Source organism: Silene latifolia, chromosome 5, assembly GCF_048544455.1.
Source record: "Silene latifolia isolate original U9 population chromosome 5, ASM4854445v1, whole genome shotgun sequence".
NCBI lineage: Eukaryota > Viridiplantae > Streptophyta > Magnoliopsida > Caryophyllales > Caryophyllaceae > Silene > Silene latifolia.
In genome coordinates this window covers 14,071,215-14,215,393 of record NC_133530.1, presented here as the reverse complement: position 1 = coordinate 14,215,393, position 144,179 = coordinate 14,071,215, and the positions used below count along the sequence as shown (strand labels likewise).

Genomic DNA, 144,179 nt, shown 5'->3' with positions numbered 1-144,179 from the left:
TCAAAGGTAGCAAATGATCGGGATGAAGGGATTACCACGTTTAGTGATTGCACAACTCTCTGTATTGTAGTTACAAAAGTATGTAGAAAATACGGAGTAAGTGTTAGCTATTTAACTTGAGTCCCCATTTTTTTACGATTATCATAAGGTAGTCTCTTTAGTCAAAGAAAAGAAATGAAGAATATGATTCTTGTTTAAAGGAGGTGATGGAAAATTCTTACGCTATGGTGTAAATTAGAATAATGAATCTACTTTTTTTTTATATCCGTTATTGCGCATAAATGTTTCCGAATACTATATAAATAGCTTAGGTGGTAGTATGGTTGGGGCAAGCAAGACGCAACGTTGAAATTATTAACATCTTCACAAATTTCAAGGTATGAAGACTTTTGGTGCATGAAACTAATTATTGTTGTTGTTATTTTTTAAATAAATTACATGCTATTTGGTTTTGTTTTATTACTTTCATTGTTTTGAATGAAACTAAGTGATTAAGATTCTTGTGTAATATGTACCATTAAAGCTCGATATGGCTACGATGCAAGAACAAAATGTCGCGGTTTGCGAGAAGACAAATCAAGCACCACAAAATGGTACCCAAGCCACCATGAATAACCAGACCCATTTTGCTATGACCTTAGCTAGGTCTCATAACTGGTCAGGCGCTCCGGTTGGCACTTTTCCGGAGAAGATTTTTCCCAATAGCAGTGCCATATTTACCCACTTGAAGGGAAACTTTTTTGGTTCCAAAGCGGCAGTGGTGTATAATGGGAAAAATGCATCAGGAGGGGACTGTTCGTGGGTTTTGGCATGGCATGCACCCGCAGATAACACATCACCTCGGACTCCTAACGGGTAAATATGAATTATTTTAAACGCACGCACGTAATTCTATTGGTGATGATAAGTTGATTAATCATTTTATTAGGTTGCATTTTATTTTCCTCGGATCATTTTAATTTTTTTTTCATGGTTTTAACGCAGGTGTATGTTGTATGTGGCGCAAAACAAGTCATTGCCAATCGACCTTTGATCAAATTCAAAGAAAAGTTGGACACTGCATTAACTTTTGACACTTCCACCGACGCGGCTACCAAGACACGTCTTTGACAAGAACATCAGTGACACGATCCCAGACATTGCTACTCTTATCGCGGACTTTAAACTTATACAGTAAGGTCATGGACCATAGGTGTCCATATATATAAAGTATTGTAATAATAAAGGGTCGAAAAATTACCCTATAATCTATGCCTTCATGTTTGCTTCCGGTGCATGTACACTGGTTGCTAATACTATTACCTATTAAGAAGGTTAAATAAATCAGTAAAGTGAGTAATAATTATGACCATAAACTTCATTTTAGTCTATTTACATTGTCAAATTTGCGAGCCTAGTTACTTGTACAAGAACGCATGAGGATGAGTTTGCGATATTGAAGCCAACACTCGTTTATAGCCTTAAACTAATTGACTGGCTTTAAATAATGGCCCCCTTTGAGACTACAAGTATAGAAATTTGTGGCCTACTAATAATTTTTTCGTAGAAGTTAAAAAAAAAAAACAATTTCCGCAATTTTTTATTTATTCATAATCTCAACATCTATAGTGTTTCAAACCACAATATATGAATAAGAGCATGTACTCATGGGACAAATAGTAGCTAGGGCCGAAATTTATCATCAATTTCGTTTAATGTTTTACCAATCTTCCTCCATAGAGACATAACTATTGATGTAGTGTTCTGATGGTCTCAAGTTAAACCTCGCAAGTGCACGATTTTATCGTTGTACACTCTAGAGGGTCGATCCACAAGGAGTAGGGGTGATTACTAATTGTCTATATTCTTGAGCTTAGCTAAGTCGATAGATAACAAAGAGGGTAGTAACAAACTAACGCTAAACTAACAAATTTAAAGACAAACAACAAGATAAGGTAAAAACAAGCTAAGGATAGGAGATAGATCAAATATAGAGAAAGACTAGAACTCGGTCCGACCATGAATATGAGTAATTCCACATACTAATCGTCTCGGCTAATCAAAAGGGGTAGAAAGGTAAGGGGGAGATGGCTCTAATTCGCCTAGAACCTCCCTTCCGGTCTCGCACTAGGACACTAGCTACTCCGACTAACCCCCCTCCCGGGTTCGAAAGCCGGTCTCCCTAACTCAAAACCCGACAACCCCAAGAACATGCATTTTCCCAAGGAGGTCAAGTAAATGGTCAAGGTCATTAAGCCCTCATCATATTCCGGGTCATCCCACTCCCCCTTCCGGAGGTCGATTTCAAACACTAGCCTAGAGGCACCCTCCCTCGGTTCTCCCTTCCGGTCTCAACCTTAGTTGGTGACAAGGGTCGGTCCCCAAATACTCGACTAACAACCTAACCAACTTCCGTTGGTGGACAAGGGTCAAAAGCCGACACTACCCGGAAACCAAACCTTAAGCATGAAAATTCCCCAAGACTACCCTAACCAATTTCCCCCACAAATTAGCCTAATAATGATTAATTAGTGAAATTACCCATATTGGGTCAAACCGAGTCCTAGAAGGAGACTACTCACTAATCATGTTTCTAAAGGCAAAGAAAACAACAAAGATAGAGTCTTTAAGCATAAACATGGTGATAAGATGAATTCTACCTTTAAATATGCAACAACCCAACAATAATTAGGAAGAAAGATGGTTTTAATCTAATAGCAAGGATGAACAAACAAAAAGACACAATCTTTAACACAATCAACTCAAAGATTAAGTCTTTGAGGACAACTATCCCAAGAAGAACAAAGGAGAGAGAAATAATGAAAAGATGAACAAGGAAAAGATGAACAAAGGTGAAAACAACAACAATCAAACAACAAAGATGCAAATTTAACTAAGCTATCAACAAACAACAAGTCTCAACAAATTCCAACAAAAAGAAATCTAACAACAACAAACAACAATGGAAAACAATTGAAGAACAAGGGAGAAAAGAGAAAAAGGAAAGAAGTAATACCAACTATTGAAAGGATGAACAATAAGGAAGAACAAGATAAGAACAATAATAATAATCTTTTGATTTATGAAGAATGTTTGCCAAGTTACAAAAGATTTGAGTCTCTCTTTCTTAACCTTACAAATTCTCTCTCAAACTAGGATTCGATCCCTAATTTTCTGGGAAATCAAGTATATATATGCCTCCAAAAAGTTAGGTGAGAGTACAAGAAGAAGAAGACGAAAACTGCAGCCGAGGGAGTAAATTGTACCCGGGAGGGTACAATTATGCCCGGGCGGGTACAATTATACCCGGGCGGGTACAATTGTACCCTCTCGGGTAAAAAGTCAAAATGGGCTGAAAAAAGCTGAAAACGCCAAAAACTTGAGAGGTACCCGGCCGGGTAAAGTTGTGCCCGGTCGGGTAAAGTTGTGCCCGGCCGGGTGAAGTTAACTCCCTCGATTGTAATTCCTCCTAGTTGCTTCCATTCTTCGAGTAAATTCCGCTCCAAGTTCCGTCCCTCTTACATTTTCGAGCATGGTACCTACAAAAGGGTTCATAAGTACGGGAAAAATGCTCAAAAGAGGTCTTACACTAAGCATGAGGGAAAAGAACTCGGACTAGGCTAATACTAACTAAATGAGTTCATAATGCTTGATTTATCATGACAAAATGGGTCCGGAACATCAAAATATAGGTGTTGAAATGGTGTTATCAAATCTCCCCACACTTGACCCTTACTCGTCCCCGAGTAAGTCCAAAACCAAAGCACAAGAGACTACAATAATATCTATCAAGGGCGTGTGCACAATATAAGCATCACTCAATTACTCTAAATTAATAGCCGATCGAGTATTAGCGCACTCAACGCCCCTTCAACTCACAATTTGACACTCATGAGGGAAAAGTGCCCTATTGCAAGGCAAGTTGGGTCTTGCTACAAAATTTTCGACACATTCATCATGAAAGCACGTGATCAATAAATAGGATGCATCTAACAAAATGATCCACTTTCCTCATCTAAGTGGTCGGATTTTTCAAACAACAAAACGTGGTCTCGGTCGAGTACCGTCTCGGAAGTGCCAATTGAGGTGCCAACCCCCTAAATGTGACAAAAGCAACCCTTGTGTGACCAATGCTCAAGAAACAAATTCAAGAGCGGGGAAAGGGAAGAAAGGGCAAGTCCGCCGAGAATTACAAAACCGACACAAGATTCAACCAAAGGACCCATGACTAAGGGGACCAAGGCAACGACATCCTCACGGTTTTCACTCGTCACTCAATGAAAGAACAGGGTGATTTTTGTGATAAAAAGTAACCAAAATCACTCAACTAACTCGACTAGCGAAAACGTGCCCGCAATCTAGTGTGTAAAATCGTCCTATGTCCAATGAAATGCAAACAATGGGAAAATGCACAAAACATGAAGCAAGGGTTACAACGGGGCTAAGGAGAAGGTCGAAACGGGATTGGTGCAAGCACCGTTTGGACATGTGGGGCTCAAATCAAGAATCGTCGACACATCACATCCCATCTCTTATTGCAACACATGAGACACGTCTATGCCCTAACATAGCAATGATGACCAAAACTATGCAAAAATTGCATAAACCCAACTCAAGTAGGAAAAATTTGATAAAACTCCTTTTATTTCAACAAATGGTTACGTCTACACCGTAACAACGATTCGGTTTCCCAAGCCATGCAAAAAATGTGTAAACCCGACTCATCTTTGGAAAAACATCAATTTGCCCCTTTTTATTTAGCAACGGCTTTTTCTACCCCTTTAAATGATGAGTAGGGGTGTTGCTTGCCTTTTTCTTTTTCTTGACAACAAAGAAATATATACAACACAACTCATTTTTTTCGATTTTTTCAGGACTTTTTCACTTTTCTATTTTGTTTTTCGTTTCTTTTTTTTTTTTTTTTTTTTTTTCAAAACCTCTTATTTATATATATAAAGCCAAATCATACCAAATCCCGACCCAAATGGATATGTATGCTATCCATCACTATGCCCCAAATCACCTCCTCCAACACAACTACAAAAACCGACCAATTCTTGATTAGGGAAGGGTGGTTATGGGAATGTAGCTATTTAGGTGGGTTTGCCAAATGAAAAGGCTAAGCTCAAAGGGGGGTGAATAAAAAATGGAGATAATAGAAGGGACAAAACAAGGCAATATGGCTATGTGAGGTTCATATAAACTGATTTTTGCTTCATATCGTGTGCACAAAAATGTAATGCAATTTCATGATCTAAGGACGATGCGACACACTTATGCGTAATGATGTGACACGCCTCGCGAGGAGACCTACTCTCGAACCTAGATGAGGGCGGGGTATGAATGTACCCGCCCTAGGAGGCTCTACCCTTACCTTTGAGTAGCTAAGTCGAGCCAAAGGTCTAGTCTACGGCCCTAGGTCTCACAAGATCGGTCCAAACTCATTGGTCAAGCCCTCCTTCCTCGGCTAACTAAGAGGCCACGGGCGCGAGTCACGAGGAGGGGAAAGGCACAATTGGGCACATTAGTTCATCATGGGGGTACTTGGTTCCCTTCCTCGACCATGTTCTTCCTTAAAAGTTTATATACAAACTCAACGCAAAAGGAAAGAAATGCAACATATATTTACATGTGAACAAATGCATGCGGAAATTTAAACAAACATGAAATGAAACGTGCAACAAATTGGCTAAACCTAGCAGCACATCAACACCAAAATTCCAAACGGTCTCCCAAGGAGACACCCAAAGCAACAAAATTCCCATTCTCCTTCAAAGTATGCAAGATACCAAAAAGAAAGAATAGTAAAAGGAGTAAGAGATAGGAAGGATTATACCAAGCGGTCTTCTAGCTCCTTTTTGCCTCAAGTGGTCAATGCGCCATGCCAAAGGTTAGATAAAACATATATATACAATGCAAATATTTTTGGATTTTTCAGAATTTTTTCAAATTTTTAGGCATTTTATCTAATTTATAAGCATTTACAAATATAAACAAATATTCACAAGAGTGGATATTTCCCTCCCCACACTTGAGATGTACATTATCCTCAATGGACAAAAGCATAGGGAGTGAATAACAAAAAGAAATGAACATATTTTGATGGATTTTTGATTTTTCAAAGGCAAAATAACATATTTTTGTGATTTTTGGTTTTGAAAAATTTAAAAGACGTATTTTTGGGTTTTTGAGATGAGAACTCCCTCCCCACACTTATTTATTTACATTACTTCCAAATGGAAATAAATGTGTGGAGGAAAATAAAAATAAAAATGCATGTTTTTGGTGTTTTTTTTTTTTTTTTAGGCCCTCCCCACACTTATTTATAGACATGGGAGGGCATTTAGAGAAATAAAAGAACATGTTTTTGTTGGTTTTTGTCATTTTTCAATTTTTTTGTGATTTTAAAAATAAGAATGCAATGCATGCTCTATACTATATGCAATAATTGAAAGGACAATGCAAACTATACTACATGAATGCATAGAGAGCTAATTTAGATTATCTCCTATTTGGGTCATGTCACTAAATGCAAAATGCGATAAAAACTTAATTAAAGAGAAGGAGAATATATACATTGTGGTGGTTGTTAAGTAACTCCACCAAACCTCTTCATCAAAGAGTCTTCAATCAACCGGGATCCCCCTCTTGGAATCCCGCTATCCCTTTAACAACTTCAAATTTTCCCATGGAGTAAGAGCTTCCAAGTTTTGACAACATTTCATGTACACCGCTTATGGCGTGGTGCACTTCCGACCATTTCCGGGCAATTTCTTCTTCACGCTTCTTCTTGTCATGGACAAGAACTTCTTCATTTTCGAGGCTTGGTTCACATTTCCCTTTTCTTTTCACTTTCTTTCTCCATTTTTTTGGTTTCTTCTTATCAATCATTGGCTTCATTTTTGAAGGGGTATTAGTGCTAGAATCAAATTTGGGAGGGATCACATTGGGGTGATCCCCTCCTCCCTCAAGCTTTAACTCTTCTTTTCCTTTTTCATTTGTTGGGCAAGCTTCTAATGGATCCAAAAATGAAGGCCCTAAATTAGGTTCATTCAAGTTATCTTCCACCATATCCACCCTACAACAAGAGTTGCCCATAGGAGGAGACTTCATGGAATTATTGAGTTCAAACTCAATCTTCTCATTACCCACTTGGAGTGAGAGTTTTCCACTCTTAACATCTATCATAGCACCTCCCGTGGCCAAGCAAGGCCTCCCTAAAATGATTGGCACATGGCTATCTTCGGGCATGTCCATGACAAAGAAGTCGCATGGGATCACAAGTTTTCCAACCTTCAAAGGAACATCTTCAATTACTCCCAAGGGATACTTAACCGAACGATCGGCTAGTTGTAGGGAGATCTTTGAAGGCTTCAAATCTTCCAAGTGTAGCTTCTTAAACAAGGAAAGAGGCATTAAGCTAACACTAGCTCCCAAATCACACAATGCTCTCTTTATCTTCACCCCTTGGATAGAACAAGGAATAGAAAAACTTCCCGGGTCTTCAAGTTTGCTAGGAAGTTTGCTAGTGAGGATTGCACTACATTCCCTAGAGAGGTTAACGGATCGTACCCCTTCACTCTTTCTCTTCATAGTGACAAGCTCCTTTAGAAACTTTCCATAGTTAGGGATTTCGGTGATCATGTCAAGAAATGGTATGGTAACATTCATGCTTTTCAAAATTTCAATGAATTTTTCGTATTTCTTCTCAAGTCTTGGCCTTGCAAGCCTTTGTGGGAAGGGAATTGGTTCAACATACTCCCTTAGAGGTGGAGTAGAATCTTTGGCTTTAGTTGGAATCGGTTCATCTTGCTTTGGAGGGTCAACCATCTTCACCTCCGTTGACTTCTCCACCTCAATTTCACCTTCTTCCACAACTTCAACCGGGTGCTCTTTCATTACTTCACTAGACACCCTTTTCCTCTTCCACTTAGGAGATTTCTCAACCTCCTCCAATTGTCTTCCACTTCTCAAAAATACCGCATTCATCTCCCTTGGGTTAACCGTATTACCCGGAAACTTCCCCGGATTTTGAGCCAATTGACTCAATTGTTGTGAAATTTGGGCTACATGAGTTTTCGTTGCTTTTTGGGATGCTCTTATTTCATTATTAACCCGGCTTTGTGAGGCAATGTGGTTGTCAAGCTTTGAGTCGACTTTTTGGTTGGCAATCACCAATTGCTCAAAGGCTTGCTCCCAAGAAGGTTTTTGAGGGGTTTGAAAGTTTTGGTTTTGAGGTTGGTTGAAATTTTGTCCCTTGAAACCCCCAAATGGTTGTTGGTTTTGAGTGACAAATTGTTTTCCTTGGAAACCGGGTGGTATTTGTCTTTGGAATTGAGAGTTTTGATTGAACCTTTGTTGTTGTGGTGAGGAAGTGGTTGGGTTTTGAATGTTTTGTGAAGCATAAGACAAGAAAGGATGAGTTATTTTTCCATTACCAAATTGGTTGTTGTTATTATTGAACCCTTGCCTTGCACTTGTGGATTCCCAAACTCCATTAGCTTGCTCATAGCACACCTCTTGGAAGGGTGCAATCAAGGGACACCCAATGGGAGTATGCCCTTGTTCCCCACACAACTCACAAGACAAGACTTGCCTTATATCGGAGCCCTTAGGTTTTGAATTTAGCAAAGCAACTTGTTGGGTGAGCTCATCTAGCATTCCCTTGACCTCCACATTGAAAACCGAATTAGAATCCTTGTTCTTGCCTTTTCTTGATTGTCTATCACTTCCCCATTCCATAGTCCTTGAAGCCATCTCCTCAATTAGCTCTTTTGCCGCTTTATGCCCCAAAATGTCTAAGGCACCTTTCCCCGATCCCGCATCCAATGAAAGCCTTAGCTCTTGAGTCAACCCTTTGTAAAAGTTGTTCACTAGCTCGGCCTCGGAAATGCCATGGTGAGGGCATAACCGTTGGAGCTTCTTATATCGTTCCCATGCCTCATATAAGGTCTCATCCTCTTCTTGAGTAAAGCTTTGTAGTTCACTCTTGACTTTGGCCGTTCTTGAGGGTGGGAAATACTTGTTCAAAAATGCCGATGCCAACTCATCCCATGTCTTGAAGGAATCCAGGTCACAATTCTTCAACCAATCCTTGGCCGAACCCCTAAGAGAACGGGGGAACAACCTAAGGCGAACCGCATCATCGGAGACCCCATTTGACTTGTACATATCACAATTTTCAAGGAACTCATTTAGATGATCGTTTGGGTTCTCCAAGGGACTTCCTCCAAATTGGTTGTCTTGAACAAGGTTGAGCAAGACATTTTTGATCTCAAAGTTATTAGCTTGAATTCTTGGCCTTTGGATGCTTGGATTGACTATGTGCTTAGGAGCCATAGTCTCTCTTATCGGAACCGGATCACCCATGGTGTTAGGTTCTTCTTCTAATACCCCAAAAGGATTTTCAAACACTTCGGTAGCTTCTTGGTGATTAGCTTCTTCAACCGGTGGTGTATCTAGAAAACCCCTTCTTCTTAGAGAATTAAGTCTTCTTGCCGTAGCTTCAATTTCAAGATCAATAGGATATGTTGGTTGACCTCTTCTTTGTCGCCTACTCATGCAAAAGACCTAAGCACTTGAAAGAAAGGATTAGTAACAAAGGGCTTAGTCTAAACTAGAACAAAAACGATTAATATCAAGCCGTACTCCCCGGCAACGGCGCCAAAAACTTGATGGTCTCAAGTTAAACCTCGCAAGTGCACGATTTTATCGTTGTACACTCTAGAGGGTCGATCCACAAGGAGTAGGGGTGATTACTAATTGTCTATATTCTTGAGCTTAGCTAAGTCGATAGATAACAAAGAGGGTAGTAACAAACTAACGCTAAACTAACAAATTTAAAGACAAACAACAAGATAAGGTAAAAACAAGCTAAGGATAGGAGATAGATCAAATATAGAGAAAGACTAGAACTCGGTCCGACCATGAATATGAGTAATTCCACATACTAATCGTCTCGGCTAATCAAAAGGGGTAGAAAGGTAAGGGGGAGATGGCTCTAATTCGCCTAGAACCTCCCTTCCGGTCTCGCACTAGGACACTAGCTACTCCGACTAACCCCCCTCCCGGGTTCGAAAGCCGGTCTCCCTAACTCAAAACCCGACAACCCCAAGAACATGCATTTTCCCAAGGAGGTCAAGTAAATGGTCAAGGTCATTAAGCCCTCATCATATTCCAGGTCATCCCACTCCCCCTTCCGGAGGTCGATTTCAAACACTAGCCTAGAGGCACCCTCCCTCGGTTCTCCCTTCCGGTCTCAACCTTAGTTGGTGACAAGGGTCGGTCCCCAAATACTCGACTAACAACCTAACCAACTTCCGTTGGTGGACAAGGGTCAAAAGCCGACACTACCCGGAAACCAAACCTTAAGCATGAAAATTCCCCAAGACTACCCTAACCAATTTCCCCCACAAATTAGCCTAATAATGATTAATTAGTGAAATTACCCATATTGGGTCAAACCGAGTCCTAGAAGGAGACTACTCACTAATCATGTTTCTAAAGGCAAAGAAAACAACAAAGATAGAGTCTTTAAGCATAAACATGGTGATAAGATGAATTCTACCTTTAAATATGCAACAACCCAACAATAATTAGGAAGAAAGATGGTTTTAATCTAATAGCAAGGATGAACAAACAAAAAGACACAATCTTTAACACAATCAACTCAAAGATTAAGTCTTTGAGGACAACTATCCCAAGAAGAACAAAGGAGAGAGAAATAATGAAAAGATGAACAAGGAAAAGATGAACAAAGGTGAAAACAACAACAATCAAACAACAAAGATGCAAATTTAACTAAGCTATCAACAAACAACAAGTCTCAACAAATTCCAACAAAAAGAAATCTAACAACAACAAACAACAATGGAAAACAATTGAAGAACAAGGGAGAAAAGAGAAAAAGGAAAGAAGTAATACCAACTATTGAAAGGATGAACAATAAGGAAGAACAAGATAAGAACAATAATAATAATCTTTTGATTTATGAAGAATGTTTGCCAAGTTACAAAAGATTTGAGTCTCTCTTTCTTAACCTTACAAATTCTCTCTCAAACTAGGATTCGATCCCTAATTTTCTGGGAAATCAAGTATATATATGCCTCCAAAAAGTTAGGTGAGAGTACAAGAAGAAGAAGACGAAAACTGCAGCCGAGGGAGTAAATTGTACCCGGGAGGGTACAATTATGCCCGGGCGGGTACAATTATACCCGGGCGGGTACAATTGTACCCTCTCGGGTAAAAAGTCAAAATGGGCTGAAAAAAGCTGAAAACGCCAAAAACTTGAGAGGTACCCGGCCGGGTAAAGTTGTGCCCGGTCGGGTAAAGTTGTGCCCGGCCGGGTGAAGTTAACTCCCTCGATTGTAATTCCTCCTAGTTGCTTCCATTCTTCGAGTAAATTCCGCTCCAAGTTCCGTCCCTCTTACATTTTCGAGCATGGTACCTACAAAAGGGTTCATAAGTACGGGAAAAATGCTCAAAAGAGGTCTTACACTAAGCATGAGGGAAAAGAACTCGGACTAGGCTAATACTAACTAAATGAGTTCATAATGCTTGATTTATCATGACAAAATGGGTCCGGAACATCAAAATATAGGTGTTGAAATGGTGTTATCATGTTCCATGTAACAAACTTCAATGAGCAATATTAATGTCAATATATTTCTACATATGTCACTAATAGCAAGTTAAAGTAGCTAATTCCAAGAAAATTAAATGCATATTGGGAACCAACCCTAAAATAAATGTTGACTAATTGTAAATATGATATTATATTTATTATGCATTGACATCTAATATGACATTAATTAACAAGCAAATATTACATAATGATTTTAAAAATAGAATCATTTCAAAAATAATGTTGACTAATTTTTCACTCTTGCCTAGGCCATGGCCAAGCGGACCTGGGAAGAGCTCCGTCTCCGAGGAGATATGGCCTCTGTTATAGCTATTTCATTTTGAATGGATGAGTTTACTCATTACTCAGCTCTTTTAGTTGATAGCTAAACTCATACTTATGTTGTAGGTGTTCATGCCATGATCAAGGCTAATTTCCTTTCTTGTACAAAGTTTGCTAAAGCAAAATTTATTTTTGGGCATACCATTAAATGTTACACGCTTGTCGTAAGATATGGACTACTCACTAGTGACTTAATTTAGTAGGAACAAGGTAAGTCATCTAATACACTTGAACACGTCTAACTCAACAAATTGACAAGCACGGCAGAAGTTTTGATTCTTGCACAAGGACGCCTAGTTATGAGTTTTCTCATTAATTGTATTTTAGTTGCACGAATTTAAGGTAAAACGTTTGAATTAAAAATTATAATGAGCGTTGAGGAAAATCATTAACCCCTAAACGATGACCCGGAAGTTGCTTGATCAACTACTGACCCGACCCAATCACCGATTGGAAATAGGACAACCGGATTAAGGTGTCTAATTAAAATGAATCATACCGAAATCGAATTGAAACGAAATTAGATTTGACCACATATTCTTACTTTAAACCTTTCGTTGTATAAACGAATATCATAGTTTCGGAAAAAGAAAACCCTTCACCTCCTAATTCTTTTCGCCTTCTTATTAAAATTATTGATTTCTAAAAAGATTAGTAACTACAAAATAATATATCAGATTTATGTAAATATAGGAGACAAAATTCTTAACTCTGTTATCAAATTAATATACAGATTTATATAAATGAGTAGAATAACTAAAACCACAGTTTTTATTGTGTACAACCGTCTCACACTATGAGACGGCCCTTTTATGTAAAAAGATAACTCATTTATTAATGATAATTGAATTAACTTTTTTTTTTTTTATAAAAGTGACCGTCTCACGGTGTGAGACTGTCTTATAGTACCCTCTCTCGCGAGCGTGTTATGTGACAACATCACAAGTGGATTTTGGGCAAAACACTCAATGAATGAAGTGTTTGTCATTTCGGAATCATATGCCATATGAGTGGATTTACTATTTGTTCTAAAAGGTATTGAATCTACCATGCATTACTACGTGTGTGGATATGTTTTAAGCGTAGATTGGTTGTCAATGGCCATATAGGGAATAAATTCTCCACCAAAATGATAAAAATTCTCGATTAATACGAACAAAAAAAGTAAGTATTCTTCTGAAAAGACGCGTCTTAAATGAGTAATAAAATCAAACAACATAAAGTAGAAATATATAACTCACTTAGAGAAACCACGGATTTCGACTATTTTGCTAGTATTCACACTAGCTATTATCTTTGTGTATGAAAATAAGGGTATACCACTTATACGAAATCGGTTGTTCTATTTGATAACCGTCATCAAACGTGGATGTCTTTATACCTTTAAGATATCTACGAAGGTCCTAAAAAGATCCACGTCAAATATATGAAGTCCCATATTGATGGTAGACTTAACTTCTTAGAGTAGTATATTATCTTTGCATGTGTTGTTTGGTTTTTATATATCGGTTCATCGCGCACACAACATGATTTATGTAACCGTACTTAGAGGAGTTACCAAATTACAAAGATCCCTTAAACACCTCTTAACTAACAATTATGATCAACTTTAGACCATTGTAAGTCCTATACATGCATTATCGGGGAATCCATTCGTGTGAATCAATTTTGTGTCGCTGGCTGATTTCGGTTTTGTTTTGATTGATACAAAGAAAATTAATTAAGGTATAAGTTTAACCTGGAGTCGCGTCCTTTCGGTTTACTCAACCAAATTTTGAGTTTTACTAGGTGGATTTAGAATGGTCCAGGTCGAATATCCTAATTAAAATCATACAAGCTTTAGCGTGTTATAGTCCAAGTCACCAACACACCACCACAATCCTTTTCCCGAGAGTTATGTTTTACTCTTTTTTCTTAAATTCTAGGGTAACTTATCTAACAAATTTTCAACTCTTTTTTTTATGAACGAAGTTCATTTTATCTTAAAATTGGATTAATATGCTATCCGTCGTAGTCATTTATTTACTTAATTATTTCGTTTATGTGTCTTTTATTTATTTGTTTATCTTTCTTCATTAAAAATATTTATGAAGGGTAATGTGATCATCCTCATTACTTATTGTCCACTTGTCGCTCAAAAATAATGTCCACAAATTATTCAAACTATATCTTCATTATCTTCTGAGTTATCTATTCATATCTTTTTGTATATTTTAATAATTCATGTCCATATAACTTTTCGTAATTCGCTTGTACACAATCTCCATTAATGATTGTTTGTTGCGGCTAGGTTTAGGTCTCTTAGGCTCTTAGCTTTGTTAGTCAAACTTGTATAAATAATGTTGTCATGTACAAATTTTTTTTTTTCAAAAATAATCTTTGCATTTCATTAGAAAAGAAAATACATATGCAAAAACTATCACACTATGAAACAAAACAAAATATATCCCGTTAGAAAGAGGATAAAATCGAGTCATGTATGCGATAACTAGGAACATAGATGATTTATAAGCCTATGATGATCTTTCTGTTTAGTTTTCATGATCATTCAAATTAATAGCCACCAGCTAGCTATATGAGTTTCCTTTAGACAACAATTTTGCTTTCATGCATGTTCAATGTATTATATATTCAGTTCTTATTGATTCCCTGTTCTATCACAAATAGTCTCCTACTCTTTCCGTGGTCTTTGCGCCAATTTCAAAGGTAGCAAATGATCGGGATGGAGGGATTACCACGTTTAATGATTGCACAACTCTCTGTATTGTACTTACAAAAGTATGTAGAAAATACGGAGTAAGTGTTAGCTATTTAACTTGAGTCCCCATTTTTTTACGATTATCATAAGGTAGTCTCTTTAGTCAAAGAAAAGAAATGAAGAATATGATTCTTGTTTAAAGGAGGTGATGGAAAATTCTTACGCTATGGTGTAAATTAGAATAATGAATCTACTTTTTTTTTTTTATATCCGTTATTGCGCATAAATGTTTCCGAATACTATATAAATAGCTTAGGTGGTAGTATGGTTGGGGCAAGCAAGACGCAACGTTGAAATTATTAACATCTTCACAAATTTCAAGGTATGAAGACTTTTGGTGCATGAAACTAATTATTGTTGTTGTTATTTTTTAAATAAATTACATGCTATTTGGTTTTGTTTTATTACTTTCATTGTTTTGAATGAAACTAAGTGATTAAGATTCTTGTGTAATATGTACCATTAAAGCTCGATATGGCTACGATGCAAGAACAAAATGTCGCGGTTTGCGAGAAGACAGTCAAGCGACCACAAAATGGTACCCAAGCCACCATGAATAACTGCACCCATTTTGCTATGACCTTAGCTAGATCTCATAACTGGTCAGGCGCTCCGGTTGGCACTTTTCCGGAGAAGATTTTTCCCAATAAGCAAGCCATATTTACCCACTTGAAGGGAAACTTTTTTGGTTCCAAAGCGGCAATGGTGTATAATGGGAAAAATGCATCGGGAGGGACTGTTCGTGGGTTTTGGCATGGCATGCACCCGCAGATAACACATCACCTCAGACTCCTAACAGGGTAAATATGAATTATTTTAAACGCACGCACGTAATTCTATTGGTGATGATAAGTTGATTAATCATTTTATTAGGTTGCATTTTATTTTCCTCGGATCATTTTAATTTTTTTTTCTTGGTTTTAACGCAGGTGTATGTTGTATGTGGCGCAAAACAAGTCATTGCCAATCTGACCTTTGATCAAATTCAGCAAAAGTTGGACACTGCATTAACTTTTGACACTTCCACCGACGCGGCTACCAAGACACGTCTTTGACGGCAACATCAGGTGACACGGTCCCCCCGGACATTGCTACTCTTATCGCGGACTTTAAACTTATACAAGAAGGTCATGGACCATAGGTGTCCATATATATAAAGTATTGTAATAATAAAGGGTCGAAAAATTACCCTATAATCTATGCCTTCATGTTTGCTTCCTGCATGTACACCGGTTGCTAATACTATTACCTATTAAGAAGGTTAAATAAATCAGTAAAGTGAGTAATAATTATGACCATAAACTTCATTTTAGTCTATTTACATTGTCAAATTTGCGAGCCTAGTTACTTGTACAAGAACGCATGAGGATGAGTTTGCGATATTGAAGCCAACACTCGTTTATAGCCTTAAACTAATTGACTGGCTTTAAATAATGGCCCCCTTTGAGACTACAAGTATAGAAATTTGTGGCCTACTAATAATTTTTTCGTAGAAGTTAAAAAAAAAAACAATTTCCGCAATTTTTTATTTATTCATAATCTCAACATCTATAGTGTTTCAAACCACAATATATGAATAAGAGCATGTACTCATGGGACAAATAGTAGCTAGGGCCGAAATTTATCATCAATTTCGTTTAATGTTTTACCAATCTTCCTCCATAGAGACATAACTATTGATGTAGTGTTCCATGTAACAAACTTCAATGAGCAATATTAATATCAATATATTTCTACATATGTCACTAATAGCAAGTTAAAGTAGCTAATTCCAACAAAATTAAATGCATATTGGGAACCAACCCTAAAATAAATGTTGACTAATTGTAAATATGATATTATATTTATTATGCATTGACATCTAATATGACATTAATTAACAAGCAAATATTACATAATGATTTTAAAAATAGAATCCTTTCAAAAATAATGTTGACTAATTTTTCACTCTTGCCTAGGCCATGGCCAAGCGGACCTGGGAAGAGCTCCGTCTCCGAGGAGATATGGCCTCTGATAGAATAAGTAATTATTATGTAAATTGTAATTATTTATTTACTGATTTAGTTACCTAGTTTAGTGGTATTTGTTACCTAGTTTAGTGTAACCTAGTCCTTAATTGTAGCTTAGCAATATTGTATTTATACCCAAAGTTTAATCAATAGAAGGCAACCATTAATCTCCTTTATGGTATCGGGTTTCTAGGTTAATCCTACCCAAAATCGCTTCCGCTAATCTTTCTTCTTCTTCTCCCATTCCCGACCTCACGTCACCCTCAATGGCCCCAAGCAAAGTCGACTTTTCACCCGGCTCTTGCAGTGAACAATATCACGAATCACATTCCTATCAAACTCGGAATGGATAACGATCAATACCCTCTTTGGGTGGCATTGTTCACAAATCATGCCAAATCCAATCGAGTGCTTCACCATATAGTCGAACCTAAGGTCGCCGTCACACCCCTCGTCACGAACGACGAAAAGGAGTTGTGGGAAACGCTCGATGCCACGGTGTTGCAATGGATCTACTCCACCATCACCACCGAACTCTTGGAGACTATCATCGAAGCCGAGTCTACGGCTATGGAGGCTTGGCAACGTATTGCTGATATTTTCCAAGACAACGCGAATTCCAGGGCGGTTACGCTCGAAAGCGTGAATTTTCGCACGTCGAAATGGCGGATTTTTCCTCTGTTTCGGCATACTGTCAAAGGCTCAAATCTTTGGCGGACCAACTGAAGAATGTCGGATCTCCCGTATCTGATAATCGTCTGGTTCTTCAATTGGTTTCCGGTCTATCTCCGGCATATCATAATGTAGGGACTATAATTCGACAAAAGTCCCCTCTACCTGCCTTCTATCGTGCTCGATCCATGTTGACGCTCGAAGAGGCAGGGCTTGCTAAACAGGCTTGCTACGACTTCATCGGAGGCTCTTTATGCTCGTGGTGGAGTTGATAGCGATAATGGAGGGCAATCGTCGAAGGGTTCTGGATCTGGGAACGGCAAGGGTGGCCGCGACAATGGTTCTGGTGGGAAGAAAAAGGGCAAAGGCGGGAAAGGCGGCAAGGGACAATCTACTCCAGCCGCTGCTCCAGCCACTTCGACTCCTGCCGCACCACAACAGTGGTCAGGAGGATACGGGCCGTGGCAGTGGCCGTCGGCTCCTTGGGGTTATCCACCTTGTCCGTATCCGTCTAGCCCGTGGGTTATGCGACCCACTTATACACCTCGGCCTCAGCAAGGGATCTTGGGTCCTCGTCCTCAGGCGTATGTAGCTGCTGATGGATCACAACCGTCTCAAACTGACATTGAGGCGGCCATGTATACTCTCGGACTCACCCCACCCGAACCATGGGTCATGGACACGGGTGCTACGTCTCATATGACGGCGAATCCAGGTATTCTATCGTCTTTTATTAATTCGAGCTTTAATAATGGCATTGTAGTCGGAAATGGTCAGTCAATCCCGATTCGTGGTCACGGTCACACTTCCTTAAACAAACCACACCCTCCTTTCATCTTAAAAAACGTCCTAGTTGCCCCCAAATTAGTCAAAAACTTAATTTCCGTTAGAAAATTCACCACCGATAATATGGTCAGTATTGAATTTGACCCTTTTGGTTTTTCTGTGAAGGATCTACGGACGGGGACTCGTCTAATGAGGTGTGAGAGTAGGGGTGGTCTTTATCCTGTGTCGTCCATCACGAAGTCAGCCGCGCATTTTTCGACTTTTGCAGCTTTAGCTCCGTCCGAATGGCACAATCGCTTAGGTCATCCGGGCAGTCCTATTATTTCTGTTCTTAGGCAAAATAAATTCATAGATTGTAATTCGAATTCCTCTAAATCGTTTTGTCAATCTTGTCCGCTTGGAAAACATGTTCGATTACCTTTTGTTAGCTCTATTTCTCGTACTTGTATGCCTTTCGATATTTTACATTGTGATTTATGGACATCACCGACATTGAGTTCTTTAGGTCACAAGTATTATCTTGTCATTTTGGATGATTTTACCAATTTTGTATGGACATTTCCTATTGCTACAAAAAATCAAGTAAATTCCATATTAACAAAATTTCATAACTTCGTCCAAACTCAATTTGAACGAAAAATTAAAACGATTCAATGTGATAATGGAACAGAATTTGTCAACAATCTGTTTCGAGATTTTTGTGCTGCTAATGGTTTGGTTTTTCGCCTTTCATGTCCTCACACATCGTCTCAAAACGGCAAGGCCGAACGCAAAATTCGTTCCATTAATAACATAGTTCGTACTCTTCTTTTTCATGCCTCACTACCGACTCGTTTTTGGCATCATTCCCTAGAAGTAGCTACATACATTTTGAACATTCTTCCAAGCAAACCCATTGCCTATAAAATTCCCCTTCAACTCTTATACAATCGCACACCTATTTATAGCCATCTCCGTGTCTTTGGATGCTTGTGTTTTCCTTTGGTACCATCGACAACTATAAATAAGTTGCAACCCCGGTCTTCCCCTTGCGTGTTCCTTGGCTATCCAAAAGATCATCGCGGTTATAAGTGTCTCGACATGTCCACTAATAAACTTATTATCAGTCGTCACGTTCTCTTCGATGAACACACCTTCCCTTTTGCGTCTGTCCATCACCCCGACACTCATACCTATGATTTTTTGGATGACGGAGTCTCCCCATATGTCCTTCGCCATATGACCTCTCCCTCCCCAGCCACGACACCCATCCCGCCTGACCAACCAACCCGTGACCAGCCTCCACCGGTCACACCTGCCCCGGTACAGCCAGCTACTGCCCCAGCCACTTCACACCCCGCACCCGCCTCTGCCACGGCCCAATCAGCAGCTGCCTCACGCCACCCTTTCTCCAAACCCACTACCCGAGCCGATCATGGTATTTACAAACCAAACCCTCGCTACGTCAAACCACCAGCCTCCGAACACAATTTGTCACACATTGTAGCCATTTCACCTATTCCTAGGAATCCCGTGACTGCTATTCGTGACCCAAATTGGAAACTGGCCATGGATGACGAGTATAAAGCTCTTATTGATAATAAGACATGGGTCTTGGTTCCTCGTCCTAAGAACGTAAATGTCATTCGCTCCATGTGGATTTTTCGTCATAAATTTAATTCTGACGGTTCTTTTGAAAGGTATAAAGCTCGTCTTGTAGGTGACGGTAAGACTCAACAGGTTGGAATCGATTGCGGCGAAACATTTAGTCCGGTTGTGAAGCCGGCTACAATTCGCACGGTTCTTACTCTTGCATTATCGAAGTCTTGGTCAATTAACCAACTTGACGTCAAAAATGCTTTTCTCCATGGCAACCTTAATGAAACGGTTTATATGTACCAACCGCTTGGGTACAAGGATAATTCTCGGCCTGATTTTGTATGTCTACTCCAAAAATCCTTGTACGGTCTCAAACAAGCTCCTCGCGCATGGTATAAACGGTTTGCGGACTTTCTTGCTACCATTGGTTTCACGCATAGCAGAGTGGATCACTCTTTATTTATCTTTCGACATGGTACTAATCTCGCCTATTTATTGCTCTATGTCGATGATATTATACTCACGTGTTCTTCAGCTGCTCTTCGTTCTCAAATTATGCGTAGTCTCCAAACGGAATTCGCTATGAAGGATCTTGGCCCACTAAATTATTTCTTGGGTATTTCCGTCAAACAAAGTTCCAAAGGTATGTTCTTGTCCCAAACCAAGTATGCAAATGAGATTGTTGAGAGAGCTGACATGGCCTCTTGCAAAGCCGCGGCCACTCCAGTTGACACTAAACCAAAATTAAGCGCTGTCACTTCCGTCCCGTTCGAGGACCCTACTCTGTATCGTAGTCTTGCCGGTGCTCTTCAATATTTGACATTTACTAGACCCGACATTACCTACGCCGTGCAACAAATTTGCCTCTTCATGCACAATCCGATGACCGAACACATGGCCGCTCGTAAACGAATTATTCGTTATGTACACGGCACTGCTGACCGTGGCCTATGGCTCAACAAATCTGCTCCGTCCCTCCTACGGGCCTACACGGATGCCGATTGGGGTGGGTGTCTGGATACGCGTCGTTCTACATCCGGTTATTGTGTTTTCTTAGGTGACAATTTGATTTCATGGGCATCTAAACGACAACCAACTTTGTCCAAATCAAGTGCAGAAGCCGAGTATCGTGGCGTAGCGAATGTTGTCGCTGAATCGTTTTGGCTTCGTAACCTGTTGGTCGAGCTTCACGTGCCTATGCCTAAAGCTACACTTGTTTATTGTGACAATGTAAGTGCTATCTATCTATCGAGCAACCCAGTTCAACACCAACGTACAAAACATATTGAGATGGACATTCATTTTGTTCGCGAGAAAGTTAAACGCGGCGAAGTTCGTGTTAGCCATGTCGCATCACGTTATCAAATAGCGGATATTTTCACCAAGGGCCTTCCTCTCGTCCTTTTTGACGATTTCCGTGCCAGTTTAAACGTTCGTTCACCTCCCGTTTCAACTGCGGGGGTATGATAGAATAAGTAATTATTATGTAAATTGTAATTATTTATTTACTGATTTAGTTACCTAGTTTAGTGGTATTTGTTACCTAGTTTAGTGTAACCTAGTCCTTAATTGTAGCTTAGCAATATTGTATTTATACCCAAAGTTTAATCAATAGAAGGCAACCATTAATCTCCTTTAGCCTCTGTTATAGCTATTTCATTTTGAATGGATGAGTTTACTCATTACTCAGCTCTTTTAGTTGATAGCTAAACTCATACTTATGTTGTAGGTGTTCATGCCATGATCAAGGCTAATTTCCTTTCTTGTACAAAGTTTGCTAAAGCAAAATTTATTTTTGGGCATACCATTAAATGTTACACGCTTGTCGTAAGATATGGAATACTCACTAGTGACTTAATTTAGTAGGAACAAGGTAAGTCATCTAATACACTTGAACACGTCTAACTCAACAAATTGACAAGCACGGCAGAAGTTTTGATTATTGCACAAGGACGCCTAGTTATGAGTTTTCTCATTAATTGTATTTTAGTTGCACGAATTTAAGGTAAAACGTTTGAATTAAAAATTATAATGAGCGTTGAGGAAAATCATTAACCCCTAAACGATGACCCGGAAGTTGCTTGATCAACTACTGACCCGACCCAATCACCGATTGGAAATAGGACAACCGGATTAAGGTGTCTAATTAAAATGAATCATACCGAAATCGAATTGAAACGAAATTAGATTTGACCACATATTCTTACTTTAAACCTTTCGTTGTATAAACGAATATCATAGTTTCGGAAAAAGAAAACCCTTCACCTCCTAATTCTTTTCGCCTTCTTATTAAAATTATTGATTTCTAAAAAGATTAGTAACTACAAAATAATATATCAGATTTATGTAAATATAGGAGACAAAATTCTTAACTCTGTTATCAAATTAATATACAGATTTATATAAATGAGTAGAATAACTAAAACCACAGTTTTTATTGTGTACAACCGTCTCACACTATGAGACGGCCCTTTTATGTAAAAAGATAACCCATTTATTAATGATAATTGAATTAACTTTTTTTTTTTTTATAAAAGTGACCGTCTCACGGTGTGAGACTGTCTTATAGTACCATCTCTCGCGAGCGTGTTATGTGACAACATCACAAGTGGATTTTGGGCAAAACACTCAATGAATGAAGTGTTTGTCATTTCGGAATCATATGCCATATGAGTGGATTTACTATTTGTTCTAAAAGGTATTGAATCTACCATGCATTACTACGTGTGTGGATATGTTTTAAGCGTAGATTGGTTGTCAATGGCCATATAGGGAATAAATTCTCCACCAAAATGATAAAAATTCTCGATTAATACGAACAAAAAAAGTAAGTATTCTTCTGAAAAGTCGCTGGCTGATTTCGGTTTTGTTTTGATTGATACAAAGAAAATTAATTAAGGTATAAGTTTAACCTGGAGTCGCGTCCTTTCGGTTTACTCAACCAAATTTTGAGTTTTACTAGGTGGATTTAGAATGGTCCAGGTCGAATATCCTAATTAAAATCATACAAGCTTTAGCGTGTTATAGTCCAAGTCACCAACACACCACCACAATCCTTTTCCCGAGAGTTATGTTTTACTCTTTTTTCTTAAATTCTAGGGTAACTTATCTAACAAATTTTCAACTCTTTTTTTTATGAACGAAGTTCATTTTATCTTAAAATTGGATTAATATGCTATCCGTCGTAGTCATTTATTTACTTAATTATTTCGTTTATGTGTCTTTTATTTATTTGTTTATCTTTCTTCATTAAAAATATTTATGAAGGGTAATGTGATCATCCTCATTACTTATTGTCCACTTGTCGCTCAAAAATAATGTCCACAAATTATTCAAACTATATCTTCATTATCTTCTGAGTTATCTATTCATATCTTTTTGTATATTTTAATAATTCATGTCCATATAACTTTTCGTAATTCGCTTGTACACAATCTCCATTAATGATTGTTTGTTGCGGCTAGGTTTAGGTCTCTTAGGCTCTTAGCTTTGTTAGTCAAACTTGTATAAATAATGTTGTCATGTACAAATTTTTTTTTTTTCAAAAATAATCTTTGCATTTCATTAGAAAAGAAAATACATATGCAAAAACTATCACACTATGAAACAAAACAAAATATATCCTGTTAGAAAGAGGATAAAATCGAGCTGTATGCGATAACTAGGAACATAGATGATTTATAAGCCTATGATGATCTTTCTGTTTAGTTTTCATGATCATTCAAATTAATAGCCACCAGCTAGCTATATGAGTTTCCTTTAGACAACAATTTTGCTTTCATGCATGTTCAATGTATTATATATTCAGTTCTTATTGATTCCCTGTTCTATCACAAATAGTCTCCTACTCTTTCCGTGGTCTTTGTGCCAATTTCAAAGGTAGCAAATGATCGGGATGGAGGGATTACCACGTTTAATGATTGCACAACTCTCTGTATTGTACTTACAAAAGTATGTAGAAAATACGGAGTAAGTGTTAGCTATTTAACTTGAGTCCCCATTTTTTTACGATTATCATAAGGTAGTCTCTTTAGTCAAAGAAAAGAAATGAAGAATATGATTCTTGTTTAAAGGAGGTGATGGAAAATTCTTACGCTATGGTGTAAATTAGAATAATGAATCTACTTTTTTTTTTATATCCGTTATTGCGCATAAATGTTTCCGAATACTATATAAATAGCTTAGGTGGTAGTATGGTTGGGGCAAGCAAGACGCAACGTTGAAATTATTAACATCTTCACAAATTTCAAGGTATGAAGACTTTTGGTGCATGAAACTAATTATTGTTGTTGTTATTTTTTAAATAAATTACATGCTATTTGGTTTTGTTTTATTACTTTCATTGTTTTGAATGAAACTAAGTGATTAAGATTCTTGTGTAATATGTACCATTAAAGCTCGATATGGCTACGATGCAAGAACAAAATGTCGCGGTTTGCGAGAAGACAATCAAGCACCACAAAATGGTACCCAAGCCACCATGAATAACCAGACCCATTTTGCTATGACCTTAGCTAGATCTCATAACTGGTCAGGCGCTCCGGTTGGCACTTTTCCGGAGAAGATTTTTCCCAATAGCAGTGCCATATTTACCCACTTGAAGGGAAACTTTTTTGGTTCCAAAGCGGCAGTGGTGTATAATGGGAAAAATGCATCAGGAGGGGACTGTTCGTGGGTTTTGGCATGGCATGCACCCGCAGATAACACATCACCTCAGACTCCTAACAGGGTAAATATGAATTATTTTAAACGCACGCACGTAATTCTATTGGTGATGATAAGTTGATTAATCATTTTATTAGGTTGCATTTTATTTTCCTCGGATCATTTTAATTTTTTTTCTTGGTTTTAACGCAGGTGTATGTTGTATGTGGCGCAAAACAAGTCATTGCCAATCTGACCTTTGATCAAATTCAGCAAAAGTTGGACACTGCATTAACTTTTGACACTTCCACCGACGCGGCTACCAAGACACGTGCTGACGGCAACATCAGTGACACAGTCCCCGACATTGCTACTCTTATCGCGGACTTTAAACTTATACAAGAAGGTCATGGACCATAGGTGTCCATATATATAAAGTATTGTAATAATAAAGGGTCGAAAAATTACCCTATAATCTATGCCTTCATGTTTGCTTCCTGCATGTACACCGGTTGCTAATACTATTACCTATTAAGAAGGTTAAATAAATCAGTAAAGTGAGTAATAATTATGACCATAAACTTCATTTTAGTCTATTTACATTGTCAAATTTGCGAGCCTAGTTACTTGTACAAGAACGCATGAGGATGAGTTTGCGATATTGAAGCCAACACTCGTTTATAGCCTTAAACTAATTGACTGGCTTTAAATAATGGCCCCCTTTGAGACTACAAGTATAGAAATTTGTGGCCTACTAATAATTTTTTCGTAGAAGTTAAAAAAAAAAACAATTTCCGCAATTTTTTATTTATTCATAATCTCAACATCTATAGTGTTTCAAACCACAATATATGAATAAGAGCATGTACTCATGGGACAAATAGTAGCTAGGGCCGAAATTTATCATCAATTTCGTTTAATGTTTTACCAATCTTCCTCCATAGAGACATAACTATTGATGTAGTGTTCCATGTAACAAACTTCAATGAGCAATATTAATATCAATATATTTCTACATATGTCACTAATAGCAAGTTAAAGTAGCTAATTCCAACAAAATTAAATGCATATTGGGAACCAACCCTAAAATAAATGTTGACTAATTGTAAATATGATATTATATTTATTATGCATTGACATCTAATATGACATTAATTAACAAGCAAATATTACATAATGATTTTAAAAATAGAATCCTTTCAAAAATAATGTTGACTAATTTTTCACTCTTGCCTAGGCCATGGCCAAGCGGACCTGGGAAGAGCTCCGTCTCCGAGGAGATATGGCCTCTGTTATAGCTATTTCATTTTGAATGGATGAGTTTACTCATTACTCAGCTCTTTTAGTTGATAGCTAAACTCATACTTATGTTGTAGGTGTTCATGCCATGATCAAGGCTAATTTCCTTTCTTGTACAAAGTTTGCTAAAGCAAAATTTATTTTTGGGCATACCATTAAATGTTACACGCTTGTCGTAAGATATGGACTACTCACTAGTGACTTAATTTAGTAGGAACAAGGTAAGTCATCTAATACACTTGAACACGTCTAACTCAACAAATTGACAAGCACGGCAGAAGTTTTGATTCTTGCACAAGGACGCCTAGTTATGAGTTTTCTCATTAATTGTATTTTAGTTGCACGAATTTAAGGTACAACGTTTAATAGGATTAATAGAAGTCTTAAAGCTAGTAGTCTTAATATTAGTATTTGGGGAAGAGGAATGGTCACCTCTTCACCTTCCTAAGCTTTACCCTTTCACCTTCCTACCTCTTCACCTTCCTATGCCTTTACCTTCCTATGCCTTTGTACTATAAATACATTCTCCATATGCAATGAAAGTAAGAGAACATGATTGTGCTAATTATGTTTAACATGGTATCGGAGCCTCGTTCTTGAGGTCTCTATAAACCGCTTCCGCATTCTTACCGGTGGGTGGCCGAAAATTTACACCCACCGGTAGGATTTTCAACCACAAATAATAATTTCTGTTTTCTAAAAAAAAAAAAAAAAAAAAAATCGTCCACAGATGGTGATGGCAATTTGATAGAATACCATTGAAGACTTGAAGTTATCCATTGAAGTTATCAATGATATGCTTTCTTTGACATTCAAATGGATGTTTTTCCTTTTGATCGAAATTTGTCCTTCCCAGATTTCATTTTGCTGAAAAAAAAAAAAAAAAACTTCTAATAATGTTTTTTTTTATCCTTTTATCGAGATTGCTCTAAAAGAAAATTTTCGATTTTTGATCAAGGTGGTACAAAAGAAAAGAAAAAAAAAAACTGGCGAGTTACGCACGAAAAAACTGGCGAGTTACGCACGAAAAAAACTGGCGAGTTACGCACGAAAAAAACCGGCGAGTTACGCAAGAAAATTGTCTGGCGAGACCAATACGCACTGAAAAAAAACTGGCGAGTTACGCAAGAAAATTGTCTGGCGAGACCAATACGCACTGAAAAAAAACCGGCGAGTTACGCACTGGAAAAAAACTGGCGAGTTACGCACAAAAAAACTGGCGAGTTACGCAAGAAAATTGTCTGGCGAGACCAATACGCACTGAAAAAAACTGGCGAGTTACGCACTGAAAAAAACTGGCGAGTTACGCACGAAAAAACTGGCGAGTTACGCAAGAAAATTGTCTGGCGAGACCAATACGCACTGAAAAAAACTGGCGAGTTACGCACGAAAAAACTGGCGAGTTACGCAATGAAAAATGTCTGGCGAGTCCTATACGCAATGAAAAGTGTCTGGCGAGTCCTATATGCAATGAAAATTGTCTGGCGAGTCCTATACGCACCCCTTACCACCCTGTGAAGATGAGAAGATTTTCCGAAGAGAGATCGAGATGAAGACGTTTTTTTTATTGATTATGCTTTTATTGTAATTCTCCAATCGTAAAGTTCGTACTATGTACTGCCTTTACGATTGCGGGAGGGTAATAGGATTAATAGAAGTCTTAAAGCTAGTAGTCTTAATATTAGTATTTGGGGAAGAGGAATGGTCACCTCTTCACCTTCCTAAGCTTTACCCTTTCACCTTCCTACCTCTTCACCTTCCTATGCCTTTACCTTCCTATGCCTTTGTACTATAAATACATTCTCCATATGCAATGAAAGTAAGAGAACATGATTGTGCTAATTATGTTTAACAACGTTTGAATTAAAAATTATAATGAGCATTGAGGAAAATCATTAACCCCTAAACGATGACCCGGAAGTTGCTTGATCGACTACTGACCCGACCCAATCACCGATTGGAAATAGGACAACCGGATTAAGGTGTCTAATTAAAATGAATCATACCGAAATCGAATTGAAACGAAATTAGATTTGACCACATATTCTTACTTTAAACCTTTCGTTGTATAAACGAATATCATAGTTTCGGAAAAAGAAAACCCTTCACCTCCTAATTCTTTTCGCCTTCTTATTAAAATTATTGATTTCTAAAAAGATTAGTAACTACAAAATAATATATCAGATTTATGTAAATATAGGAGACAAAATTCTTAACTCTGTTATCTAATTAATATACAGATTTATATAAATGAGTAGAATAACTAAAACCACAGTTTTTATTGTGTACAACCGTCTCACACTATGAGACGGCCCCTTTATGTAAAAAGATAACCCGTTTATTAATGATAATTGAATTAACTTTTTTTTTTTATAAAAGTGACCGTCTCACGGTGTGAGACTGTCTTATAGTACCATCTCTCGCGAGCGTGTTATGTGACAACATCACAAGTGGATTTTGGGCAAAACACTCAATGAATGAAGTGTTTGGCATTTCGGAATCATATGCCATATGAGTGGATTTACTATTTGTTCCAAAAGGTATATAATCTACCATGCATTACTACGTGTGTGGATATGTTTTAAGCGTAGATTGGTTGTCAATGGCCATATAGGGAATAAATTCTCCACCAAAATGATAAAAATTCTCGATTAATACGAACAAAAAAAGTAAGTATTCTTCTGAAAAGATGCGTCTTAAATGAGTAATAAAATCAAACAACATAAAGTAGAAATATATAACTCACTTAGAGAAACCACGGATTTCGACTATTTTGCTAGTATTCACACTAGCTATTATCTTTGTGTATGAAAATAAGGGTATACCTGATATAGGACCCTTTTGCACCCTTTTTCCCTCTATTTTCATGCATATTCGACCCCATTTGAGTCGGTTTTGTACTCCCTTTCTCTAATTTCTTGTCCCGATTCCCTTTACTATGACATTGTGGCCCCCTTGCAGAAATTGAGGCGGGAACGGGCGAAATAAAGCTAGGAAGACGGGATTACTAAGCTACGCATGGAAGATGAAGGAAAACATGCTGAGATGTACCCCAGCCGGTCAGCCGGCTGGGAGTACGTATATATGGAAATGAAGGAAGAAGCAAGGAAGGAGCATCCCCAGCCGGTGGCCCGGCGGCCGGCTAGCCGGCTGGGAAAACGCATGAGCTGAGGAAACACAAGAAATGAAGAAAGTTACAGGAATCTCCCAGCCGGTCAAATGACCGGCAGCCGGCCAGCCGGCTGGGAGTTCCCCCAAAGGATAAAGTCAAGTCCAAAGTCAAAGGCGTCCCAGCCGGTCAGGGACCGGCAGCCGGTCGACCGGCCAAGCCAACCTGATAACTTCCAAAGTTTGTTTAAATTTCCAGAGATCTCCCAGCCGGCCAGAGGACCGGCGGCCGGTTGACCGGCGGCCGGTTGACCGGCCGGGAGTGCAAATACGTGTTTCAAAGGCCCATTCCAAATTCTATCCTAATCCTTATGGAAACTATAAATACCCCCTCTTAAACCCTTTTGTACACACAACCCTAGATCCAGAATATTTCCCCTTTCAAATTTAAAACTTTGTTAATCTTTCCTTAATTAGAGAAGTTCTTCAATTAATTAGTAATTGAATTTGGGTTTGTAAGAAGATTGAAGGTTCTCCTTCTTTATTGTTTCTATCCAAATTCCTCTTTTGCTATTGAGTTGGTATTATTTCTCTCCCTATTTTCATTTGTTTACACTTTGTTCTTCCTTCAAGTTTGTTTGATTGTTTATGTTAAAATTGTTGTTGTTGTTGGTTTGTTGTTGTTGTTTTCATCATTGTTCATCTTTTCATTGTTCATCTTTTCTTTGATTCTCTTTCCTTTGTTCATCTTTTGCTAGTTGTCCTCAAAGACTTAATCTTTGAGTTGATTGGGTTAAAGATTGTCTCTTTTAGTTTAACCAACCTTGTTATTAGAGTAAATTATCTCTCTTTACAACTATTGTTTGATTGTTGCATGTTTAGTAGTAAAATTTATCTTCTCGCCATGTTTATGACCAAAGTTTCCATCTTTATTGTTTATTTTGCAATTAGGACCATGATTAGTGAGTAGTCTTCCACTAGGGCTCGGTTTGACCCAACATGAGTAATTTCACTAATTGAATCTCATAAAGGCTAATTTGTTGGGGGAAATTGGTGAGGGTAGTTTGGAGGATTGATTTGGTTTATGGGTTGATTTTGGGTAGTGTCGATTTATAACCCTTGTCCACCAAGGAGAGTTGGTTAGGTTGTGATTTGGATATCCGGGGTTTGACCCTATTGTTAACCTTGGTTGAGACCGAAAGGGAGAACCGGGGTAGGACACCTCTAAACTAGCGTTTGAAATCGACCCTCGAGAGAGGGAGTGGGATGACCCGGAAATTGATGGTGCTTAACGACCTTAGCAAATATTGGACTACCTTGGGAAAATGCATGTTTTTGGGGTAGTCGGGTATTGAGTTAGGGATTCTGACCTTCGAACCCGAGAGGGGGGTTGGTGGGTAGTACTAGTGTCCTATTTCGAACCCGAGAGGGGGGTCTTAGGCGAATTAGAGCCGTCACCTCCTCACCTAGCCACCCTTATGATTAGCCTAGAGATTTAATTGTATGGAGTTACGAATTGTTTGGGAAGAACCGAGTCTTAGGTTTTTAATCTATTTGATTTACAACTTTTCATTTTATCTTGCTCATTCTCCTATTTCTTATTTAGTTTATTTTCTCTTGTTTTTGGTAGTTCTAGTATAACCTTTTCATCCCTTATTGCCGACTTAGCTAAACGATAGGATTAGAACAATTAGTAATCTTTTCAACTCCTTGTGGGATCGACCCTTAATAGTGTACAACGATAAAATCGTGCATTTGCGAGGTATAGCTTGATACCATCAAGTTTTTGGCGCCGTTGCCGGGGAGTTCGGCTAGATATTAATTGTTTTCGTTCTTGTTTAGACTAAGTCTTTTGTTACTAATCCCTCTCTTAAGTGTGTAGGACTTTTTGCATGGTTAGGAGAGCTCGAAGAGGTCAACCAATTCGTCCGATTGACCATGAGATCGAAGCAACCGCAAGAAGACTAAATTCACTCCGTAGAAGAGGGCTTATAGAAACATCAATTCCTCAAGAAAATCTAGTAATTGTGGACCTTCGAGAAGAACCACGTGCTTTTGAAACTTTCGAGAATCCTTTTGCAACACCGGAAACGGAAGTAACAATGGCCGCGGTTCCTATGCGAGATAACTTGGCTCCGAAAAAGGTGGTGAATCCGAGTATTGTCAAGCCACCTACTCAAGCCAACAATTTTGATGTGAAAGCCAGCTTGCTTCAACTTGTCCAAGGGAACCAATTCGGAGGGGGAGCCACCGAAAACCCCAACGAGCATCTCAACGAGTTCTTGGATAGTTGTGACATGTTCAAGGCCAATGGAGTGACGGAGGATGCCGTACGCCTTAGGCTTTTCCCTTACTCCTTGAGGGGAAGTGCCAAGGAGTGGCTTAAAAGTTGTGAACCCGACTCTCTTCGGACTTGGGACGATGTCTCTAAGGCTTTCCTAAACAAGTATTTCCCACCCCAACGAACCGCAAGAATCAAGAGTGAGCTCCAAGGCTTCACCCAACAAGAAGATGAGACCCTTTATGAAGCATGGGAGAGGTACAAGGGCCTCCAAAGGCTATGTCCTCACCACGGTATTGGGGATGATGAGCTCATCAACAATTTCTATGAAGGGTTAAACAATGAAATGAAGATGAACCTTGATTCCGGCTCGGGGAAGGGAGCATTGGATATGATAGATCACAAGACGGCGAAAGAGCTTATTGAAGAAATGGCTTCTCGTACCTTTCATTGGAACAATGATAGGCACAAGAGGAAAGGGAAGTCAACGGTCGAATCGGCCAACAATGTTGAGGTAAAAGAGATGATAGAAGAGCTTAAACAACAAGCTGCCTTGATGAGCTCAAGCAAAACACCTAGCAATTCTTCTATGAGGAACCAAGTCTATAGTTGTGAGATTTGTGGAGACCAAGGACACCCACCCAATGAGTGTCCTTTGATGGTTGGAGATGGCAATTGTATGGAGCAAGTGAACGGGATATGGGAGTCTAGTCCGGCCAAGCAAGCATTTAACAACAACCAATATCACCCCGGGATGAGAGCCCACCCAAACTTCTCCTATGGCTCTCAAAATGTCCAAAACCCAACCTTCCAACAAAAGTCACAACAACCAAACTTTCAAGCTCAAAAACAAAACACAACATTCAATCAAGGTCCACCGGGTTTCCAAGGAAGAACCTTCCAACCAAGACAACAACAATTTCAACCACTCAACCCACCAAACAACCCGCCTTTCCAACAAAACACCCAACCTTTCCAACAAAACACCCAACCAAAGTCAAGCTTGGAACTCATGATGGAACAATTGATGACTTCCCAAAACCAACTTGTCAATACTCAAACACAATTCATCAACCATTCCACTCAAAAACATGACGAGACAACCTCATCCATCAACCAACTTAGGACCCAAATGCAAGCTTCTCAACGGATGACGGACAACCAAATCTCCCAATTGGCTACCCAAATGAGCCAACTACAAGCCTCCCAAGGGAAATTCCCGGGTAAAACCGAGGAAAATCCGAAAACCATGAATGCTATCCACTTGAGGAGTGGTAGAGATTTGGAAGACCGGGAATTTGTCAAGAAGAGGAAGAGTAGTAGACCGGGTGATGTCGTTGAACCTCAAATTGTGGTTGAACCTCCTAAGGTAATTGAAGAAAAGGAGGGAGAAGATGAACTTGTGGAAGTTGTTGTGGAAACTCCAAGAGTGATTGATGAACCAACTAGGGTGGTTGAAGAGCCTCAACAACAAGTTGTAAGAACTTTTGTGCCACCGATTCCTTTTCCACAAAGGTTGGCAAGAGCCAAACTTGAACAAAAGTATGTAAAGTTCATGGACATGATGAAGGGTATCAACATTACCACGCCTTTTATTGATGCCGTAAAGGAGATTCCAAGCTATGGAAAGTTCTTGAAGGAGCTCATCTCAAACAAAAAACTCTTTGAGCCCGACAACTACGGTGAACTTATCCAAGGAGTGTAGTGCAATTCTCATGAATGAGGCTCCTCAAAAGCTTGAAGACCCTGGGAGTTTTTCCATACCTTGTAAGATCGGGACCGTGCATATTGAGAGAGCGTTGTGTGATTTGGGGGCAAGCATTAGTCTTATGCCCCTCAAAATTTTCAAGAAATTGAAAGGTTATGAGCTTTCACCAACAAGGGTTTCTCTCCAACTTGCGGATAGGTCGGTAAGATACCCAATTGGTCTTGTGGAGGATGTCCCGCTCAAGGTGGGGAAACTTGCATTCCCATGTGATTTCTATGTTATGGACATCCCCGAGGACTCAAATATTCCCATCATATTGGGGCGCCCTTGCCTTGCTACGGGGGGTGCCATGATTGATGTGAAGAATGAGAAGCTTTCTTTACAAGTGGGTGAAGATAAGGTTGAATTCTCCTTGAACAAGGCTATGAAAGAGCCTTCGGAAGAAAAGTCTTGTTATATGATTGATGTGGTAGAAGAATGGGTTGATATGAAGAAATTTGATGAAGACAAGGGTTTCCAAGGGTTCCTTGAGGGCAAGGTAAAAGAGTGCAAGGAGCACCGGGAGTATGCTTTAGCTATGGAAGCAACGGTTGAAGAAGACCCGGACAAAGAATTTGAAAGCTTGAGAGGAGATGGTAAAAAGGAGGAGAGATCTACGCCTCCTCAAGTGGAGTTGAAACCTCTTCCCTCTACTCTTAAACATGCTTTCCTTGGCCCTAATGACACTTACCCTATTATTGTTAATAGTGCACTCAATGACACCGAACTTCAAAAGTTACTTGATGTTGTGAGAAAATACAAAGATGTCATTGGGTACTCAATTGATGATATCAAGGGGATTAGCCCTTCTTTTTGCACCCATCGCATTCATTTGGAGGATGAGAGTGCATCTTCCATTGAGCCTCAACGCCGCCTTAACCCCGCTATGAAAGAAGTGGTTAGGAAGGAGGTGTTGAAGCTCTATGATGCAAGCATAATTTACCCTATCTCCGATAGTGCATGGGTGAGCCTGGTGCATGTTGTGCCAAAGAAGGGCGGGGTCACGGTAGTCACCAATGACAAGAATGAGTTAATTCTAACAAGAGTCACAACCGGGTGGAGAATGTGTATAGACTATAGACGCCTCAACAAGGCAACTAGGAAAGACCATTTCCCCCTCCCTTTCCTTGACCAAATGTTGGAAAGACTTGCCCAACACTCTCATTTTTGCTACCTTGATGGGTTTTCGGGATTTTTCCAAATCCCGATTCACCCTAATGACCAAGAAAAGACCACCTTCACGTGCCCGTTTGGCACCTTTGCTTATAGGCGCATGCCCTTTGGGCTTTGCAATGCGCCGGCCACATTTCAAAGATGCATGCTAGCTATATTTTTCGAATATGTTGAGAATATCATGGAGGTGTTTATGGACGATTTCTTCGTCGTAGGCACCTCATTTGATGGATGTCTAGCTAATTTGGGTAAGGTCTTGAAAAGATGTCAAGAGAGCGGTCTAGTCTTGAATTGGGAGAAATGTCACTTCATGGTGACATCCGGGGTTGTTTTGGGTCATGTAGTGTCAAGTAAAGGTTTGGAAGTTGATCAAGCCAAGATAGAAGTGATTAAAACTTTACCCCCTCCCACTAATGTCAAAGGAGTTAGAAGTTTTCTTGGGCATGCCGGTTTTTACCGGAGATTTATCAAGGATTTTTCTTTGATTGCCCGACCTTTAACATTGTTGCTTGGAAAAGATGTGCCATTTGAATTTACTAATGAGTGTTTGGATTCTTTTAATAGGTTGAATGAAGCTCTCATCACCGCTCCAATTATGCAACCTCCCACTTGGGGAGAACCTTTTGAGTTGATGTGCGATGCTAGTGATGTAGCGGTGGGAGCGGTGCTTGGACAAAAGAAGAATGGTAAACTTCATGCCATATATTATGCAAGCAAAACCTTGGATGAAGCTCAATCACACTACACCACCACCGAAAAGGAGCTTTTGGCGGTCATATATGCCATGAGCAAGTTTCGTTCTTACTTGGTGGGCTCTAAGGTAATTGTGCACACCGACCACACGGCATTGAGGCACTTGCTAATCAAGAAAGAGTCAAAACCACGCTTGATTCGGTGGATACTTTTGCTACAAGAGTTTGATATTGAAATTAGAGACAAGAAGGGTGTGGAAAACGTGGTAGCCGATCATCTTTCTCGGCTATTCCATGTGAAGGGTAAGGATGGATTGCCAATTGATGACTCCTTGCCGGATGATCAATTATTCGCACTTGCTTTGATGGATGTCCCTTGGTACGCGGATTATGTCAATTACTTGGTATCCGGGTTCATCCCACATGGTTATGACTCCCATAAGAGGAAGAAATTCTTTCACGATCTTAAGCAATATTTTTGGGAAGAACCGTGCCTCTACAAGTCTTGTGCGGATGGGATAATTAGAAGATGCATCCCGAACGAAGAAGTACAACCCATAATCTCTCATTGCCATGACATTCCAAGTGGAGGGCATGGTAGTTCACGAAAAACCGCCGCAAGGGTACTCCAATGTGGATTCTTTTGGCCTTCCCTATTTCATGATGTGGCAACCTACGTCAAGGGGTGTGACAAATGCCAAAGAAGTGGTAACATTTCAAAGAGGCATGAAATGCCAATGAACTACATACTTGAAGTGGAGGTATTCGATGTATGAGGCATTGACTATCAAGGCCCTTTCCCCTCATCAAATGGGAATGAGTATATCCTTGTTGCGGTGGACTACGTGAGCAAATGGGTTGAAGCAATCCCAAAAAAGACTTGTGACGCAAAATCGGTGACCAAACTTATGGAGACGATCATATTCCCAAGGTTTGGGGTTCCACGAATTGTGATTAGTGATCGTGGAACTCATTTTCGGGAAAGGACTCTTGATGCTCTACTTAAGAAACATGGGGTGCAACATAGGCGTAGTCTAGCCTACCACCCACAAGCTAACGGCCACGCCGAAATCTCTAACCGCGAGATCAAGATGATCCTTGAGAAGACCGTGAGCCGGTCAAGGAAACATTGGTCAACCAAGCTCAATGATGCATTGTGGGCTTACCGGACCGCTTTCAAACCACCGATAGGAACTTCACCGTTCCGGTTGGTGTACGGGAAGCCTTGTCATTTGCCGGTTGAGTTGGAGCACAAGGCGCATTGGGCAATCCGACTCCTTAACTTTGACTTGAAAAGCGCCGGAGAGAAGCGACTACTTGACATCAATGAACTTGAAGAATTTAGGCTAGAGGCTTATGAGAGCTCTAGATTGTATTAGGAGAGGACCAAAAGATTCCATGACAAGGCCATAATTCGGAAAGAGTTCAAGGAGAGAGAGTTGGTTCTCCTCTTTAACTCAAGGTTCAAGTTGTTTGCGGGGAAGCTCAAGTCTAAGTGGTCGGGACCCTTCACCGTGGTCCGCGTCTTTCCACATGGCACGATTGAAATATCCGATGGAGATCAATCCTTCAAGGTAAACGGGCAAAGGCTCAAGCACTACGTTGCCGGAACCCCTATCATCAAGAATGTGAGCTCCATCGCCACCTATCTTCCAAATTATTGATTGTGATTCTAAACTCCGTCGAGCCTACGACATAAAACAAGGGCGCTACATGGGAGGCAACCCATGCAACTTTGTAAATATCTTGCATTTAGGTAGAAAATGAGGAATTTTGGACGTATGATACTTGTCGTTTTGATTGATGTCGGTTACGATTGTTGAAGAATTTGGTTTTTTTTTGTATGAAGAACAAGCGAATTACCATCTATTGGCCTTTATCCGACATCATGAGTCGGGTTTGAAAGTCGAAAACACGGAAGTCGAGGCCAATAGATGATGGGAAATGGAATAGGGGCATATTGGAGAAAATGTGATGAAACGTATTCCCAGCCGGGCGACCGGCGGCCGGTCTTCTGACCGGCTGGGAAGTTCCTGTAAAATCAAAGGAATTTTGACGAATTCACAAAGGAGAGTAGTCCCAGCCGGCAGGCCGGCTGGGAGTACGTATACATGGGATTTGTGTCAAATTGACCCTTGAGAGAAGACCCAGCCGGCAGGCCGGCAGCCGGCCCACCGGCTGGGAATGCATATATGATGGAATTGGTGATTGGGTGTCCTCCCAGCCGGGCGACCGGCGGCCGGTCTTCTGACCGGCTGGGAGTCTTCTGTAAAATTCCTAAAAATTTTCAAATCAATACGTTTTCCCAGCCGGGCGACCGGCGGCCGGTCTTATGACCGGCTGGGAGTATTCTGAAGCCTAATTTTACACGAAAAACACCCTAAACATTTCATTTTTCACGACTCTTATCTTCTCTCTTCTCTCACTCTAACCCTAACCCCCCCCCCCTCCTTCATTCCCACCAACAACCACCCCTACCACCACCCTACCACTCTCAAACCCACAACAACCTCCTTCTTACCCTTAACCCTCCATCAAATCACAAAAAATGGCCCCAAAGAAAAGAGTTAGAAAAGGGGATTTGGCACTTCAACAAGCGGAGGCGGTGGCGGCGGCGGTGACCGACATGAGCACCGATCCCGACTTCCCGGATGTCCAATTCACTTCCATCACAATGAAAGGTAAATTTGTTTTATTCAAGAGACGCCTCATTGCCCCCACCCGATTTATTGATAGACAATCCATGCGGGAGTTAGGGCTAGACCAAGTTACTCTTGAATTGTTTGAGGGGGTGGGAATGAAATTGATGTATGGGATACATGAGAAAACCTATGCCCGTCTCACTTGGGAGTTTTTGAGCTCCCTTCGTCTTGACAAGCATCGCCAATCCCAAAAGGTAGCCTTTTTGCATTTCCGATTGATGAAAAAGGACTACTCCTTGACCCTCCCGACCTTTGCTTCCCATTTTGGGCTTGACACAAGCCCTCCACATAAGGCACCCGACACCTTTGACCATGGGGCCTTATGGAAGGCCATTACGGGTTTAGATGATGTCCCGGGGGTCAAGAGAGCCGTTAACACTGTCCATAACGCGGTTATTCGGGTCTGGCATCGGTTTATGGGGTGGACTGTTTTTGGCCGTGAGGAAAATCACAATTTCCGAACGGAGGAGTTGGAAATTCTCGGCTCTTATCTTCGTTCCAACCCCACTACCTTCAAAATTGACATTGCCCACCACTTGGCCCTTACTTTGCAAAGACTTAGCAACTCTTCGGCTTCTTCGACGGCAGTTGTCGTGGGTGGACTCATCACCCATTTGATAAAGAGGCTCAATAGGAGAGCCAACTTGAGTGGTATGCGGTATATGATTGGTGATACGATGTTGTTCAAGAATTATATCCACCACAACCTCAATTGGTTGAAGACCAACCCGGATGATGGCCTTGACTATTGGCAAATTCGGGTGGATGGGGTTGACAGAAATTCTATCCCTCTTCCTAACCCCGACAAGATGAAAGTAGTGCCTAACTCAGAGTATTATTTGCTTGAAATTGAAAACCTTGAAGACCCCTCCATTCCCCAACAAATAAACCCAAATCTTCGGTATACTCGTGGCCGACCTATCATTCCCGCACGGTCTACTTTGCGGTATGCTACACCATCTACTCCCTTCGTTCCCGGGCCCTTCCCACAAGGGGAGGGGTCCTCTAGTTACCAACCACAACAACCGCCCCTTCTCCACGCCGACCTCATTTCCTTCATGGAGGATATGAAGCTTAACTTGGCCACCGCCGCAAGTGAGCGGCATGGGATCCAACAACGGCTTGACCGGATTTACTATGACCATTCCCTTGGTCAATTCCCGGTTTATGATGATATGATGAGGCGCCAATACAAGCACCCCTCCAAGCTTCACCCCTCTTAATATTTATTCCCGTATGGCGGACATCCGGAGGATGGGACCATTCGTTATGGAGATATTAATTTGCGGCCCGACTACTTTAGCACCCCGATCTTTCCCACCCCGCCTAACACGCAAGGGGAGGGACATGGCACGAGGTGGTTCGAGGGTGCCCCTTCTTTCTTCACTGAGGGCGGGTCTAGCGGTTCCGGAGGGCACCCGGAAATGTTTGTCGGCATGAGCTCGGGGATGGAGGATTTTAGCTCGGATGCCCACTTGAACACGGACGATTTCATCCGTGAGTCCGAGTTCGGGGCGATTCAAGGTGATGGTGATGGTAATGATGATGATGGAGATGGTGATGGTGATGACGAGTATGAGTAGAGCCTAGTAATGAGGGCTCCACTCCATCCCAATTCAATCCAAATGACAAGTACGATCTCTCCTTTTATCCAAATTCTGTCCTTCATGTTTAATTTTCCGCATGCATTTAGTTGCTAGCTCATTTATTTGCATTCATATAGGATTGCATTAGATTTCAATTTGTAATATATTGTTACATTTAGTAATTGCATTCACTTAGCATAAATTGCATATAGAATAGAGCATGCATTGCATTCTTATTCTAAAAATCAAAAAAAAAAAAATGAAAAAATGACAAAAACCACCAAAAACATGTTAATTTCTTTCCCTAATTTGCCCTCCCATGTCTATAAATAAGTGTGGGGAGGGCCTAAAAAAATGAGAAAATCCCAAAAACATGTCTTTTCATTTTAATTTCCTCCACACATTTATTTCCATTTGGAAGTAATGTAAATAAATAAGTGTGGGGAGGAGATTCACATTTTTTTTAAAAACCAAAAAAAATATGTCTTTTCAATTTTTCAAAAACAAAAATCTCAGAAATATGTTATTTTTCTTTTGAAAAATCAAAAAAAATCAAAAAATATGTTCATTTCTTTTTGTTATTCACTCCCTATGCTTTTGTCCATTGAGGACAATGTACATCTCAAGTGTGGGGAGGGAAATATCCACTCTTGTGAATATTTGTTTATATTTGTAAATGCTTATAAATTAGATAAAATGCCTAAAAATTGAAAAATTTCTGAAAAATTCAAAAATTTGCATTGTATATATATGTTTTGTCTAACCTTTGGCATGCCGCATTGACCACTTGAGGCAAAAGGGAGCTAGAAGACCGCTCGGTATAATCCTTCCTATCTCTTACTCCTTTTACTATTCTTTCTTTTTGGTATCTTGGATATTTTGAAGGAGAATGGGAATTTTGTTGCCTTGGGTGTCTCCTTGGGAGACCGTTTGGATTGTTGGTGTTGATGTGCTGCTAGGATTAGCCAACTTGTTGCACGTTTCATTTCATGTTTGTTTAAATTTCCGCATGCATTTGTTCAGATGTAAATATATGTTGTAGTTCCTTCATTTTGCATTGAGTTTGTATATAAATTTTTAAGGAAGAACATGGTCAAGGAAGGGAACCAAGTACCCCCATGATGAGCTAATGTGCCCAATTGTGCCTTTCCCCTCCTCGTGACTCGCACCCGTGGCCTCTTAGTTAGCCGAGGAAGGAGGGCTTGGCCAATGAGTTTAGACCGATCTTGTGAGACCGAGGGGCTGTAGACTAGACCTTTGGCTCGACTTAGCTACTAAAAGGTAAGGGTAGAGCCTCCTAGGGTGGGTACATTCATACCCCGCCCTCATCTAGGTTCGAGAGTAGGTCTCCTCGTGAGGCGTGTCACATCACTACGCATAAGTGTGTCGCATCGTACTTAGACCGTGAAATTGCATTACATTTTTGTGCACATGATATGAAGCAAAAATCAGTTTTCATGAACCTCACATAGCCAAATAGCCTTGTTTTCTCCCCTACATCGGTTCCCTTTTTGATTCACCCCCTTTGAGCTTAGCTTTTTCATTTGGCAACCCACCTAAAATAGCTGCATTCCCATAACCACCCTTCCTTAATCAAGAATTGGTCGGGTTTTGTAGTTGTGTTGTAGGAGGTGATTTGGGTCGTGACGGTGGATGGCTTGCACGTCCACTTGGGTCGGATTTCGATGTGAATTTGGTTTTGTGTATAAATAAGAGGTTGTAAAAATTGTAATGAAAAGCAAAATAGAAAAGTGAAAATGTCGTGAAAAATAAAAAAAAAATAGTGAGTCATGTTGTATATATGTTATAAAGAAAAGAAAAAGGCAAGCAACACCCCTCCTCATCATTAAATGGGGTAGAAAAAGCCGTTGCTAAATAAAAAGGGCAAATTGATGTTTTTGCAATGATGAGTCGGGTTTACACATTTTTTGCATGGCTTGGAAAATCGAGCCGTTGTTACGGTGTAGACGTTACCATTTGTTGAAATAAAAGGAGTTTTATCAAATTTTTTCTACTTGAGTTGGGTTTATGCAATTTTTGCATAGTTTTTATCACAAATGCTATGTTAGGGCATAGACGTGTCTCATGTGTTGCAATAAAAGATGGGATGGATGTGTCGACGATTCTTGATTTGAGCCCCACATGTCCAAATGGTGCTTGCACCAATCCCGTTTCGACCTTCTCCTTAGCCCCGTTTTAACCCTTTGTAATACTCCGTATTTATAGTCTTGGGGGTACTCTATCGTGTAGCCCTTACTCTGTCGAGTAAGGGCATGTTGCGCAGATAAATAGTTTCTGACCTGTTGGGCACTCGATCGAGTAGCTGGGGCACTCGATCGAGTAGGGGGGTACTCGATCGAGTACCTTGGGTACTCGATCGAGTGTCCGGTTTATCGGGGGAGTTTTCTCGGGTTTTGTTAATTACGCGATTAAGGTATTTAAACCAATTCGTCTTTGTTCTAAATCACTTTTTACAAAACCTAAAACCTGTTTAAGAGAGAAAGCAACTTGTCTTCTTCCTAATCGCGTTCTTGACAATTCCGGAGTTCGACGGTCGGTTGCATCGTAGTTCGTGTCGTTGGATTCCTTGCGTCGAGGGTAAGCTTTTAACATAAGTTTTATAATGTTTTGTTAAGTTTGGTGAAACCCTAATTTAGGATTTGGGGGTTTTTATGAATAGTAATTGAATAGTAGTATCTATGTGTTGTATGGTAGGAGGAGAGTTCATAGAAGAGGCGTATTGAGACAAATTGTAGATACCGTCTGCGTGTTGTGCTTTCCGGGTAGGATTTCCTACTCGTATTAGTCCCATAATGGGATATTGGTGATGTCTTTGTAATTAGTTGTTTGATATGATGATTGTGATTGTGATTGTAATTGTGATTGTGGTTGTGGTTGTTGATGGTTCTCGAGATGCGTTCTCGGCTGAGTGGGGTCACTTGCGGGAGTGATCTCACGCCCTAGTTTCGCCTTCTGTGGAACCCGCCACCGAAGGGATGTGCACATTAATGATACAGGGTTATCGCTCGTACGATGAGCGGGGCTTAGGTGGGAACGGCCGCGGTCCCCCACGGGCGTAGTCCGGTCCAAAGGACGATGATTGAGACGGTTGGTTGGATGTGTGTGTGTGTGGCGGTTCATTGGTCTGCTTTTGTCTTATTGTTGTTATCTATATTGATTGTGTGATTAGTACGACCCGGTGTTGTTTTGTAAACTGCGGTGATCCATTCGGGGATGGTGAGCGGATATTGAGCGGTATAGAGATGATCTTTGGGATAGTGGGATGGCCACGACATGACGATAGATCTTCCGCTGTAGTTTAGTTTTATTTATATTTCAGTTGAGAACAGTTAGTTTGGAATAATGTATTGTACTTTCAGTTTGGTTTCGAGGATTGTACTTATTCATTTAACTACTTATAATAAATGTTGTTTCTGTTTTGTCTATTTGATTATCATGCCTCGGGCAACCGAGATGGTGATGTCTTCATACCTGAGTGGTCCTGGTAAGGCACTCGGAGTATGGGGGTGTTACAAATGGTATCAGAGCGACGATCCTGAAACCTGTAACCAATGAACTTAATGAACATAGGGAGAGTCAATTAAAAAGAACCCGGGGTAAAGGTTGTAGGAGCTAGTGCAAAGGCTTGGGAGACGTCCTAAAGTCGCAAGGGGTCGCCCTACAACTTTGAACCGGTCACGGGGGAAAGCGTTTGTCGAATATATGTGTGCTTGTTTAACTTGTGCAACAAAGTGATGAAGTGTGTTGATTGTTTGGTGTTGAAGTAGGAGGTTGAGCATGTGAAAGAAAAGTAATGTATGGTTGGAATAACATGTTGAGTGTTTACAATGTGGCTTTCATAGCATGATGAATTGATTTTTGTTGATAAGTAGAATAGATGCGTAGCATATAATTTATGATATCATGCGGTTTTTATAAAGTTTAGCATGTTAGTATTTGACGTAACATGCGGGTAGCCTTTACGTATTAGTGATACTTGATCGAGTGAGACTAACTCGATCGGGTGGGTTTCTAGCGATTTTGAGTCCAGAATCGCGTTTTGGGGCACTCGATCGAGTAGCTATGGGTACTCGATCGAGTAGGGGGCCACTCGATCGAGTGGCCTAGATACTCGATCGAGTGGGTTAGAGATCGAAGGTCTTTTGGTTCGGAGTTTGGGTACTCGATCGAGTACATGGGGGCACTCGATCGAGTAGGCCGTTACTCGATCGAGTGGGTTTGGATACTCGAGCGAGTAGGTCCTATGCAGCGCGTTATCGTGTTTTGAGGTTTAGTACGCGTGTTTATGTTTATCCCTTTCTTCTATAGCTTCAAGATGCCGCCCAAGAGAAATGCTTTGTACGCGAGAGCTGAGGTTATGACTACGGATGACATCGTTAAGATGTTGGAACACCAGGACGCTCTTACGAGAGACCCCGAAGAGAGTGAATGAGGACAAGGATAAGAGTAAGGAGAAGGAGGTTGATCATGCTAAAGTCAGCCTCTATATTGCGAGGTTTAACCCGAAGGAGTACAAGGGAGTTGAGGAGCCTAACCATCTTGATAGTTGGCTGAGGGAGATGGAGAATATACTAGATTTAGTTCGTCTGTCCGATGAGATGAGAGTGGATCAGCCGCATTTTATCCGAGGGAGGCACCGGGCAAGTGGTGGGATTCGGTGAAGGTGAGTGCTAAGGAATTGTATACCAACCAAGGGTTACCTGCTATACCTTGGGAGGAGTTTCGTAGGGCCGTGAGGAAGGAGTTTGTCTTGGAACATGTGAGGAGTAAGTTGAGGGAGGAGTTTGATAAGTTTAAGATGACTGCTGAGATGTCTGTGGCTGAGTACTACAGGCAGTTCAATGAGAAATCTAGATATGCTGAGGACATGGGTTTGAGTGATGAGAATCTGGCTTTAAGGTTTGAGAGCGGGCTAACCACGAAAATTATGGATAAGTTACCCGTGGGAGTCCTTACTGATGTAAAGGAAGCGTATGAGAGGGCTGGGAGAGCTGAGAGACTAGTGGAGATGGCTCAGGAGAGGTCTGGTGGTGAGAAGAGGAAGTCGGAGAGCGAGGGTGGTGGCCAATCTAATTACAAGAAAGGCAACCACAATCAGTCTAAGGGGTTTTCTTCTGGATCAGGGTTTAGTGCTGGGGCTTCCTTTGGGCGAGGCCGAGGGAGTGTGAGTAACACCGGGGAGTGACTGCTTTGGATGTGGTGGCGTAGGCCACAAGAGACATGAGTGCACGAGTGCACCGGGATCTTTTCAGAGACCTGCACAGAGCTTCGCGAGCAACAGACCAGCTGGGTCATGGCCAAACCGGGGAGGTCAGAGCTACCAGAGTGGAGGCAACCGCAACGGCGGTAATTCTTATCAGAAGACACCGATGAACAACAACAACAACAATCAAGGGTCGGGTGCTAAGCCGACCGCATCGCCAAGATCTTGTCCAGGAGGTGGGCGAAAGACCGATGGCAAGTTATTCATGATGGACAAGAAGGCAAAATGAGGAAGATGCGCATGTTATCACCGGTACATTCCTTGTTAATGGTATTCCTACGTTTGTTTTGTTTGATTCGGGGCTTCTCGATCGTTTGTGTCTTCGAGTCATGTAAAACAGTTGGGTTTGAGAGTATATGAGTCCGTTAGGGAGCAAGTTTTCATACCTTCGGTGAGTCTCGTATCGTGTGGGAGGTTGTTTAGAGATGTATCTTTGATAGTTGGGCAAGTCGATTTCCCCCGTAGACTTGCTAGAATTTCCTTTTAATGGTTTTGAGATGATAGTTGGGATGGATTGGTTAGGAAAGTATAAAGCTAAGATAGACTGTCATCAAAAGAGAGTGTCCCTTAGAGGTCCTAAAGGTGTAAGTGTGTCTTATCGTGGGTTTCTAGTCAAACCCAAAGTTAAGTTGATTGCAGCTGTCACCTTGAAGTCTTATCTGAGGAAGGATGTCCTTTGATCTTGTGCCATGTGAGAGATGACCGGATAGAGAGTCCGACGATTGATGAGATACCAGTGGTGGGAGAGTTTGCGACGTTTTTCCCGATGAGATTCCGGGGTTACCACCGAGGAGAGAGATAGATTTCACCGTTGAGTTGAAGCCAGGGACGGGGCCAATCTCTAAGGCACCGTACCGTATGGGTCCTAAGGAGATGGAGGAGCTTAGGAAGCAGTTGGATGATCTGATAGAGAAGGGATACATTAGACCAAGTGTATCACCGTGGGGAGCACCGATTCTATTTGTGAAGAAGAAAGATGGAACTTTGAGGTTATGCATAGATTACAGAGAGTTGAACCGAGTGACGATAAAGAACAAGTATCCTTTGCCAAGGATAGATGACCTGTTTGATCGCCTTGAGTGGTGCAACAGTCTTTTCTAAGATTGATTTGAGGTCGGGGTACCATCAGGTGAAGATTAGAGATGTGGACATACCGAAGACAGCTTTCACGTCGAGGTATGGCCATTATGAGTATGTGGTGATGCCATTTGGGTTGTCTAATGCGCCGGCAGTGTTTATGGATTTGATGAATAGGATCTTTAGACAGTTCTTGGACCAGTTTGTAGTGGTGTTTATTGATGATATCTTAGTCTATTCTAAGACTAAGGAGGAGCATGAGGAGCATTTGAGGATCGTGTTGCAGACGTTGAGGGAGCATGAGTTGTATGCTAAGTTGTCCAAGTGTGAGTTCCGGTTAGAGAAAGTTGCTTTTCTGGGCATGTGATATCTAAAGATGGGGTAGTCAGAGATCCGGCGAAGATTGAGGCGGTGACAAAGTGGGAAGCACCAAGAATGTTCTTTGAGGTTAGGAGTTTCTTGGGTTTAGCTGGATACTACAGACGGTTCGTGAAAGATTTCTCCAAGATAGCTAGACCGATGACAGCGTTGATGAGGAAAGAGAACAGGTTTCGTTGGGATGAGAGTTGTGAGACGGCGTTCCAAACATTAAAGGAGCGTTTGACCACAGCTCCTGTCTTAGCATTGCCTGAAGGGAGTGAGAATTTTGAGGTTTATACCGATGCTTCGAAGAATGGGCTAGGTTGTGTGTTGATGCAGAATGGCAAGGTGATTGCCTATGCTTCTAGGCAGTTGAAGCCTTATGAGGAGAATTACCCTACTCATGATCTGGAGTTGGGTGCGGTGGTGTTTGCTCTCAAGATTTGGAGACATTACCTTTATGGGGCGACCTTTAAGGTATTTTTCGATCACAAGAGTCTCAAGTACATCTTCACTCAAAAGGAGTTGAACATGAGACAGAGGAGGTGGATGGAGTTGATTGGCGATTATGACATGGAAATCATCTACCATGAAGGGAAGGCCAATGTTGTTGCTGATGCTTTGAGTAGGAAGAGTGTACATTCCTTGTGTACAGCTCTATCTTTGATGAGGTTGAGGGATGAGGTAGCGAGCTTTGGGATTCATATGATGCAGAAAGGAGATACCATGGGTGATATGACAGTACATATGGAGTTTTATGATGACATTCGAGGTAAACAGGCTTTGGATCCTAAGATAGTTGAGTGGAGAGCGGGAGTAGAGAAAGGGATAGTGTCCCGGTTTTCTATTCATACAGATGGTAGTTTGAGGCTTGATGGTAGGTGGTGTGTTCCTAATGATGAGGAGTTGAAAAAGACAATCATGACAGAGGCGCATTGCACACCATATTCGGTTCATCCGGGTGGAGACAAGTTATACAAAGATTTGAAGAAAACGTTTTGGTGGCCTGGGATGAAGAAAGAGACAACCGAGTTTGTGTCCCGTTGTTTGACATGCCGAGAGTTAAAGGGGAACAGAGAGAAGACCACAAGGTAAGATTCAGTCTTTAGAGGTGCCTGAGTGGAAGTGGGAATCCATTTCCATGGATTTTATTGTGGGTTTGCCAAAGAGTCAGCAAGGTAACAACATGATTTGGGTGATAGTGGATCGCTTGACCAAGTCAGCTCACTTTGTTCCAATGAAAGATACATGGACTAAGGCACAATTGGCTATGGCCTATCGAAAGAACGTGCTTAAGTTACATGGAGTCCCTAAGGACATAGTGTCCGACGATGAGATGCGAGGTTTATATCGAGGTTTTGGAAGGAGTTGCAGGAATCGTTGGGAACAGCTTTGAAGATGAGTACAACATTTCATCCTGCGACAGATGGGCAGACTGAGAGAACAATCAAGACTCTTGAGGATATGTTGCGAGCTTGTGTGATGGATTTTGGTGGTAGCTGGGAGCAGAGGTTGGACTTGATAGAATTTTCTTACAATAACAGCTATCACACTAGTATTGGTATGGCACCGTTTGAGGCTTTGTATGGGAGGAGATGTAGGAGTCCAATCTGTTGGGACGATAGTGCTGAGGCAGTGGTTTTAGGACCAGAGATGGTACATGAGATGGTGGAACAGATTAAGATGATCAGGGAAAGGATGAGAGCAACTCAGGATCGACAAAAGAGTTATGCAGATTTACATCGTCGGGACATAGAGTTTCAAGTTGGGGACAAGGTTCTTCTGAAAGTGTCTCCAATGCGCGGAGTTATGAGATTTGGGAAGAAAGGCAAGCTAAGTCAGAAGTTTATAGGGCCGTATGAGATCTTAGAGCGAGTTGGAGAGGTTGCTTATCGTTTAGCTTTACCGGCTGCTTTGGAGAGAGTGCATAATGTGTTTCATGTATCGCAGCTGCGGAAGTATGTGAGTGACCCGTCACATGTGTTAGAGGCAGAGAGCTTGGAGCTAGATGAGTCTTTATCATATCTTGAGGTACCTAAGCAGATCCTAGACCGAAAAGTTAGAAAGACTAGGAGTGGTGAGACAGTTTTGCTTAAGATCCTGTGGTCTAACCACGAGACCGAGGAAGCTACATGGGAGGCCGAGGATATCATGAAAGAGCGTTACCCTTTCCTTTTTGATCAGGTATGTATGGTTACGGGGACGTAACCTTGTTTCTTTTAGGGGGGTAGGAGATGATCGCGAGAGTTTTTAAGAGTTTTATACACCTTTTTGGTATGTTGTGTCGGGATGTTTGTCTTGGGTTTGTATCATGTTTTGTTTGGCTTTTGAGTCGGGAAGGTTGAGGGAGTACCTTTGTTTTTGGTAGTGGTTTGAACTTCGGGGACGAAGTTCTTTTTAAGGAGGGAAGACTGTAATACTCCGTATTTATAGTCTTGGGGGTACTCTATCGTGTAGCCCTTACTCTGTCGAGTAAGGGCATGTTGCGCAGATAAATAGTTTCTGACCTGTTGGGCACTCGATCGAGTAGTTTGGGGCACTCGATCGAGTAGGGTACTCGATCGAGTACCTTGGGTACTCGATCGAGTGTCCTGGTTTATCGGGGGAGTTTTCTCGAGTTTTGTTAATTACGCGATTAAGGTATTTAAACCAATTCGTCTTTGTTCTAAATCACTTTTTACAAAACCTAAAACCTGTTTAAGAGAGAAAGCAACTTGTCTTCTTCCTAATCGCGTTCTTGACAATTTCCGGAGTTCAGACGGTCAGTTTGCATCGTAGTTCGTGTCGTTGGATTCCTTGCGTCGAGGGTAAGCTTTTAACATAAGTTTTATAATGTTTTGTTAAGTTTGGTGAAACCCTAATTTAGGATTTGGGGGTTTTTATGAATAGTAATTGAATAGTAGTATCTATGTGTTGTATGGTAGGAGGAGAGTTCATAGAAGAGGCGTTTTGAGACAGCTGTAGATACCGTCTGCGTGTTGTGCTTTCCAGGTAGGATTTCCTACTCAGTATTAGTCCCATAATGGGATATTGGTGATGTGCTGTAATTAGTTGTTTGATATGATGATTGTGATTGTGATTGTAATTGTGATTGTGGTTGTGGTTGTTGATGGTTCTCGAGATGCGTTCTCGGCTGAGTGGGGTCACTTGCGGGAGTGATCTCACGCCCTAGTTTCGCCTTCTGTGGAACCCGCCACAGAAGGGATGTGCACATTAATGAGCAGGGTTATCGCTCGTACGATGAGCGAGGCTTAGGTGGGAACAGTGCTGCGGTCCCCCATCGCGGGCGGTCCAAAGTGGACGATCGGTGATTGAGACGGTTGTTGGTTGGATGTGTGTGTGTGTGGCGGTTCAAATTGTCTGTTTGTCTTATTGTTGTTATCTATATTGATTGTGTGATTAGTACGACCCGGTGTTGTTTTGTAAACTGCGGTGATCCATTCGGGGATGGTGAGCGAGATATTGAGCGGTATAGAGATGATCTTTGGGATAGGCTGGGATGGCCACGACATGACGATAGATCTTCCGCTGTAGTTTAGTTTTATTTATATTTCAGTTGAGAACAGTTAGTTTGGAATAATGTATTGTACTTTCAGTTTGGTTTCGAGGATTGTACTTATTCATTTAACTACTTATAATAAATGTTGTTTCTGTTTTGTCTATTTGATTATCATGCCTCGGGCAACCGAGATGGTGATGTCTTCATACCTGAGTGGTCCTGGTAAGGCACTCGGAGTATGGGGGTGTTACACCCTTGCTTCATTTCGTGTGCATTCTACCATTGTTGCATTTCATAGGACATAGGACGATCTTACACATTAGATTGCGGGCACGTTTTCGCTAGTTGAGTTAGTTGAGTGATTTTGGTTACTATTTTTCACAAAAATCACCTTGTTCTTCATTGAGTGACGAGTGAAATCCGTGAGGATGTCGTTGCCTTGGTCCCCTTAGTCATGGGCCCTTTTGGTTGAATCTTGTGTCGGGTTCGTAATTCTCGGCGGTCTTGCCCTTTCTCCCCTTTCCCCGCTCTTGAATTTGTTTCTTGAGCATTGGTCACGCGAGGGTTGCTTTAGTCACGCTTAGGGGGTTGGCACCTCAATTGGCACTTCTGAGACGGTACTCCCGACCAAGACCGTGTCTTGTTGTTTGAAAAATTCGGCCACTTAGATGGGGAAAGTGGATCATTTTGTTAGATGCATTCTATTTATTGATTACGTGCTTTCATGATGGATGTGTCGAAAAGTTTTGTAGCAAGACCCATCTTGCCTTGCAATAGGGCACTCTTCCCTCATGAGTGTCAAATTGCGAGTTGAAGGGGCGTTGAGTGCGCTAATACTCGATCGGCTTAGGTAGTAGTTTAGTTGAGTGGTGCTTATATTGTGCATCCACTCTCCATTTCTATCATAATAATGCTTTGTACATTGGTTTTGGGACTTACTCGGAGACGAGTAAGGCTCAAGTGTGGGGAGGTTGATATAGGACCCTTTTGCACCCTTTTTCCCTCTATTTTCATGCTTATTCGACCCCATTTGAGTCGGTTTTGTACTCCCTTTCTCTAATTTCTTGTCCCGATTCCCTTTACTATGACATTGTGGCCCCCTTGCAGAAATTGAGGCGGGAACGGGCGAAATAAAGCTAGGAAGACGGGATTACTAAGCTACGCATGGAAGATGAAGGAAAACATGCTGAGATGTACCCCCAGCCGGTAGGCCGGCAGCCGGTCAGCCGGCTGGGAGTACGTATATATGGAAATGAAGGAAGGAGCATCCCCAGCCGGTGGCCCGGCGGCCGGCTAGCCGGCTGGGAAAACGCATGAGCTGAGGAAACACAAGAAATGAAGAAAGTTACAGGAATCTCCCAGCCGGTCAAATGACCGGCAGCCGGCCAGCCGGCTGGGAGTTCCCCCAAAGGATAAAGTCAAGTCCAAAGTCAAAGGCGTCCCAGCCGGTCAGGGACCGGCAGCCGGTCGACCGGCCAAGCCTACCTGATAACTTCCAAAGTTTGTTTAAATTTCCAGAGATCTCCCAGCCGGCCAGAGGACCGGCGGCCGGTTGACCGGCGGCCGGTTGACCGGCCGGGAGTGCAAATACGTGTTTCAAAGGCCCATTCCAAATTCTATCTTAATCCTTGTGGAAACTATAAATACCCCCTCTTAAACCCTTTTGTACACACAACCCTAGATCCAGAATATTTCCTCTTTCAAGTTTAAAACTTTGTTAATCTCTTTGTTAATCTTTCCTTAATTAGAGAAGTTCTTCAATTAATTAGTAATTGAATTTGGGTTTGTAAGAAGATTGAAGGTTCTCCTTCTTTATTGTTTCTATCCAAATTCCTCTTTTGCTATTGAGTTGGTATTATTTCTCTCCCTATTTTCATTTGTTTACACTTTGTTCTTCCTTCAAGTTTGTTTGATTGTTTATGTTAAAATTGTTGTCGTTGTTGGTTTGTTGTTGTTGTTTTCATCATTGTTCATCTTTTCATTGTTCATCTTTTCTTTGATTCTCTTTCCTTTGTTCATCTTTTGCTAGTTGTCCTCAAAGACTTAATCTTTGAGTTGATTGGGTTAAAGATTGTGTCTTTTATTTTAACCAACCTTGTTATTAGAGTAAATTATCTTTCTTTACAACTATTGTTGGATTGTTGCATGTTTAGTAGTAAAATTTATCTTCTCACCATGTTTATGACCAAAGTTTCCATCTTTATTGTTTATTTTGCAATTAGGACCATGATTAGTGTGTAGTCTTCCACTAGGGCTCGGTTTGACCCAACATGAGTAATTTCACTAATTGAATCTCATAAAGGCTAATTTGTTGGGGGAAATTGGTGAGGGTAGTTTGGAGGATTGATTTGGTTTATGGGTTGATTTTGGGTAGTGTCGATTTATAACCCTTGTCCACCAACGAGAGTTGGTTAGGTTGTGATTTGGATATCCGGGGTTTGACCCTATTGTTAACCTTGGTTGAGACCGAAAGGGAGAACCGGGGTAGGACACCTCTAAACTAGCGTTTGAAATCGACCCTCGAGAGAGGGCGTGGGATGACCCGGAAATTGATGGTGCTTAACGACCTTAGCAAATATTGGACTACCTTGGGAAAATGCATGTTTTTGGGGTAGTCGGGTATTGAGTTAGGGATTCCGACCTTCGAACCCGAGAGGGAGGTTGGTGGGTAGTACTAGTGTCCTATTTCGAACCCGAGAGGGGGGTCTTAGGCGAATTAGAGCCGTCACCTCCTCACCCAGCCACCCTTATGATTAGCCTAGAGATTTAATTGTGTGGAGTTACGAATTGTTTGGGAAGAACCGAGTCTTAGGTTTTTAATCTATTTGATTTACAACTTTTCATTTTATCTTGCTCATTCTCCTATTTCTTATTTAGTTTATTTTCTCTTGTTTTTGGTAGTTCTAGTATAACCTTTTCATCCCTTATTGCCGACTTAGCTAAACGATAGGATTAGAACAATTAGTAATCTTTTCAACTCCTTGTGGGATCGACCCTTAATAGTGTACAACGATAAAATCGTGCACTTGCGAGGTATAGCTTGATACCATCAATACCACTTATACGAAATCGGTTGTTCTATTTGATAACCGTCATCAAACGTGGATGTCTTTATACCTTTAAGATATCTACGAAGGTCCTAAAAGGATCCACGTCAAATATATGAAGTCCCATATTGATGGTAGACTTAACTTCTTAGAGTAGTATATTATCTTTGCATGTGTTGTTTGTTTTTTTATATATCAGTTCATCGCGTACACAACATGATTTATGTAACCGTACTTAGAGGAGTTACCAAATTACAAAGACCCCTTAAACACCCCTTAACTAACAATTATGATCAACTTTAGACCATTGTAAGTCCTATACATGCATTATCGGGGAATCCATTCGTGTGAATCAATTTTGTGTCATTGGTGATTTCGGTTTTGTTTTGATTGATACAAAGAAAATTAATTCAGGTATAAGTTTAACCTGGAGTCGCGTCCTTTCGGTTTACTCAACCAAATTTTGAGTTTTACTAGGTGGATTTAGAATGGTCCAGGTCGAATATCCTAATTAAAATCATACAAGCTTTAGCGTGTTATAGTCCAAGTCACCAACACACCACCACAATCCTTTTCCCGAGAGTTATGTTTTACTCTTTTTTCTTAAATTCTAGGGTAACTTATCTAACAAATTTTCAACTCTTTTTTTTATGAACGAAGTTCATTTTATCTTAAAATTGGATTAATATGCTATCCGTCGTAGTCATTTATTTACTTAATTATTTCGTTTATGTGTCTTTCATTTATTTGTTTATCTTTCTTCATTAAAAATATTTATGAAGGGTAATGTGATCATCCTCATTACTTATTGTCCACTTGTCGCTCAAAAATAATGTCCACAAATTATTCAAACTATATCTTCATTATCTTCTGAGTTATCTATTCATATCTTTTTGTATATTTTAATAATTCATGTCCATATAACTTTTCGTAATTCGCTTGTACACAATCTCCATTAATGATTGTTTGTTGCGGCTAGGTTTAGGTCTCTTAGGCTCTTAGCTTTGTTAGTCAAACTTGTATTAATAATGTTGTCATGTACAAATTTTTTTTTTTCAAAAATAATCTTTGCATTTCATTAGAAAAGAAAATACATATGCAAAAACTATCACACTATGAAACAAAACAAAATATATCCTGTTAGAAAGAGGATAAAATCGAGCTGTATGCGATAACTAGGAACATAGATGATTTATAAGCCTATGATGATCTTTCTGTTTAGTTTTCATGATCATTCAAATTAATAGCCACCAGCTAGCTATATGAGTTTCCTTTAGACAACAATTTTGCTTTCATGCATGTTCAATGTATTATATATTCAGTTCTTATTGATTCCCTGTTCTATCACAAATAGTCTCCTACTCTTTCCGTGGTCTTTGTGCCAATTTCAAAGGTAGCAAATGATCGGGATGGAGGGATTACCACGTTTAATGATTGCACAACTCTCTATATTGTACTTACAAAAGTATGTAGAAAATAAGTGTTAGCTATTTAACTTGAGTCCACATTTTTTTACGATTATCATAAGGTAGTCTCTTTAGTCAAAGAAAAGAAATGAAGAATATGATTCTTGTTTAAAGGAGGTGATGGAAAATTCTTACGCTATGGTGTAAATTAGAATAATAAATCTACTTTTTTTTTATATCCGTTATTGCGCATAGATGTTTTCGAATACTATATAAATAGCTTAGGTGTTAGTATGGTTGGGGCAAGCAAGACGCAACGTTGAAATTATTAACATCTTCACAAATTTCAAGGTATGAAGACTTTTGGTGCATGAAACTAATTATTGTTGGTGTTATTTTTTAAATAAATTACATGCTATTTGATTTTGTTTTATTACTTTCATTGTTTTGAATGAAACTAAGTGATTAAGATTCTTGTGTAATATGTACCATTAAAGCTCGATATGGCTACGATGCAAGAACAAAATGTCGCGGTTTGCGAGAAGACAGTCAAGCAGCCACAAAATGGTACCCAAGCCACCATGAATAACCAGACCCATTTTGCTATGACCTTAGCTAGATCTCATAACTGGTCAGGCGCTCCGGTTGGCACTTTTCCGGAGAAGATTTTTCCCAATAGCGATGCCATATTTACCCACTTGAAGGGAAACTTTTTGGTTCCAAAGCGGCGAAGAAGTGGTGTATAATGGGAAAAATGCATCGAGGGGGACTGTTCGTGGGTTTTGGCATGGCATGCACCCGCAGATAACACATCACCTCAGACTCCTAACAGGGTAAATATGAATTATTTTAAACGCACGCACGTAATTCTATTGGTGATGATAAGTTGATTAATCATTTTATTAGGTTGCATTTTATTTTCCTCGGATCATTTTAATTTTTTTTTTCTTGGTTTTAACGCAGGTGTATGTTGTATGTGGCGCAAAACAAGTCATTGCCAATCGACCTTTGATCAAATTCAAAAAAAGTTGGACACTGCATTAACTTTTGACACTTCCACCGACGCGGCTACCAAGACACGTCTTGCCGACGGCAACATCAGTGACACGAGTCCCGACATTGCTACTCTTATCGCGGACTTTAAACTTATACGAAGGTCATGGACCATAGGTGTCCATATATATAAAGTATTGTAATAATAAAGGGTCGAAAAATTACCCTATAATCTATACCTTCATGTTTGCTTCCTGCATGTACACACGGTTGCTAATACTATTACCTATTAAGAAGGTTAAATAAATCAGTAAAGTGAGTAATAATTATGACCATAAACGTCATTTTAGTCTATTTACATTGTCAAATTTGCGAGCCTAGTTACTTGTACAAGAACGCATGAGGATGAGTTTGCGATATTGAAGCCAACACTCGTTTATAGCCTTAAACTAATTGACTGGCTTTAAATAATGGCTCCCTTTGAGACTACAAGTATAGAAATTTGTGGCCTACTAATAATTTTTTCGTAGAAGTTAAAAAAAAAAACAATTTCCGCAATTTTTCATTTATTCATAATCTCAACATCTATAGTGTTTCAAACCACAATATATGAATAAGAGCATGTACTCATGGGACAAATAGTAGCTAGGGCCGAAATTTATCATCAATTTCGTTTAATGTTTTACCAATCTTCCTCCATAGAGACATAACTATTGATGTAGTGTTCCATGTAACAAACTTCAATGAGCAATATTAATATCAATATATTTCTACATATGTCACTAATAGCAAGTTAAAGTAGCTAATTCCAACAAAATTAAATGCATATTGGGAACCAACCCTAAAATAAATGTTGACTAATTGTAAATATGATATTATATTTATTATGCATTGACATCTAATATGACATTAATTAACAAGCAAATATCACATAATGATTTTAAAAATAGAATCCTTTCAAAAATAATGTTGACTAATTTTTCACTCTTGCCTAGGCCATGGCCAAGCGGACCTGGGAAGAGCTCCGTCTCCGAGGAGATATGGCCTCTGTTATAGCTATTTCATTTTGAATGGATGAGTTTACTCATTACTCAGCTCTTTTAGTTGATAGCTAAACTCATACTTGTTGGAGAATTGGGTTACAACAATGACGAATAAAATGCGACACAGTACAAGAAATTACAATGACAAATTACAAGAACGGAAATAGAAATTTTATACTTGGATATCTATGTAGAATCGTGACCGAGTCACTTTCCTCCAAGAATAATCGACCCTATATGTGTCCCGGGTTACACGATTTCCTTGTGGGATAAGACTACTAGTATACACTCTTGATTCCGACACACTAGAATTATAGAGCAAGAGACAATGGAGATTTTACCGTATGTTTTTCATATCTTTCAAAGGAGAACAGAGTGATTAAATTTTTTCATTAACCCTCTGACATGTGAAAATGTCAATATATATATCACAAAGACAATGCTTATCACGCACAAATCACATGATTATTGACCAAACCGACACATTTAGACATCATTTAGACATAACTGCCTTATCATTATCCAAATGAAACCTTATGACACTTCACAAAGGCAAAGTAATAATATTGTCTGCCACTTATGACAAATTTGACTAAGGTAAGAATTATACTTAGCCAAAATTCATACAAAGGTATTACTCGTGCCCTTACTTGTCTAAATCCGTCCCGCAAGCTCGGAATTACTTATGTGAGCGTGTACTCCACACTCTCCGGACTCACAATATATTATTCCGATCTTAGCCTCCTTTGAACCAAACCCCGACTACACTAAATGAATCGGCGATTTCACTTAAATCACCAACATTCCTCCCCCATTTAAGTGTATTCCTTGGTTTAGCAAAACCGATAAAACAAACCAACTCATGCATCAATGGCAATGTCACGAAGATTGAATTACCACCTAGTATTATTACACATTCCATATATTCGGTGTATCGGGGTGTGTCTAAGCATTGAACCCCTCTACCCATTTTGAATACATGAAGATAACATACACACAAGTTGAAACAACTCCAAAGTCAAATCCGACACTAATTATCCGGCCTTGTGTCCACATCCATTCATGAAACATATAGAAAGTCAACCCCAAACTTCCTAGAAGCGGCCAACTTCATGCTCCACATAGGTGAATCTTTTATCATGCACCTGCATTAGCACTTTGTCAAAGACTCATTAAGAAGAATACTCGTCATCCTAATCATGCAAGTAATAGCACATACTTCGGGACAATTACATGTGCTCAAATCTAAGATAGTAGGCCTTCCACATTGAATTCTACCTCCAACGTTATATTAGAGGGGAATTGGGTATCCTACCACCAAAGACTTATAGGGTTTTAAGACCCATCCCGATTACCGACTTGATTACCAAGTCCTTAGCCAACCCTTTGGTCAAATGATCGGCTAAATTATGTTGAGATCTCACAAACACAACCGAGATCACCCCATGAGTGATCAACTCACGTACAGCGCTATGTCTAACGCCCAGGTGTCGCGACTTACCATTATATACTTGGCTATAGGCCTTAGCCAAAGTACATGCACTATCACAATGGATACAAATGGGTGATATCGGTTTTGGCCATAAGGGAATTTCATATAACAAATTCTTAAGCCATTCCGCCTCTTTTCCGGCTGCTGCCAAGGCAATGAATTCCGACTCCATGGTCGAGCTAGAAATACATGTTTGCTTCTTGGAAGCCCATGAGATGGCACCTCCCCCAAGCAAGAACACCCAACCACTTGTAGAAGAATGATCTTCTACATTGGTTATCCAACTAGCATCAGAGTACCCTTCTAAAACCGAAGGATGCCCCACATAAGTCAAACCATAGTCCTTGGTTGACTTAAGATACCTTAAGACACGATTTACCGCACGCCAATGATGACTGCCCGGGTTACTCGTATACCGACTTAGTTTACCAACCGCAAAAGCAATATCCGGTCTAGTACTAGTCATAGCATACATCAAACATCCTATAACCCTAGAATACTCAAGTTGCGAAATCGGTTCACCCGAATTAGGCATGAGCTTCTCACTAGGATCCATGGGAGAATTTGCCGGAGTACAATTTTCACAATTGAATTTCTTTAACACTTTCTCAATGTAATGAGATTGAGTCAAGGAAATCCCATCATTACTCCTTTTGATCTTGATTCCAAGAATCACATCTGCCTCTCCCATGTCTTTCATAGCAAAGCTTGATGATAAAAATCCCTTACAAAGGTCAACTTGATTTTGGCTAGTACCAAAAATCAACATATCATCTACATACAAGCAAATGATCACACCATTACCGGCTTTATCAAACTTGCTATAAACACACTTATCACATTGGTTAAGCTTAAAACCACTAGACAAGACAACCTCATCAAACTTTTGATGCCATTGTTTAGGAGCTTGTTTAAGCCCATACAATGATTTCACAAGCTTGCAAACTTTATGCTCATTACCCGGCATAATGAATCCCTCTGGTTGCTTCATGTATATTTCTTCATCCAAATCTCCATTCAAGAACGCGGTCTTGACATCCATTTGATGGATCACTAGATTATTAATCGCAGCTAAGGCAATCAACAATCTAATAGTGGAGATTCTAGCAACCGGTGCATAAGTATCAAAATAATCGATACCTTCCTTTTGCCTAAACCCTTGGATTACCAACCGGGCTTTATACTTATCGATTGTACCATCGACTCTCATCTTCCTTTTGAAGATCCACTTTGAACCCAAAGGTTTGCAACCACGTGGAAGATCCGTTAAGACCCACGTGTTATTTCCCATAATGGAATCCATCTCATCATTAATGGCTTCTTTCCAAAATGATACATCTTGAGACTCCATAGCCTCCTTGAATGTCCTAGGATCCTCAACAAATTATATAACAATAGGAATATTGGAATCCCACCTCATCTCTTGTCCCTTCTACCAAATAGATTTGAAAGTCGGGTCCAAAAGACTTTTCTTTTCTAGCCCTTGTACTTCTTCTTAGCACAATAGGCTCATCTTGAGATGAAACATTTTTGTTCACCTCCACTCCCACATTAGTAGGTGTCACATCCTTTGGCCTTTGCATAGATGTAAATCGAGTTTCATCAAATATTGCATCTCTAGATTCAATCACGGTGTGAACCGCTACCGAATTATTAGGTTCAATGACATAGAACCTATAAGCCTTAGAATGCATAGCATACCCAATAAAAATACAGTCAATGCCTCTTTCACCTAAGGTTTTAATCTTAGGTGCGGGTAATCTCACCACCGCTCTACATCCCCAAACTCGTAGATAACTCAAGTTTGGTTTCTTTTTATGCCAAAGTTCATATGGAGTAATAGGATTCCTTTTGTTGGGAACTCTATTAAGCAAGTAACAAGCCGTTAACATTGCTTCCACCCAAAAACCCTCACTCAATCCCGAGTAAGAAAGCATGGAATTCACCATCTCTTTAAGAGTACGGTTTTTCCTCTCCGCAATGCCATTTTGTTGTGGTGAATACGGAGCCGTGACCTCATGAATTATACCACATGACCCGAAATAGGATGGACCATAATATTCACCACCCCTATCGGAACGCATCTTCTTAATCTTAGAAGACAATTGTAGTTCAACTTCATTTTTAAACAAGATAAATTTAGCCATAGTCTCGTCTTTAGAGTGAAGTAAATAAATATAGCAAAATCGAGTGCAATCATCAATAAAAGTCACCAAATATTTCTTATTACCCAAAGAAGGTGTGGAATTAAAGTCACAAAGATCACTATGAATAAGTTCTAAAAAAGTAGATGATCTTTCAATGCCATGAAATGGCTGCCTAACAATTTTAGTTAACATACATGTATTACATTTATTCACATTCATGTCAAAGGATGGGATCAAATCATTCTTTGACATTAACATCATTCTTTTATAATGAACATGGCCTAATCTAGCATGCCACAAAACCGATGTATCTAAATCCGAACAAGCCAAGACATTGCCAACAACATCATGTTGTATATTTAACATAAACATGCCATTACATAAATAACCAAATCCAATAAACAACCCATGTTTACTTAATACATACTTATCCGATTCATATACTTGCTTATAACCATCCCTAGATAGTAAGCTACCGGATACCAAGTTCTTTCTAATACAAGGAACATGTAAAACATTATTTAAACAAATACATTTTCCGGAACTAAAATATAACACCACTTTTCCTACACCAATTATGGCGGCCTTTGACTCGTTTCCCATATAAAGAATGGACCCGTCATTCACCGGTTTGTAGTCTTCAAACCAACGACGATCTCTACACACATGCTTGGTAGCACCCGAGTCAATCCACCAACAAACATCATCATCCCGCACATAAAATGCCCCTAAAATCAATGGTACATAATTCACATCCGAATTAAAACCAAAAGTAAGATTCTGACCTTGATGTTTTGGTGGCCCTTGGTCCTTAGACCCTTGGCCTTGGTCCTTAGACCGCTGTCCGAAACGCTTTTTGGGTGTTGCTTTCTTGTTCCTTTTCACGGTACAATCCGCCTTAAAATGACCATACTTTCCACAAATCCAACATGCACCCTTGGGTGTCAAGTTAGTATCATTGCTAACTTTAGAGAATGGCCTCTTTTTTCCCTTGTTCTTAGAAGAACCCTCACCACCCTCCACCATATTGATGGAAGATGGATCCACAACCTCTTTACCCTTTAACTTATTACCGCCCTCTTGCACCCTTAGAGATTCCTCTATGCGCAAGTGACTACCAAGTTGAACAAGGCTTAATTCCTCCTTTTTATGTTTCAACATATGCTTACAATCTTTCCAAGATGGAGGCAATTTATCAATAATACTAGACACCGATATTGATTCATTCATTTCCATGTTATGTTGAGCAAATTGACCCAAAATACGAAGTAACTCATTATATTGTTCCATGACCGGCCTAGAGTCTACCATTTTATAGTTCATAAAATTACCAACTAGAAATTTCTTACTAGAGGCATCTTCTTCCATGTATTTAGACTCTAGTTGGTTCCACAAATCCTTGGCCGACTCAACATTTTGGTAAATATCAAATAAGGAATCCGACATACCGTTTAAGATGTGTCCCCTACAAATGTAGTCATCGTTCTCCCATTTGTTTCTCCTACGGAGTTCCTCAATCGGACTATCATCTAACACTTCCGGTATAGGAGTGCTTAACACATACACCACTTCCAAAGTGGTCAAGAGAAAATGCATCTTCCTTTGCCATCTACGGAAATCAACCCCTTCAAACTTTTCCAATTTACCAAACTTGGAAGTCATCTCTTTCACATTCGACATTGTAAAGTACCGAAATTATTCTTGGAGATTTTTGGAGAATTGGGTTACAACAATGACGAATAAAATGCGACACAGTACAAGAAATTACAATGACAAATTACAAGAACGGAAATAGAAATTTTATACTTGGATATCTATGTAGAATCGTGACCGAGTCACTTTCCTCCAAGAATAATCGACCCTATATGTGTCCCGGGTTACACGATTTCCTTGTGGGATAAGACTACTAGTATACACTCTTGATTCCGACACACTAGAATTATAGAGCAAGAGACAATGGAGATTTTACCGTATGTTTTTCATATCTTTCAAAGGAGAACATAGTGATTAAATTTTTTCATTAACCCTCTGACATGTGAAAATGTCAATATATATATCACAAAGACAATGCTTATCACGCACAAATCACATGATTATTGACCAAACCGACACATTTAGACATCATTTAGACATAACTGCCTTATCATTATCCAAATGAAACCTTATGACACTTCACAAAGGCAAAGTAATAATATTGTCTGCCACTTATGACAAATTTGACTAAGGTAAGAATTATACTTAGCCAAAATTCATACAAAGGTATTACTCGTGCCCTTACTTGTCTAAATCCGTCCCGCAAGCTCGGAATTACTTATGTGAGCGTGTACTCCACACTCTCCGGACTCACAATATATTATTCCGATCTTAGCCTCCTTTGAACCAAACCCCGACTACACTAAATGAATCGGCGATTTCACTTAAATCACCAACAATACTTATGTTGTAGGTGTTCATGCCATGATCAAGGCTAATTTCCTTTCTTGTACAAAGTTTGCTAAAGCAAAATTTATTTTTGGGCATACCATTAAATGTTACACGCTTGTCGTAAGATATGGACTACTCACTAGTGACTTAATTTAGTAGGAACAAGGTAAGTCATCTAATACACTTGAACACGTCTAACTCAACAAATTGACAAGCACGGCAGAAGTTTTGATTCTTGCACAAGGACGCCTAGTTATGAGTTTTCTCATTAATTGTATTTTAGTTGCACGAATTTAAGGTAAAACGTTTGAATTAAAAATTATAATGAGCGTTGAGGAAAATCATTAACCCCTAAACGATGACCCGGAAGTTGCTTGATCGACTACTGACCCGACCCAATCACCGATTGGAAATAGGACAACCGGATTAAGGTGTCTAATTAAAATGAATCATACCGAAATCGAATTGAAACGAAATTAGATTTGACCACGTATTCTTACTTTAAACCTTTCGTTGTATAAACGAATATCATAGTTTCGGAAAAAGAAAACCCTTCACCTCCTAATTCTTTTCGCCTTCTTATTAAAATTATTGATTTCTAAAAAGATTAGTAACTACAAAATAATATATCAGATTTATGTAAATATAGGAGACAAAATTCTTAACTCTGTTATCAAATTAATATACAGATTTATATAAATGAGTAGAATAACTAAAACCACAGTTTTTATTGTGTACAACCGTCTCACACTATGAGACGGCCCCTTTATGTAAAAAGATAACCCGTTTATTAATGATAATTGAATTAACTTTTTTTTTTATAAAAGTGACCGTCTCACGGTGTGAGACTGTCTTATAGTACCATCTCTCGCGAGCGTGTTATGTGACAACATCACAAGTGGATTTTGGGCAAAACACTCAAATGAATGAAGTGTTTGGCATTTCGGAATCATATGCCATATGAGTGGATTTACTATTTGTTCCAAAAGGTATTGAATCTACCTTGCATTACTACATGTGTGGATATGTTTTAAGCGTAGATTGGTTGTCAATGGCCATATAGGGAATAAATTCTCCACCAAAATGATAAAAATTCTCGATTAATACGAACAATAAAAGTAAATATTCTTCTGAAAAGACGCGTCTTAAATGAGTAATAAAATCAAACAACATAAAGTAGAAATATATAACTCACTTAGAGAAACCACGGATTTCGACTATTTTGCTAGTATTCACACTAGCTATTATCTTTGTATATGAAAATAAGGGTATACCACTTATACGAAATCGGTTGTTCTATTTGATAACCGTCTGATGACGTGGATGTCTTTATACCTTTAAGATATCTACGAAGGTCCTAAAAAGATCCACGTCAAATATATGAAGTCCCATATTGATGGTAGACTTAACTTCTTAGAGTAGTATATTATCTTTGCATGTGTTGTTTGGTTTTTTATATATCAGTTCATCGCGCACACAACATGATTTATGTAACCGTACTTAGAGGAGTTACCAAATTACAAAGACCCCTTAAACACCTCTTAACTAACAATTATGATCAACTTTAGACCATTGTAAGTCCTATACATGCATTATCGGGGAATCCATTCGTGTGAATCAATTTTGTGTCGCTGGCTGATTTCGGTTTTGTTTTGATTGATACAAAGAAAATTAATTCAGGTATAAGTTTAACCTGGAGTCGCGTCCTTTCGGTTTACTCAACCAAATTTTGAGTTTTACTAGGTGGATTTAGAATGGTCCAGGTCGAATATCCTAATTAAAATCATACAAGCTTTAGCGTGTTATAGTCCAAGTCACCAACACACCACCACAATCCTTTTCCCGAGAGTTATGTTTTACTCTTTTTTCTTAAATTCTAGGGTAACTTATCTAACAAATTTTCAACTCTTTTTTTTATGAACGAAGTTCATTTTATCTTAAAATTGGATTAATATGCTATCCGTCGTAGTCATTTATTTACTTAATTATTTCGTTTATGTGTGTTTCATTTATTTGTTTATCTTTCTTCATTAAAAATATTTATGAAGGGTAATGTGATCATCCTCATTACTTATTGTCCACTTGTCGCTCAAAAATAATGTCCACAAATTATTCAAACTATATCTTCATTATCTTCTGAGTTATCTATTCATATCTTTTTGTATATTTTAATAATTCATGTCCATATAACTTTTCGTAATTCGCTTGTACACAATCTCCATTTATGATTGTTTGTTGCGGCTAGGTTTAGGTCTCTTAGGCTCTTAGCTTTGTTAGTCAAACTTGTATAAATAATGTTGTCATGTACAAATTTTTTTTATTTCAAAAATAATCTTTGCATTTCATTAGAAAAGAAAATACATATGCAAAAACTATCACACTATGAAACAAAACAAAATATATCCCTGTTAGAAAGAGGATAAAATCGAGTTTGTATGCGATAACTAGGAACATAGATGATTTATAAGCCTATGATGATCTTTCTGTTTAGTTTTCATGATCATTCAAATTAATAGCCACCAGCTAGCTATATGAGTTTCCTTTAGACAACAATTTTGCTTTCATGCATGTTCAATGTATTATATATTCAGTTCTTATTGATTCCCTGTTCTATCACAAATAGTCTCCTACTCTTTCCGTGGTCTTTGTGCCAATTTCAAAGGTAGCAAATGATCGGGATGAAGGGATTACCACGTTTAGTGATTGCACAACTCTACGTATTGTAGTTACAAAAGTATGTAGAAAATACGGAGTAAGTGTTAGCTATTTAACTTGAGTCCCCATTTTTTTACGATTATCATAAGGTAGTCTCTTTAGTCAAAGAAAAGAAATGAAGAATATGATTCTTGTTTAAAGGAGGTGATGGAAAATTCTTACGCTATGGTGTAAATTAGAATAATGAATCTACTTTTTTTTATATCCGTTATTGCGCATAAATGTTTCCGAATACTATATAAATAGCTTAGGTGGTAGTATGGTTGGGGCAAGCAAGACGCAACGTTGAAATTATTAACATCTTCACAAATTTCAAGGTATGAAGACTTTTGGTGCATGAAACTAATTATTGTTGTTGTTATTTTTTAAATAAATTACATGCTATTTGGTTTTGTTTTATTACTTTCATTGTTTTGAATGAAACTAAGTGATTAAGATTCTTGTGTAATATGTACCATTAAAGCTCGATATGGCTACGATGCAAGAACAAAATGTCGCGGTTTGCGAAAGACAATCAAGCGACCACAAAATGGTACCCAAGCCACCATGAATAACCAGACCCATTTTGCTATGACCTTAGCTAGGTCTCATAACGGTCGGGCGCTCCGGTTGGCACTTTTCCGGAGAAGATTTTTCCCAATAAAGATGCCATATTTACCCACTTGAAGGGAAACTTTTTTGGTTCCAAAGCGGCAGTGGTGTATAATGGGAAAAATGCATCAGGAGGGGACTGTTCGTGGGTTTTGGCATGGCATGCACCCGCAGATAACACATCACCTCAGACTCCTAACAGGGTAAATATGAATTATTTTAAACGCACGCACGTAATTCTATTGGTGATGATAAGTTGATTAATCATTTTATTAGGTTGCATTTTATTTTCCTCGGATCATTTTAATTTTTTTTTTCTTGGTTTTAACGCAGGTGTATGTTGTATGTGGCGCAAAACAAGTCATTGCCAATCTGACCTTTGATCAAATTCAGCAAAAGTTGGACACTGCATTAACTTTTGACACTTCCACCGACGCGGCTACCAAGACACGTGCTGACGGCAACATCAGTGACACAGTCCCAGACATTGCTACTCTTATCGCGGACTTTAAACTTATCCAGTAAGGTCATGGACCATAGGTGTCCATATATATAAAGTATTGTAATAATAAAGGGTCGAAAAATTACCCTATAATCTATACCTTCATGTTTGCTTCCGGTGCATGTACACTGGTTGCTAATACTATTACCTATTAAGAAGGTTAAATAAATCAGTAAAGTGAGTAATAATTATGACCATAAACTTCATTTTAGTCTATTTACATTGTCAAATTTGCGAGCCTAGTTACTTGTACAAGAACGCATGAGGATGAGTTTGCGATATTGAAGCCAACACTCGTTTATAGCCTTAAACTAATTGACTGGCTTTAAATAATGGCCCCCTTTGAGACTACAAGTATAGAAATTTGTGGCCTACTAATAATTTTTTCGTAGAAGTTAAAAAAAAAAACAATTTCCGCAATTTTTCATTTATTCATAATCTCAACATCTATAGTGTTTCAAACCACAATATATGAATAAGAGCATGTACTCATGGGACAAATAGTAGCTAGGGCCGAAATTTATCATCAATTTCGTTTAATGTCCTTTTTTTATAAAAGTAACCGTCTCACGGTGTGAGACCGTCTTATACTACCATCTCTCGCGAGCGTGTTATGTGACAACATCACAAGTGGATTTTGGGCAAAACACATTATATCAATGAATGAAGTGTTTGGCATTTCGGAATCATATGCCATATGAGTGGATTTACTATTTGTTCCAAAAGGTATTGAATCTACCATGCATTACTACGTGTGTGGATATGTTTTAAGCGTAGATTGGTTGCCAATGGCCATATAGGGAATAAATTCTCCACCAAAATGATAAAAATTCTCGATTAATACGAACAAAAAAAGTAAGTATTTTTCTGAAAAGACACGTCTTAAATGAGTAATAAAAGCAAACAACATAAAGTAGAAATATATAACTCACTTAGAGAAACCACGGATTTCGACTATTTTGCTAGTATTCACACTAGCTATTATCTTTGTGTATGAAAATAAGGGTATACCACTTATACGAAATCGGTTGTTCTATTTGATAACCGTCATGATGTCTTTATACCTTTAAGATATCTACGAAGGTCCTAAAAAGATCCACGTCAAATATATGAAGTCCCATATTGATGGTAGACTTAACTTCTTAGAGTAGTATATTATCTTTGCATGTGTTGTTTGGTTTTTTATATATCAGTTCATCGCGCACACAACATACACACAACATTATTTATGTAACCGCACTTAGAGGAGTTACTATAGAACAATATTGAACATTCAATATTGTGATCACATGCTTCTAGAACATTCTACTTCCTTGATCAGCAGCAACACGTCAGCCTTGTAGTCAACAGTTAGTTAGGAGGAGTCAAAGTTTGTTACAAATATTTTGAGTTTGTTAGAGCGCACTATTGTAAATAGCTACAGTTAGTTAGAAATCTAGACTGTGTATAAATATAGGATCAAAGCTGTAACATTATTAATTTTTCATTTTCTCAATAATATCTAACAATTCTATTTACATTTGCTCTCAATCAATTTACTCAGTTTCTTCAATCATAAGCTTGCTATACATCAATGGCGTCCAAAACCATGGCTTCTGATGGTATCAGAGCAGGATCTTAGATCCTGATTCTGCATACTTCAAAGCTTCCGCAAATTAAAGCATAATTTTCTTCAATCTTTCAATTGAACTTCTTAAAGATTCACAAAATAATAAAAAAAAAATCAGTTTTTTTAAAATTACTCATTTTTTCCACAATTCAATCACAAATCAATCAAAAGTTTCAAATCAAACAAAATGCCTACAGAATCAGCAAATTCTACTGTTTCGAATTCAGATTCAAGAATCTTTGATGATCCTTATCATCTTACTAATGGTGATCATCCAGGGATGCATCTACTCACAGTACCTTTCAATGGAAAGAATTTCTCAAGATGGAGCCGAGGAATTAAACGCGCTCTTGGAGCAAAAAAATAAGGCGTTTTTCATCACAGGAAGTCTAAAAAAACCTGCTGAAGGACATTCTGATCATCAAAAGTGGATTCAGGTGGATTATATGGTCACAAGTTGGATTATGAACACAATTACAGGAGAAATTTCTAGAGATTTCGATTATGTTGATAGTTCAAAGCACCTTTGGGATGATCTAAATGAGAGATACGGTCAAACTAATGGTCCTATGTACTATGAGATTGGGAAAGATTTGTATAATCTTCAACAAGGAAGCATGTCCATAGCTGAATACTACGGGAAAATGAAGCATCTATGGGATGAATTGCAGAACATTGAAGGAATTCCTGAATGTGTGTGTGGAGTTCTTGAAAAATGTTCCTGTAGCCTTCTGAAGAAGTTCATAGAAGCTGAGAATAACAGAAGGTTAATTTAGTTCTTGATGGTAGTTGATCCAGCATATGATCATCTCAGACAGATTCTCCTTGCACAAGATCCCTTGCCTAATGTTAATCAGGTCTTCTTAAGACTATTGCAAGCTGAATGCCAGAGGTCAATCACAGAGAAATTGCCTGTCAATGAGGAATCTAATGCTCTATTTGTTTCCAAAAATTATAATCACAAGAATCAGTATCAAGGCCAAGAGAACAAGGAGTACAAAGACTTCAAGAGATCAAAGTTCAACAACTATGGAGCAGAAACAGGAGACTCATCTGATGCGATTGCCAAACCTATGTTTTGCAAATATTGCAAAAAGGATAATCATAACATTGAGAACTGACGCATACTTGAATACAAGAGGAAGCAGCAGCAACAGCAGCAGGGAGACAAATCTAATGGAAATCCAGGCACAGCAAGATTTGCAGCTAATGTTGCTGAAGAAAGTATTTCAGATCCACTGGAATTCAACAAGAATACTGATATGCAGTTCAGTCCTTCATCCTCACAGTATTCTGATAATATCAATCAGTTTCATGCTTATTCAAGGCAAGGTGTTCAGGCTCCCTCAATGGCTATTGATGAAGGATATCGCACTCGTATTATTCAACAAGTTGTCAGAAATATGAGCATCAACTAGCAGGCTGGTGAATCTACCAGTACTGCAAATTTGGCTAATTTTGCAGGTATACACTCTGCGTTATCTGTTATTAATGTCTATTCACAAAGTGATGTTATGCATTGGATAGTAGATACAGGAGCGTCTGATCATATGAGTCCTTGGATTTCATTATTTCAAAATTTGAGTAAATTACATCATCATCTCTGCATTAGTTTACCTGATGGTAGGGTAAAATCTGTGCAACAAGTTGGAGATATAAGAATTAATGCACATCTTTTGCTGAGAAATGTGCTATTTGTCCCTGATTTTCGACATAATTTGCTTTCTGTTGGCAAGTTAGCTATGGGCACTGGTTATCAAGTTGTTTTTGATAACAAAGGGTGTAAATTTCAGGACCCTACAACTAAGATCACTCTGGCTTATAGGTTGAAGAATTCTGGATTATACAAGCTACTCAATGTCAATGAAGGCTTGGATTCCATGAGAAGCTTGAATAAAGACTCTGTCTATAGTTCAATGAACAATGTAATAAAAGATAGGTCAAGTAATGTTAGCTTTGTTTCCATTTTACATGCCAGACTAGGGCATAGTTCAGTCTCTAAGATGAAGCATATCCCTGGAAATTTTTGTAATGACATTACTAAATTGGATTGTGAAATTTGTCTCAAATCAAAGTTTCATCAGTTTCCTTTTGAAAGAAGTGATTCAAGGGCACCTAATATTTTTGATTTGGTACATGATTTATGGGGACCTTATCGCGTTCCTAACATCTCTGGTGATACCTATTTTCTTACAATTCTTGATGATTTCACACGCACAACTTGGACACATTTGCTTAAGGACAAACACCAAGTTTATTATACCTTATCTGCTTTTATTGCTTATGAGGAGAACCAATTCAATACTTCTATAAAACAAATTCGTAATGATAATGGGACGGAAATTATATATGGATCTTGCAAAAGATTATTAGCAGATAAGGGCATTATCTCTCAGCGTAGTATTCCAGGAGTGCCTCGACAAAATGGACGGGTTGAGCGAAAACACCGTCATTTACTTGACACAACAAGGGCAATCAGGTTTCATGCTAATCTCCCTAAGAGATTTTGGGGAGAATGTCTTCTTGCTGCTACACATATCATCAATATGCTTCCTTCTTCTGTCCTTAATTGGCAGATACCCATTGAGCTTCTCCTCAAAAAACCTGTGGATTATGATGCCTTGAAATTAAAGTTGTTGGTTGTTTATGTTATGCATATAACAAGACAGTTAATAGAGACAAATTTGATTCAAGAGCAAGACGTTGTATACTTCTTGGTTATCCCCATGGAAGCAAAGGATACAAGATTTTTGATTTGGATGTTCAGAAAACATTTCTTAACAGAGATGTTCGGTTTTATGAGAATATTTTTCCATACAAATCCAATCTTGAATATTCTAATTTTTATCCTTCTGAGATCTTACTTCCCTTGGTCACACCTTCTTCTGATTCTCCTCCTGCAGTTTCTCCATTTGATTCTGTTGTTTCTTCTAGGATTGTTACTGATATTGAGGCCACCAGTGGTTCTGAATCTCCTCACAATACTGCCAATATAGATACTACTATTTTGCCTCTCTCTCGCAATGCTTCTCCTGCTATTAATACTACCACTGATGTTCTTCTTCCTGCTGAACCAAGGAAATCCAGTAGAGAAAGGCAATTATCTTCTAGGTTGCAGAATTTTGTTTTGCCTAAATTGTCCTCTCTTCCTCCTTCATCTACTGTTTTCAACATTCCCACCATTTTTTCTTCTATGCCACATCACAGTCCTGAGTATAAAGCTCTTTGGCAAATGTTTTATGGCTAAGCCTGAACCCAATTCTTATGTTCAGGCAGTCAGTGATCCCGATTGGACAGCAGCTATGAAGCAAGAATTACATGCTCTTGAGAAAAATCATACCTGGGATGTCGTTGATCTTCCTTCTGGTCATCGTCCTATAGGTTGCAAATGGGTTTATAAACTCAAATTTAAACCAGATGGCAACATTGAACGTTATAAAGCAAGGCTTGTAGCAAAAGGTTACAAACAAATTGAAGGCAAGGACTACAAGCACACGTTTTCTCCTGTCGCTAAATTTGCCATGGTTCGTACTGTCATGGCTTTACCAGCAGCTCGTGGTTGGCCATTATTTCAATTGGACATCAACAACGCTTTTTTGCATGGCTATCTCGATGAAGAGGTGTATATGGATCTACCTCAAGGTTATACAAAGGCAAAGCCAGGGCAAGTTTGCCATTTGAAACGCTCTCTTTATGGTTTAAAGCAAGCAAGTCGACAATGGAACATTGAATTATCTCGATTTCTCATGAAAAGTTTGGGCTTTTCACAGTCTAAACATGATTACTCACTTTTTACAAAAGCACAAGGATCAGATTTCACAATAATTCTTGTCTATGTTGATGATCTTTTGATCACTGGTTCTCATTCTTCCTTTATACAACAAATTAAAATGGCTCTTGACAAGCAATTTACTATTAAAGATCTTTGTCTTCTGAGATTTTTCCTTGGGGTTGAAGTAGCTCGAAATCATCAAGGTCTCCTCTTGAATCAACGAAAGTATATTGTTGACCTGCTTCTTGAAACTGGTTTACAGGACTGTAAACCCACACCCATTCCTTTTCCCCGGGGTGTCAAATTATCTCGTGATGATGGTGAGTTGTTATCAGATGCTGAATCTTACAGAAGACTTGTTGGACGTTTGTTGTACCTTAATTTGACTCGCCCGGATATCTCCTATTCTGTACAGCAATTGTCTCAATTTCTTAGTGCTCCTCGCCAATCCCATTATCAGGTTGCTCTTCACGTTGTCAAATACTTCAAGGGTACACTAAATCATGGCCTTTTCTATCCTTCTAATTCTGACCTGCAGCTCCATGGATATTCGGATGCTAATTGGGGTAATTGTCCATTCTCTGCCAAGTCTCTTACCGGATATTGTGTCTTCCTTGGGAAGGCTCTCATTAGTTGGAAAACAAAAAAGCAGAAGACTGTTTCTAAGTCTTCTGGCGAATCTGAGTATCGTAGCATGAGTGCTACCACCAGCGAATTAGAATGGGTTGAAGATTTGCTTAATGATTTGCAGCTCAAGGTTTCCTTACCCATTCCTCTTCTTTGTGACAATCGTGCTGCTCAACATATCGCTGCCAATCCTGTCTTCCATGAGCGCACCAAACATCTCAATATCGACTGTCATGATGTCCGGGACAGAGTGCAGGAAGGCTTCATTGCTACAGTTCATGTTAAATCTTCTCTTCAATTAGCAGATATTCTGACCAAAGGTTTAGGCGAATCACAGCATAACTTTTTGACTTCCAAGTTAGGACTGTGTTCTCCAAACTCAGTGCCAACTTGAGGGGGGGGGAGGGGGGGGGGGATATGGAAAAATATTGAACATTCAATATTGTGATCACATGCTTCTAGAACATTCTACTTCTCTGATCAGCAGCAACACGTCAGCCTTGTAGTCAACAGTTAGTTAGGAGGAGTCAAAGTTTGTTATAGATATTTTGAGTTTGTTAGAGGGCACTATTGTAAATAGCTACAGTTAGTTACAAATCTAGACTGTGTATAAAATTAGGATCAAAGCTGTAACATTATTAATTTTTCATTTTCTAAATAATATCCAACAATTCTATTTACATTTGCTCTCAATCAATTTACTCAGTTTCTTCAATCATAAGCTTGCTATACATCAATGGTGTCCAAATCCATGGCTTCTGAGTTACCAAATTACAAAGACCCCTTAAACACCCCTTAACTTACAATTATGATCAAGTTTAGACCATTGTTAGTCCTATACATGCATTATCGGGGAATCCATTCGTGTGAATCAATTTTGTGTCGCTGGCTGATTTAGGTTTTGTTTTGATTGATACAAAGAAAATTAATTCAGATATAAGTTTAACCTGGAGTCGCGTCCTTTCGGTTTACTAAACCAAATTTTGAGTTTTACTAGGTGGATTTAGAATGGTCCAGGTCGAATATCCTAATTAAAATCATACAAGCTTTAGCGTGTTATAGTCCAAGTCACCAACACACCACCACAATCCTTTTCCCGAGAGTTATGTTTTACTCTTTTTTCTTAAATTCTAGGGTAACTTATCTAACAAATTTTCAACTCTTTTTTTTATGAACGAAGTTAATTTTATCTTAAAATTGGATTAATATGCTATCCGTCGTAGTCATTTATTTACTTAATTATTTCGTTTATGTATGTTTCATTTATTTGTTTATCTTTCTTCATTAAAAATATTTATGGAGGGTAATGTGATCATCCTCATTACTTATTTTCCACTTGTCACTCAATAATAATGCCCACAAATTATTCAAAATATATCTTCATTATCTTCTGAGTTATCTATTCATATCTTTTTGTATATTTTAATAATTCATGTCCATATAACTTTTCATAATTCGCTTGTACACAATCTCCATTAATGATTGTTTGTTGCGGCTAGGTTTAGCTCTCTTAGGCTCTTAGCTTTGTTAGTCAAGCTTGTATAAATAATGTTGTCATGTACAATTTTTTTTTTTTTTTTCAAAAATAATCTTTGCATTTCATTAGAAAAGAAAATACATATGCAAAAACTATCACACTATGAAACAAAACAAAATATATCCTGTTAAAAAGAGGATAAAACCGAGCTGTATGCGATAACTAGGAACATAGATGATTTATAAGCCTATGACGATCTTTCTGTTTAGTTTTCATGATCATTCAAATTAATAGCCACCAGCTAGCTATATGAGTTTCCTTTGGACTACAATTTTTCTTTCAATGTATTATATATTAAGTTCTTATTGATTCCCTGTTCTATCACAAATAAATAGTCTCCTACTCTTTCCGTGGTCTTTGTGCCAATTTCAAGATTAGCAAATGATCGAGATGGAGGGATTACCACGGTTAATGATTACACAACTTTCTGTATTGTACTTACAAAAGTATGTAGAAAATAAGTGTTAGCTATTTAACTTGAGTCCCCATTTTTTTACGATTATCACAAGGTAGTCTCTTTAGTCAAAGAAAAGAAATGAAGAATATGATTCTTGTTTAAAGGAGGTGATGGAAAATTCTTACGCTATGGTGTAAATTAGAATAATGAATCTACTTTTTTTATATGTGTTATTGCGCATAGATGTTTTCGAATACTATATAAATAGCTTACGTAGTAGTATGGTTGGGGCAAGCAAGACGCAACGTTGAAATTATTAACATCTTTACAAATTTCAAGGTATGAAGACTTTTGGTGCATGAAACTATTTATTGTTGGTGTTATTTTTTAAATAAATTACATGCTATTTGATTTTGTTTTATTACTTTCATTGTTTTGAATGAAACTAAGTGATTAAGATTCTTGTGTAATATGTACCATTAAAGCTCGATATGGCTACGATGCAAGAACAAAATGTCGCGGTTTGCGAGAAGACAGTCAAGCAGCCACAAAATGGTACCCAAGCCACCATGAATAACCAGACCCATTTTGCTATGACCTTAGCTAGATCTCATAACTGGTCAGGCGCTCCGGTTGGCACTTTTCCGGAGAAGATTTTTCCCAATAACAGTGCCATATTTACCCACTTGAAGGGAAACTTTTTTGGTTCCAAAGCGGCAGTGGTGTATAATGGGAAAAATGCATCAGGAGGGGACTGTTCGTGGGTTTTGGCATGGCATGCACCCGCAGATAACACATCACCTCAGACTCCTAACAGGGTAAATATGAATTATTTTAAACGCACGCACGTAATTATATTGGTGATGATAAGTTGATTAATCATTTTATTAGGTTGCATTTTATTTTCCTCGGATCATTTTAATTTTTTTTCATGGTTTAAACGCAGGTGTATGTTGTATGTGGTGCAAAACAAGTCATTGCCAATCTGACCTTTGATCAAATTCAGCAAAAGTTGGACACTGCATTAACTTTTGACACTTCCACCGACGCGGCTACCAAGACACGTGCTGACGGCAACATCAGTGACACAGTCCCAGACATTGCTACTCTTATCGCGGACTTTAAACTTATCCAGTAAAGTCATGGACCATAGTTGTCCATATATATAAAGTATTGTAATAATAAAGAGTCGAAAAATTACCCTGTAATCTATGCCTTCATGTTTGCTTCCGGTGCATATACACTGGTTGCTAATACTATTACCTATTAAGAAGGTTAAATAAATTAGTAAAGTGAGTAATAATTATGACCATAAACTTCATTTTAGTCTATTTACATTGTCAAATTTGCGAGCCTAGTTACTTGTACAAGAACGCATGAGGATGAGTTTGCGATATTGAAGCCAACACTCGTTTATAGCCTTAAACTAATTGGCTGGCTTTAAAAAATGGCCCCCTTTGAGACTACAAGTATAGAAATTTGTGGCCTACTAATAATTTTTTCGTAGAAGTTAAAAAAAAAACAATTTCCGCAATTTTTCATTTATTCATAATCTCAACATCTATAGTGTTTCAAACCACAATATATGAATAAGAGCATGTACTCATGGGACAAATAGTAGCTAGGGCCGAAATTTATCATCAATTTCGTTTAATGTTTTACCAATCTTCCTCCATAGAGACATAACTATTGATGTAGTGTTCCATGTAACAAACTTCAATGAGCAATATTAATATCAATATATTTCTACATATGTCACTAATAGCAAGTTAAAGTAGCTAATTCCAACAAAATTAAATGCATATTGGGAACCAACCCTAAAATAAATGTTGACTAATTATAAATATGATATTATATTTATTATGCATTGACATCTAATATGACATTAATTAACAAGCAAATATTACATAATGATTTTAAAAATAGAATCCTTTCAAAAATAATGTTGACTAATTTTTCACTCTTGCCTAGGCCATGGCCAAGCGGACCTGGGAAGAGCTCCGTCTCCGAGGAGATATGGCCTCTGTTATAGCTATTTTATTTTGAATGGATGAGTTTACTCATTACTCAGCTCTTTTAGTTGATAGCTAAACTCATACTTATGTTGTAGGTGTTCATGCCATGATCAAGGCTAATTTCCTTTCTTGTACAAAGTTTGCTAAAGCAAAATTTATTTTTGGGCATACCACTAAATGTTACACGCTTGTCGTAAGATATGGACTACTCACTAGTGACTTAATTTAGTAGGAACAAGGTAAGTCATCTAATACACTTGAACACGTCTAACTCAACAAATTGACAAGCACGGCAGAAGTTTTGATTCTTGCACAAGGACGCCTAGTTATGAGTTTTCTCATTAATTGTATTTTAGTTGCACAAATTTAAGCTAAAACGTTTGAATTGAAAATTATAATGAGCGTTGAGGAAAATCATTAACCCCTAAACGATGACCCGGAAGTTGCTTGATCGACTACTGACCCGACCCAATCACCGATTGGAAATAGGACAACCGGATTAAGGTGTCTAATTAAAATGAATCATACCGAAATCGAATTGAAACGAAATTAGATTTGACCACATATTCTTACTTTAAACCTTTCGTTGTATAAACGAATATCATAGTTTCGGAAAAAGAAAACCCTTCACCTCCGAATTCTTTTCGCCTTCTTATTAAAATTATTGATTTCTAAAAAGATTAGTAACTACAAAATAATATATCAGATTTATGTAAATATAGGAGACAAAATTCTTAACTCTGTTATCAAATTAATATACGGATTTATATAAATGAGTAGAATAACTAAAACCACAGTTTTTAAAGTGTACAACCGTCTCACACTATCAGACGGCCTCTTTATGTAAAAAGATAACCCGTTTATTAATGATAATTGAATTAACTTTTTTTTTTATAAAAGTAACCGTCTCACGGTGTGAGACCGTCTTATAGTACCATCTCTCGCGAGCGTGTTATGTGACAACATCACAAGTGGATTTTGGGCAATATAAGATTATAGAAAGTGTGGTTAATGTTATTGTTAATTAATCAGAGGAATGTACAGGTATATATAACAACAAGAAGTATAGAGCTAACCTAAGACCTAGTTTACAGCTAAACAAAATGCTAGATAATAGGTAACAAATAACAAAAAGATATGACTAAGTTGTTGCTAACAACCGAGAGATTCAAGGGAAGATTTTAGTTGACTAGGTGAGGAAGCTTTATCTTCAATACTCCCGCTCAAGATGGACGGTCGGGAGCGTAGGCCAATCTTGGAAGCCAAGTCGAGAAAACGAGGCTTGTGGAGAGGCTTAGTGAGCGTGTCAGCCAACTGATCGCTACCATTGATATGTTGCACGCGAATATGACCAAGGCGAACTTGTTCTTTGACAAAGTGAAATGACAATGCTAAGTGCTTCATCCTTGAGTGAAATACGGGATTCGCGGAGTAATGGGTAGCAGATAAATTATCGCAGTAAATGGCGGGTGGCTGAGGAGCACGAATGTCAAGCTCTTGTAAAAGCGAGATAAGCCACAATAGTTCAGAAGTCGTGGCAGCCACGACTCTGAATTCTGCTTCAGTGGACGAGAGCGAGAGCGCTCGTTGCTTGCGTGAGGACCAACTTATAGGATTGGAGCCAAGGTAAACAAGATAACCCGAGGTAGAAACATAGTCGGAGGTGTCTCCTCCCCAGTCGGCGTCGCAGTAGGCATGAAGACGTAAGGGGGAGGATTTATCCAGGTGGATGCCGAGATGAAGAGTACCCCGTAGATAGCGGAGTAATCGTTTTAGGGCAGTCCAATGGAGAGTGGTCGGGTGGGTTAAGAACTGGGCAAGTTTGTTGACAGAGAAGGCGATGTCGGGTCGTGTAAGTGAGAGGTATTGGAGGCTACCTATAATGGCACGATAGGTGGTTTCATCGTGAATGGGTTGGGCAGGTTCGGCTAGTAATGGGGGATGAGTGACCATGGGTGTGGAAGCTGGGTTACTATCTTGGTAATTGTATTTATGGAGCAAATCAGAGAGGTATTTGGTTTGGTTTAGATGAAGGCCGGTTTTGGTGGGTGTGACTTCGACACCAAGGAAGAAGGAGAGGGGTCCCAAATCTTTGAGGGAAAATTTTGTAGCTAGTTGGTGAATGAACTGTTGGATGTGGGTGTAGGACGGGCCGGTGACGATTATATCATCAACGTAAACAAGGACAAGAAGTTTTATATGGGCCGTGGTGTAGATGAAGAGTGACGGGTCAGATATGGAGGGTTTAAAACCGTAGCAAAGTAGCTAAGATTTTGGTTCGGTGTACCAAGCTCTCGGGGCTTGTTTAAGGCCGTAGAGAGCTTTGTGGAGCTTGCAGACATGGTCGGGTTTTTCGGGGTCAACGAAGCCGGAAGGTTGGGTCATAAATACGGTGTCAGTGAGATGACCTTGTAGAAAAGCATTGTTGACATCGAGCTGATGAAGATGCCAGTTTTGAGTGACGTCAATGGTGAGGATGAGGCGGATTGTAGTTGGTTTTATGACGGGACTGAATGTTTCCGAGTAGTCAACACCCGGTCGTTGGTGGAAGCCTTTGGCAACTAACCGAGCTTTATGTTGTTTGAGACTTCCATCCGGATTGTATTTAACACGATATACCCACTTGCAGCCGATAACATTGTGGGCTTGTGAGCGGGGAACGAGGGTCCAGGTTTGGTTCCGAATAAGAGCTTGGTGTTCATCGATCATGGCAGCTCGCCAACGGGGGTCAATGAGGGCTTGTTTGGTGGTGGTGGGTGTGGTGTGGGTAGTAGCAGCGACGGCGGTTTTTGCATACCGAGGATTGGGTTTAACAATATTGTAGGAAAGTCGGGTTGCAACACGGTGGGGAGGAGGAGGAGGGGGAGGTGGTGGCGGTGGGGATGGGGATGGCGAGGACGTGGGGGTATTGGGAATGGGATTAGCAGTAGCCGTGGGTGAGGGGGTGGAGGTGGGAGTGTCGTGGGTCGTGGTTGGAGAGGAAGGTGATTGCGGGGAATCAGGATGACGAGGAGAGGTGGGAGGGGAGGTGGGGTCAGTGGGTGTGGGTGTGGTTTGCGGAATAGGGAGGTCAAGAATGGGAAGGGAAAGAGTGCATCACTCATCAATGGTGGGAGTGGTTGTTCGGGTGGTTTTGGAGAGGGTAAGGTACGGGAACTCAGTCTCAACAAAGCGGACATGGCGAGACGTAAATAATTTGGCAGAGGACGGGTCATAGCAAAGATAGGCACTCTGAGTAGTCGAATAGCCCACGAAAATACATGGTTTGGAGCGGGATTCGAGTTTGTGAGCTGTGTATGGTCGAAGCCATGGAAAACAAAGACAGCCAAAGGGTCGTAGTTTTAGATAATTGGGGGGTTTATGATGAAGTATTTCATAGGGTGATTTATTTTTGAGAGTAGGGGTGGGTAGACGATTTATAAGGTAAGCAGCAGTAGAGAAAGCGTAGGGCCAAAACGCGGTTGGGAGGTGGGCGTGAGTTAGAAGAGCGAGGCCGGTCTCGACAATGTGTCGATGACGTCGCTCCGCAAACCCGTTGTGTTCGGGTGTATGGGGAGGTGAGGTTAAGTGAGTGATACCATCATTGAGGAGGGCTGGGTTTAACTTTTTGTACTCACCACCGTTATCGGAGTAGAATTGTCTAATTGGTTTATTAAAAAAAATTTCAACAATAGATTTAAATTGATGAAATGTAGTGAATGTGTCGGACTTGTTTTTAATGGGATATAACCAAAAATAGTGACTATAATGATCGACGAAAATAATGTAATACTTGAAGTTGTCGTGGGAGAGGACAGGGGCCGTCCAGACATCGGAGTATATGATGTCGAGAGGTGAGGTCGAAGTGAGGGTCGAAACGGAAAATGGTAGTTTTTGACTTTTATTCATTAAGCATGGGGTACAATGAGAAAAACTTGAAATGCGTAAATTAAATTGAGAGTTGAGGAGCTTGAGGGTTGCATTTGATGGGTGGCCAAGTCGGTGATGTCAAGAACTGGAGGTTGCGGTGTAGGCGTGGGTGATGGAGGACGGTTGCCACTCGTAGGTGCCTTCACGGAATTGTCCCTGAAGAAGTATTGCTCCCGTCGAGATGGCCTTAAAACAAAAGGAAGTGGGTGAGAATAAGGCAATAGCATTATTATCTTTACAGAATTGAGATACGGAAATTAATTTGCGAGAAATGGTTGGGACAACTAAAACATTATTAAAAATAAGGGAATGAAGAGAGAAAGAACGATGGTGAGTGATTGGGAGAGACGACCCATCACCGATTACGAGGTCATCGGGTCCATCATAAGGAGCATGGAGGGAGAGGGTGTTGAGGTCATTGACAACGTGGTGTGAGGCACCACTGTCAATGAGAAAGGAGGAGGTGGAAGGGTTCGAAGAGGCAGTTGCGGTGTTGGCGTATGGACGGGGTTGTCGCGGTGTTGGTGGAGGAAAAACAACAGTGGGATAGTCACGCTTAAAGTCCGAGCACTCACTGATAACGTGGCCCCTGCTGCGGCAGTATTGGCAGCGGCCTAGGAAGGGTTTTGGTCATTGTTGGAGGGTTGGTTTTGGGATGTATAGCGGGGTTGAGGAGGGTTTTGGTGTTGGTTACGGGACTGGTTGGGGTTGGGTTGATATCGGGCAGTGGTGGGTGTGTAATGACGGGCAGAGGCGGCGTGGGCAGAGGGTGTAAATGGGGTGGCAGTGGGTTGGGTACTGACGAGGAGCTCATGATTAATGAGTTTCTCATGTAAATCCTCAAAAGTAATGGGTACGTCACGAGCACGAACGGCATCGATGACGGGTTGGTATAATTTTTGGTCGAGGCCGTCAAGGATTTGACTCGTGATGTCCTCATTATCAACGGGTTTTCCTAATTGGGCAAGGTTAGCGGCACAAGTTTTAATGGCTAACATGTAATCCGTGATGGATTTGTCACCAAGGGTGATGTGTTTGAGACGGTTCTTTAGTTGGAGAATGTGACCGCGAGAAGGGTTAGCATATGTTGTGGCAAGAAGGTTCCAAGCGGCTTGTGAGGTGGTGCAGTCGAGGATGAGCGGGGCAACGGTGTCATGGAGGGTACCGGCAAGAGCGCCGAGGATAAGTTGGTCTTGTTTGAACCATGTGTTGTAGGCTGGGTTCGGGATTGGGTCAGGGTGGGGTTTGGCCTCGGTGGCTGCGGGTGTGATGGTTTGTGGTGGAGGGGTTGACGAGCCATCAAGAAAGCAGAACAGCCCGAATCCTTGAAGGAGACGGGTGATCTGAAATCGCGAAGATCGATACGATGTTGGGGTTAGTTTGGTGCATGTGGGAAAGGAGATCGAGAGCAAGGGTTTCGTTGGTTCGTCGACATTGGGAATGAGGTTGTTGGAGGTGTGTGCCATGGTTAGTCGATTGGTGAGAGGAAGGATAAGGAGTAGGGTTAGGATCGATATAGGGACTGATACCATATAAGATTATAGAAAGTGTGGTTAATGTTATTGATAATTAATCAGAGGAATGTACAGGTATATATAACAACAAGAAGTATAGAGCTAACCTAAGACCTAGTTTACAGCTAAACAAAATGCTAGATAATAGGTAACAAATAACAAAAAGATATGACTAAGTTGTTGCTAACAACCGAGAGATTCAAGGGAAGATTTTAGTTGACTAGGTGAGGAAGCTTTATCTTCAATAGGCAAAACACATTATATCAATGAATGAAGTGTTTGGCATTTCGGAATCATATGCCATATGAGTGGATTTACTATTTGTTCCAAAAGGTATTGAATTTACCATGCATTACTACGTGTGTGGATATGTTTTAAGCGTAGATTGGTTGTCAATGGCCATATAGGGAATAAATTCTCCACCAAAATGATAAAAATTCTCGATTAATACGAACAAAAAAAGTAAGTATTCTTCTGAAAAGACGCGTCTTAAATGAGTAATAAAATCAAACAACATAAAGTAGAAATATATAACTCACTTAGAGAAACCACGGATTTCGACTATTTTGCTAGTATTCACACTAGCTATTATCTATGTGTATGAAAATAAGGGTATACCACTTATACGAAATCGGTTGATCTATTTGATAACCGTCATCAAACGTGGATGTCTTTATACCTTTAAGATACTTACGAAGGTCCTAAAAAGATCCACGTCAAATATATGAAGTCCCATATTGATGGTAGACTTAACTTCTTAGAGTAGTATGTTATCTTTGGATGTGTTGTTTGGTTTTTTATATATCAATACATCGCGCACACAACATACACAACATGACTTATGTAATCGTACTTAGAGGAGTTACCAAATTACAAAGACCCCTTAAACACCCCTTAACAAACAATTATGATCAACTTTAGACCATTGTTAGTCCTATACATGCATTATCGGGGAATCCATTCGTGTGAATCAATTTTGTGTCGCTGGCTGATTTAGGTTTTGTTTTGATTGATACAAAGAAAATTAATTCAGGTATAAGTTTAACCTGGAGTCGCGTCCTTTCGGTTTACTCAACCAAATTTTGAGTTTTACTAGGTGGATTTAGAATGGTCCAAGGTCGAATATCCTAATTAAAATTATACAAGCTTTAGCGTGTTATAGCCCAAGTCACCAGCACACCACCACAATCCTTTTCCCGAGAGTTATGTTTTACTCTTTTTTCTTAAATTCTAGGGTAACTTATCTAACAAATTTTCAACTCTTTTTTTTATGAACGAAGTTCATTTTATCTTAAAATTGGATTAATATGCTATCCGCCGTAGTCATTTATTTACTTAATTATTTCGTTTATATGTGTTTCATTTATTTGTTTATCTTTCTTCATTAAAAATATTTATGAAGGGTAATGTGATCATCCTCATTACTTATTGTCCACTTGTCACTCAATAATAATGCCCACAAATTATTCAAAATATATCTTCATTATCTTCTGAGTTATCTATTCATATCTCTTTGTATATTTTAATAATTCATGTCCAGATAACTTTTCATAATTCGCTTGTACACAATCTCCATTAATGATTGTTTGTTGCGGCTAGGTTTAGGTCTCTTAGGCTCTTAGCTTTGTTAGTCAAGCTTGTATAAATAATGTTGTCATGTACAATTTTTTTTTTTTCAAAAATAATCTTTGCATTTCATTAGAAAAGAAAATACATATGCAAAAACTATCAGACTATGAAACAAAACAAAATATATCCTGTTAGAAAGAGGATAAAACCGAGCTGTATGCGATAACTAGGAACATAGATGATTTATAAGCCTATGATGATCTTTCTGTTTAGTTTTCATGATCATTCAAATTAATAGCCACCAGCTAGCTATTCTTATTCTAAAGCTTTGTTGACAAATGACAATGAAAACCAAAAACCCAAATATAGAATCACTAAAATAATTTCAAAGATGATGATTGATTTGAATCAACTACCTATTGATGAACATGAAGCTATTTTTATGAGGGAAACAAGTATTTATAACCCTTCTCAAAGTCAGCCCATAGAAGTCGACAAATTAGAGCCATTTGTGGGTCAGACATTTTTAAGTGAAGAAGAAGCATTTGTTTATTATCAGAATTACGCACGTCTTCACGGTTTCAGTATTCGTAAAGATCGCACACAAAATAAAGATGGGAAAGTTGTGAGGCGTGACTTTTATTGTCATCGTGGTGGGAGTCAACCATTAAAGGAGATTAATCCGAACAAAGAGCAAAGGAATCGATTGTCCTCGAAATGTAAGTGCAATGCTCATATGCGTATTAAATGGCGACGTTCAAATGAAATTTTTCCGGAAGAATGGCATGTTACAACTTTTGTAGCAAATCATAATCATAGCCTTTTATTAGCATCACAGACACGTTTCCTTCCCGCTAATCGAGTTATAAGTGCTGAAGATGAGAAACGTATTCTTCTTTTAAAAGATGCTGGCCTCGTAGTTCGTTAAATTATCCGTGTACTTGAACTTGAGAAAAATGTAAAACATGGGGATCTTCCTTTTCTTGAAAGAGACGTTCGTAATTTGTTTAGCCGAATTAAGAAAAGTGTTTGCGGAAATGATGTTATGAACTGTTGGATTTTTTTCAAGTCTTTGCAAAAAAAAACAAGATCCAAAGTTTCGGTATGTTTATACTGTTGATCAAGAAAAGAAATTTGAACATTTATTTTGGTCTCCAGCTCAGTGTTTTGATTGGTATGACAAATTCGGAGACGTCGTTGTTTTTGATACGACTTACAAGGTTAATATATATGGCATGCCTTGTGCAATATTTGTTGGCGTTAATAGCCATGGAAAGACGGTATTGTTTGGGTTTGCTCTTCTTCGAAATGAGACTACAGACACCTTTAAATGGTTAATGAAGGTATGATAACTATCGCACCTTCAAACTTTCTATTGATTACAACTCTACTAATAACTTGGTATCTTTTGCATTTAACGGATTCAAGTACATAATTTTTCTTTTATACATACTAGGAACTACTCAAAAACACAAAGTCTGCAATTCTTGGTGTCTAACAAGTCTAAAATCAGTACAAGTCTATTGTTTTTCTTTAGTATAAATGAGATTTATTGTAAGCATATATGTCAACTTGCTGTATGAGCAATTTTCTTAAGTTGTTAGCTCCATGCCTACTTGCTTCTAACATACGGAGTACTATGGTAGACAAAGTAAGTTAAAAAGTTTCAATGATTTTTTTTTTCCAGACATTTAAGACCGTAATGAAAAAGTCGCCCAAGACAATAATAATAGATCAAGATTCATGTATGACGGAAGCAATTGCTACAGAGTTGCCATTTACTAAACATTCTTTTTGCATATGGCATATCACTTATAAGTTTAGTGGATGGTTTGCACCCGTTCTCTGCACCGAGTACCAAAAATGGTGTAAGGATTTTTATGCCCTCTATAAATTAGAGGCGGTTGAGGACTTTGAAAGTCAATGGGCTCTTATAACTGCCAAATACAATTTGCAAGACAACAAGCACATTAAAGGGTTGTATGAGATCAAGCACTCTTGGGCTCCTGCTTATCTTCGAGGTTACTATTTTGGAGGAATGACAACAACGGGTAGATCTGAATATATCAACGGTTTTATCAAGAGATTTATTTCATCTAATTACACATTGTGTGATTTAGCGAAGCAGGTCAGTATCTAAAACTCTTTTAGTTATTTTAGACCGTCGTGTTTTATTTTTATTCTCTGAATTCAATTTATTGTGTTATATAGTGGATCATATTATTTCTTATGCTTAATATGTAACAGATTGAAGTTGTTGTTCAAGAAATTATGCAAAAGCAGTCTCACGATAACATGTTAGCTGTTAGTAAGATGGAAGTTTTCAGCGCTAAATCGCCACTAGAACAACAAATTTCTCAAATTCTGACGCCATTTGCTTTTCAAAAGTTCAAAGAAGAATATCAAAGAGCTAGTCAATATGTGATAGCTAATAAAGATGGCCATGATTTTATTTTGAAATATTATGAACCCTAAAATAGTCGAAGCGAAGAGTTTTTGGGATGGAAAGATTGCGATGTGTAGGCGTAAACAATTCGAGTTCCTTGGGATACTCTGTCGTCACATCTTACGGGTTTTTATTCAAACTGATTGCAATAATATTCCATCTTCGTACTTGCCTATTCGATGGCAACTTCAAGGCCAAAGCATCAGCCACATGGTTGATGTATCAGAAAGTCAAATTTTGGATAATGACTTCGTGAATGAAAATGAAGGGCTGAACACTTATGTCGAAATGTCTGAACAAGTTCTAAGGGATGATAATACTATTTTATGTCCTCCACAATCAATAACCAAAGGACGTCCCCGAAACAAGAGGCTGAAAGGCGGAAAAGAGTTAGCGAAGCAAGTAAGGCGTTGTTCTGTTTGTCGCAATTCTGGTCATTATGTAAATAATTGCCCTGCAAATAAAGAGAACGAGATCGTTTTTAATGGCACAGGGAGAAAGAGGAAGAAAGTTGCATCAAATGACACAAATGTGAACCCCGTATTTTCTATAAAGAATTAATTAGCTTGTTGTTCTTAGTTTTTGTGATGATTGTTCATTTGAGAACATTATTATTTATGTGTTTTTAACTTCATCTTATTTTAATTTACATGTTGATGCAAAAAAAACAAAAAAAAAAAGGTATGAATTACAGTAACATGGCAATAATACACTGCATATAGGTGTTTAAGCTTGCAATCAAAGTCAACGTAAAAAATATTTATTGTATAACGGCAAGGAAGGTATGAGATGTTAATTAATGAGTTTTCCTTTTTTATAGGAAATGTTCAAGTAAAAAAAAACTAACTAGCTGGCTTTGCTAATTTGTAGGAATAATAATTGTTAATGATGTCGATTATCCTCATTATCAAATGCCCCGGGGGCATTCGTTATCATTTACCTTTTAATAATTCATGTCCATATAACTTTTCATAACTCGCTTGTACACAATCTCCATTAATGATTGTTTGTTGCGGCTAGGTTTAGGTCTCTTAGGCTCTTAGCTTTGTTAGTCAAGCTTGTATAAATAATGTTGTCATGTACAATTTTTTTTTTCAAAAATAATCTTTGCATTTCATTAGAAAAGAAAATACATATGCAAAAACTATCACACTATGAAACAAAACAAAATATATCCTGTTAGAAAGAGGATAAAACCGAGCTGTATGCGATAACTAGGAACATAGATGATTTATAAGCCTATGATGATCTTTCTGTTTAGTTTTCATGATCATTCAAATTAATAGCCATCAGCTAGCTATATGAGTTTCCTTTAGACAACAATTTTGCTTTCATGCATGTTCAATGTATTATATATTCAGTTCTTATTGATTCCCTGTTCTATCACAAATAGTCTCCTACTCTTTCCGTGGTCTTTGTGCCATTTTCAAAGGTAGCAAATGATCGGGATGGAGGGATTACCACGTTTAATGATTGCACAACTCTCTGTATTGTACTTACAAAAGTATGTAGAAAATACGGAGTAAGTGTTAGCTATTTAACTTGAGTCCCCATTTTTTTACGATTATCATAAGGTAGTCTCTTTAGTCAAAGAAAAGAAATGAAGAATATGATTCTTGTTTAAAGGAGGTGATGGAAAATTCTTACGCTATGGTGTAAATTAGAATAATGAATCTACTTTTTTTTTTTTATATCCGTTATTGCGCATAAATGTTTCCGAATACTATATAAATAGCTTAGGTGGTAGTATGGTTGGGGCAAGCAAGACGCAACGTTGAAATTATTAACATCTTCACAAATTTCAAGGTATGAAGACTTTTGGTGCATAAAACTAATTATTGTTGTTATTTTTTAAATAAATTACATGCTATTTGGTTTTGTTTTATTACTTTCATTGTTTTGAATGAAACTAAGTGATTAAGATTCTTGTGTAATATGTACCATTAAAGCTCGATATGGCTACGATGCAAGAACAAAATATCGCGGTTTGCGAGAAGACAGTCAAGCAGCCACAAAATGGTACCCAAGCCACCATGAATAACCAGACCCATTTTGCTATGACCTTAGCTAGATCTCATAATTGGTCAGGCGCTCCGGTTGGCACTTTTCCAGAGAAGATTTTTCCCAATAACAGTGCCATATTTACCCACTTGAAGGGAAACTTTTTTGGTTCCAAAGCGGCAGTGGTGTATAATGGGAAAAATGCATCAGGAGGGGATTGTTCGTGGGTTTTGGCATGGCATGCACCCGCAGATAACACATCACCTCAGACTCCTAACAGGGTAAATATGAATTATTTTAAACGCACGCACGTAATTATATTGGTGATGATAAGTTGATTAATCATTTTATTAGGTTGCATTTTATTTTCCTCGGATCATTTTAATTTTTTTTTTCTTGGTTTAAACGCAGGTGTATGTTGCATGTGGCGCAAAACAAGTCATTGCCAATCTGACCTTTGATCAAATTCAGCAAAAGTTGGACACTGCATTAACTTTTGACACTTCCACTGACGCGGCTACCAAGACACGTGCTGACGGCAACATCAGTGACACAGTCCCAGACATTGCTACTCTTATCGCGGACTTTAAACTTATCCAGTAAAGTCATGGACCATAGTTGTCCATATATATAAAGTATTGTAATAATAATGGGTCGAAAAATTACCCTGTAATCTATGCCTTCATGTTTGCTTCCGGTGCATGTACACTGGTTGCTAATACTATTACCTATTAAGAAGGTTAAATAAATCAGTAAAGTGAGTAATAATTATGACCATAAACTTCATTTTAGTCTATTTACATTGTCAAATTTGCGAGCCTAGTTACTTGTACAAGAACGCATGAGGCTGAGTTTGCGATATTGAAGCCAACACTCGTTTATAGCCTTAAACTAATTGACTGGCTTTAAATAATGGCTGATAAGCGGGGTTTGTCGCACTCCCCCGATCAAACAAATAACTCAACTAATGTAGTAGGGTAGTCGAGGTCGAATCCACAGGGAGCATGGGAGATTACTAATCGTCTTAATTCTCGTGCTTAGCTAAGTCGGCAATATAAGATGAGATTGTTAAACTAAACAACTAACATAAATGAAATAATAAGCAAATTAACTAAAGATGATAAATGAGCAAGAGAGAAATAAATTGTAAATCAAATGAATAAAAGGCCTAGAACTCGGTTCTCCCACAACAATTCGTAATTCCACATACTAATTCCCTAGGCTAATCACTCGGGTAGACAAGCAAGAAGGAGATGGCTCTAATTCGCCTAAGACCCCCCTCTCGGGTTCGAAGTAGGACACTAGCACTACCCACCAACCCCCCTCTCGGGTTCGAAGGTAGGAATCCCTAACTCAACACTCAACTACCCCAAAATCATGCACAATTCCGAGGAGGTCAAGAACTTGGTCAAGGTCATTAAGCCCCCATCGTATTCCGGGTCATCCCACTCCTCCTCTCGGAGGTCGATTTCAAACGCTAATTTAGAGGTGCCCTACCCCGGTTCTCCCTTTCGGTCTCAACCTAGGTTAGCAATAAGGTCGAATTCCGGATATCCAAATCACAACCTAACCAACTCTCGTTGGTGGACAAGGGTCACAAATCAACACTACCCAAAATCGATCCTTAAACCATGTCAATCCTCTAAACTACCCTCACCAATTTCCCCAAATAATTAGCCTTTGTGAGATTCAATTAGTGAAACTACTCATGTCGGGTCAAACCGAGTCCTAGTAGAAGACTACTCACTAATCATGTTCCTAATTGCAAGAGAAACAACAAACATGGAAACTTTATGCATAATCATGATGGAAGTACAAATTCTATTACTAATCATGCAACAATCCAACTTAAATTATAAGGAAAGACAATTTAATTCAAGAAACAATGAAGATTAAACTAAAGGCACAAACTTTAACTCAATAAACACAAAGACTCAATCTTTAACATGAGAAATCAAAGATTCAATCTTGTAAACAACAATGGTGAGAAGAGAAAAGATGAACAAGAGAGAGAATAACAACAATCTAACATAAACAATTAAGATTAAACTTGAAAGAAAAACAAATGTAAACAAATGAAATTAGGAAGAGAAATTATACCAACTCAATAGCAAAGAAGGGAACTTGGATTGAAATATGGAAGGACTCTTCAATTCCCCAAATACAACCCAAAATTACTAATTGTAAACTAATGAAAAGGGAAGAACTTGAATGAACAAAAGAAGAATTAAACTAATAATTAAAGAAAGATAACAACTTTTTATTGAATGAAAATAAGAGAGGAAATATGAGAGTTTTACAATATTGAGAGAGAATAAGATGAACTAGTCTAATTTCTAAGGTAAAGTAATGGGTAATGTCTAATGTGGGTTAAGTAATGTGTAATGTCTAATGTGAAGGTTGTGGTCTTTATATACCACTCTAATACTACCACTAATACAACCTAATAATAATAGTATTAATCTAATAATAATAATAATAATAATAATAATAATAATAATAATAATAATAATAATAATAATAATAATAATAATAATAATAATAATAATAATAATAATAATAATAATAATACAATAATCCTAATACTAATTACTCGTCACATTCCCCCACAAACAAAACAAGAGCAAAAGAAAAAGGAAAAAGGGGAAGGGAAACACGCGTGTGAACCAAATGCAGCAAAAGGGGTGTCCTGCCGGCACGCCGGCGGCCGGGGCTTGTGCCGGCAGCGAGGTCAATGAAGCAAGGGGAAGAAATTAGCGTGAAGTGTGTTGTGCCGGCTAGCCGGCTGCCGGGGCACCGGCATGGAGCACAAAAATGATGCGAGGTAGTTGAATTGGTGCGTTGTGCCGGTATGACGGCTGCCGGTCCCTATACCGGCAGCGAGACCTTCACAAAATGGAGGAAAAAAAGGGTGTGTTCTGCCGGTTGAGGATGTCGACTGCCGGGGCACCGGCATGGAGCACATCCTGTCTTCAAATTGGCTTGGTTTTCGACCCCAAGTCCAAAGATGCACTAATGACTGCTGGAGCATGGTGGTTGCGTATGGCGAGCTCCGGTGTCGGGTTTGTTGATGCTGAAATGGCGAAGGTGGTGCATGATGATGGTGAAAGCGAGATGTGGCGAGGAAGTTGGTGAAAGTGAAGAGCGACAATGGTGTCGGTGGGGGTGGCTGTTAATGGAGATGAGATGTCCATTAATGGTGACAGTGGTTGTTTGAGGATGGTGATGAAGTGGACGAAAATGGCAGTGATTTATGTCGGGTTTCTGGGTTGCTTGGTGAAGGACGATGGTGGATTAAATGGTGTGAATGGTGGTAATGATTGTTGAATGGTGGTAATTAGACAATTAAGCATGCAAAATCGAGTCGTAATAAGATATAAATGCGGGGTAAAATACGACCAAAATGCTACTTATCAAATCTTCCCACACTTAAACCTTACTCGTCCTCGAGTAAGCTCATTAAATAAACTACGGCCCTTAATATAAAATGAGCAAATAGCAAATGCTTTATTATAAAATCCGAATCGGGTTTAGCTACACCCGTAGCCCTTTCAACTCACAATTTGACGCTTATGAGGTGAAGTGCCCTATTGCAAGGCAAGTAAGGTCTTGCTACAAAAATTTCGACACATCCATCATTTAAGCACAAATCAACATATAAGATGCATCACAAAAAGTTAAACCGCTTTCCTCATCTAAGCGGCCGTTTTTCTTTTAAAAATTGAACAAAGAGAGTCATTAGTGGAGGATGTCGTCTCCGGGTCTTACCAAGGTGGCAACTCCCTAATTCTAGCTCAAGTAACCAACATTGACAACACGGGGTGCCTAAGAAACAAATTCTAGGCGGGAAAGAGGAATTACTTGGCTATACTCCCAAGAATGACACGACACACACAAGATTCGACTCCATATCAAACCTTTGACCAAAAGGAGACCAAAGACCGACTCTCACGGGTTTCACTAGTCACTCAAATGAAAGGACGGGGTGATTTTTGTGACAAAAGTAGCCAAAATCACTCTCCTAACTCGACTTGCGAAGCATGCCCGCAATCTAATATGGTACTATATCCAATATCCGCAAGAGAAATGTTAAATGATGCACATACAAGAGAGACAACCGGGTTGTAATGGGGCTTGGGTTAGGTGAAAAGGGGTTGGTGCAAGCACCATTTTTAGGAAATGTGAGGCTAAAGATCGAGTAGTCGCCACATCTAACCAATTCACTAAACTCAACCAATGCAAATGAATTCCTTCACAAAATATGACAAGATTGTCATTTTCAAAAATTATTCAATACTCTTCAAAACAAACTCAATTTGCAAATTACCAACCCTTTATTTGAGACAAAAATATACATTCTTTTCTTTTTGCTTTTTCATTTCATTTTTCTCCCTTTCTATTTGATTTTCTTCTTCATTTTTTTTTCTTTTCTATTTGATTTTCTTTCTTGCATTTTTCACGACTTGTTCACCTCTTATTAGACAAAAGTAGCCAAAGTTGCACTTCACTCATGTGGCATTAAGATCATACACCTCAAGATGAGTCAAAAATTCAACCCAAATATACTCCACAAAAGAACCACAATGACGAACTACTCAACCAAGGTGAGTTGTTTATGGGATGTAGTTGTTTTGTTGGCAATAGAAACGATAAGGCTTAGGCTCAAAATGGGTTAACAAAAGGAAATGATTGACTCAAGGGCATAACAAAAGCTTATTTGGCTATTGTGAGGTTACTTTATTGAACAAAATTGTCTCAATATGCACATCTACACTTCTACGGTAAGGAATGAGCACCATACTTGTGCGTTTTGACATGACATACCACGTAAGGAGGACTACTCACATGACCTAAACGGGACCGGTTTGATGGACCGGCCATATGGAGGCTCTATCCTCACATTTTAGTAGCTATATCGGACCTAGGCCGAGTCTCGGGCCTAATACGGTCTCACAAGGTGGTCGCAACTTGGTCGTTAAGCTAGACTTCCGGGTTTTTGCAAGCGAAAACCCTAACATGTGTCATCAAAAGGCACGAGCTATCAAGAGGGAAATGGCACGGGCAAAACAAATTATCATCATTGGCAACATATGCCCTCCACATTAAGACCCTCTATGCAACTATTTACATACGAGATGCAACGTGTATGAAATGCAACTAAACATATGAACAAACTACGTGAATGCAAGAGTGAACACATATATTCATGTCTAATCTAAATGCATACAAGTTCTAGTCCTAACAACACATCAACAACACACGCATATCCAAAACGGTTCCCAAAAGGAACACCCACATCACATATCCCGTCCTCCTCCATGCTTATATACAAAAAGTAAAGGAAGGATAAAGGAGAAAGAATTGGAAGAATTTTACCAAGCGTCTTCTCCGATGATTCATTTGTTGCCTATCAGAATGGTTAGGACAAATGCAATATATATAATATAATATAAACAATGCAAATTTTTTGAAATTTTTCAATTTTTTCAAATTTTAGGCATTTTGTATTTTTCTCAAATTAACAAACAAATATATACAATTATAAACAATATGCACAAAGTGGATATTTCCCTCCCCACACTTGAAATTTACATTGTCCTCAATGGAACAAAGTATAGGGGGAGAATAGGAAGAATAAATAACATATTTTTGTTGATTTTTTTGAATTTTCCAAAATGTAAGAACATGTTTTTGATTTTTTTTTGTTTGAATATTTGAAAATAAATAACATATTTTTGGTATTTTTAAATGATGGAATTTCCTCCCCACACTTATTTATTTACATATTTCAAATGGAAATAAATGTGTGGAGGAAATTTCGAAATGAAATACATGTTTTTTTGAAGAATTTTTGATTTTTCGGATTTTTAGTGGTTTTTGGTTAATGAATGTAATGCATGAATTATTCTATATGCTAAATTAAAAGGACAATGCAAACTACACTACATGAGACTACAAGTACAGAAATTTGTGGCCTACTAATAATTTTTTCGTAGAAGTTAAAAAAAAAAAACAATTTCCGCAATTTTTCATTTATTCATAATCTCAACATCTATAGTGTTTCAAACCACAATATATGAATAAGAGCATGTATTCATGGGACAAATAGTAGCTAGGGCCGAAATTTATCATCAATTTCGTTTAATGTTCTACCAATCTTCCTCCATAGAGATCGACATAACTATTGATGTAGTGTTCCATGTAACAAACTTCAATGAGCAATATTAATATCAATATATTTCTACATATGTCACTAATAGCAAGTTAAAGTAGCTAATTCCAACAAAATTAAATGCATATTGGGAACCAACCCTAAAATAAATGTTGACTAATTGTAAATATGATATTATATTTATTATGCATTGACATCTAATATGACATTAATTAACAAGCAAATATTACATAATGATTTTAAAAATAGAATCCTTTCAAAAATAATGTTGACTAATTTTTCACTCTTGCCTAGGCCATGGCCAAGCGGACCTGGGAAGAGCTCCGTCTCCGAGGAGATATGGCCTCTGTTATAGCTATTTCATTTTGAATGGATGAGTTTACTCATTACTCAGCTCTTTTAGTTGATAGCTAAACTCATACTTATGTTGTAGGTGTTCATGCCATGATCAAGGCTAATTTCCTTTCTTGTACAAAGTTTGCTAAAGCAAAATTTATTTTTGGGCATACCATTAAATGTTACACGCTTGTCGTAAGATATGGACTACTCACTAGTGACTTAATTCAGTAGGAACAAGGTAAGTCATCTAATACACTTGAACACGTCTAACTCAACAAATTGACAAGCACGGCAGAAGTTTTGATTCTTGCACAAGGACGCCTAGTTATGAGTTTTCTCATTAATTGTATTTTAGTTGCACGAATTTAAGGTAAAACGTTTGAATTAAAAATTATAATGAGCGTTGAGGAAAATCATTAACCCCTAAACGATGACCCGGAAGTTGCTTGATCAACTACTGACCCGACCCAATCACCGATTGGAAATAGGACAACCGGATTAAGGTGTCTAATTAAAATGAATCATACCGAAATCGAATTGAAACGAAATTAGATTTGACCACATATTCTTACTTTAAACCTTTCGTTGTATAAACGAATATCATAGTTTCGGAAAAAGAAAACCCTTCACCTCCTAATTCTTTTCGCCTTCTTATTAAAATTATTGACTTCTAAAAAGATTAGTAACTACAAAATAATATATCAGATTTATGTAAATATAGGAGACAAAATTCTTAACTCTGTTATCAAATTAATATGCGGATTTATATAAATGAGTAGAATAACTAAAACCACAGTTTTTATTGTGTACAACCGTCTCACACTATGAGACGGCCCCTTTATGTAAAAAGATAACCCGTTTATTAATGATAATTGAATTAACTTTTTTTTATATAAAAGTGACCGTCTCACGGTGTGAGACCGTCTTATAGTACCATCTCTCGCGAGCGTGTTATGTGACAACATCACAAGTGGATTTTGGGCAAAACACATTATATCAATGAATGAAGTGTTTGGCATTTCGGAATCATATGCCATATGAGTGGATTTACTATTTGTTCCAAAAGGTATTGAATCTACCATGCATTACTACGTGTGTGGATATGTTTTAAGCGTAGATTGGTTGCCAATGGCCATATAGGGAATAAATTCTCCACCAAAATGATAAAAATTCTCGATTAATACGAACAAAAAAAGTAAGTATTTTTCTGAAAAGACGCGTCTTAAATGAGTAATAAAAGCAAACAACATAAAGTAGAAATATATAACTCACTTAGAGAAACCACGGATTTCGACTATTTTGCTAGTATTCACACTAGCTATTATCTTTGTGTATGAAAATAAGGGTATACCACTTATACGAAATCGGTTGTTCTATTTGATAACCGTCATCAAACGTGGATGTCTTTATACCTTTAAGATATCTACGAAGGTCCTAAAAAGATCCACGTCAAATATATGAAATCCCATATTGATGGTAGACTTAACTTCTTAGAGTAGTATATTATCTTTGCATGTGTTGTTTGGTTTTTTATATATCAGTTCATCGCGCACACAACATTATTTATGTAACCGCACTTAGAGGAGTTACTATGGAACAATATTGAACATTCAATATTGTGATCACATGCTTCTAGAACATTCTACTTCCTTGATCAGCAGCAACACGTCAGCCTTGTAGTCAACAGTTAGTTAGGAGGAGTCAAAGTTTGTTACAAATATTTTGAGTTTGTTAGAGCGCACTATTGTAAATAGCTACAGTTAGTTAGAAATCTAGACTGTGTATAAATATAGGATCAAAGCTGTAACATTATTAATTTTTCATTTTCTCAATAATATCTAACAATTCTATTTACATTTGCTCTCAATCAATTTACTCAGTTTCTTCAATCATAAGCTTGCTATACATCAATGGCGTCCAAAACCATGGCTTCTGATGGTATCAGAGCAGGATCTTAGATCCTGATTCTGCATACTTCAAAGCTTCCGCAAATTAAAGCATAATTTTCTTCAATCTTTCAATTGAACTTCTTAAAGATTCACAAAATAATAAAAAAAAAAATCATTTTTTTTTTACAATTACTCATTTTTTCCACAATTCAATCACAAATCAATCAAAAGTTTCAAATCAAACAAAATGCCTACAGAATCAGCAAATTCTACTGTTTCGAATTCAGATTCAAGAATCTTTGATGATCCTTATCATCTTACTAATGGTGATCATCCAGGGATGCATCTACTCACAGTACCTTTCAATGGAAAGAATTTCTCAAGATGGAGCCGAGGAATTAAACGCGCTCTTGGAGCAAAAAAATAAGGCGTTTTTCATCACAGAAAGTCTAAAAAAACCTGTTGAAGGACATTCTGATCATCAAAAGTGGATTCAGGTGGATTATATGGTCACAAGTTGGATTATGAACACAATTACAGGAGAAATTTCTAGAGATTTCGATTATGTTGATAGTTCAAAGCACCTTTGGGATGATCTAAATGAGAGATACGGTCAAAATAATGGTCCTATGTACTATGAGATTGGGAAAGATTTGTATAATCTTCAACAAGGAAGCATGTCCATAGCTGAATACTACGGGAAAATGAAGCATCTATGGGAAGAATTGCAGAACATTGAAGGAATTCCTGAATGTGTGTGTGAAGTTCTTGAAAAATGTTCCTGTAGCCTTCTGAAGAAGTTCATAGAAGCTGAGAATAACAGAAGGTTAATTTAGTTCTTGATGGTAGTTGATCCAGCATATGATCATCTCAGACAGATTCTCCTTGCACAAGATCCCTTGCCTACTGTTAATCAGGTCTTCTTAAGACTATTGCAAGCTGAATGCCAGAGGTCAATCACAGAGAAATTGCCTGTCAATGAGGAATCTAATGCTCTATTTGTTTCCAAAAATTATAATCACAAGAATCAGTATCAAGGCCAAGAGAACAAGGAGTACAAAGACTTCAAGAGATCAAAGTTCAACAACTATGGAGCAGAAACAGGAGACTCATCTGATGCGATTGCCAAACCTATGTTTTGCAAATATTGCAAAAAGGATAATCATAACATTGAGAACTGCCGCATACTTGAATACAAGAGGAAGAAGCAGCAACAACAGCAGCAGCAGCAGGGAGACAAATCTAATGGAAATCCAGGCACATCAAGATTTGCAGCTAATGTTGCTGAAGAAAGTATTTCAGATCCACTGGAATTCAACAAGAATACTGATATGTAGTTCAGTCCTTCATCCTCACAGTATTCTGATAATATCAATCAGTTTCATGCTTATTCAAGGCAAGGTGTTCAGGCCCCCTCAATGGCTATTGATGAAGGATATCGCACTCGTATTATTCAACAAGTTGTCAGAAATATGAGCATCAACTAGCAGGCTGGTGAATCTACCAGTACTGCAAATTTGGCCAATTTTGCAGGTATACACTCTGCGTTATCTGCTATTAATGTCTATTCACAAAGTGATGTTATGCATTGGATAGTAGATACAGGAGCGTCTGATCATATGAGTCCTTGGATTTCATTATTTCAAAATTTGAGTAAATTACATCATCATCTCTGCATTAGTTTACCTGATGGTAGGGTAAAATCTGTGCAACAAGTTGGAGATATAAGAATTAATGCACATCTTTTGCTGAGAAATGTGCTATTTGTCCCTGATTTTCGACATAATTTGCTTTCTGTTGGCAAGTTAGCTATGGACACTGGTTATCAAGTTGTTTTTGATAACAAAGGGTGTAAATTTCAGGACCCTACAACTAAGATCACTCTGGCTTATGGGTTGAAGAATTATGGATTATACAAGCTACTCAATGTCAATGAAGGCTTGGATTCCATGAGAAGCTTGAATAAAGACTCTGTCTATAGTTCAATGAACAATGTAATAAAAGATAGGTCAAGTAATGTTAGCTTTGTTTCCATTTTACATGCCAGACTAGGGCATAGTTCAGTCTCTAAGATGAAGCATATCCCTGGAAATTTTTGTAATGACATTACTAAATTGGATTGTGAAATTTGTCTCAAATAAAAGTTTCATCAGTTTCCTTTTGAAAGAAGTGATTCAAGGGCACCTAATATTTTTGATTTGGTACATGTTGATTTATGGGGACCTTATCGCGTTCCTAACATCTCTGGTGATACATATTTTCTTACAATTCTTGATGATTTCACACGCACAACTTGGACACATTTGCTTAAGGACAAACACCAAGTTTATTATACCTTATCTGTTTTTATTGCTTATGTGGAGAACCAATTCAATACTTCTATAAAACAAATTAGTAATGATAATGGGACGGAAATTATATATGGATCTTGCAAAAGATTGTTAGCAGATAAGGGCATTATCTCTCAGCGTAGTATTCCAGGAGTGCCTCGACAAAATGGACGGGTTGAGCGAAAACACCGTCATTTACTTGACACAGTAAGGGCAATCAGGTTTCATGCTAATCTCCCTAAGAGGTTTTGGGGAGAATGTCTTCTTGCTGCTACACATATCATCAATATGCTTCCTCCTTCTGTCCTTAATTGGCAGATACCCATTGAGCTTCTCCTCAAAAAACCTGTGGATTATGATGCCTTGAAATTAAAGTTGTTGGTTGTTTATGTTATGCATATAACAAGACAGTTAATAGAGACAAATTTGATTCAAGAGCAAGACGTTGTATACTTCTTGGTTATCCCCATGGAAGCAAAGGATACAAGATTTTTGATTTGGATGTTCAGAAAACATTTCTTAACAGAGATGTTCGGTTTTATGAGAATATTTTTCCATACAAATCCAATCTTGAAAATTCTAATTTTTATCCTTCTGAGATCTTACTTCCCTTGGTCACACCTTCTTCTGATTCTCCTCCTGCAGTTTCTCCATTTGATTCTGTTGTTTCTTCTAGGATTGTTACTGATATTGAGGCCACCAGTGGTTCTGAATCTCCTCACAATACTGCCAATATAGATACTACTATTTTGCCTCTCTCTCGCAATGCTTCTCCTGCTATTAATACTACCACTGATGTTCTTCTTCCTGCTGAACCAAGGAAATCCAGTAGAGAAAGGCAATTATCTTCTAGGTTGCAGAATTTTGTTTTGCCTAAATTGTCCTCTCTTCCTCCTTCATCTACTGTTTTCAACATTCCCACCATTTTTTCTTCTATGCCACATCACAGTCCTGAGTATAAAGCTCTTTGGCAAATGTTTTATGGCTAAGCCTGAACCCAATTCTTATGTTCAGGCATCGGTGATCCCAATTGGACAAAGCGACTATGAAGCAAGAATTACATGCTCTTGAGAAAAATCATACCTGGGATGTCGTTGATCTTCCTTCTGGTCATCGTCCTATAGGTTGCAAATGGGTTTATAAACTCAAATTTAAACCAGATGGCAACATTGAACGTTATAAAGCAAGGCTTGTAGCAAAAGGTTACAAACAAATTGAAGGCAAGGACTACAAGCACACGTTTTCTCCTGTCGCTAAATTTGCCACGGTTCAATCTTGTCATGGCTTTACCAGCAGCTCGTGGTTGGCCATTATTTCAATTGGACATCAACAACGCTTTTTTGCATGGCTATCTCGATGAAGAGGTGTATATGGATCTACCTCAAGGTTATACAAAGGCAAAGCCAGGGCAAGTTTGCCATTTGAAACGCTCTCTTTATGGTTTAAAGCAAGCAAGTCGACAATGGAACATTGAATTATCTCGATTTCTCATGAAAAGTTTGGGCTTTTCACAGTCTAAACATGATTACTCACTTTTTACAAAAGCACAAGGATCAGATTTCACAATAATTCTTGTCTATGTTGATGATCTTTTGATCACTGGTTCTCATTCTTCCTTTATACAACAAATTAAAATGGCTCTTGACAAGCAATTTACTATTAAAGATCTTGGTCTTCTGAGATTTTTCCTTGGGGTTGAAGTAGCTCGAAATCATCAAGGTCTCCTCTTGAATCAACGGAAGTATATTGTTGACCTGCTTCTTGAAACTGGTTTACAGGACTGTAAACCCACACCCATTCCTTTTCCCCGGGGTGTCAAATTATCTCGTGATGATGGTGAGTTGTTATCGATCTTTGAATCTTACGAGAAGACTTGTTGGACGTTTGTTGTACCTTAATTTGACTCGCCCGGATATCTCCTATTCTCAGTACAAAGAATTGTCTCAATTTCTTAGTGCTCCTCGCCAATCCCATTATCAGGTTGCTCTTCACGTTGTCAAATACTTCAAGGGTACACTAAATCATGGCCTTTTCTATCCTTCTAATTCTGACCTGCAGCTCCATGGATATTCGGATGCTAATTGGGGTAATTGTCCATTCTCTGCCAAGTCTCTTACCGGATATTGTGTCTTCCTTGGGAAGGCTCTCATTAGTTGGAAAACAAAAAAGCAGAAGACTGTTTCTAAGTCTTCTGGCGAATCTGAGTATCGTAGCATGAGTGCTACCACCAGCGAATTAGAATGGGTTGAAGATTTGCTTAATGATTTGCAGCTCAAGGTTTCCTTACCCATTCCTCTTCTTTGTGACAATCGTGCTGCTCAACATATCGCTGCCAATCCTGTCTTCCATGAGCGCACCATACATTTCAATATCGACTGTCATTATGTCCGGGACAGAGTGCAGGAAGGCTTCATTGCTACAGTTCATGTTAAATCTTCTCTTCAATTAGCAGATATTCTGACCAAAGGTTTAGGCGAATCACAGCATAACTTTTTGACTTCCAAGTTAGGACTGTGTTCTCCAAACTCAGTGCCAACTTGAGGGGGGGGGGGGATATGGAAAAATATTGAACATTCAATATTGTGATCACATGCTTCTAGAACATTCTACTTCTCTGATCAGCAGCAACACGTCAGCCTTGTAGTCAACAGTTAGTTAGGAGGAGTCAAAGTTTGTTATAGATATTTTGAGTTTGTTAGAGGGCACTAATGTAAATAGCTGTAGACACCTCGTTTCTGCACCCCTCGCAAACCACCCGATGATGATTGGGCCGCATGTTTGATTCGCGGAACGATTAGTGACAGTTCGTAAGATTATCGTCAAGTGATTGCTCAAATATTAAATGTCAACCTCTTAGTTGTCATCTACGTGCCGATACGGTCGTTTTGGCGATAATTAGAGTACATTCGAGTCCGGGTCAAAAACCGTCTCCATTTTCGATAGTTTGTTAAGTCCCGAGTCGAATGTTCTGGAATGTTCCGGATATTTCTATTCCATATTTATCAAATTTTATCTTTTGGCAAACAATATCCCGTAATATTCAAAAGATAATCGAATTAAATCCGTCCTACCATAACTTAAACACGGAAATCTTTCTTAAACAGAGGAAACCTCCGGGAATAGACGCAGCAGTCTTTGCGCCTCTTCCAAGAGACGCAGTGGGCGCTGCGCCTCTTCCCAAGCCCTTCTTTGCATGATTTACGTATCTTTTTCATATCTTTCCGAGATTCACTTCCAAAGAGTCTCCGAAACCCTATTCCTTCACGTGATTAGTATAAATAGGAGCTTTCGTTCCTCATATTTCTCACGCGAGTGTCCGCCCTTCTCTTCTCCCTTTGCATTCTAGACTTCGTTCTTACTAATTGGCGCCTACGTGCTTGGACTTCCGACCACGTAAGCTCGGATCTTTCCGGGTACCAGCCTCTCCGTTTGCATGACCGACCAATTTGACCACTACACTCAATCAATCTAATTAATCAATCTTGTTAAATCGTTTTCCTCTTACGAGGGCACTCTTTCCTTGCATTCGCGTCGAGCATCACTAATCGATCTTCTTAGTTCTTCTCGTTCCGTCAACATGTAAGTCTGAGGGTGTATATTCCTTTTATTTATTGTATTTTAATTATCGTATAACAATTGTAAGATTTATGTCGGAAACACCATTAAAATCGATTTCTAAAAACCGTCTTTAAAACCTGTTTTTGCGGATTTCCAGTAGACAAACGTCGAGAAAAGACGCAGCAACTGCTGCGCCTCTTCGAAGGAGCGCAGCACTTGCGCCTCTTCGTGAGGCCGCCGAGCTTCTCGCTTCTTTTCTTCTTCCTCCGTCCTCCGTAATTCGTATCAAAATTGTTCCTTTTGTTTTGTTCTTTAATTCTTCATCACGGTAATTTATAAATCATATGTATATTGTATATAATTTATCATTCATGTTTAATTAGTCATCAAGTCCGACTTAAATCCCTTATAATTCATATTTGCGGGTTTTTCGTCATTAAATTCAAGTTTCGGGTTTTAGAGGTTCAATTCGTTCATATTGAGTTTCTGGAATTCGTTGTTGATAAATTTGCATCTGTTTATTTATTGTTCATCACTAATTCGTCCTCAATTCATCATGTTTAGTTTAATCAGTTAATCGTTTGTTAGTTTGTTCAGTAATTAACATCGACCCTTCACATAATTAATCCGTTTAATTCCGTCTCATCCATGTTCTACTGTTTTATGACATATTCATATGTAAAACAATTCATAAATCACTTTCATCCGAGTCAAAAATCATAATCAATCCATTAATTTACCAATTAATATTAACGATTTGCGATTCGCTTCACGGCCGAACTCACCTTTGGAAATGACGCAAAGAATCGTTGCGCCTCTTCCAAAGGGCGCAGATCTCTACTGCGCTGTTCGAGTGATTTCTGTCCCTGAATTCCGTTTACGCCTTGACCTAGTTTGTTTAGATTATGTATAAACTAACTATTATTCGTATTATCACCTTCTGATCTGTCGTGTTTTATCCTTTTATCCTTTTATTCTTTTTTATCAAATCGTCCGTTTTAGCGGTATTCTCGACATAAATCACCTGTCTCAATGTAATTATTGTAATTTATCGTTATTGTATTTATCCTATTCATTTGTATGCTTTCACATGTAAATCAACATTAAATCCTACTTCGACCAAATTGTATGTCTAACTAATTGTTCACCGACTTAGTTAATTCTCACATGTTAGGATTAAAACAATGGATGTTGCATTGCATGCATATAATCGACGATATATCAAGTACGAATAACTTCCTAATCATTAGTAGAGGCCGCTATCGAGGCGGGCGGGATTAGGTGTTCGATCAAAAGAGCTTCCTAATACGTACCCTCACCCCTTACTCCAGATCTCCGTGAGCACCCGTGTTCATTGGCATCCACGAGAGTCATTCTAGACATAGAATGCTAAGGGTAACGATTGCTTAGTGTTCATGTCACTACTTTGTGTCTTGACATGACACGAGGTATTCGAACGGTTCCAATTTCCCATAAAAATTGGTGGCGACTCCATACAAAATGCAAACGCTTGTTTTCGAGCCCCTTCGCCAAAGCGCCCCGTGGCAGCCCGCCGTCATCCACGGTTTAAGCGACTCACTGGGATAATACACTTACGTGTAGCCAAGGGTGAAACTTGAACAAGGTTAGGGAATAAGTTTGTACAAGACAATTGTCGGTTTTCATAACTCGGTCTTCCTAGACCGTTTAATTCGGCCTTCCTAGGCCTAACCCAACCCACTCGACCAATCGTCCCGTCTAAACGGTCCTAATTCTTATTTGGGCCTAAGGATGGATAGCGATTGACGTCATCCATACCATGATGCTTACTCTTGTTTGTATCAAGGGCCTTCACTACTTGAGGAAATGGACTAGGAATCGGCCTTACTCTTGTTTGGCACGAGCCTCTCCACTGACTTCGGGTTTGATGGTTCGGTATGGCAACCTACCCTTTAAACCAAAACCCTTCTAAATGCACTCAGCATCCCGTTATAATGCCTGTATAAATGTGTAAACCCTACGTGATCACCACTTCTAAACAAAACCATGACGAATTTTCAAAAAATCAAAACCCAAATTTCAATCAAAAATTTCGAAAAAGTAGGCCTTTAATTAGCGCAAAATCCGGTCAAAACTCTGGCCGTTTGTCAAGTCAAAATTCGGGCCACAAGCCCATTTCAAAATCTCACTTCGAGTCCACTCCTACAACTACACTACAGTTGACTAGGACACACATTTTCAAAGACCTTGTCTTTCTTCAAAACTCACTCAACACAAGTGGCACACACCCACTTCATGAGTCAAATCTTTCTTCTTTTAGCAAGTGTGATAGAATGGTCGATCGTGTTTTGATTCGTCGCCGATCTCTTGTCCGGTTTCCAAGATGCCTGGTCAAGTGATGATACGAACCTCCAAAGAAATTCAAGAAAGTAATGATCGAATCCTAGCCGCGATAACCCAAATGCAAATTACCCAAGAACAAACCTATGACCGCCTTGAGCTTATCGAAGGCCGTATCTTTGATGTAGAGGGAAAGTTGCCTCCTATTAAAGGTGAAGTACTACAATTTTCCGATGACGAGTCTAAAGATGAGAATCCCGTCCTAGGAACAACCGCAGCTGAGAAAAGACTCCAATACCTGGAGGAGCAATTGATGTACCTTAAGGGAGATGACATTTACAGAGAGAACAATCGTAAGTATGAAGCCGTCAATTCCAAATTGCCCACTAACTTTAGCATGACGAATATCCCTAAGTTCAAGGGGCACGAGAACCCTTTGAACCACATCCGAGCTTTCAAGGACTACATGTCTATCAAAGGCATCAAACCCGAGATGTTCTTAAGGATCTTTCCTTCATCTCTTGACACCATCCCAAAGCAATGGTTCTACACTTTAGACCACAAAAAGGTCGCTACTTGGGAGGACGCCGCGATCGAATTCTCAAAACAATACGCGGATAATGCCGAGATCCAAGTTAATATGCGCACTCTAGAGGTTCTTACCCAGAATGACAAGGAAGGATTCACCGACTTCCTAAGTAGGTGGAGGAAGACTAGTACTCAATTAGTAGAACGCCCGGATGAGGCCACTCTTGTGGAAAAGTTTGTAGATAATCTCAAGCCCATATATGCCAACCATTTGAGATATCAAAACATCAAGACCTTCAAGGACTTAACTGTACTGGGAACACGAATTGAAGATGACATCCGCAAAGGACTCTTGTCCAAAACGGTAGGTCGAGGATATCAAGGGTCCACAAGTCGTTCATACGGCTCTACTAGCAAGACCGACGAAGTTAACCTTCTCGAGCCATCCAAGAAAACTAGCCCACCAAGGAAGTTCACAAACCTTGGGGACACATACTCCAACGCTCTAAAAAGGCTAATGAAGCAAGGCAAACTCCAACCCATTGGACCTACTCCCGAACCCGAAAGAAAGTCTAAGTTTTGGGATGAAAATTCCTACTGTGAATACCATAGGGGCAAGGGGCACGACACAGAAAAATGCTACAAGTTGAAACACGTGCTTCAGGATATGATTGAAGACGGTCGACTTCCAATTCCCCCAGGAGGTAAGCCCAACAACACTCAGAATCCTCTTGGAGTTCTAGTGATTACAAGTGATGAATCTACCTTAGATTGCTCACATCTCATTTCTCCCACCGAAAATGAAATTCATGCAATTGAGAAAGAAAGACTCTACTCTACCATCTCCCCTACCATTTCCGACTTCATCGCATGGGCAAGGAGTGTAGATAGGCAAGTGTGGGAACTAGAAAACATGGTAACAACCTTGCGCAATCCCAATGCAACGCCTAAAGAACGTGTACCATTGATCTTCTCTCAAAATGCTACTATGCAAGAAGTAGTCATCGTGGTCGACAAGCTAGTCGATCAAATCATACAACTAGAAAGTGACATCATAATAATGAGAGAACTAGCCGCAATCAACGGGGTTTGGGCCGATGATGATGAGGACGAGTATCTCATTGAAAACTCCGTAGTCAAAGAGATAGTCTAAGATGGCAAAGACCAAGATGTGGATCACCTAACTCGTTCGGGTCGTCCATACCAAAACACCACTCAAAACGGTCCAACCAATGTCATCACACCAAATGACAACGAAGATGACCCCACTGATCATTTGCTCAAGCAATTACAAAGAACCAAGGCTGATCTTTCAGTCTGGCAACTAGTGGCAAGCTCATTTCCGCACCGCCAAGCTTTACTGCAAGCTTTGGCCAAATTGAATGTAGCACATAACTCTACTCCCGAAGATGTAGTCAACTTGGTCTTCCAAGAATCACCGAAGCTAAGTAATCCTATTACTTTCTCAGATGAAGACCTGCCACCTTTTGGCGTTAGTCACAACCTTGCTCTATATATCACCGTCATCTGTCTAAAGAAGAATGTGCCAATGACCTTGGTAGATGATGGCTCCGCGGTCAACGTCATACCCCTCAAAACGGCATACAAACTAGGCATGAAAGAGTCGGACTGGACTCCTACAAATCAAGGTGTACGTGCATATGACGGTACACGACGAAAAGTGGTAGGACTTGCTATCCTAACCATAGCAACGGGACCAATCGAACGAAAGGTTAACTTCCAAATAGTGGACATCGAAACTTCATTCAACATACTTCTGGGAAGGCCTTGGATTCACGCTTCCAAAGCGGTAACGTCCACCCTTCACCAAAAGATCAAGATCCCACTAAATGGCAAGGTTGTGACGATCACTTCGTCACCCATCAAGGCCATAATCGAGAAGCAATCAAACAATCAAGTCCTTGCGGATCCCATATACGAACTTGGGGGCTTCCAAAGTGTGAACGTCATAGAAAGTGAGTTGGCACCCTTATACTATAATCCCTACTCTAACTTGGTGGTCAACCACATACTCAAGAACCAGGGATACTTTCCTGGAATGCCTTTAAACCCAATTCGGAAGAACACCTTTGCACCATACAAGAAAGGCAACTCATCAAGAATACCACTTGGGTTAGGATACAAACCCACAGCAGAAGAAGTTCTCGAAATGCTCGCCCAAGTCCAAAACCGCAAGTATGTAGGAGTCCAAATGAGGCCATATCTCCCTACCTTGAATGGATACTTCGTTCAAGAAGGAAGTTCGGAACTCTTTCATGGATTTCCCGAACCTTGGCATTACCTCGAGAAGAAGTTAGCCGGAATCGAGATCTTTCACGATTGCTACTTCATCCCTCCAGAAACGGTTCCTACCGTCAAAACCCGTCAAGCACCTTGCTTAGACGAACAAGCTGTTAGCCTCCTATTTGGAGAGGACCGATTTGTTAGGGCCGCGCAGGATGAGATCATTACTACGATACTTCAAGACGATCGCTTCAACCCCACCGCCTTGATCACGGAAATCGACACAAAGGCGAGAAAGGGTGGAGGAAATCAATCAAATGGACCAACAATCAAGGAAGACTCTTCAAGCTCACCACCGGAGAAGGAGAGATGTTCAAAGAAGAACCAGAAGACGACGAGTTCGAATCGGAGTCGGAGTCAGAGTCGGAGTCTAGAGAAGTCATTAGAGAGTCTACTCCCGTCGTCATCCCCACTCCCTTCGTTTCTCTAGCTTATTTTCAAGTAGTCACGTAGTTCGGGAAATGCCCCAATTCACCATCGTCCTTTGCCGCCACTATCCATCGATCAGTTGGCTCATTTGTTTCAACTTTACTCAAATCTTAATATGAATAAATCAGGTTAACGCTTACTCTTTGCGTTATCTTGAGTGCAATTCTGTTTATGATGATACTAAGAATGACCAAAACCCGACTCGACCGAAATACCTCCCTACGTAGCCAAAGAAATACTACAGGAAGGGGAAGGGGGACCTGTAATTGAGGACACCGAACCCATCAATGTAGGAACTGAACTAGAACCCAAAGAACTTAGGATAGGGACTACCTTGAGCTCTACCGAACGGGCCGACTTCATAGATCTCCTAAATGAATTCAAAGACGTTTTCGCTTGGTCCTACAAAGACATGCCAGGATCGACAGGGGATATCGCCGAACATAGGATTCCGATTAAGCCAGGTTTCAAACCTGTGAGACAAAAGCTTCGACGAATGAGAACAGAATGGGCTCTAAAGATTAAGGAAGAAGTTGACAAGCAATTCAAAGCCGGGTTCATCAAAGTTTCCGAGTATTCTGACTGGGTAGCTAACATAGTACCCGTACCCAAAAAGGATGGGAGAATCCGAGTTTGTGTTGACTTTAGGGATTTGAACAAAGCAAGCCCAAAAGACGACTTTCCTCTACCTCACATTGACATATTGGTAGACAATACTGCAGACCACGCATTACTATCCTTCATGGATGGATATGCGGGTTACAACCAAATCAAAATGGCCGTGGAAGACATGCATAAGACCGCGTTCATCACCCAATGGGGAACCTATTGCTATACAAGAATGCCGTCGGATTGATCAACGCCTGAGCTACATACCAACGCACCGCGACTACACTCCTACATGACATGATGCATAAAGAAGTCGAGGTATATGTGGATGACATGATCGTCGAATCCAAGGAAAGAGAGGGACATATCGCGAACCTTCGCAAGTTCTTCGCAAGGCTACGGAAGTACAACATGAGACTCAATCCTCAGAAATGCACATTTGGGGTAACATCTGGCAAACTCCTAGGATACGTCGTTAGCCAACGAGGCATAGAAATAGATCCTTCCAAAATCAAAGCTCTGATCGAAATGCCACAACCTCAAACAGAAAAAGAAGTCAGAGGATTCCTGGGAAAAGTGCAATACATAAGTCGATTCATATCGAAACTTACGATGATTTGCGAGCCTATCTTCAAGAAACTCAAGAAAACAGACCACACCATGTGGGACGACGATCACAAAAGGCGTTCGACGAGAATCAAGGAGATATTGGCTAAACCACCAGTGCTCATGCCACCACAACGAGATCAACCTCTTGGTTTATATCTCACAGTAACTGAAACTGCCATGGGTGCTATGCTAGCTCAAACCGTAGGAAGTGAAGAAAGAGCTATTTACTATCTAAGTAAGAAGTTCTTGGAATACGAGTGCAAATACTCACAACTCGAAAAGACATGCCTCGCTCTTGTGTGGGCAACAAAGAAGCTACGTCACTACATGCTTAGCTACTTTGTCAAGATATTCTCCAAAATGGATCCAGTCAAATACCTCTTCGAGAAACCCGTTCTCAACGGACGTCTGGCAAGATGGACCATGATGCTCTCGGAATTTGACCTCAAATATGTACCACTGAAAGTAATAAAGGGTCGCGCCGTCGCCGAATTCTTCGCAGAAAATCCCATCAACGACGCACAAACCATAGATACTTGGTCATTTCCCGACGAGGATATACTTCAAACTGATGTAGACTCTTGGGATCTATACTTTGATGGAGCATCAAACCTAAGAGGATTTGGGATAGGAGTGTTGCTCATTTCTCCTGAAGGTGAGCATACACCGATCGCTGTCAAACTCGACTTCGAGGTGACAAACAACGCTGCAGAGTATGAAGCTTGTCTCATTGGACTACAAGCGGCAGTAAGCTTAGGCATCAAAAACCTCCGAGTGCACGGGGATTCGTCACTGATCATTAACCAAGTTACAGGATCCTGGAAAATCCGAAGTGAAAGCCTAGCACCCTATCAGGCTAGGATAGACCAAGTGGCTCAATTCTTCGATCATGTAACCTACTTACACCTACCTCGAGAGGAAAATCAATTTGCAGACGCTCTTGCGAAACTTGCATCTTTGATAAACATGCCAGATCATATGATAGAAATGCCTTTGTGTATTGAACGACGGTCGGAGCCGGCATATGTCCATCAAATTACCGATGAAGAAGAAATCGCACAAGAACCCTGGTTCCAAGCAATCCTGAATTTCAAGCTTAATGGTACCTATCCACCAGATATGGACAAAAGGGGACAACGAGCTATACGCCTACTAGCTTCCCAATACATCTTAATGCAAGGAGAATTGTACAAAAGAACACCTCTTGGTGTAGTCCTACGTTGCCTTGATCATTCACAGGCACGAAAGGTGATGGAAGAAGTCCACGATGGAGAATGCGGTCCTCACATGAGCGGACCTATGATGGCAAAGAAAATCACACGTCTAGGGTACTATTGGACCACAATGGAATCCGATTGCATCAAATATGTGAGGCATTGCCACAATCACAAATCTTCGAACGTGAAAGATGTCCCTCCTTCGTTGCTCTATACGATGACATCTCCTTGGCCATTCTCCGCATGGGGAATTGACATAATTGGGAAAATAACCCCAGCCGGAACAGGAGGTCACTGTTTCATCCTAGTAGCAATTGACTACTTCACCAAGTGGGTAGAAGCGGCTTCCTACACCGCTCTTACGGCTAAAAATGTGGCAAAGTTCATACGAACAACATCATCTTTCGATATGGTTGCCCACATGAGATCATCAGCGATAATGGGTCACACTTCCAAGCCGAAACCGAACAATTGCTAGCCAAGTACAAGATCAAGCATCATCACTCATCGCCCTATAGACCACAGACTAACGGTGCGGTAGAGGCGGCTAACAAGAATGTCGTCACAATTCTCAAGAAAATGACTGACAATTATAGAGATTGGCCAAGCAAAATACCCTTCGCTTTGTGGGGGTATCGAACATCCGTCGGGACACCCACCGGGCTACTCCTTTCTATTTGACCTACGGCATGGAAGCCGTACAACCAGTTGAGCTAGAAATACCATCCCTGCGTATTCTACTAGAGAGTCAAATCCCGGAAGCCGATTGGAAGAAAGATAGATACGAAGAACTCATCCTCCTGGATGAGCGTAGGCTACGTGCCTTACATAATGTCCAAACATATCAAGCACGTATCAAACGAGCTTTCAACAAAAGAGTTAGGCCAAGAAACATCAAAGAAGGAGACTTAGTACTCAAATCGGTTAGAGCTCTTTTACAATGTCGGCCCGAGGGGAAAATTCAAGCCTAATTGGGCCGGACCATATCTAGTCAAATCCATACTCCCGGGGTGCGGTTAGGATCACGCATCTAGATGGGAATGAGTTTTCAAACCCCACAAATCTCGACCAACTGAAACGATACTATGCCTAGGATAGAACAAAAACGCGCCTCGCGTAAACCCACGTGTCGCTCTTGTGGCACTAAATAAACGGCCCCTGGCCTATTTGAATGTCACTATGCTCTTGCATCTTGGCAAACTTGTCATCCTCATATCATCAAACTAAATTCGCACCTCCAGAGTAAGCAAAAGCTCATGCTTATTTTCTATGTTCATTACAAGCTCTTGCTTCGAACAATTATTCTTTTACATTTACTCGAACTACGCGCAAGGGTTTGATTTCGCTTTTTTTAAGTGAATACGTAGGCAATCCTTCACGGGATTCAACCCACCGTTATATTTAAAATGTAAATAGAAGGACATTTGCATTGCATTTGAAATTCGACAAGGATAATAATAGAAAATACCAACGGTTTCATAACCATTTAACCTTTTTATTTCATTCATCCATTTTCTAATAAAAATAGTACGACAAATAATAAAAATAGATAGGCTAGGATTCTAAAAATCCCTCCTTTTTATTACAACAATAATAATAATAATCAAATAATAATAATAAGACTTGGGCTATTCCTCCATCTTTCCCTTGCCCTTGTCGTTCTTGTCATATTTCTTGTCACGACCTCGAGCCGGGCGCTCTTGCACCACTTCAGACCTAATCACCAACGGTCTTTCTCGAGGCCTGACTCTTCCGTTCTTGCCAACCACCATCTCTGCGACAGGAGTAGTCTTCGATTTCTTCGAAGGATGAATGACTTGAAAACCGGCTTCTTCTTCTCCTTCAGTCAGATGCTTCTCTTTCTCTTTCTCTCCCTCGCGCACTTTGTAGTCAACGGGCTCACGCTTCCTCGCCTTTCGCGCTCTTCCGAAGTCGCAGCCTTCCTCCACCTCAGATAGGAATCCGACACCCACAAAGCATTGGCGGAGAAACTCAGGAACCACATGTTTCTTTGGGCCCATTTCATAGCCCACTCTCTTCGGCTCTCGGTAGTCAACGCCATAGCGATCAAGGGGACGTGTCAAGCCTAGGGATCATCTGCTTCAACCCGACTTGCCTCATCAACCTCTCAGGAAAGATGCATACCATAAACTCCAATCCAGGAATGCGCACGGACCTAGTAGGATCCAAAGAAGACACTCCAATGACAGACTTGAGGTGCCACCACGGTACAACCCACCGATCAAAGGGCCATCATCGGTCTTGACTTGTTCTTCCAATAGTCACAGACTTAGTGAAATCCACCATGTACAACCGTGTCCTCATCGAAATCATACGGGCATGATAGGAAAGTGCATGAACTAGGGGCTCGAGCAATCGGAGCCGTTCCATAAGCCAAACCTACCAAAACAGGTATTAGACACCCGCAAAAAAAAAAAAAAAAAAAAAAAACGAAAAAAAAAAAAAAAAAAAAAAAAAAAAAAAAAAAAAAAAAAAAAAAAAAAAAAAAAAAAAAAGAAGGTGTCTTTTACCTGTAGGATGACGGGACTCCCCAAAAATGGAAGATCGTGGTTGGATTTCCTATTGTCCAAGCCCAAGATAATCTCCCCTAAGCATAGACAAGTGGGCTCTGCGCGACTCCATTTGCTCAATAAGACCCAATAGACGGGGATCACCTCGCAGTTCTTCGTCAACATGTCCCGAAAGACATATACATGAAGCAAACGAAGCCAAATGCTCTCCTTCTAGCAACATAAGAGACGAGGGTCGGCCTGTTGATGAATCGATCTATAAAATCCAACATCCGCACGCCTTTCGAAGTAACAAGACGATCCACCTCGAGTCCAGTCGGTCAAAGCAAATCTCTAAACTTGCTCTTATACCCTTGAACAGTAGAAGGGATGGCAGGTAAATGTTCAGGGTCCCACCCGCCAATAGCAGCAATTTCCTCCGGAAAAGGACAAATATCACCTCCTGGGAACGCAAAAACATGATAATTTGGATCCCAATAATCAAGGCAAGCATCCAAGAACGGTCTTACAACCTTAATAAGTTTCAGGCTCAACAAAGACCCAAGGTTATAAGCACCCATATCATGCTTCTCCGTGTTCGAAAATTCATTGGTCCATTCCTTCAAGCGGATCTCCAAAGTATTCATGATGATAATTTTTCTCTTGAGAATTTGTTTTGAGAATTTTATGTGAGGCGACGAAGAAGAGACGGAAGAATTATATGATTTAAAGCTTCGTCGACGCTTCTATTTATACCAATTCTTTGTTTCAAAAATCCGTCGAATCGACCGCTTGGGAACAGGCGCGGCACCTGCTGCGCCTCTTCAAAGGGACGCAGCTCATGCTGCGCCTCTTCCCCAGACTCACTTCTGTGATTTCCGTGTTTGGATCTTTCCTAATTCTAACGAATAATTTCCTATTCCTACGGGATTTTATTTTGGTAAATCCGAGAAATTTACCGTGCTTCAGGTTTCCTAAATTCGCGGACACGCATTTCGAGGCGACATCGACACTTCCGCCATTTCAGCACACTTTAAATCATTTCTTTTTGACATTTTTTTTCTTTTCTCTTTATTTTCATTTTAATAAAATTTCAATATTTATATTTCTCCATTTTCTAACTTATAGATTTCTCTTTTTTTTTTTTTTTAGGGGGTAGCCCTCCCTACCGTCCGGTCATTTCCGACAAAATTTTTGCATTTTGGTCCTTTTGAGTCTCATTTTGCACTAATTAAAGGCCTTACGTGTATATAAAATGTATGTGTTGCGTGATTTTTCTATGTAAATTCCGGCAAAAGCATGACGGCGTAAACCGTTGTCTACCAAACTGTTCAAGAACTAACTGCGGTACAAACAACACAACCCGGCAAAGAAAGGCACTCGGGCCGTCGTACATACAACAAAAAGCAAATGTACAAACAATCGGGGGCTTCGCCCCAAACAAGTCGAAAAGACCAAGTAAATCGGGGCTCGCGCCCAAACCAAGTCCAAAAATGTTTCAAAATCGGATGTACAAGACTACACAAGCTACTCATTGGGCGCCCTCCCACTCGGCAACCCTCGCCGTAAGAGCGGCGATCTCGGCATCCCGAAACTCGAGCTCCCTCGACAGGCGAGCCGTCTCCTCCCGAGCCTGGGCCAACTCTCGTCCCGACTCGCGGTCACCCCGCAAAACGACAAGAACGAATTGGCTCTGTCAAATCAATTCAATCAAAATCGAAATCAAAAAGGAGATCGAAAAATGGGTATAAAGGTTCATACCTGACGACCTCGACCGCCGACGAGTGCCTCAATGGCCGTAGCTCGTAGCCGGTTGGCCACCCTCCATAGTGCCACGAACCGAGATGGCGCGACTGCGCATTTCGAAGAAGTTCTCAGTAAATTAAACAAATTCAATCAAATGTGTTCTTACACGAAAACTATGCAAAATGAAGGCTCACCCTCCGAATCAAATGCTGCCAGTCGTCTAGGCCAGCATCCGCCACCGCTGCGTCAAAGTCACGCAGCTCGGAGATCGTCGTCCTCCCGGTCGCGTCAGTGTACTCAAGGGTCTCGGGATACACCGGGGCTCGATGCCCGCCGCCTCAACCTCCTGAAAAGACAAATAACTCTCATTAATCGACGATCTTTCGTCGTAATTCCCGAAGTCAAATCAAAGAAAAGTAAAGGATACTCACCACTCTCGCCGACGCCAACCTCCCGTAAAGGAACGCCGAGTAATCCTCGCCGAGGCGAGAAGAAGGTCGTCGCCACGGCACCGGCCAAGTCCGCCTCCCTCTCGGCCTCGGTAGGCTCCCCGAACATCGTCTAGGAGGATCGACGGGAACCGTCAACGCGCCCGAAAGCACCGACGAGCCAAACGCTCGCCCGGATACCACACAGGACCCATCGACGTCCACAACAAAGCCGACTCGAGCTCCTAGGTCGAAGGACCTCGGAACAAAAGGAGGCGCTCCGGCATATACTCCGCCCAAGGTTTGGGCACCCATGCACGACATGAAGGCAAAGGCCATTCCTATGATCAATTTAAAGCAAAGGACAAAAATATGAATGAATACAAATGGGATACTCACGCCTCGGTGAAGGGGCGTTCACATCCCGCCGATAGACATTGTGAGAAGAACGCTTGCTCTTCGTCCTGGACATCACCCAATCCCTCACCACGGGATAGGCCTTCTCCAACGGCTCCGTCCTCTTGGGCGCGAGGCCCGGAAAGTAGGAGTACACCCACGCCTACAAAACAGAATAGTCAATGACGATCTTTCGATCTTTGATAAAGGAAAGGAATTACGTTGATCTAAAGGAAAGTTCATACCTCCAACAAGAGCCCAGTCCGACGGCGCCGGAGAAGTCCCCTTCTCCATCAACTCCGGACGAACCATGGCCCTCATGAAGCGGATGAGGACCGCAAAACCAGCAGATGACCCGGTCCCCCCCGCGCCTAGGGAACTCAGTCGAGAAAGAAAGGGAAGAAGCTTCATCGACGACCTCTCACCCTTGTCTTCGAGGTAGATCAAGACAAGAACCACCAAAGCCACGAGACGAGCCCTCTGCCGCTTTCATTTGCATAAGGAGGAGGAGCCGTCTCCCTCCCATCAATCACCACCGTCTGGGGTCTTCCCCGCAAAGTAATCTCGAACATAGGTACTGGGTACCAAACCCGACATGACAGCCTTCGGCGACGAGGTTCCACCGATCAACCTCCTCGCCTCGGCCGAATCCGCCCTCATGCCGTCTCCGCCCACGTCATCTCCTCGATCCCACACGGCGGACCCTGAAATCATGCCGTAGTCCTCCAAGTGACCCCACCTCACCAAAAGGCAGGTGAAACGTGGAAGTCGTGTCCCAAAATCGATCCAAGAAAGCGCGGACCAGGCTAAGGTTGGCCCGCAACTTCCTCTTCACGATATCCCTCCAGGACACGAACAAGAGGACCAAACGCTCCGCGCTCAATCATGGCCCTCTCTTCCACCGACAAGCGGCTCGTAATGCTCCATCGTCGTATACCCAAAACGACCGGATGTTCCCGGCCTCCTATTATGATTTGAGACAAAGCTATCTTTAGTTTTGAAATAAATTTAAAAGAGATTTGAACAAAAATAGAAAAGGATAGGTAATGAGTTAGGAATTCCTATTTACTAAGCTCTTCACCATCTGTAGGACAAGTGACCTTCTGCAGCCCACACAAGGTGCCTACTCTCCCGGGTCTCGGCCACGCAGAGCACCTCTCACCGGTGGCGACCCCCTCGTCCGAGATGGGCCCGTCTCGGAATCTCCTCCTCATCGGCCTCCTCCTCGGGAACCTCCTCTGCAGCACCATCACCGCGGCGGTGAAGGCCCGCTCCAAGGCCTCCTCAACAACAGCGGCATCTACGTCCATGGGATCTCTCCCGGAAGTAGAAGCATCGTCACCTGCAACGATTAAAGCAAATCCAGGCCGCATCACATGATGACAAGCCTTTGTTAAGTAGTATTTCGAGCCTTCAAGGCCCGAAAATCGCCCCTTTCTGGCCATCCTTGGCCATATTCCCACCAAATCAATCACTCATGTGATGAATAGGGTCAAGTCAAGTCCAAGTCAAGACCTAGTTCCGAGTTCGAGTCGAAAATTCGGCAGCATTTCGCTATAACGGCGATTATGCCCTAAAAGGTGTCCTGCAAAAGTTGTCACAAACCAAACTTCCGAGATGGCAGAAAGTTTACCCATCATCCAAGGGTCCCAAATATCAAATCTCATCACCAATGGGCAATCCTAAGGCCATTTTCGAAGCAATTTATGATCTAGGCGTGAAACTTCTCAAAATTCGCTCAAGGGCTCAAAATTAAACAAAAATTCAAGCAAACACATGGTTATGTTCCTAACATTGCCTACTATCCGTTTCTAGCATCAATTTGGCATGGCAAATCCATTTGGGGGGAAAAGCCCCAAATTTTCGATCAAAAGGGTCGAAAACCCTAATGTTCGCGGCTCAAAATTCGACAAATGTGGAAGATTAACGCAAGATTAAAGCACATACCTCGATTAGTCATATTCCAAGCAAGCTTTTGAATCCAACCTCAACGAAAATGGTGAAGATTTGAGAGAGAATTGAGTGATTTATGTTTCAATGAAATGAACATAAACCTTCGACTTTCGCGTTTTTCACGCGAATTGCCAAATTGGGGAACAGACGCGGCGGTGTCGCGCTCTTCCAAGAGACGCAGCTCTTGCTGCGCCTCTTCCTTTGTTTCCCTCCATATGGATTTTCAAAAATCCGTTATGAGTTCGTTATTCGTGGGCCCATCTTTGGTGCGCCTCTTCCTCGATGACATTTTATCACTTTGGTCCGTTTCGACGATTTCCTTTCGTTCCGGCCCGCATTTCATCTAGTGCGACAGTATTTCGCAGTATTGTCCAAATTCATTTTATCCGGCGCAGTAGTATTTTGCAGTACTGCTCGCTCAAGGTTTCCCTACGACGATTAAGATGTTCCTAGTCGTCAAGCCATTTTATCCGGCGCAGTGTAGTATTTTGCAGTACTGCTCGCTCAAGGTTCCCCTACGACGATCAAGATGTTCCTAGTCGTCGATATGTTCCCCAACAAGAGTTTGCTTGAGACCGACGCAAGCAGATTCAACTTCCAAATTTCGCCAGAGTTCGCTTGAGACCGACGCAAGCGGATTCCCCCAGCAGTTTCTACTGACGTCCTGCTGTTTTCAATATCTCTTATTCCCCGCGAAGTTCGATTAAGTCTCAGGTATGGCCTCTTCTTATGGCTGGCGAGCTTCCTTACGTAGTCTAATGGACTTTAAACGACCCTCCCCGATAGTCGACAGACTCTAAAATGTTCCCGACGACAGTCCTCGGCTCGGACCCCCCTGAGCGCCTCGCGTCGCCATAGTCGTCGAGGTTGTAATCTTGATTGACCTGATGGCTATACTTTGACTTTCGCCTTGTCCAAGCCTCGGTCAAAGTGGGGGCTCTGAGACACCTCGTTTACGCACCCCTCGCAAACCACCCGATGATGATTGGGCGCATGTTTGATTCGCGGGCGATTAGTGACGATTCGTAAGATTATCGTCAAGTGATTGCTCAAATATTAAATGTCAACCTCTTAGTTGTCATCTACGTGCCGATACGGTCGTTTTGGCAATAATTAGAGTACATTCGGAGTCCGGGTCAAAAACCGTCTCCATTTTCGATCGATTTGTTAAGTCCCGAGTCGAATGTTCTGGAATGTTCCGGATATTTCTATTCCATATTTATCAAATTTTATCTTTTGGCAAACAATATCCCGTAATATTCAAAAGATAATCGAATTAAATCCGTCCTACCATAACTTAAACACGGAAATCTTTCTTAAACAGAGGAAACCTCCACGGGAATAGACGCAAGAGTCTTTGCGCCTCTTCCAAGAGACGCGAGTGGGCTGCTGCGCCTCTTCCCAAGCCCTTCTTTGCATGATTTACGTATCTTTTTCATATCTTTCCGAGATTCACTTCCAAAGAGTCTCCGAAACCCTATTCCTTCACGTGATTAGTATAAATAGGAGCTTTCGTTCCTCATATTTCTCACGCGAGTGTCCGCCCTTCTCTTCTCCCTTTGCATTCTAGACTTCGTTCTTACTAATTGGCGCCTACGTGCTTGGACTTCCGACCACGTAAGCTCGGATCTTTCCGGGTACCAGCCTCTCCGTTTGCATGACCGACCAATTTGACCACTACACTCAATCAATCTAATTAATCAATCTTGTTAAATCGTTTTCCTCTTACGAGGGCACTCTTTCCTTGCATTCGCGTCGAGCATCACTAATCGATCTTCTTAGTTCTTCTCGTTCCGTCAACATGTAAGTCTGAGGGTGTATATTCCTTTTATTTATTGTATTTTAATTATCGTATAACAATTGTAAGATTTATGTCGGAAACACCATTAAAATCGATTTCTAAAAACCGTCTTTAAAACCTGTTTTTGCGGATTTCCGATGAACAAACGTCGAGAAAAGACGCAGCAATCTGCGCCTCTTCGAAGGAGCGCGACACTGCTGCTGCGCCTCTTCGTGAGGGCTGCCAGCGATTCTGCTTCTTTTCTTCTTCCTCCGTCCTCTGTAATTCGTATCAAAATTGTTCCTTTTGTTTTGTTCTTTAATTCTTCATCACGGTAATTTATAAATCATATGTATATTGTATATAATTTATCATTCATGTTTAATTAGTCATCAAGTCCGACTTAAATCCCTTATAATTCATATTTGCGGGTTTTTCGTCATTAAATTCAAGTTTCGGGTTTTAGAGGTTCAATTCGTTCATATTGAGTTTAAAATTCGTTGTTGATAAATTTGCATCTGTTTATTTATTGTTCATCACTAATTCGTCCTCAATTCATCATGTTTAGTTTAATCAGTTAATCGTTTGTTAGTTTGTTCAGTAATTAACATCGACCCTTCACATAATTAATCCGTTTAATTCCGTCTCATCCATGTTCTACTGTTTTATGACATATTCATATGTAAAACAATTCATAAATCACTTTCATCCGAGTCAAAAATCATAATCAATCCATTAATTTACCAATTAATATTAACGATTTGCGGTTCACTTCACGGCCCGAACTCACTCACCTTGGAGCAGACGCGGCAGAATCTGCTGCCCTCTTCCAAAGGGCGCGATATCTCTATTGCGCTGTTCCGAGGTGATTTTTGTCCCTGAATTCCGTTTCTGCCTTGACCTAGTTTGTTTAGATTATGTATAAACTAACTATTATTCGTATTATCACCTTCTGATCTGTCGTGTTTTATCCTTTTATCCTTTTATTCTTTTTTATCAAATCGTCCGTTTTAGCGGTATTCTAGACATAAATCACCTGTCTCAATGTAATTATTGTAATTTATCGTTATTGTATTTATCCTATTCATTTGTATGCTTTCACATGTAAATCAACATTAAATCCTACTTCGACCAAATTGTATGTCTAACTAATTGTTCACCGACTTAGTTAATTCTCACATGTTAGGATTAAAACAATGGATGTTGCATTGCATGCATATAATCGACGATATATCGAGTATGAATAACTTCCCTAATCATTAGTAGAGGCCGCTATCGAGACGGGCGGGATTAGGTGTTCGATCAAAAGAGCTTCCTAATACGTACCCTCACCCCTTACTCCAGATCTCCGTGAGCACCCGTGTTCATTGGCATCCACGAGAGTCATTCTAGACATAGAATGCTAAGGGTAACGATTGCTTAGTGTTCATGTCACTACTTTGTGTCTTGACATGACACGAGGTATTCGAACGGTTCCAATTTCCCATAAAAATTGGTGGCGACTCCATACAAAATGCAAACGCTTGTTTTCGAGCCCCTTCGCCAAGCGCCCCCGTGGGCGGCCCGCTGTCCACAATAGCTACAGTTAGTTAGAAATCTAGACTGTGTATAAATATAGGATCAAATCTGTAACATTATTAATTTTTCATTTTCTAAATAATATCCAACAATTCTATTTACATTTTCTCTCAATCAATTTACTCAGTTTCTTCAATCATAAGCTTGCTATACATCAATGGCGTCCAAATCCATGGCTTCTGAGTTACCAAATTACAAAGACCCCTTAAACACCCCTTAACTTACAATTATGATCAACTTTAGACCATTGTTAGTCCTATACATGCATTATCGGGGAATCCATTCGTGTGAATCAATTTTGTGTCGCTGGCTGATTTAGGTTTTGTTTTGATTGATACAAAGAAAATTAATTCAGATATAAGTTTAACCTGGAGTCGCGTCCTTTCGGTTTACTCAACCAAATTTTGAGTTTTACTAGGTGGATTTAGAATGGTCCAGGTCGAATATCCTAATTAAAATCATACAAGCTTTAGCGTGTTATAGTCCAAGTCACCAACACACCACCACAATCCTTTTCCCGAGAGTTATGTTTTACTCTTTTTTCTTAAATTCTAGGGTAACTTATCTAACAAATTTTCAACTTTTTTTTTTTTATGAACGAAGTTCATTTTATCTTAAAATTGGATTAATATGCTATCCGTCGTAGTCATTTATTTACTTAATTATTTCGTTTATGTGTGTTTCATTTATTTGTTTATCTTTCTTCATTAAAAATATTTATGGAGGGTAATGTGATCATCCTCATTACTTATTTTCCACTTGTCACTCAATAATAATGCCCACAAATTATTCAAAATATATCTTCATTATCTTCTGAGTTATTTATTCATATCTTTTTGTATATTTTAATAATTCATGTCCATATAACTTTTCGTAATTCGCTTGTACACAATCTCCATTAATGATTGTTTGTTGCGGCTAGGTTTAGGTCTCTTAGGCTCTTAGCTTTGTTAGTCAAGCTTGTATAAATAATGTTGTCATGTACAAATTTTTTTTTTTTTTTCAAAAATAATCTTTGCATTTCATTAGAAAAGAAAATACATATGCAAAAACTATCACACTATGAAACAAAACAAAATATATCCTGTTAAAAAGAGGATAAAACCGAGCTGTATGCGATAACTAGGAACATAGATGATTTATAAGCCTATGACGATCTTTCTGTTTAGTTTTCATGATCATTCAAATTAATAGCCACCAGCTAGCTATATGAGTTTCCTTTGGACTACAATTTTTCTTTCAATGTATTATATATTCAGTTCTTATTGATTCCCTGTTCTATCACAAATAAATAGTCTCCTAATCTTTCCGTGGTCTTTGTGCCAATTTCAAGATTAGCAAATGATCGAGATGGAGGGATTACCACGGTTAATGATTACACAACTTTCTGTATTGTACTTACAAAAGTATGTAGAAAATAAGTGTTAGCTATTTAACTTGAGTCCCCATTTTTTTACGATTATCATAAGGTAGTCTCTTTAGTCAAAGAAAAGAAATGAAGAATATGATTCTTGTTTAAAGGAGGTGATGGAAAATTCTTACGCTATGGTGTAAATTAGAATAATGAATCTACTTTTTTTATATCTGTTATTGCGCATAGATGTTTTCGAATACTATATAAATAGCTTACGTAGTAGTATGGTTGGGGCAAGCAAGACGCAACGTTGAAATTATTAACATCTTTACAAATTTCAAGGTATGAAGACTTTTGGTGCATGAAACTAATTATTGTTGGTGTTATTTTTTAAATAAATTACATGCTATTTGATGTTGTTTTATTACTTTCATTGTTTTGAATGAAACTAAGTGTGAAAGCTTTGAGTATGGCAAAGATGAATATATTCATTAGAGAAGCTACGTTTAAATACAAGGGGTTAAACTAGGGTTAGCTACGTTAATCTAGGAAACTAAATAACTGAAAAGATAACACTCCCTAAATACAAGAGATACATGACTAGAAGATAATACAGAATATACAAAGGATAATTCTAGAGTGTATAGAATTATCTACTATCTTTAATACGCTCCCGCAAGTCGGACATTCCAGAGGAAAGACCGATCTTGAGTAATATAGGCTCTAGACGTGCTCGAGAAAGCGGTTTGGTAAGTGCATCGGCCAGCTGATCATCGGCGGAAATATGGCGAACACGAAGTAGCCCCTTAGTGACCTGTTCACGCACAAAATGGAAGGCAATGGCTACATGCTTCATCCTAGAATGAAACACCGGATTTGTAGAATATTGAGTGGCCCCTAAATTATCACAGAAAATAGCAGGGGGCATAGTAATCCGAAAATCGAGCTCAGCTAGTAAAGATCGAATCCACATTATTTCGGTAGTGGTAGTTGCAACGGCTCGGAACTCGGCCTCTGTTGTAGAGCAAGCTAGAGTTCGTTGCTTACGTGAGGTCCATGAAATGGGATTGCGACCTAAGTATACAATATAACCCGTGGTCGAAATGTAATCATCAATGTCACGGGCCCAGTTTGCATCGCAAAATGCATGAAGTGACAGGGGTGTGTCACGGTATAATTGAATACCAACAGATAGAGTCCCTTTCAAATACCGTAGTAACCTTTTGAGTGCTAGCCAATGAGAGTCACAAGGAGCTTGTAAGAACTGGGCTAGCCTATTGACGCTATAAGCAATGTCGGGACGGGTAAGGGAAAGATATTGGAGACTACCAACTAGCGTACGATAGTCGGATGGGTTGGGAATGGGGCTGCCAGAGGTGCGGGTAAGTGGCGGGTAAGGACTCATGGGTGTGGTGGTGGGTTTGCAGTCAAGCATGTGGGAGCGGGTAAGGATGTCGTGGATGTACTTGGTTTGGGTGAGGCGTAGGCCAGTGGGGTTGGGTGTGACTTCTACTCCGAGAAAATATGACGGGAATCCGAGATCTTTCAAGGAAAAGCGGGTGGCAAAGGAGGAGAAGAAAGTGATAAGGGGGGTAGAGGGTGGACCGACTACTATAATGTCATCGACATAAACTAGAAGGTAGATTTGAGTGGAATTTTTGTGATAAATAAAAAGAGAGGGGTCGGAAAGGGATTGAGTGAAACCGTAGGAGAGGAGATATGCTGTGAGTTCGTTATACCAAGCTCTAGGGGCTTGCTTGAGACCATAGATAGCTTTGGATAATTTACACACATAAGACGGGTATTGTGAATGTTTGAAACCAGGTGGTTGAGACATAAAGACAGTTTCAGTCAACGTACCTTGGAGAAACGCATTGTTGATGTCGAGTTGCTTGATGGACCAGCCACGAGAAAGTGCTAAGGACAGAATGAGACGTACCGTGACGGGTTTGACAACTGGACTAAATGTTTCGGAGTAGTCAACTCCAGGACGCTGGTGAAAACCTTTAGCTACAAGACGGGCCTTATATTTGTTTATAGAATTGTCAGGATTATATTTGATACGGAAGACCCACTTGCAACCAACAACGTTTTGAGAAGACTCGGGAGGAACTAGAGACCAAGTACCATTTTTGAGAAGAGCGGAGTACTCGTCTGTCATGGCAGCACGCCACTGTGGAAGAGAAAGAGCTTCCTTGAGTGTGACCGGGGGTGAGGTAGGGGAGAGGGAGACTAGTTTGGCATATTTGGGATTGGGGCAGCGGATGTTATTTTTGAGACGGGTGATCGGGCCAGTGGGAGGGACGGGAGGAGGAGGAGGGGTATGCGATGGGTCGGTGGGTTCGGTGGATGAGGGACCCGGGTCGAGAGCGGGAGAGGGTGTGTCGGTTGTGGCGCGGTGGTGGGATTGGGCGGCGGAAGAGGGTCATTTCGGGAATGGGAGGTTGGAGAATGGAGAGGGCAAGAGTACACCATTCATCCGGTGTATAGGTCGTGTCGAGGGGTCATGGATGATAACTCGGGGTAGGGGAAGTGATGTTCAACGAATTTTACATGACGGGAGGTGTATAGGCGTTGAGTGGCGATGTCAAGGCAATGGTACGCACTTTGGGTGGAGGAGTAACCAACAAAAATGCAGGGGGTGGATTTTGGTTCAAGTTTGTGGGTGTTGTAGGGGCGTAACCAAGGGTAGCAAAGACACCCAAAGTTACGAAGTTTGGTGTAGTTAGGACGGATGCCAAATAATTTTGTGTAGGGGGCAACGTTTTGAAGAACAGGGGTGGGCATTCTATTGATAAGATAGACAGCGGTGACAAAGGCGTAGGACCAATAGGTAAGGGGAAGGGAAGCATAAGTTAGAAGAGCGAGACCAGTTTCAACAATATGGCGATGGCGTCGCTCAGCTATGCCATTATGTTCCGGGGTGTGGGGAGGGGAGGTGAGATGTGTGATGCCGTCAGAGGTAATGGAGGGGGTAAGCTTGAGATACTCACCACCGTTGTCCGAGAATAATTGTTTAATGGGTCGATTAAAATATTTTTCTACAAGGGCCCGAAACCGATTAAATATTGGGGCAGTGTCAGATTTACGTTTGAGGGGATAAAGCCAGGTGTAGCGGGTGTAATGATCGACAAACACAACATAGTACTTATAATCATCAACAGAGTGGAGGGGGGAAGACCAAACATCAGAAAACACAAGATCAAGGGGATTATGGGACGTAAGAGAGGAGTCAGAGAACATGAGTTTGTGACTCTTATTAATTGAGCATGAATTACAATGAGAATCAAAATTGTTCCGAAAATTCAAGCCAAATAAACTAGTAATGGAATGCAAAATAGGAGAGGATGGGTGACCAAGTTTATGATGCCAGGAGGCATAATTTGAGCCGTGAGAGAGGAGAGCCGTGGGTTGCCGGATGGACGCCATTCATAAAGTCCGAATTAAGATGACCCCGGATTAGCACTTTTCCCGTCAATAGGTCTGCAAGACACACGAATCAGAGGTGAAATTAGCAATAGCATTATTGTCGGTACAAAATTTCGAAATTGAGATTATGTTTTTGGAGATAGAGGGAGTATGTAAGACATCTAAAAATTTAATAGAAGTGAAAGGCAGAGAAACAGTGAATGAACCAATATTGTTGATGAGCAAGGGAGAACCGTCGCCTATCAAGAGATCGTCATTCCCGTCATATGGAGCATGAAGGGCAAGGTTTTGCAGATCGTGGGTGATGTGGTGAGTAGCACCACTGTCTAGGACCCAGTTTTCAGGAGGAGTGGGGGTAAGGGCCGCGGTATGGGCACGCGGTTGAGGGCGAGATGAGGAGGGAGGGGCAGGGCGTGGGGGAACGGTGATTCCAGCGTGTTTGGCATGGAAGTCAGGGCAAATTTGTAAGTAGTGACCAGTGGTATGACACCACTGGCACTTTCCTTTGAAGGGATTGGTCGGGTTGGGTGCAGGGCCGGGTGCTTGGGGAAGATAGGTAGGTGTGGGAAGGATGGCAGGGGCAGAGGTGCGTGGGGAGTTTTTGTAGCGGGTGTTATACGGGTGGGTGTAAGCAGCGAGGGCAGTAGCGGGCAGAGGTGTGGCAGGGGTAGGGGTGGAGTCATGGTTGAGAGAGAGATCAAATTGTAGAAGTCTCTCATGGAGATCATCAAAGGTAATAAGGGTGTCCCGATTGTTGGTACCGTCAATAAGAGAGCCGTACTTGTCCTTGTCTAAACCACTGAGCACTTTGGCGATGACATCCTCGTTATCCATTGGTTTACCCATGTGAGCCAACTCGTCAACACATGAGCGAATTGCTTGCATATAATCCGTGGCAGAGGTACTGCCTTTGGAGATCGATTGGAGTCGACGCTTAATTTGCAGAATATGACCTCGGGAAGTACTAGCATAGGTAGATTTGAGACAGGTCCAAATATCATGGGAAGTTTTAGCATTTAGGAGAAGTGGGGTGATGCTAGCATGGATGGTTCCACGCAACGCACCGCTAAGCAGACGATCTTGACGAAGCCAAGTCGCATAAGCGGGATTTGGTTTGGAGACATTAGCAGCATCCTTGATGGTAGAGGGAGGACATGGGTGAGAGTTATCGAGATACTTGGCCAAGTCGTAACCAAAGAGCAAGTCTTCAATTTGACGAGACCAAGCACGATAGGTGGTAGGGGTAAGTTGGGTGACATTCGAGAGACTGACAGCGATGAAAGGGACGGCAGGTTCGCCGGCGTTGGGAAGGATTGAGGCGTGACCCGCCATTGATGAGAAGAAGGAGAGAAAAAAAAAAAATTTGAGATGTGATTGAACCAGGAACTTTAGTTGCTCTTATACCATGAAAGCTTTGAGTATGGCAAAGATGAATATATTCATTAGAGAAGCTACGTTTAAATACAAGGGGTTAAACTAGGGTTAGCTACGTTAATCTAGGAAACTAAATAATTGAAAAGATAACACTCCCTAAATACAAGAGATACATGACTAGAAGATAATACAGAATATACAAAGGATAATTCTAGAGTGTATAGAATTATCTACTATCTTTAATAAAGTGATTAAGATTCTTGTGTAATATGTACCATTAAAGCTCGATATGGCTACGATGCAAGAATAAAATGTCGCGGTTTGCGAGAAGACAGTCAAGCAGCCACAAAATGGTACCCAAGCCACCATGAATAACCAGACCCATTTTGCTATGACCTTAGCTAGATCTCATAACTGGTCAGGCGCTCCGGTTGGCACTTTTCCGGAGAAGATTTTTCCCAATAACAGTGCCATATTTACCCACTTGAAGGGAAACTTTTTTGGTTCCAAAGCGGCAGTGGTGTATAATGGGAAAAATGCATCAGGAGGGAACTGTTCGTGGGTTTTGGCATGGCATGCACCCGCAGATAACACATCACCTCAGACTCCTAACAGGGTAAATATGAATTATTTTAAACGCACGCACGTAATTATATTGGTGATGATAAGTTGATTAATCATTTTATTAGGTTGCATTTTATTTTCCTCGGATCATTTTAATTTTTTTTTTCATGGTTTAAACGCAGGTGTATGTTGTATGTGGCGCAAAACAAGTCATTGCCAATATGACCTTTGATCAAATTCAGCAAAAGTTGGACACTGCATTAACTTTTGACACTTCCACCGACGCGGCTACCAAGACACGTGCTGACGGCAACATCAGTGACACAGTCCCAGACATTGCTACTCTTATCGCGGACTTTAAACTTATCCAGTAAAGTCATGGACCATAGTTGTCCATATATATAAAGTATTGTAATAATAAAGGGTCGAAAAATTACCCTATAATCTATGCCTTCATGTTTGCTTCCGGTGCATATACACTGGTTGCTAATACTATTACCTATTAAGAAGGTTAAATAAATTAGTAAAGTGAGTAATAATTATGACCATAAACTTCATTTTAGTCTATTTACATTGTCAAATTTGCGAGCCTAGTTACTTGTACAAGAACGCATGAGGATGAGTTTGCGATATTGAAGCCAACACTCATTATAGCCTTAAACTAATTGATTGGCTTTCAATAATGGCCCCCTTTGAGACTAAAGTATAGAAATTTGTGGCCTACTAATAATTTTTTCGTAGAAGTTTGATAGTGGGTTTGTCGCACTCCCCAAATCAAACAAATAACTCAACTAATGTAGTAGGGTAGTCGAGGTCGAACCACAAGGAGATCAAGTTTGAGTGTTAGTTTTGTCTTAAATATGAGTTAGCTACGTGAATCATGAAATTGAGAGATATTAAATTAATTAACTAAATTAATGACTAACTCAGACAACTAAAGTAAGAAAGCAAGTAATAGAAATAATAATGGTCTAAACAATAAAAAAAGGACTAGGACCCGACTTCTCCTCCGACAATTGCTCCTACAAGTTTAATTTCCCGTTAAGTGGTCGATTAGGTAGTGTTAAAGAGGATGACGGCTCTAATTCGCCAAACACCTCTGATAGCGAGGTTTGTCGCACTCCCCCGATCAAACAAATAACTCAACTAATGTAGTAGGGTAGTCGAGGTCGAATCCACAGGGAGCATGGGTGATTACTAATTGTCTAAATTCTCGTGCTTAGCTAAGTCGGCAATATAAGATGAGATTGTTAAACTAAACAACTAACATAAATGAAATAAAATGCAAATTAACTAAAGATGATAAATGAGTAAGAGAGGAATAAAGTTGTAAATCAAATGAATAAAAGGCCTAGAACTCGGTTCTCCCACAACAATTCGTAATTCCACATACTAATTCCCTAGGCTAATCACTCGGGTAGACAAGCAAGGTGGATATGGCTCTAATTCGCCTAAGACCCCCCTCTCGGGTTCGAAGTAGGACACTAGCACTACCCACCAACCCCCCTCTCGGGTTCGAAGGTAGGAATCCCTAACTCAACACTCAACTACCCCAAAATCATGCACAATTTCGAGGAGGTCAAGAACTTGGTCAAGGTCATTAAGCCCCCATCGTATTCCGGGTCATCCCACTCCTCCTCTCGGAGGTCGATTTCAAACGCTAGTCTAGAGGTACCCTCCCTTAGTTCTCCCTTTCGGTCTCAACCAAGGTTAGCGATAAGACCAAGTTCCGGGTACCTGATTTACAACCTAACCAACTCTCGTTGGTGGACAAGGGTTACAAGTCGACACTACCCAAAATCGATCCATAAGTCAAGTCAACCCTCTAGACTACCCTTACTAATCTCCCCCAACAATTAGCCTTTATGAGATTCAATTAGTGAAACTACTCATGTCGGGTCAGACCGAGTCCTAGTAGAAGACTACTCACTAATCATGTTTCTTAAGACAAAAGAGACAATAAAGATGGATTCTTTAAGCATAAACATGGTGGGAGAATAAATTCTACTACTAATCATGCAATTAATCAACAAAATTATGAGGAAAGACAAATTAATCTAAGATGGAAAGAGATTAATGCAAAAAAACACAAACTTTAACTCAATAAACTCAAAGACTCAATCTTTAACATGAGAAATTCAAAGATTCAATCTTGTAAACAACAATGGTGAATAGAGAAAAGATGAACAAGAGAGAGAATAACAACAATCTAACATAAACAATTAAGATTAAACTTGAAAGAAAAACAAATGTAAACAAATGAAATTAGGAAGAGAAATTATACCAACTCAATAGCAAAGAAAGGAACTTGGATTGAAATATGGAAGGATTCTTCAATTCCCCAAATACAACCCAAAATTACTAATTGTAAACTAATGAAAAAAGAAGAACTTGAATGAACAAAAGAAGAATTAAACTAATAATTAAAGAAAGGTAACAACTTTTTATTCAACGAAAATAAGAGAGGAAATATGAGGGTTTTACAATATTGAGAGAGAATAAGATGAACTAGTCTAATTTCTAAGGTAGGGTGTTGTAATATCTAATGAGTAAGTGTTGTGGTCTTTATATACCACTTCTACTAATCTACTACTACTACTACTAATAATAATAATAATAATAATAATAATAATAATAATAATAATAATAATAATAATAAAACAATAATCTAATAATAATAATAATAATATTAATCCTAATAATAATCCACCAAAAGCTAATGAAACGACCTGCCTTCATACACAAAACGCAACATTCATTTCAATTATAACAAGGGGCAGATTTGTCTTTTCATATTTTCTTGTCTTCATCTGTACCAGTTGTATCAGCAGGGGTCAAGGGCCGGGCAGCCGGCTGCCGGTGGACTCACCGGTAGCGAGACCATGGAGCAAAGGAGGAGAATTAAATGTTTGTTGTTGTGTGCCGGTTGACCGGCAGAAGGTCTACCGGTAGAGAGTGCAATTGGTTAATGCGAGATGAAGGTGTGGGTGCGTTGTGCCGGTAGGCCGGCTGCCGGGGCCATGACCGGTAGCGAGACCTTCACAAAAAGGAGGAAAAATGGGTGTGTTCTGCCGGTTGAGGAGTCGGCTGCCGGGGCACCGGCATGGAGCACAAAGCTTCATAAAAGCTCGGTTTCGATCCCGAGTTCGAATCTGATTATGCGTTGGAGATGGTGGTCGGAATTAGGCTGTTCCATGGTGATGGAGGCGATGTCGGGTTGAATTGGTGCTGCTGTTGGCGGGTTTGGTCGTGGGAGATGAATGGTGATGAAGGGATCGTGCTTTAATGGTGAATGTGGCTGATGGTAGCGTGGTTGCCGTGAAGTTGGTGGTTGTCGCTGGGTTTAATTGGCGAATGTGGGTGGTGGGTTATGTGTTGATGGTTTTGGACGTGGAATACGGAAATGAATTGAGTTGGGTTGCCGTGGTGATGATGCAGCGTGTTAATGGTGATGGAGGCAGGGGAAGTGCAGTTGAATGAAGGAGGGAGATGAAGGTGACAAGTCAATGGTTGACTTTTGATTTTGCTTTGTTTACTTTCCATTTTCATCCTTTGACTCCGTCTTGAATCGTCTCAATTCCGTCTCAAATTACTCATAACTCGAATCTCCTCTTTATTATTCCACCTCTCCTACAAAATATAAACAATAAAATAATATTAATACTAATATTATAAAAACTCGAGTAATTACTAAATATAACTAAGCCGACTAATTATTATAAAGTAGTAAATAAATGAGCTATTAAACCGTTTAAGCACACAAAATCGAGTCGGAAATAAGATAAAAGGATGAGTAAAAAGCGACTAAAATACTACTCATCAACCTCCCTTTCGGTCTCGTGAGTGGACACTAGTAAACCTTTCCAACCCCCCTCTCGGGTTCGAAGGTCGGGTATCTAAATCCGAGTTTCGACTCCCCCAAAATCATGCATTATCTCAAGGGTGCTTAAACTAGACTAGGTTCATTAAACTCCCGTCTCAAATCCGAGTCATCCCACTCCCTCTCTCGAGGGTCAATTTCAAACCCAAAATTACGGGTGTTCTCCCTTTCGGTCTCAACCAAAGTTAACAAAAGACATGCCAAAATCACACTATCCTCCACCTAATTGATTCTCACCAATGGTCAAGGGTCAAGGACAAGAAGAGAATTCCAACAAGTCAATAACTCAATTCAATCCCCTTAATTTTCCTTTACCACCACCTAAAATGACCAATTAAGTGGGTCTTAACCAAATAAGAAACTCATGTCGGGGATAATCGAGTCCTAATTAAAGGACTACTCACTAATCATATTTAATCTAACACAAGACACATTAAATACTACACTAAACATGAAATTAAACATAATAGAACAATAAAGATTAAAATTTCAATCTAACTCAATGAATAAAATGGATGAACATAACAATAATTGAAAATGACATTAATTAAGAGAAAGGAGAGAATTTTATACCAATACTTGATAGGAAAGTGCACAAAGAAGATAGATCTACTCTTAACTACCCAAAAGATTAAAGCTTGAACCTCAATTAAACTACTACTAACTAATTTAAGAGAGAAATTTGAGAGAAAAATTAGACTAAAACCCTAAATAAAAACTGAAAAATGGGGTTCTCCTGTTCTCTGCCTTCCGTCTCGCCAAAAATTCAACCCCTGCTTGCCCCTCACGTGCTCAGCTTTTTTTCCCAGAACACCCCAAAAATGAGAGCTCCTCTCGTCTTATCCGAAATCCAAAAACGTGCCAATTGGGTTCTTGTTTTTCCTCCAATTATCCACATGAGACAAGTTGGCAAAACCCACCAAAGGGGCTGCACTTTCACCAACTTTTATGAGCCCAATTCAAAGACGTCAAATGTGAATGATATGCCAATTTGCCAAGTACTTGAGATCTCTATAAATTTCCACTTTGTTCCCTCATTTTTGACATTCGGTTGCTTTATTTGTTTCAATTTGTTCCGATTTGATCAGTCTCTTCCTCTCGATTTTCATTCGGTTTGGTACCTATATCCCTACTCTTTAAAAAGAGACAACTTCCAGTACTGTAGCAATGAATAGTGCTTGCCCATTCTCATCCGTCGATCTCTCACTTTCAATCCCATCCCTCCCTTCTAACTTAACCTATTATCTTTCATTCATTGTTGTTTTTCATTCCGCCTTTTCATCTTCACGCTCACTCTCAACCTACTTCACCACCATCAACAACCCTCTTCTCGATCTCAATCCGTCTAGCGTCAATCGAAGCTTCATCTTTTCGATCCTCGACACCTGTTTCAACAATTTAACTCTGTTTTCTTTTGTTCCATTCTCCCCATCTTCATCCGTCTCTTGCTTCTCAGCCGCGATCCAGTTTTCTAATCGACACCTAGGTATTAAAGAGACAACTTCCAGTACTGTAGCAATGAATAGTGCTTGCCCATTCTCATCCGTCGATCTCTCACTTTCAATCCCATCCCTCCCTTCTAACTTAACCTATTATCTTTCATTCATTGTTGTTTTTCATTCCGCCTTTTCATCTTGCTGCTCACTCTCAACCTACTTCACCACCATCAACAACCCTCTTCTCGATCTCAATCCGTCTAGCGTCAATCGAAGCTTCATCTTTTCGATCCTCGACACCTGTTTTAACAATTTAACTCTGTTTTCTTTTGTTCCATTCTCCCCATCTTCATCCGTCTCTTGCTTCTCAGCCGCGATCCAGTTTTCTAATCGACACCTAGGTATTTAATTCAAATCTTAAATCTTAAATCCTATTATTTGTTGATTTTTTCAAACTACTCTGGTTCCTTCCTCGTTTTAACTTATTATTAACTGGTAAACATGTTGCTGATAGTGTGATGTAAGTCATGTATGTGATCTGTTAGTCACGATCTTGGAATGGAGTTGGGTTGTTGTATTGTGATTGACGCCGGCGGCGTCCTGTTGTTGCTATTGTCATTATTATCATTGGTGGGAGGGGGTTTGAAATCGCTATTATTCATTTTTTTTTTATTATTAAACGATTATTATTATGGTCATTATTATTGTTGTTACTATGATTATTATTTTTATGGTTATTATTTTTAGTGTTGTTATTATTGTCATTGTTAAAGGCAATGTTTGTTGGTATTACTTTAGTTGTTCTTATTGTTGTCGGAAGCAAAACTATCGATTTTGGGGTCTGTGGTGCTCCCGTTTTGTGTTTTACTGCATTTTCTTTCGTAGCAGTGTTGGTGTGTGTGATCGATACTTTTTGTGTTGGTGCTTTTGGAGGTGTTGATTGGGCCGGCCTATAATTTGACTCGGTCATCAGACCGAATGAGTTTTTAATGAGTTCATAACCGTAACTTTTTTATTGTCCTTGGCTGGTTTGGTGCTTTGGCCTTGGTTCTACCTGACATGGTCATGTAGATTGCATCTTGGGGCAGATGTTTTCCATTGTTGTGTACTCATTGAGTCATTGGCAGTTGTCCCTTGGGAAAGTTATTCAGTTCAATTCTCATTTGAATCCTGCACGACTACTATGTGTGGCACTTGTACAACTGATTTGGTTACTTTGCAGAGATCTAGAGTTGCTGGAGAAAGTAATATTGTCACGGACACTTGATCATTTAAGAGGACCTGAACTTCTTGTTGACAATGCTACCTCAACATTCATTGAAACCACCATTTATGTATGCGATCTTTTAACCTCGCTTTCTTATTACTTCAAATTTTTCCTCGGAAAATAAAATTACAAATTGTCCTCATATGTTCGTGTGCTCATGGTATCCAGTTCTCGCGCCTATTGATATGTGGGACATCCGACCGATCGCCTGTTGTCTGTCTTTTGGTCTTTGGTGTAAATTGGAACTGACTGGTCGTCCTAATCTCTTATTGCTTGTTCACATACTCGCGATGTCTCTTTTGGCGCCTATTGACCTCTGGTATATTCGTCTCCCTGGCTGTCTGTGTTGGGGCGTTGATGTATGCGGTCTTTTAGTTTTCTTTCTTATTACTTTTGACTTAGCGTCCTCTGAATACATTTACAAATTGTTGTCGCACGTTCGAGCTCATGGTGTCCAGGCTCTAGGTGCCCTCGACTGTGGTATATTCAACCGTTTGACTGTCTGTGATGGGTTTGTAATGTATGCGATCCTTTAGTTTGCCTTCCCTTGCCTTTGTCTAAACTTCCTCAGTGTCGTTTACTGCTAATTCTATTGCAGAATCATCAAGTTTGTTCTACTGGTCTTCTGATTAGTGTTGTCGTCTTTGTGTATAAATATCTACAGGTTTTGGCTCTCATTTAATTAGTGAGTGATGCTCTTAATCTCCTAAGCTCCTAAGAGGTGGGCGATTATACATGCTATTTATTATTGTTTCTTAAGTAATTTTGTTGTTGGCTATTCTTATGTTGGGTTAAAGGGCCGAGTTGTCTGTATTCCTCAAGAGATGGTAATGGGTTGTTGGTAGATTTGTGTTTTGGTTAATGTTGTCTTTCTCGCTGAATATCAACAGGGTTGGGTTACCATTTAATTAAAGAGAAATTTTCCTATAACTCCTAAGAGGTGAGCGATTTACCAGCCTATTTATTGTTGTTTTCTAGGACTATCGATGCTATCTGCTGAGGCTTGAGTTGTCGTATCGAGACTGAGGTCACTGCTGCTAGGTAGGGCACTTTCGGGGTGTCTGGGATTGGAATTGTTTTCTACTTATACGTGATGAGGTAGGCCCTAAATACGGTTAGCATTATGTTTCGTTGACTTCAATTGAGTTTATGTGAGAATTCTCTAATTTATTTATGTTCTGTGGTTTTTTAAAAACAGATAAAAAGGAAGGGGACGAAGGGGCATAAACTCTCAAAACGGTGATGTTGGTTATGGCTGCATCTGTGACGATTACGGTGCGATGACAATGTTGGTTAATATTTTGATATTTTCGCTTTGAATGTATTTATTTGAGGTTTCTGGTGTGATTTCGGACTGCTTTTATTTTTCCGCGATTTCTTTCACAATGAGATAGACTCAGATGCTCAAACTAATCTGTTGAATTTGGTGGTTTGTTGTATGCAGGGGCCATACTATTGTAGTATAGGAGTTGACAAATCATTTGGGCGTGAGGTAGCCAATGCTCACTACAAGGCATGTTCGTTTAACAGTGTTGATACCAGCGCTATCTATTGCGGAATTGTGCCCGTTAAGGTATTATGTTATTTAACTGCCATTCTTTACTACTTGTAATCGGTGTATTTCTATGTTGGGTCTCCACGGTATCCGACATTTCACTTAGATAACAATCTCGATGTCTAAGACAACGCTTTATGTTGATTGCATGTTCACATAAAAGCCTTCTAACAAGAAACATTAAAGCTGGGGTTGGTGCAAATGGTACTGACCTTGTGTTCAATTGTTATTGTTCAGGTAGTTACGAAGTTGTGTAGAAGATTGACAAAGAGACACAAAGGCAAGTATTCATCTGATTACTATTAGTTTACATTTAGTTTTGGTTTATTAATTTCATCGCCCTTTTCCCCATGAAAGTCTACTATTTCATTTTGGTATTATGCACAGATTCATACCTGTTCGCCTCCAATAGTACTTTTCTTTTCCCTTTTCTTCTTGTTTTGGCACCGTTTCAAGTATGTTTTTTGAAAGTTTTCTATTCGATTGTCTGAGGTTTAATTGATTGGTCTCCTTGAACGAGTTCGGAGATAGGAGGTGGATGGAAGGAAAGGAAGGAGGGTAAGGGTGTTGTCACGAGGAGTTTTTTAACTACTTTTTCCTCCAGATCCTCTCTATGATGGAAGGGTTTCATTTTGGCTTAGAGGAGGAAAAATAATTCCCTTAATTTTCCTCTCTTAGCTATCTGCTAACCAGTCACGAGAAATGGTGTTTCTCCGCCCCATTTCCTTCAAAGGGGCTTAGGAGTCTTTAAAGGAAGATCATCTTTTTACTTTGATGTCTGTCTCGAACCATGTATTGCGTACAACTTTATGATGTGAATTTCGCCTCAAGTAGCTCGCCTACGTTACAATTAACATTCACCGTTCTTGCTTCCTTCGCCTTCTAAGAAATTGCCTTTGTCTGTAAGTGGTTATAAGTGTCGTTTTTAGCTTCTTTGCAAATCTCAAAGATGATTACCAAACATTTTGGCTTTGTCATGTTATTTATTTCCTTTTTCTTCTTATCTCCTTTTGAAATTTGTTGCCCTTAATTCTTCTCTCTTTTAAATGTTAGAATATCAAGGTTCTCAAGATGCTTATTTATTGAGTTAAATCACTGGTATATTAGTGGGAGTCTAACTAACCATTCTGGTGGCCTATAGGTGGAGAGGAAGCCTCTTGTACGTGTTATTGGAGTGCCAAATAACATGACATATGTAGATTTTTGCCAGTTTTGCGATTCTTTTGTCCATCACATGCTTGAAATGCGAATTTTTAGGTGAGAGGAAGCCTCTTGTACAGCTTTATTTGACCAAAAAGACTGGTAATCCCCTTGTGTTTTGAATGAGCCGCTAACTCATATTACTGTGTTTAGGAGCGATGGAATGGGGAAAAATATATTGTTCCCCTCAGGTTTGACAGCCAGTACTCTATAGATGAATTCCACAAGCATTTCAATAGGCACTGGTTTTCCTCTCTTGAGGTTGTTTTCTCCAATTATGGTATTATATTACTACGACTGTTTCTATCACGAATCACGTATAATGATAATTTCATTGGTTATTAGAAACCTAACTGGATTTTTATGTAGTCAGCCTCGCGTGACGTGCTTTTCATAATCGATGTCCAATACATCGCTCAATCGAACATGCAAAACCTTCTCTTCTTAACTCAAGTGAGAAGCCAACATGTCCAAATTTGCGTGGGTATGCTTCAAAATTATTTGTCTCTGTTGTCATATTTTTGGGTGCTCTATTGTGTTTTTGTTTTGGTATGAAACTACTGTATTTTATGGTCATCCTACCTCTTTTGCAGAGAGGTTAGATCAAGAGGCAGGAGGAATCCTAACAACCATCTGCAATCATTTGTTTCCACTGCTCCTGCATCTCAAAATGGACAGATTCTTCTTGTCCCGTATGTTGATCAATTTTTTTTATTCGTTGTGCAATAGGCCAAGAGCTTAAGCTTGATATTGTAAGATAAAGAATACCTCATGACTCTTTCTCTTTCTCTCTCTCTCTCTCTCTAACACGCACACACACTCACTACTTGTTTATGATTGGCTGGTTCTATGCTGGGTGGGCTCTTCTGCTTGTATTTTTCTCCGGACTTTAGAATATGTCTTACCACTGTATCACTACACCATGGGATGAGTTACATGGAACATGAATATGGTTTCCTTTTTGGGGGTTCACCAGGCATCTAAATTGCTGTTTGAGGGGCTTTTCTGCGTTGATTATCTTTAGTTTCGGTTGCTTGCCATGTCGAATTAAAATATCAACTAATGACTCATTAATAGTACCGTTGTGTCTGTTGTATGATATTGGTTCTTGTTTTATGAGCCCATTTCTTATTTGTTGAAATGAGTTAGTGGGTTAGATTCATTCTTCCCTGTTTCCTCGTTAATTAATAGAGCTTCCTTGTTTCTCAGCACCCGGAGGCATGACATCCTTCTCACAGCACCAACAAACACGGTTGAAAAGGAGAAATAAGGAGCCTGATCCTAGACTTTGTAAGGTTGATCAAGATTTGGAAAGGATTAATGAGGAATCATTGTATGAGTTTGAGGTTTTGGATGGGGTTAGATGTAATTTAGCAGCTTTGCAGCTTACTTGATCATAGTACTTCTGCTGAAGAGGTAACGACCGAGACTATAGTCGAAATTTCGTTTACTTGGTTTAGTTGTTTGATGACTTATAATGACAATTGAATTTGTTTCCGTAAGTTCGTTTGTTACGCTTTTCAGGAAGTGCAAATAATTAGTGATGGACATCCTGGTGATTGCTTTGCTTTTTTGTATCAAAGGCTTGTTGAAAGTCACTCGAGCTTTTGGTGCTGGTTTCCTCAAGCAGGTGTTGAACTTCATTACCACCTACTTTAGTTCAATGACTTGACACAACACGTATGAGTCGTGCAACACATAATAATTGATGCATTTTTTAATGAAAAGGTTTTGGTTTAGTATTTTGTTGTTAGTTATGCTCGTTTAATTAGGTATCAAATTGGTTGCTGAATTTAATTCCTCTTTTACAGAAAATATGGTTGTTCCGTATCTTGACATGCTGTTCCTCATTCATGATCGGTTTCCGTCGATTGGATTTTTCAGGTTAGGATCTTCAATTCTTGGCTTTGTTTACCATCTCCTTGTATGTAGCAAAATTCAGCTTTAGTATGATGAGTTAAAAGTAAGTAGTTAGAATCAATATGTCTGGTATCGGGACATGAAGTCATCTAGCTTCCCAATCCTGCTTGGTTGACCATAGATTGCTGTTGTGTTTCTAATTGCATATTTTCTGCGGTATAGGGTTACTTGCCCTTTTGGTTTGTTTGACATAGCCTATTCCATTTAATTTAACATAATATATGTATCTAGGTTAGTATATCTAGATTTCTACAAAGCCGTTCTTTTAAGGTAACACCTCCCCCCTATTTAGACTATCGTGTGTCATTTTGAATGAACCTGTGATTGATTGTTGTAGGACGGTAACATATAATGCAATAGAAGACTTCTCAACTAAAGGATTATTGCTATTGCCAATGAGGGGTTTATAATCTACATGGGATATGACCTTGATAAATATAAACTTTACTTCGTTCTTTTTAGTGTTTGCCAACTTGTACCTTATACTCTACTGCAAAAATGCAAAATTGGAATATTGAGGAATGACTACTGATGCATAGAAGTAGGCGACAGAGTACAGGGTTTGGGTTAATGAAATGCAAGCTTTTCATTAATAACTAGAAAACAAGTTCTACAAATATTACAAGAACTAATCTAACCTAATGCAACTAGAAGTTAGCCGTGTTACAAGCATGATTTTAAGCCTTAAAATTCCATAGAAGAATATCTACAATATTAAAAGATTACACTGACTATGATAAAAGAGATAATGCCTTTGAACATGAGTGTGGCGACGTTAGGGGTTTATGAAGATGTAAGGAATTTGATTATGGATGTCGTGTCTTTTAGGTTTTAGTTTGTTTCGAGGTCTTCGCTTGGACCTAGATAGCCATGGTGAATGAGGGGAAACTGTGGTTCATTAAGGTGGTTAAGGGTTGTTCTTGGCAGTTTATGATGGCGTATAATGGCAAGTTGTGATGTTTAATGTTCAGTGATGGTTTGTGGGTAGTTGCTTTAAGGTGATGATGATTGGGGAGTTTATGTTGAGTAAATGTTATTTCTGATTTCAGTGGTTTGTTTTTGGGGTGTATCGTGCTTGGGTAGCTGAGGACCATAGTGGTTAAGTGGTGGAGAACGATGAGAGTAACGGATGATAAAATAATTGGAGCGGTGTTTTTTTATGAGAAGGAAAGAAGCGTTTTTTAATTTAAAAGGAGTATAACACAGAAGTCCTTGGAGGTTTTGCGGACTTAGAGTAGGCTGATGGTTAGGCGTCATAGGTTTGGATTGTGGAAAGGAATGCACCATAGAAGTTTGGCTTAATGATGATGCTTATTAATAATAAGTTAAAGGAGGGGAGATGAAGTTGTCCCATTAACTTGCATGCTCCAGGTATTGTTTAGGCCATTCACCATTTGTAAGGGTATTCACCATTGTTATGGCTGATAAACATTGATTGTGATTTGTTTTGGTTTCGTTCAGAGTGGAATGATGAGGTGCAGGAATATTCAATTGACGGCAAGTCTATATCTTTTATCGATCGTGTCACACTGATACATGGGAGATGTTGTGTTAGATTTTAAATCCTATTAATCTTGAACTCCTTCTCTATCAGCATTATAAATGTGTAAATTCGATTGTTTGATAATGAGTATCGACACTAAACAATGCTTCATGGCGGAACTTCATCCTGTTTTAACCAAATTACCAATGACACTTAACTAACACTTTGAATTCTACTTAGCATTGTGCTTGTATGAACTATAAATATTGACTAAAAGAAAGAGCTGGTGTTTCAGTGGTATATGCACAAATATCGTCTAAGCTGATTGTTGTTTTTGTGGACTACTATTACGTTATAACTTATTATCATAGTTTCATTTGTGTCTCAGCGTAATGGAGCTAAATTTTTAGTTGTGTTATCAATAATTAGCAAAGTTGACCACTTCTTGAGTTCTTGGTCTTGTACAAGTATAAATAACAATAAACTTGCTATTTTTTTTTAAAAAAAAAAAACATTTATTTTGTTGATCGTCTCATATGTAATTGTTGGTTTGCAGCATTACATCCGAGTTCGAGCAGAATCGAAGTTTAATGACCTATTGGATACTTTGGATTTTAACCAGAGTCTCATATTTATTAGGACTCTCAAGACCGTTAATAGGGCTTATGGGTCGAGCAAGGTCGAGCAAGCTGCATGTGGAGTGCAAATTTCTATCCATTTGCTGGAATGTCCTAGGAAGAGAGGTTCATAGTTTTTAAAGTTTGTGGTTTCCCGGTGCACACATTAGCACTATTGTATTTTTTTCTTTTCTAGCAACTTTTCATTGTCCTTTTAGCTCCTTGTTTCTCCTTGGGCTACAGGTTAGCTGATGTGTCACTACCGACAGTAACAGTATTAAAAGCCGCGCCTATTTAAACCTACAATACTCGTGACGTGTTTTACTTCTTTGCGTTGTATCGTGCACTTTTTCCAATGCTTTCGGAATATCTATGGCGTACTCAACATAGTATGGTGCTTTTCGTTTATTTCACAAATGGTATCATATAGGGTTTTATACACGATTTACCAAATTGGGGCACCGCGCCCGGTAGGGCGCGGAGCAACAACTAGTAAGATAAAATGACAAAAGCAGTACCACATTTCGAGAAATAATATAAATTAACCAAATTATTATAAAACTACTAGTATTCTATTTTATTCGTAAAATAAGTAAATAACGCTTACTCGGATTATTAATTCAATTGAATAAGGGATAAAATGTCGGTTAAAAATGGGTAAAATATTGTGTTATCAAAGTTAATAAAAAACAATTTCCGCAATTTTTCATTTATTCATAATCTCAACATCTATAGTGTTTCAAACCACAATATATAAATAAGAGCATGTACTCATGGGACAAATAGTAGCTAGGGCCGAAATTTATCATCAATTTCGTTTAATGTTTTACCAATCTTCCTCCATAGAGACATAACTATTGATTTAGTGTTCCATGTAACAAACTACAATGAGCAATATTAATATCAATATATTTCTACAACGTTTGTTTAAGTGATGTTGTTTAGAAGAGCATATGTCACTAATAGCAAGTCAAAGTAGCTAATTCCAACAAAATTAAATGCATATTGGGAACCAACCCTAAAATAAATGTTGACTAATTGTAAATATAATATTATATTTATTATGCATTGACATCTAATATGACATTAATTAACAAGCAAATATCACATAATGATTTTAAAAATAGAATCCTTCAAAAATAATGTTGACTAATTTTTCACTCTTGCCTAGGCCATGGCCAAGCGGACCTGGGAAGAGCTCCCTCTCCGAGGAGATATGGCCTCTGTTATAGCTATTTCATTTTGAATGGATGAGTTTACTCATTACTCAGCTCTTTTAGTTGATAGCTAAACTCATACTTATGTTGTAGGTGTTCATGCCATGATCAAGGCTAATTTCCTTTCTTGTACAAAGTTTGCTAAAGCAAAATTTATTTTTGGGCATACCATTAATTGTGACACGCTTGTCGTAAGATATGGACTACTCACTAGTGACTTAATTTAGTAGGAACAAGGTAAGTCATCTAAAACACTTGAACACGTCTAACTCAACAAATTGACAAGCACGGCAGAAGTTTTGATTCTTGCACAAGGACGCCTAGTTATGAGTTTTCTCATTAATTGTATTTTAGTTGCACGAATTTAAGGTAAAACGTTTGAATTAAAAGTTATGATGAAGATTGAGGAAAATCATTAACCCCTAATCGATGACCCGGAAGTTGCTTGATCGACTATTGACTCGACCCAATCACCGATTGGAAATAGGACAGCCGGATTAAGGTGTCTAATTAAAATGAATCATACCGAAATTGAATTGAACGAAATTAGATTTGACCACATATTCTTACTTTAAACCTTTCGTTGTATAAACGAATATCATAGTTTCGGAAAAAGGAAACCCTTCACCTCCGAATTCTTTTCGCCTTCTTATTAAAATTATTGATTTCTAAAAAGATTAGTAACTACAAAATAATATATCAGATTTATGTAAATATAGAAGACAAAATTCTTAACTCTGTTATCAAATTAATATACGGATTTATATAAATGAGTAGAATAACTAAAACCATAGTTTTTATTGTGTACAAGCGTCTCACACTATGAGACGGTCCCTTTATGTAAAAAGATAACCCGTTTATTAATAATAATTGAATTAACTTTTTTTTTTTTAAAAGTGACCGTTTAACGGTGTGAGACCGTCTTATATTACCATCTCTCGCGAGCGTGTTATGTGACAACATCACCAGTGGATTTTGGGCAAAACACATTATATCAATGAATGAAGTGTTTGGCATTTCGGAATCATATGCCATATGAGTGGATTTACTATTTTTCCAAAAGGTATTGAATCTACCATGCATTACTACATGTGTGGATATGTTTTAACCGTAGATTGGTTGTCAATGGCCATATAGGGAATAAATTCTCCACCAAAATGATAAAAATTCTCGATTAATACGAACAAAAAAAGTAAATATTCTTCTAAAAAGACGCGTCTTAAATGAGTAATAAAATCAAACAACATAAAATAGATATATATAACTCACTTAGAGAAACCACGGATTTCGACTATTTTGCTAGTATTCACACTAGCTATTATCTTTGTGTATGAAAATAAGGGTATACCACTTATACGAAATCGGTTAGTTGTTCTATTTGATAACCGTCATCAAACGTGGATGTCTTTATACCTTTAAGATATATACGAAGGTCCTAAAAAGATCCACGTCAAATATATGAAGTCCCATATTGATGGTAGACTTAACTTCTTAGAGTAGTATATTATCTTTGCATGTGTTGTTTTGTGACACCCTCAAAAATCGCGGAAAAATTAAACACGTAATTTCTAAATAAAAATTGCATGGATATGTTTGTAATAGGTTCATTATAGTAAAAACCTGTAATTTTTAAAACCTGAACCTGTTATAAAGATATCCAATTGGAAGGTGTCAAAACATGCAAGGTTTAAACAAACTTATTTACATAACCACCGCTAAATATAGCGGAATACAAAATGATACAAACCAAATGTACAGAGGGAGACATGTGTCCCTAAAAAGTGTGACATACGTGTCACTACAAAATGGGAACCAATCTAGGTTCCAAGGTTTCTTTGCTCGCTAGCTCGTCCGTGTACCCCATATAAGCATCACCTACCTGTCAATCGCATTTTATACAAACACGAAAGCCACAGTCAGTGGGGAGTAACTCCGAGTCCTCCCAACCACGAAATGTCAAGTTAATATAACATGAAAGCATATAAATATGAGCAAATATAATACATAGCCCATATAAAGGCTAAATAATCAAGCTTTTCATGAAAAACATTCAATATAAACAACATATAGTCCTAGCATGTGAATACTAGACCAACTCAAGCTACACTATCATGTGAGTCAAATAACACACGGGAATCCAAACTCTATCAACCATAGCCGGCTTGCATCTCACCTTCTATGATTCATAGAATCATCAAACAAGAAAGGGCAATATATCTAGAGACAGGCATAAGTTCCTAGTACAGTCAATAGTCACTTTGTAACTCGAGTCTATACCACGAGGTAGGGAAGCTAGTATTTTGGCTCAGAGGTTACATTTAAAACATGGCCAAGATACGACTCAACCCTAATCCTAGACTCACAAGAGACCTAGAGAAATGCGGATAAGACCACCGCACCCAAGACTCATGATAAAACCACATGAGTACCCTAAGGAGTCCACCAAAGGGTTGGCTAGTACTTAAGCTGACCATCTACTCACAAAATAGGCAGAAAGGTCATGCCCCAGCTTGGATATAAACCCACCAAGCCAGGAACACAAAGGCTATTAAGCCGTGAACATACACTCGTCAAAGACTATAATGACCTATCTATGACAATAACTGAAAATACTCACTTAAGACCTCGTCCCAAGTGAATACTTTAGCCAATTTAACAATAAAAAGGGCAAAAAGTCCAAACTTGTAAATATAAATGATCACAAGCTAGCATATGGAAGGCTACACAAGAATATAATCCAATGACATTCCAACAATACAATCCAATATGGCCAAGGTACCAAGTTTCCAAAATATGAATTATAAATATCAAGGCATTAATATATAGCATCCAATTACAACCAAAGTCATCCACTGTTATCTAAACTTACCGCAAAGACAAATCCCCGACCCAAGTCCCGCGACGGGTCATTGGTCAAATCAGGGCCGACCGGTTTAAACCTAATTTGACCAAACTCATTCGGTCATATTGGCCCAGCTCAGAGTCTTGGTTCATTTTGACTCAAATCACATAATTCAACATAATACAAATCATGTGAAAATTATCAACATAAGGGAAAATTATTCTAACTTATAAACTAACCCATTTCCAATAATTTCTCCTACTAATAAAAATTTCTAATACGCCAAAATGTAAGCATTGTTCAAATGTACAAATGACAACTACAAAACATCAAACAAAAGCTCAAACATACAATCCGAACAACGGCCAAACCCGGCCACACACACGGCTACA

At 39.5% G+C, this 144,179-nt stretch overlaps 7 protein-coding genes, 1 long non-coding RNA gene, 2 other non-coding genes and 1 pseudogene across 10 annotated transcripts; 9 read left to right on the top strand and 2 right to left on the bottom strand.

The window, feature by feature from the left end:
- Positions 1-6,609: 6,609 nt before the first annotated feature.
- On the bottom strand, positions 6,610-9,348 carry LOC141654876 (uncharacterized). The gene has a single exon (XM_074461988.1). The coding sequence runs from the start codon at positions 9,346-9,348 to the stop codon at positions 6,610-6,612; it is 2,739 nt and encodes a 912-aa protein (XP_074318089.1).
- Positions 8,870-8,976, top strand: LOC141658147 (small nucleolar RNA R71). The gene has a single exon (XR_012549050.1). It is a non-coding gene; the product is annotated as a small nucleolar RNA R71 (small nucleolar RNA).
- Positions 9,349-15,176: 5,828 nt separating the features above from the next.
- Positions 15,177-15,757, top strand: LOC141654875 (jasmonate-induced protein homolog). The gene is made up of 2 exons (XM_074461987.1): positions 15,177-15,440; positions 15,632-15,757. Exons 1-2 carry the CDS (start codon positions 15,177-15,179, stop codon positions 15,755-15,757), a joined length of 390 nt encoding a protein of 129 aa, XP_074318088.1.
- An 8,470-nt stretch (positions 15,758-24,227) lies between these two features.
- Positions 24,228-24,811, top strand: LOC141654874 (jasmonate-induced protein homolog). Its single transcript, XM_074461986.1, has 2 exons — positions 24,228-24,476; positions 24,605-24,811. The coding sequence occupies exons 1-2, from the start codon at positions 24,228-24,230 to the stop codon at positions 24,809-24,811; spliced, it is 456 nt and encodes a 151-aa protein (XP_074318087.1).
- Positions 24,812-31,269: 6,458 nt separating this feature from the next.
- On the bottom strand, positions 31,270-31,376 carry LOC141658057 (small nucleolar RNA R71). Its single transcript, XR_012548967.1, has one exon. It is a non-coding gene; the product is annotated as a small nucleolar RNA R71 (small nucleolar RNA).
- A 42,589-nt stretch (positions 31,377-73,965) lies between these two features.
- On the top strand, positions 73,966-74,817 carry LOC141655925 (jasmonate-induced protein homolog). Its single transcript, XM_074462918.1, has 2 exons — positions 73,966-74,319; positions 74,448-74,817. The coding sequence occupies exons 1-2, from the start codon at positions 73,993-73,995 to the stop codon at positions 74,637-74,639; spliced, it is 519 nt and encodes a 172-aa protein (XP_074319019.1). The 5' UTR covers positions 73,966-73,992; the 3' UTR covers positions 74,640-74,817.
- An 8,082-nt stretch (positions 74,818-82,899) lies between these two features.
- LOC141654872 (protein FAR1-RELATED SEQUENCE 11-like) lies at positions 82,900-85,515 on the top strand (annotated as a pseudogene).
- A 1,364-nt stretch (positions 85,516-86,879) lies between these two features.
- Positions 86,880-87,736, top strand: LOC141655924 (jasmonate-induced protein homolog). Its single transcript, XM_074462917.1, has 2 exons — positions 86,880-87,236; positions 87,367-87,736. Exons 1-2 carry the CDS (start codon positions 86,910-86,912, stop codon positions 87,556-87,558), a joined length of 519 nt encoding a protein of 172 aa, XP_074319018.1. The 5' UTR covers positions 86,880-86,909; the 3' UTR covers positions 87,559-87,736.
- A 7,942-nt stretch (positions 87,737-95,678) lies between these two features.
- LOC141654871 (uncharacterized) lies at positions 95,679-96,191 on the top strand. Its single transcript, XM_074461985.1, has one exon. It carries the CDS (start codon positions 95,679-95,681, stop codon positions 96,189-96,191), a length of 513 nt encoding a protein of 170 aa, XP_074318086.1.
- A 29,982-nt stretch (positions 96,192-126,173) lies between these two features.
- Positions 126,174-126,744, top strand: LOC141654870 (jasmonate-induced protein homolog). The gene is made up of 2 exons (XM_074461984.1): positions 126,174-126,422; positions 126,553-126,744. Exons 1-2 carry the CDS (start codon positions 126,174-126,176, stop codon positions 126,742-126,744), a joined length of 441 nt encoding a protein of 146 aa, XP_074318085.1.
- A 9,556-nt stretch (positions 126,745-136,300) lies between these two features.
- On the top strand, positions 136,301-140,009 carry LOC141655923 (uncharacterized). The gene is made up of 5 exons (XR_012548245.1): positions 136,301-136,400; positions 136,918-137,124; positions 137,233-137,338; positions 137,520-137,592; positions 139,751-140,009. It is a non-coding gene; the product is annotated as an uncharacterized LOC141655923 (long non-coding RNA).
- The last annotated feature ends 4,170 nt before the right edge of the window (positions 140,010-144,179 follow it).

Bases quoted from the DNA above. Each gene is read 5' to 3' on its own strand.
- LOC141654876 (XM_074461988.1), bottom strand. From the start codon at position 9,348: ATGGGTGATCCGGTTCCGATAAGAGAGACTATGGCTCCTAAGCACATA.
- LOC141654875 (XM_074461987.1), top strand. From the start codon at position 15,177: ATGGCTACGATGCAAGAACAAAATGTCGCGGTTTGCGAGAAGACAGTC. The intron at 15,441-15,631 runs GTTCGTGGGTTT...GTTTTAACGCAG, and splicing joins AAAATGCATCGGGAGGGACT to GTGTATGTTGTATGTGGCGC.
- LOC141654874 (XM_074461986.1), top strand. From the start codon at position 24,228: ATGAATAACCAGACCCATTTTGCTATGACCTTAGCTAGATCTCATAAC. The intron at 24,477-24,604 runs GTAAATATGAAT...GTTTTAACGCAG, and splicing joins CACCTCAGACTCCTAACAGG to GTGTATGTTGTATGTGGCGC.
- LOC141655925 (XM_074462918.1), top strand. From the start codon at position 73,993: ATGGCTACGATGCAAGAACAAAATGTCGCGGTTTGCGAGAAGACAGTC. The intron at 74,320-74,447 runs GTAAATATGAAT...GTTTAAACGCAG, and splicing joins CACCTCAGACTCCTAACAGG to GTGTATGTTGTATGTGGTGC.
- LOC141655924 (XM_074462917.1), top strand. From the start codon at position 86,910: ATGGCTACGATGCAAGAACAAAATATCGCGGTTTGCGAGAAGACAGTC. The intron at 87,237-87,366 runs GTAAATATGAAT...GTTTAAACGCAG, and splicing joins CACCTCAGACTCCTAACAGG to GTGTATGTTGCATGTGGCGC.
- LOC141654871 (XM_074461985.1), top strand. From the start codon at position 95,679: ATGGTGATCATCCAGGGATGCATCTACTCACAGTACCTTTCAATGGAA.
- LOC141654870 (XM_074461984.1), top strand. From the start codon at position 126,174: ATGAATAACCAGACCCATTTTGCTATGACCTTAGCTAGATCTCATAAC. The intron at 126,423-126,552 runs GTAAATATGAAT...GTTTAAACGCAG, and splicing joins CACCTCAGACTCCTAACAGG to GTGTATGTTGTATGTGGCGC.